At 39.0% G+C, this 140,588-nt stretch overlaps 3 protein-coding genes across 5 annotated transcripts; 1 reads left to right on the forward strand and 2 right to left on the reverse strand.

The window, feature by feature from the left end:
- The first annotated feature begins 6,171 nt into the window (after positions 1 to 6,171).
- On the forward strand, positions 6,172 to 23,838 carry CFAP36 (cilia and flagella associated protein 36). Its single transcript, XM_081943106.1, has 10 exons — positions 6,172 to 6,432; positions 8,394 to 8,458; positions 10,052 to 10,153; positions 13,591 to 13,705; positions 14,926 to 15,013; positions 17,785 to 17,836; positions 19,108 to 19,213; positions 20,145 to 20,275; positions 22,278 to 22,430; positions 23,457 to 23,838. The coding sequence occupies exons 1-10, from the start codon at positions 6,306 to 6,308 to the stop codon at positions 23,541 to 23,543; spliced, it is 1,026 nt and encodes a 341-aa protein (XP_081799232.1). The 5' UTR covers positions 6,172 to 6,305; the 3' UTR covers positions 23,544 to 23,838.
- Positions 23,839 to 24,388: 550 nt separating this feature from the next.
- Positions 24,389 to 77,876, reverse strand: PPP4R3B (protein phosphatase 4 regulatory subunit 3B). Of its 2 annotated transcripts, none has more exons than XM_081943093.1 (16): positions 77,431 to 77,876; positions 75,814 to 75,869; positions 70,867 to 70,965; positions 69,672 to 70,295; positions 63,148 to 63,225; positions 62,449 to 62,565; positions 60,259 to 60,375; positions 55,445 to 55,594; positions 47,217 to 47,319; positions 45,750 to 45,788; positions 44,696 to 44,854; positions 40,106 to 40,275; positions 33,828 to 33,967; positions 32,356 to 32,540; positions 27,844 to 28,046; positions 24,389 to 26,769 (listed from the first exon to the last, which is right to left on the reverse strand). In XM_081943093.1, the coding sequence occupies exons 1-16, from the start codon at positions 77,570 to 77,572 to the stop codon at positions 26,674 to 26,676; spliced, it is 2,478 nt and encodes an 825-aa protein (XP_081799219.1). In that variant the 5' UTR covers positions 77,573 to 77,876; the 3' UTR covers positions 24,389 to 26,673. The 2 variants fall into 2 exon arrangements, with proteins under 2 accessions (XP_081799219.1, XP_081799220.1); XM_081943094.1 differs by having other exon boundaries at positions 55,463 to 55,594; positions 77,431 to 77,875.
- Positions 77,877 to 83,327: 5,451 nt separating this feature from the next.
- On the reverse strand, positions 83,328 to 118,694 carry PNPT1 (polyribonucleotide nucleotidyltransferase 1). 2 transcript variants are annotated; one of them, XM_081943095.1, is made up of 28 exons: positions 118,289 to 118,694; positions 117,654 to 117,714; positions 117,424 to 117,498; positions 116,745 to 116,850; positions 116,203 to 116,252; positions 115,440 to 115,503; positions 115,300 to 115,347; positions 114,675 to 114,788; positions 112,659 to 112,845; positions 110,283 to 110,334; positions 108,818 to 108,875; positions 107,584 to 107,680; positions 107,025 to 107,127; positions 106,154 to 106,224; positions 102,829 to 102,865; positions 101,360 to 101,426; positions 101,190 to 101,279; positions 99,585 to 99,638; positions 96,256 to 96,365; positions 94,699 to 94,770; positions 94,529 to 94,592; positions 92,373 to 92,456; positions 91,312 to 91,395; positions 91,113 to 91,219; positions 90,376 to 90,431; positions 87,655 to 87,733; positions 87,005 to 87,052; positions 83,328 to 83,602 (listed from the first exon to the last, which is right to left on the reverse strand). In XM_081943095.1, exons 1-28 carry the CDS (start codon positions 118,498 to 118,500, stop codon positions 83,453 to 83,455), a joined length of 2,400 nt encoding a protein of 799 aa, XP_081799221.1. In that variant the 5' UTR covers positions 118,501 to 118,694; the 3' UTR covers positions 83,328 to 83,452. The 2 variants fall into 2 exon arrangements, with proteins under 2 accessions (XP_081799221.1, XP_081799222.1); XM_081943096.1 differs by having other exon boundaries at positions 117,424 to 117,494; positions 118,289 to 118,343.
- Positions 118,695 to 140,588: the final 21,894 nt, after the last annotated feature.

The following is a 140,588-nucleotide window of genomic DNA, read 5'->3' on the forward strand; positions in this document are numbered from 1 at the left end:
ATTATGAATACATTTAATCTACATTTTTCTAGCTTTGACTAACAATATATACTGCAATTCAGTAATAAAATTCATGTGGAACTTTTATTAATAGTGTAATCCTATATACCTACCCACCCACCTACCCACACTCATACATATATAATCTAAAATTCATTGTTTCCAAAGCAGCAGTATATACTGTAAATGTAGCCTAACAAATCTAATTTTTCCCTTTACAGTGATTGAAAACAAATATTTTCAATTGAAATCAATATGCTTTGAAAATATCTTGGAGTTTTCCAAACATATATGCCTATAACATTTAATATTACAAAATGCAGCCTTTTTCAACCAATGTCAATTTTAATGTACTACAGCTGTCATCAGCATTAGTACCAAATGATCAGGGATAGCAGAAGTTGTAATCAAATAGAGGCCATTAGTTTGGAGAAAACTGGCATAGTGCAAATTTAGTTTAAAGCACTTTGCATGCATTATCTCAGTAATCCAGGTCATTAGAATTATCTATATATAGCAGATGTGCAGTTAGAGCATGGAGGAGATGGCTGGTTTAAAGCCATATAAATATGACAAGCAACAGAAGACACATCAATGAAGATTATAAACAAACTATAACGGCAAATCTGGATCTCTTCATATCAATAGCAAAGAAAGGAGTGCAATAGCGTGTGCAAACTATTGTACAGTATTCTTAGTTTTCAATGCTAGCAAAATAATGTTTAGTATCATCCAACATAGATTAGATCCAACATAATGCTTACTATCATCCATCATAGATTAAATTTCCATAGTTGCATGGAAAAAGAGATGCCAGATGTGGAAGCTGGTTTTAGAAAAGACTGCGGAAATCAAACTGGATGTCAGAACAGATGGTGGAAATTGCCAAAAATATAAGAGAAGTCAAAGGACAGATAATTGATTCAAATATTAAACAAATATGCAATATATTGAAATTATAAAAAATGACAACATCCAAGATACCTTGTTTATAAGAAATTGCACTACATGAAGATAAATTGAAGTTAGATCAACACTTTGATAATTACCAAGCTAGAAGGTTATAGGAAATCCTTCATTTTACATGCTAGTAAAATAATGCTGTGGATCATCCATTGCAGATTAGAGCCCTACATGAAAAAAGGTGCCAGATGTTCAAGCTGGCTTCAGCAAAAGTAAAAAAAAAGAAACATTATTGCTGATGTGTGCTGGATAATTGAATAAGTCAAAGAATACCAAAAGGAGGTCAATATGAGCTTTATTGAATCTAGAAAAGTCTTTCATAGTGTCAACCATGTCAATCTGTGGGAAATGAGAATCCCAAAACATCTTTGCACGATAGACCTTTAGAAGCTGACTGTTCCATTGCTGAATGACTCTTACAGGTGATTTTCCCCCCTAATATCTATTTTCTCCTCATGTATATCATTTGGACATGCTCTAATTTATGTGTTGCCATACTCCCAACAAATCCCTCAAGCATACAATATGACATATATTATAAAATAAAGGATATCTAATTATTATAAGCTTTCTTGGACAATTTGCATTTCACTATTTTCCTAATTATTGGGAGGGAGGGCAGCATAGGGTTATCTGCGGGAGAAATTGTTTTAGAAGCTAGGAACTACCACAAAAAAGTACTGATTTCTGTCCCTTCCCAATACCTTACAGGGGAAATTCTCAGTTCTGTTTCAAGCAGATAATCCTGCATGTACTTGGCAGCAAATTATATATATGTGTGATAAGTTAAACATTTGTTCAGGGACCATTCAAACTTGCAACCTTGAACAAGTGATAGTTACAACCCATCCCCATAGTTACGCCAGTTCCAGCATCCTGCAGTCATGTGATTGCCATTTGTGACCTTTGCTGGCTTCCTATACATTAATGGGAAAGCTGGTAGGAGGTTGCAAATGTGACCACATGACAACCTCACTTAAAAGCCTTTGTGGTTTCATTTAATGATGGCAACTGGAAGTGCTGGAATTTCTAAGGTGGCATGGTGATGTGGAATCACACTATGTTTGTGTCACTTAGTGATGGAAATCCTAATCCTAATTGCCACCATTAAGTGAAGACAAGGTCAATACCAAAACTTTAAATTATATCCAAAACCAAAGGAGAATCTGCTGCACTGAAGTAACGTCCAAATAAATACTCTCATCAGCAAATAACGGAGCTGTTGCATTTTGTACCTAATGCAATTTCCAAGGAGATTTCAAAGTCAATCCATGAACAGTAATATCCCTCCTAAAACATAGTGAACAGCTCACAATTGGACGCCAAAGACTAGATGCAACCTGACCTAAATAGAATAGAACAATATTAAAATTCTTTGCCTGTCTGTTTGTATTACAAAACAGGAATCCAGTAATTTTCTCCACAGACATTTTAACTTATTGCCATGATGCCTGGTGACCCTAATCTTCTCTCTTAACCACACAGTATTGGACTTAGCTGATCCCCAGCCTAAAACTGAAACAATCCTAGGTTGCCACCTTGTGTACCAGAATAAAAAATAATTTCCCCCTTTAATAATGTTCTGCCATTGATTCAAGGTGTGCAAAATGTATAACACTTAACTTCCATTTTGGAGGCAAACTTCTTGTGGGCATATTAGATGTCTTTGGGAATTTGTGGAGTTATGCACATGACTTGAGACTTTTGGTCCCTAGGAAATAGTCACAGCTATTTTTCTACCAGATATGCATTATTAGCATTATGTTTCCTGGATTCCTTTCATATCTGTTATTTTACTCTGCTCTTGTTTTGAAATCAACTTATACCTCCTACTATATTCAGGGAAGAAGGTCGTGTTTGTATATTTGTATTTGTGCAACACTTTTATTGCACATTTCAAAATAGCATCAGGGAACATAAAACACATGTACTTTTGGTCCATGCAACAAACAAAAAACAATAGGGAATGTTGAGATGGTCTTTTCTCAATTATTTGCCCATTTCTTATGTTTGTTAATTTTTATCTCTTTCCCTGAAGAAATTAAAGAGATGTCTGGCCAACTGTAATTGAGTTCATTTACTCCATTCTACAAGATAAGATTGATTGATTGATCACATTTCTAAAGAACTCTGGGTGGTATATAGTAAAACATCAAAATATAAAATAATACATAAAAAATAAAATGTTAAGAGTTAAAATTTTAGAATTAAAAATGTAAAAAGTTACAAAAATTTTAAGGAGGCAAAAATAATTAAACCCTGTTAAAAATTAGCTGAGAAAGGTAAAAGGAGGGCTCTCATGATACAACTGTGTGCTTCTTTGAACTCCCCATGCAAGACCACAAAGCCATGTTTTAACCTTTTTCGGAAGACCAGGAAAGTCAGAGCCTCTCCCACCTCTGTGGGAACAATATTCCATAGGGTGGGGGCAATGGCAGAGAAAACTCTCTTCCTGCACCCTGCCTGTTCTTCAGGTGACAGGGTCTGCAACTTATCTTCCTCATATTGTATAATCCTTGGTGCTCTGAGAGCTTGGTGGTTTTCTTGCAGAAGTTTCATCCAGGAGTAGACTTCAAAAATTTCAGCAATGGGTTCTCTGCCCGGTTGCTGGGTGGGTGTGACCATGGTGGGCATGTCCTAGTCAACCTCCTGCACCACGGTGGGGGACCGTTTTTGCCTTCCCCAAGTTCTGGAGGCCCTCCAGAGGCAGAAAATGGGCCCGTTTTTGGCTTTCCAGAACTTCTGGGAGGTCCGTTTTGCCCCCTCTGCATAGGCCCTGCATTTACCTTGCATCCAAAATGAGCTGCATAGAGACTCCTTACTTACTTAACAATGCTCTTGCTTAGCAACCAAAAAGTTGGCTCAGAAACTCTGGCATTTGAAGCACGCAAGTCTTAAAGCTGTCAAGTTACAAGACCCTTGTACCCCTAACCCTTTAGAAAAAAAAACCCCAGGGGTGTTCAAACTTGACAGCTTTAAGACTTGTGGACTTCAACTCCCAGAATTCCTCCTCCAGTCATGTTGGCTCAGGAACTCTGGCATTGAAGTGTGCAAGTCTTAAAGCTGTCAAGTTACAAGACCTTTGCACCCCTAATCCTTTAGGAAAAAAAACACCAGGGGTGTTCAAACTTGACAGCTTTAAGACTTGTGGACTTCAACTCCCAGAATTCCTTCTCTCGCTCTTCATCTTGATGATGTGCGGGCGGTGGGAGGGAGCTGGAGCCGGTTCTAAATGGCGCTGTAGATTTGTGGAACCTCTTCTATAGAAGAGGTTAGAGCTGGCAGGAACCCACCCCTGTCCCGAACCCAGGCAAACCCATAGCAGCCCACCCCTGGTTTCATCACAAAATTAGATAACATTATCTGCCTCAAATATCTAAAAATAATAGCAAACCTCACTCTCTTTTAGCACTGATGATGTTACCTAGTTTAGTAATGAAACATCTGCAAGGAAACAAACAAGCTCAGCTCACAGAGCACCAGGGGCCCCAGAGTTCAACCTCCAGCAACAAATATTCTCTTCTATCGATATATTTGTATGCATGAAATCTAACTTTTTGGTTTAGAAAATGTGTGTAAGCATGATATAATCTGTTTAGCACAGCATTTAAAAGTTGTACCACTTACATTAAATGCCTGCTGTTGAATTGCCTTACCGGTAATTAAGAGAAAACTAAAAAGATAGAGGAAGGCAAAACTCTTCTCAGGATGAAAACACCATATTGAAAATTGTGCCAACAATAGTCTAGAAAAAAATATTCAAAAATCTTTGGCAAATATATGAAATGCACAATAGAGTTCTTTGTCAGAATACATTTAAGTTAATAATGTATTTCATCTTTAAAAGTTTGTCTTGAAATTAGGTAGTATGTATAAAACCACTATGTCAGCTCTTGTAGATATCAACAAAAAATAATGGCTGAAGGTGTATTTTAAGAATGCTGTTTATGGTTGTTAAGGTATAATAGAATCTTGAGGCTATTGGGATCTCTCTCTACATTGTATAACAAGCAAAACATGAGATTATTTTTGTAGTTTGAGGGAGATTAGGGTGGTTTACTAATTTTTTCTTTCTCAGGATTGCGTAATGTTTTCTAGGCCTCTTCCTCTTTTAACAGTTTGTTCATTCCTTGTTGCTTTCCAGAGCCAGGTTTACATTCCAACTCATGCAGGTAATGTAACAGGCTAATAGAGTTGGAACGTAACTTGGAGGTCTTCTAGTCCAACCCCCTGCTCAAGCAGGAGACCATATACCAATCTGGACAAACAGGTGTCCATTTTTTTTCTAAAAAACCTCCCATGATGGAGCATCCACAACTTCTGGAGAAAAAAACCTGTTCTACTGATTAATTGATCTGTCAGGATTTTTTTTAAATTTTAGGTTGGATCTATCTTTGATAAGTTTCCATCTGTTACTTCTTGTCCTGCCCTCAAGGTGCTTTGGAGAATAGGTCAGCCCACTCTTCTCTGCTTTCAATATCTGAGGGGCTGTCACAAAGATGGGGTTGACCTATTCTCCAAAGCACCTGAGGGCAGAACAAGAAGTAACGGATGGAATCAATGAGATCCAATCATAGAATTCAAAGGGATCTCGGAGGACTTCAGTGCTCTTCCAGAACAGTGTTAAATCTGTGTCCAAAAATAGCTTTGCTGACAAGTCACACATTCAGCAGCAGCAAACAAACATGGGATGAATTTGGAAAAAGGTCCCAGGAGAACTCTCTCATGTTTCAGTCTACATCTGCACGTTATAAAAACAGTGGTTGGTGACTGTTTTCCCTATCCGCGGCAGGTGATCATTGATGAGAAGGGAAAGATGAATCCACCAATCTGAACTTTTGAATTGTTTCAGACTAAATTCTTAACGGTCCCTCTCCAGCTTCATCTCTGAGGCAGGCAGCGCAAAAGATAAGCATCTGCATATCTTTTTGGCAATTGAAAGACTGCAGGGATGCAATTAGGCAATCTTGAGAAAAGACAACATGTCAAGCCTCTCTCCCCACGTACTTCAAACTGTTGAGTTACGGAAGTTCGGCTCTTACAAAAGATAAATAATTGGTCAGCAAGGGGGAGGAACGGCGCATGCTTATTGAGGTGGGTACGATCTCGCGCTTTCTCTCGCGTGAGTTTATTTTAGACCCTCCCCTCCCCACCTTTTAGTGACGGCGATTGCCATAGTGACGGCAAGTCGAAGCCCAACCGTCGCCGGAGTTTTGCTGTCATCTCCCCCCCCTTCAACTTTCCTCCGGCGCACGCGCATATCGTCTCATTTGGCCGTGCAGGGCGGGAGGCGCGCGAGCTCCTGCGTTTGAGGGCGTGGGAGAAAAGGGAGGGGAGATGTGATGGCGACCGAGGCAGAGGCGGAGGTTGAGGCTGAAGTGGAGTGGGTGGTAGATAGCATCGCCGGCTTTCTCCGCAGCCCTGCTTGGTCTATTCCCATTCTGGAGTTTGTGGAGCACAAGTGTGAAGGTGAGAAAGCTGTGGGGTGTGTGTGTGTAAATCCCGCCCATACGTTTGTCGCCGTGTCCGAAGGGCTGTCCTCGGGTGGTGATTTTCTTTATTCTGCTGTATAGTTGCGTTTCACGGGTTGTGGATTATTATCACAATCATTATCACCGCATTACGGTAGATCATAAGGAATGGGAGTGGCTGCCGGTCATGATTCAGCCGAAGTTCAATATGTTAGCATCCCATTGATTTGGGTGAATCCGCTATTTTTCCCTTATGATGTTCAGTCCGTTGAATTATTACCCACCCCCAAATTGTAAGACTTATTGTTGAATTAAATGGAAACCAACGAAATGAGTGATTTGGAAGGATGGGACAGTCTACCATAGCAATGTTTTAGATTTTCAGCCAGTTGGAGATTTAGGTTGCTTGTGCTGCATGGGAGATAGAGTGTCATACATTTTATTTGGTAAGAGTAGCATGATATTCTTCTTTATGAAGTGTTAAGATGAGAGATCTGAAGTAAAAAAAAAAACGAGTTATTGACACATTTACAGAAAAAATATGTGGTCAGCTCCTCATTCATAGTGACTTTAGGCAGCTCACAGAAGAAAAACCCCAAATACAAAATCCAGTCATCCCCCACCAACAACAACCAAACCTCTTGGTGGGCTCCACATCACCCTGGGGTCCTAGGCCTACTGGCAAAACCGTGTGTTCCCAGCCTTTCAAAAGAGTAACCAATCTTATCTCCATGAGGATGATGCTTCACAGGGAGGGAGCCCTTGTTCCCACTAGATCGTGGGTGTCAAACTTGCGGTGTCACGTTGCCGTCACATGACATTTTGTGATTTTTTTCCCTTTGTGGGGTTGGGGGTGGCCTGCATGTAACACATTTGGCCCATGGGCCGCCTGCCAGTTTGACACCCCTGCGCTAGGTGGAGCTCTTTAATAAAGGGGACCAGCAACGTACCCTGCCTCCCTGATCCCTTGGTTGTAACCAGGAAAAGATAATTCTTCAAATAACTTGATCACAAATCATGGAAGGCTTTAAAGGTAACAACCAGCACCTTGAATTGGACCTGGAAGCAAATCAGCAATCAGTGCACCTCCAACCGATGCAGTTACTTTTGGCCTCTGGTGCAATGGAATATGTGGAATTTTAAGAATTTCCACCCTTTTATCACGAGGGTTCTATTAAATTATAGTTGTTTTTATTTTTCTTACAGTCGGTCTTTTTGTAGTATTTTAGTTTATTGTAAACTGCTGGGAGTTAAAATTATTTTGTGGTATATAAATTTAAATAAATAGCAGATAGTAAAAGTACTAAAGTATATTGGCAGTTTAAACACTTTTGCCAATAGGTGTGTGTGTGTGTGTATGTATGTTTCTTTAATACAGTATATCCCTTGATGTCTGCTTAATATTTTAAAGAGTGGGATCAAAAAATATAGAATATTTTTATTAAGTAAATTTATGCACCTTAGTAGAATTAAAAGTAAGAATCTGAGTGGAGCAATGGTGTTTGGTGATTATTTTTATCATTCCAGGAGCAATTAGTACAAACAAAAATTCCTAAGTAATCTCTTAGATCTAGAACACTGAAGCTGCTACTGTATATGTTCATTGAGTCAAGATTACAGAGTGGCTTGGATCAGATGATCTGTCAGATCTTCCAAACACTTTCTTGCAGGTCCCTAAAATAAACAAACAAACAAACATACAAACAAACTGTGTGTGTGAGAGAGAGAGAAAGAGAGAGGGAGAGCTAGCTAGCGGATGTGTTACATGCACACTCTTTGGGTGCCTAAAATTGCCCGTATGACATATTTTGTAACTATCGGAGCTTTTATTTTTATATATTTTATATTTTAGTTCAGATAAACTATTGTGTGCAAAATGCAATTTTAAGATATTACTAGATGAAACTATTTTTTTTAGTTTGCATATTGTAAACAACCATAAAATATTACATCTTTCAGTTTTTGATGATGAGGAAGAAAGCAAGTTATCTTACACTGAAATTCATCAGGAATATAAAGCTTTGGTAAGTAGAATTCCTTAGCCTTTAAAACAGAATACGATGTTAAAGCAGAAATATGCTGTGTATCTCTTTGAATATATTATACAATGTATACATAAGAGATTCTTATGTATTTATATAATTGATTAGTACTTGTATATTCCAAGAAAATGTGCACTGGTTAAGGAGGTGTTATATGTGTGATGTGCAAACTCACACATGATCTGAATCCATCTTTTCTATTTTGAGTCTGGATTGCTGTACAACCCTACAAGAATATATTTTATTTATTTTATTTATATGCCACCCATCTTACTCATAGAATCAGAATCAATACAGAATACCCTTCTAAAGATTCTCACAGAGGCTTTTCCTAGAAGATCTATTAAAAAGGAAAGGGGCTGTATTACAGGAATATTGAAAACTAAGTACTTTCAATTTTATGACCTATATAGTTTTAAGTTTTCTATGCATAGCTTTCTTCATTCTAGCTATCTGTTTTCTAGATAACAGAAGAATGTACAGATATTCTGTGTTTGCAATGTTTTCCAAATTGCTTTTGTTTCCCAGGCATTTAAGAAGATAAATAATAATATCTTTCTCATGAAACCTTTTGGTATAACATTTTTAGATTTCCTACTCTTTAACTAAGCCCAAAAAATATAACCCAGATAATTGCAGATTCTTCCCTGTCATCCTTTTCTTTCTCTTTTCCCTTGCTGAATTTAACACAGTAACTTGTTAAGGTCTATCCTGCTGCTTTTACTAAACATTACTGAATACTGAGCTCATGTGTTCAAAATCAAAATTACTAGCTTTTAGAAAAAAGATTCATCACCTTGAATGCAGAATTAAAATATAAACTAAGAATGTGGATGGGGGTGCTGAAAAGGAGTAAAAATATTTGAAATAAAATATTCCATATACATGGTCTGTTATAGAAACAATTTTAATATTCTCAATAATGCTAATATAATCATTCATGATGATTTAATCTGACGTTGTTTCTCCTCATCCAGTTCAAATTAGCTCCAAACATTGGTTCAGGACTTCCATCTCAGCTCTGCCTAGGTAATGATGTACAATTGACTATTATCAGTGTACTGTTGATACCTCAGTCTGCCTCACACTGCTCCTAGTGGTTTTATTTCGATATTAAATAACACAGGAGACATCTGAGCCCTGCTATAATTCCACATTGGAGCAACATCTCTCTTTTCCTTATAACTACTATCTTATTTTTTATTTTTAAAAATATTTTAAGTACATTTATAAGGCCAGTCATTTCAAACAGTGTGACTCTCTGCAGAATGCAGCAAGAAAAATATATATATATAATAAAATATGTATAATACACAAAAATACTGAGGGATTTCAGAGCAGATTTGGGAGATGCAGGAGAAACAGAGGAAGTCCTATTGTGGGAGGTCATGTCATTTATCCACTAATAAACCATTTATGTGATTTTAGAGGTTAACCTCTAGATTTATACTTTTATGAATCTAATTTCATTCTATTTTGAATAGAAGCCACAACTACAGTATTTCTTCATTTAAAGTAATTTATGTCCCATTTCTTTGGTAAAAAGATGAATAAAAAATATCTGTTTTTTTAAAGGTTGAAAAATTATTAGACAGTTATCTTAAAGAAGTTGGAATTAATGAAGACAAGTTCCAGGAAGCTTGTATGTCTCCTCTTGCTAAAACTCGAACTTCCCAGGTAAACTTTTTAACAAAATCAAAAATAGCAGTGAGCAATCTTTTTGTGGATAATATTGTACTTATTAAAAACCATTTTTGACTTATGAGATCTGCAGATCATTGGAACTGATCTAGCTGAACTTTTTTGTCCCTTTCCCCTTGTTAGTTTGGGATTTAATGTACCTATTTTGCTACTGTTTTATTTTTATAGCAGGAAATTGAGCTATGGTCTAGTGTGGTACTTTGGGAACTACAGAGTGCTCTTAGGGATTATATGTTACTCAATCCTCACTTAAAAGGCTGCACATTATACATTATTTAATTTTTAAAATATTTTTAAATATTTATTTCTTAGCCGCACCCTCTCCCGAAGGACTCGGGGCGGCGTACAATGAAACATATGAAATAAATATGTGGACAAAACAAACATATAACAGAGACATATACCGAGACATACACAAGGAGGAGGTCGGCTGATGAATAAAAAACAATTAGAATACAGTGATTAAAAAACCCCTAAATAATTAAATATAATTAAAATACCCAATTAAAAACCCGTCAGGAGCGATATGGTTAGATCAAAGTTGAGCCAGGCCAGCTACTTGGAATAGGTGGGTCTTAAGCTTAATACGAAAGGAGCGGAGGTCAGAGGTATTCCTAATATCCGGAGGGAGGTCATTCCACAGGGCTGGGCCCGCCACAGAGAAGGCTCTACTCCTAGGCGCCGCCCCCCGACACTGTCTAGTGGACGGCACCTGGAGGAGGCCCTCTCTGTGCGAGCGGATTGGTCGCAGGGATGTATGGGGCAGAATACGATCCCGCAAGTAACTAGGTCCTGAGCCATGGAGCGCTTTAAAGATTGTTATCAAAACCTTGAAACGTACCCGATAGACCACAGGAAGCCAGTGCAGCTCGCGCAGGAACGGTGTCACATGGGAGTACCTAGTACTCCCCATAATTACCCGCGCGGCTGCGTTCTGGACCAACTGTAGCCTCCGGGTGCATTTCAAGGGAAGCCCCATGTAGAGAGCGTTACAGTAGTCCAAGCGAGACGTCACCAGCGCATGAGTGACTGTGCGTAAGGCATAATAGGATTAAGATAATGGATATGGATAATGTTATAAACCACAGATTTAGGCAAACGTGATTTAAAATTACACATGCATTATTACTCAAAATTGCTTACATTCTTGCCAGACACAAACAAAAGAATCAGATTGGGCTGTAGAAATAAATGGACATGGATTGCTTAACATAATTGGGACCCTTGTTTGTTTTGTTTGTTTTGTTTTATTGGATTTATATGCTGCTGTTCTCCCAAAGGACTCAGGGCGGCGTACAATATTAAAAAACACATATTACAAAACTTAAAAGAAAATTAGAAACAATCCGAGAAACAAACCGAATTAATATAACACTAACATTTAAAAATTAGATAAAATTAACAGGCCAGGCCGGCTTGCTGGAAAAGCCAACATTTTAGGGCACGTCGGAAGGACCGGAGGTCGGGAAGCTCCGGGGACAGCTCATTCCAGAGGGAAGACGTTCCCACAGAGAAGACTCGCCCCCTGGGGGATCGCTAGCCGACACTGTCTGGCCGATGGCACCCTGAGGAGGCCAACTCTGTGGGATCGTACTGGACGGTGGGAGGTTACTGGTGGCAGTAGGTTGTCTTGCAGGTACCCTGGGCCTAAGCCATGGAGCGCTTTAAAGGTCATAATTAGTACCTTGAATCGCACCCGGAAAACAACCGGCAACCAGTGCAAGCTGCCTAAAAGGGGTGTAACATGGGAGCACCTAGGTACCCCCATGATAACCTGCGCGGCCGCATTCTGGACCAGCTGAAGCCTCCGGGTGCTCTTCAAGGGCAGCCCCATATAGAGAGCGTTGTAGTAGTCCAGGCGAGAAAGGACAAGGGCATAAGTGACTGTGCATAGAGCATCCCGATCCAGGAAGGGGCGCAACTGACGTACCAGGCAAACTTGGTAAAAGCCCCCCCCCCCCGGTCACGGCCGTCAGGTGTTCTTCTAAACTAAGCCACGTGTTCAGGAGGACTCCCAGATTGCGGGCCCTCTCTGAGGGGGCTAAAATTTCTCCCCTATCATCAAAGATGGAACAAGATGCACAAATCGGGATGACGGAAACCACAGCCACTCAGTCTTGGAGGGACTGAGCTTGAGCCTGTTCCTCCCCATCCAGATCCGCACAGCTGGCAGGCATCGGGACATCACGTCGAGGACATCGTTTGGGTGGTTTGGGGTAGAGATGAAAAGTTGGTTATCATCAGCATATTGATGATACCGTACCCCAAAACCACGGATGATCTCGCCCAGCGGTTTCATATATATGTTGAACAGGAGGGGTGAGAGAACCGACCCCTTCATCCAGGTACTGAGGAAGCTGACGTGCTACCACACTCTCGACAACCTTTGCTACAAAGCGAAAGTTGGAGACCGTACGATAGTTGGCTAAAGAAGCTGGGTCCAGGGAAGGCTTCTTAAGGAGAGGCCTCACCACCGCCTCCTTCAAGGCGGTGGGAAAGAACCCCTCTCTCAATGAAGCGTTGGTAATCACCTGGAGCCAGCCTCGTGTCACTTCCCGGGAAGCCGAAACTAATCAAGAGGGACACGGGTCCAGCACACAAGTGGCAGCACTGAGTCTCCCCATAATCCTGTCTATGGCCTCGGGAGTCACAGGGTCAAACTCATCCCAGATTGTCTCCACAAGATTCATCCCCGTCGACTCGCCTAAATCTACCCAGTCAGAGTCCAAGCCTGTCCGGATCTGAGCGATTTTATCCTGAACATACTGAACAAATTCTTCAGCCCTACCCTGCAAGAGGTCTTTCCCAGTTCCTTGGTTAAGTAAGGAATGGGTCACCCTAAACAGGGCGGCTGGGCAGTTATCTGCGGATGCGATAAGAGTGGAAAAATGTTGCCGCTTTGCCGCTTTTATCGCCACTAAGTAGGATTTAATATGAATTCTTACTAGTGTTCGATCAGATTCGGATCGGCTTGCCCTCCAACCACTCTCTAGGCTTCTTTTCCAGCGTTTCATCTCCCGGAGCTCCTTATGGAAGAATTAGAAACTGAAATTTTCTTCAATGGCAATGAATGTATCTTGCAATCAACTAATCAATCAGCTGTTAGTTGTTCATAGATTGCTCAGTGGTTCCAGAACAGCCATTGAGCAATTCAGTGTTCAGAACATTCAATGCTACTGAATGCTCAAGTTTGGGACATTTCTTCCAATGAAAAATATAAATAAAAAAAAAAACCCAGAAGTCTCCAGAGCAGTCTTAAAGCTACATTGGTTTTGACTTTATGTCTACCATACCTGAGGCCTTACTAAATGTCTTTTTCCTAACATTTTAACTATTGTCATAAGGAAATTTTGAATTGTTTAAAATTTGAATTTGTTGGCACTCTGACATAAAACACTTTTCATTTTCTTCAGGCCATTTTACAGCCAGTACTGGCAGCAGAAGATTTCAGATTATTTAAAGAAATGATGGTGCAGAGAAATATTGAAATGCAGTTGCAGGCCATTAGAATAATTCAAGAAAGAAATGGTAAGAAATAATAAAAAGAATAATATTTTCATTTACAGTGATTAGCTGGAACATGGGTTTAAGTGGATTCCCTAAACCTGGACATATATAGCCAAGTCAGATGAAGAAAATCAATACTGATCAAGGAAGTCTGGTGGCATAGCAACTTAAGGAGACCAGATCTGCTGACCAGAAATAGTTGACACTGGTGGTTTGAGCTTTGGTAGCACTGTGGGACAGGATGAACTACCATCACTTGTCTCTAGCTACTACCTTGCCCACTCAGTAGTTTGCAAGCATTATTGTGAGTAGATAAATGGGTACCACTCCGGTGGGAAAGGCTAGCTGGACAAGGAGAACAGGAGTTGGTGCTGGATCTGCCTGGACACGAGACAAGATTGGCAGAAGACCCGGAAGATGTCATCAACTCGAATAGTACTAGCCAGATTACTACATACCACAGCCAAGCTAGTTGCCCCCCCCCCCTCCCCGCATGGCGCACTGTTAGTACACAGGCATGAAACCAAACGAATTAGTTATTAGGCTGTCAGGACTACTCTATAAAGTATAGATCTCCCTGAAAACTATGCTTTACGAAATAAAGCAATGATCAAAGGAAGGCGAAGAGATAGTCTGAAATATATTATTGTTTTTAAATTCTCTTGACAGTGATTATTTCAGGGTTTACTTTACTACAGTATATTTACTTGCTTTCCCATGTGTAAAAAAATTGATCTAGTATCAATTGGAAAAAAATGATTTTATTAAAAGAAACATAAAAAAACACCACCATTCTATTAATATACAAAATATGTGGGTTAAAACTGTTTCTAAGAAAACAGAGTATTTAACAGCCAAATATATTTTCATATCCCCATAAAGGCTGTTGCAATGTCAAGTACATCTGGTAGAAATCTTCCTAAAATCAAACCATATTTATATTTCCTTGTGCAGTATTTTATTTTATACTAAAGTCAGATGTGTACAATTTAATTGTCCCCTCAATAAATCTCATTGAAGTTGCCATGTGTAAAGAGAAATATACATTTTATTTAGAAACAAGCTTTGATGATAATTCAGTTTGCTATCTTCCAATCATGATATGTAAATTAAAACAATATTTTGAATATAATTTATTTTCTATTCTAGAAGAAAATCTGGACTTTGATAATTAATTGAATAGTTTGTCATTACTTTAATCGCCTTTTGATCCCTTTATTCTTTTATTTTTCTTAAAATAGGTGTGCTACCTGACTGTTTGACTGATGGATCTGATGTATATACTGAAACTGAAGAAGAAGAAATGAAAATACTAAGAGAGGTTCTTAGGTTAAAAATAGTTTTTTTTCCTTGTTTTATATCACATACTTGGGTATGGTCTCTTAAAATAAAATTTGATTGCCACAAGACCCACCTAATTTGCACTTGAAAGCGTTTTGCAGCATAGTAACTGAGGAGGAATTATTCCATTCTGTGTTAAATTACAGATATATCATTAAATATTTGGAAAACATGAGATACAAAATTTTAGCACAATGCATAAGTAAATATTGATTATATTTTTACTAAAGGACAATGAGAAATGTTATATTTCTTCTTAAATCTTTGTTTTAGAAAGTGTCATCGCAAGTAGTCCTCATTTAGCAATTGTTTCTGGCAAAAGGGTCGCTAAGCAGACTACATGACAGAGAGAGAAGAGAGAGAGGAGGGAGGGAGAGAGAGAGAGAGAGATGAGAGGAGAGAGAGATGATAGATAGATACATATGTTGTGAAAATTGCTGGTTGCTGCCTCCTCATTTAGATAAAATTTTCTTGTGCAGTAATGCCAGTGTTATTTTCACTGAACATGTGTTGTTGTCAGGTGGAGGGATTTGAGAGTAAGTGCACCCCATTGGTCAGGATATCGATTTTTATTAGTTTATTACAGATATATCGTTAAATATTTGGAAAACATTGTATTTATGAACGTCGTAAGGTAGTTGCTAAAAAAACTGTATATTATTTTTGTGCAAGGTCTTAAGGCAGTGATGGCGAACCTTTTTTGGCTCGCGTGCCACAAGTGGGGGGAGCGCAGGGGGGTCGAGTGCAGGCGTGCCGCACCCATAATGCAACGCGTGACCCCTCAGTGCACATGCACGCAAAACGCGCGACCCCCCCATTTTTACATGTTTTTTTTTGCCCTCCCCAGGCTCCAGGGGCTTTATAGGAGCCTGGGGAGGGCGAAAAGAGCCTCCCCCGACCCCCCGGAGGCCCTCCGGAGGCTTCAGGGACTGTCCAGAGGCTTCCCTGAAGCCTTCGGAACGCTTAAAACGACCCTCCGAGCAAACAGGAAGTCACTTCCGGTTTGCTCGGAGGGTGGTTTTAAGCGTTCCGAAGGTTTCAGGGACGGTCCCTGAAGCCTCCGGGGGGCAGGGGAGGCTGTTTTCGCCCTCCCCAGGCTCCTATAAAGCCTCTGGAGCCTGGGGAAGGCGAAAAATAGCTTTTAAAAAGGTGAACTCAGCTGGCCAGCGCGCGCATGCGCGCTGGCCAGCTGACAGGGCAGCGCCTCGCGTGCCCTGACAAATGGCTCCGCGTGCCACTTGTGGCACGCGTGCCATAGGTTCGCCATCACGGTCTTAAGGCATCTGTAGGCTTGGATTCAGAAGGACATTGATAGCAAGTAGTGAACCTAACATGACTTTTTTCCCTTTCTGGGCAGTTTTTCCATTTCGTTCAATCCATAAATGAGAAAAAAGGGAGACAAACCTTGCAGAAACATTAAACGTTAGTCTGCTTGTTAAGTTTGTTTTAATCATTTTTCATTGAATTGCTTAGTGACTTTTTTTTTAAACCATGGAATATTTCAGAAATGTATGTCATTCACATTGACTTGAAAGATTTAGGGCTATATTATATTCTGGCTGTAAATTTGGCTACTTGCAATGTTATGTGCTTACTTGAGTAAATATAACTTATTTTGAATTTGAGTAAATAAAGTACCGGTATGTTAAATAATAGAAGTCTCTTATCTTTTGAGGGTTTTAGTTGGAAGTTTCCCATCTATTGTAATTTATGTTTTAATTTACATTTATATATAACTTTTATTCTGAGAGCTTTTATAGATGAGGTCTTCTAGCCTGCTTTTGTTCACCCTAAAATCTAAGCAAAATCTTAAATTAGTTACTTAGCTTACATCCCGAAATCCCAGGGCTTTAGCCTATACTGGGAAATTTAAAAAAAAACCTAGCATATTGGAAGAAAATATAGGCAAACTACTTCATAGTTGGGGCGCAGTGGCTCTGCAGTTAAAGACACTGAACCTGTTAGCTGGAAAACTGACAGTTCGGGTTCAAGACCTGAGCGCCGCGCTATAGGATGAGCTCCCATTCCTGTCCCAGCTCCTCCCCACCTAGTAGTTCAAAAGCATACAAATGCGAGTAGATTAATAGTTACCATTTCAGTGGGAAGGTAACAGCATTCCATGTGGTTTTGGGGTACAGCTATGCTGGCCCTATGACCACGGAAATGCTGGCTCCCTCAGCCAAGAAACAGAGTTGACCTTTGCACTCTAAAGTCTTTACATTTTATTTCATAGTCACCAGAAGCAAAATCTGCTCAGGTTTTTTTTTCCTTCAAGGAATTTTGTAATGCATATAGAGATCTCCTATTTTATCTTTAGACCCACAAAGCTGTGATGTAGATTAGGAAGAGAGTGATTGGCTCCGTATGTCTAAATAGCGGAAGCAGTGGTCAGGAATTGAGTTCCCTGGGTTTACTTATGCCTAATATTCATAGTGGCATCACACTTTTCTCCACAAGTCCAGCCTCAGAATACAGTTTTTCCACGATTTTTAATTCTTTTGAACTGCATTTTGATTATTACAGTCTGTTTCATTGTGTTAGCTTTAATTTTGTATGTTATTCTTATGTTTCTTGCAAACATTTTAAAAATTATTTTAATAGAGATAAAACTAAATTTGTCTAATTTGTCTTGTCATTTTAAAAAACTTTTTCTGTTTTGTATTTATTTTAGGTTTATTACATTAATTATAAACTGCAACAATCATATGACTGTTAAAGGGCAGTGTATATATTAAAGTATTTCCTGTTTATCTTCGCAGGAAGTCTAAGGAAGAATATGATCTAGAGCAAGAAAGGAAAAGAAATAATGAGGTATATTGGGAAATCAATTCAACAAAACCCCAAGTGGTTGCAATTATACAATTATTCTCTTCAGTAAATTCAGTGTTCAGTAAAAGCTGCCCAGAGTTGCTTGCTAGTGAGATGGGCCACATATAAATTTAAATAAATAAATAAAAGACATTTATTTCTCATCATTGATTGAATAAAATGATCAGCATATTCCTACTAATTGAAATCGGTTTTGTGAGTTTTTTTTGCAACTCTTACTTTCTTGCTTGTTTTGATGATCCTAAGAAAATAATGCAAGCTGACATTTTTGTCCCTGCCCCCTAAGCCAAAAAGCTGTTACTTGGAATTGTAGTTGATGCATAACATGATCAACCAATTCAAAACTTCTTCCAGTTAATTGACTCATCCCTGTGCAGTGGTAGCACATTGCTTCCTGGTGACACAACCTTTTTCTCAGTATTCAGTTGTCTATGAGCTGCAGAGAGGTATACCGCAAAGCAGTTTACTCTGCCTCAAAAGATGCCAGCCATAGCTGCTGGCAAAACATTACACAAAACTAGATCGTGGCCATTTGCCTGAAAATTCATCACTGCTTCATTGATGCCAGCCATGAATGCTTACACCAGGATATTGTTCTGGGTCTGTTTACCCAAGTTACTGTGTTGGATAAGTTGATTGAGATAGAAATTTGCACAATAAACTCCTTTCCCTGTATATTTAAGCGTTCATTGCTAATGTGTTTGCTGAGTAATGTGAAGAAAAGGGTTTGATGGTTTTTCTTTTTTTAATAAGAGACAGTAATTTTATTTTTGAACTGTAGCTTTATAAGAAACAGGTTTAAGTTATAAGAAAAGAACAGGAAACAATGGAGAAAAATATCTTCAAAATCCTAATAGATTCTTTCTTTAGGAGATCTCAATTTTAATATTTTAATTATTACTACATCCTGCCATCTATTATAATAATGAAGATGGTAACTAGATTTAAATAACATTTATTAAATTATGCATTTTATAACCTGTTGGTTTTTTCTGTATATATGGCATTTATTTATTTATTTGTTGGAATTTGTCAAAAACAAAAATGAGAACAAGAATAAAAATACAATGACAGGAACAGTAGGCACATTAGATGGGGAGGAATTTGTCTACTGACAAATTAAGTATCAAGTAAGGTCCACGGAAATCAATTTGGGCCTGAAACTGTGAAAATTTGTAGCTGATTGAAAATTTGTAGTTGAAATACTTTTGTAAAACATTGATTTCTCACTATTTTTTTTCTTAAAAATTCAGGCACGTGATAAAATGAAATCACCTGACGTTGCACATAAATCTCCAAGACATTTTAATGAAAGTGCAGGACCTAAGAGGTCTCTAGAACACTCTACAAAATTGCCAGGTATGATTATATTCAGGTATTTGACGCATTTATATTAAACTTGGTGCATGTGTGTGTACTTTCAAGTTCAGCTTGACTTCTATTGACAGAACATGTCCATGTAGTTTTCTTGGCAACATTTTTGGAAATAGTTTCTCACTGCCTTGTAGGAGAGTGATTGACCCAAAATCACTCAACCGGCTTCAGGCTTAATGCAGGACAAACTCACTGACTCACAGTATCTAACCTAGTGGCTTTAACAGCTACCTGGCTTTTGTATTAAACATACTCAAGGTATTTATTCATATTTCTATTGAAATGAATTTCTTGCTTCTACTAAATTGATGGCAAACTTTGTTAGTTGGGTGTTAGATATCCATTATAGCATTTGGTCAAAACTCCAACACAAACAAAATCCTTATTTTCATTTCAAGATAAATTTAAGAAGGTATGTTTTTGTTTCTGAAATACATGGCCACTGATTATACTAATTGGATGGACAGCTGTTTTTTTGGGGGGGGGGAGGAAAAATGGTAATTCAGCATTATCTGAAAGTAATTTGTTCATGAAATATATTAATTTCAGGTTTGTGGTTAGTTTTTCTGTTATTGAAAATTGCAGCTCTATATCCAAATGCCAAAAAGCTGTTTTTTTATTTGAGATCTGTATGAATTGATACTGAATCCCAGTTCTGCTATAGATTTATTTAGTTTTTCATAGCTTGTGAAATGGAGAAAGAAAATAGTGGCTTTCTTTGTCTAATAGCCGAGGACCTGTCTCTATCAAATTTAACTGTGAACTTCTTTGCCTATTACATCAAGTTGGCAATTATTCCAAACAGGGAAAAATTAAATTAAAAACCTTTGGTTTTAACTATTCAAGTTATTGATTAGTAATATGTTCATATATGGCAGACATATAAGTATATGCATTTATTTCAATATATATTCAGGTCCAGAAGCAAAACAAAATGATGTATCTATTCAAGATCATTCCTCTGTCAAACTGAAGGAAGATAGTTGCAGGAAAGCAATTGGGGATGTCTCTGAATATGTAACAAAGCAAGGAGTGCTAGAAGGACGTGTAAGCTGCATGCTCACTTTTTAAAAAATACCATTGAACTAATATTTTGTAATATATGTACACACACATGCACGCGCACACAAACCTTACTTTACAATAACTGTATAACAATAATATTCTAGGACCTTATAAATATTGTGCATACATAATAATACAAAGCCTTCCATGTAGCTTACTGATTAAAGCAAGGCACAGGGGAAGAAACATTATAGAAAAACTGATATGTAAGCTCAATTATTGTAAAAGTGATAAAAGCAGTTTTATCAGGTATTTAAATATACTGTATTCATTCCAGTCAGATAGCAAAAGGTAGTGAGTTTCAATAGTGGGGATCAGTAGAGAAGAATAGACTATTTGTGGACTTCTGTTAGATCATTCTCTGATTGCTTTGGCAGCACCCCAACCTGCGTGGAGATAGTGCTCAATAGATCAGTTTGCCCCAGTCAACTTAAGAACTCTAGAGGGTTCCAGGTATAGCTTAGTGTTCTCCCTGAAGGTCTGATGGTCATTAGAGGTCTGATGGACATTCTTGCAAGGAAATAACTTCTGAGTATCTTGGATGTTGACATTTCTACAATAGTGTTTGGTATACACTACTTTCATCTTCCTTTGATCTCTCTTAAATGAGTCCCTTGGCATTGTTTGACATACCAGTTCAAAGTTGGAATTTTCTTCTAAGTTCAGAGATCTTCCCTTGTTTTTCCATGTCTGTTTCCATTTTCTGTGTCTTTAGATGTTGTTGTAATACTACTGCTTATCTCTTCTAACGCCTCTCTGAAACACTTTGTTTAGTACCTTTCTGTGATTTTTCTTTCTTTCTTGGTTTTGACTTCTCTTTTCTTCTTGGCTATTTCCATGATTCGTTCTGACATCCAATTGCTTCTTTTTCTTCATTTTTGGCAGTCTCTTCACATTCTACTTAACAAATTCTTTAAGTTCATTCCATAATTCCTCTGGTTCTCAATGACTGTTAGGACTTCGAAGTGATTCCTGATGTTATTCTGGAAAATAATGGGCATATCTGAGAGATCTTATTGTGAAAACTGAGTAGCTTTCTTTTTTCATTTTAACTTGGAATTTACATATGAGCGGTTTGTGATCTGTTCCACAGTCAGCATCTGGCCATAAATTTGATACTGTAATGGACTCTTCCATCTTCTTTTTGCAATAATTTGATTTGATTTTTATCTGCTAATGCCCATGTGTAGGGCATGTTTTGGTTGTTTGAAGACAGTGTTAGCTACAAAGAAATCAGCGGAGCCATAGAAATTAGTAAGATGATCTCCTGCTTCATTTTGGTTTCCTAAACCAACTAAAGTTCCAGTGTCCAATCACAAGCAGCACATTTTATTTATATCTTGCTTGCATGTTCTGACAATTTCAAATTGAACTTGATCATGTAAACTTCTGCATCTGTGGTTGAAAGTCAATAAATATCAATTAATTTGGTCATTGACTGAATTTTAGCAAAGTTCTTACTTTACCCCACCCAAGAGCAATGCCGTCTTTCTTTACTTTTTGTCCTGAATGTGGTATTTTGACTGAAAGATCAATTCCAATGAATCTTAATTCCCTGATACTTAAGATGTCCATTTTTAATTGTTTGATTTTTCATGTTGAGCTTTCTGTGTTCATTTTAATTCCAATATCACAGCAAGCTGCAAACATAGGATCACATTTTTCTGTGTTCCATGCCGGCTTTTCAGATGCAGACTAAATGGGGAGTTTGGCAGGAAGTTGCAAGTTGCTCCTACTCCCATTTTTTTCTAAGCTTTGTTTTCAGTCTCATTTTCAGCTGAAAGAGCATGATAAACTTTTTTTCATTAGTTGCTATCCATGTTTTGTGACCTGAATGGAATTTGGGAAGGTTTTCAGCAGTTCTGCACAATGTTGAATTTTTTCTCTTTTGTTTTATAATTTGTTATTGGGACTGTAGGAACTATATTTGATAAAAATGTTTTTCAGAAACTATATATAAAATCTGATTTTTAAATTCTAATAGAAATTATCAGAACTTGGAGCAAAAGAGCTGAGAGAACGTGAGGACTATCTAAAGCAGAAACGAGATGCATTGATGGCTTTGAAGAAGAAATCAAAAACAAGTCTCCCACCACAAAATATAGAACAGAAAGAAGAGTTGTCCCCTTCTAAAGAGGTGAAGAATAACAGAATTAAAATTGCCTGTCTGTAACCACCTGTCTTCTTTAAGTCTTCAGTCTACTTTGGAAAAACATGATTCTAATCTGAAAATGTACATCATAGTCTCAAAGAGATACTTTTACTAAGACAAACAAGTTAATCTGTTTAAAGGCCTTGTTAGCTTAGTTGGAGGCAGTGGAGGGCAGATAGAGAAAACAGCTAAATCTCATCAATGGGGATGATTGGCTAGAAAAGGTTAATTTGTTTCCTGAGCAGCTCTTGGCAAAACTAATTCTATTCATTCAGCTGTGTTGTGCTTGACAGTGTTAAACCTCTCAAGAAGTTGCCAAAATACCATCAAAGTCCAGTACCCTAGGAAAAAAATTGGGCTACCTTAGAAATTTATTTTGTTCATTTGACAGGTCATCCCCTACCTTTGACTAAATAGGGATAGGACTAAGGCTCCTTTGACTCTGCCCACAGTGGCATACAGCTATCTTACGCGTGATATTTTATTTCCTGTTAAAAGTAAGAAAAAAGTGTATGATAGTGACCTAGCATTCTTTAGGCCAGTTGAGGGAGGATGATATTGAACATTTTACTCCCTCATTGATGAAGTCATTGACAATCTTCATTGGCAACGTGTTAAAGGTGTAACGAATTTTCACAGCAGATAAATCAGAAAACACTATTATAGGAGAATACTTTAAACATTAGGCATAATTAATGTACAAATAAGAACTGAAATCACAATCACACATATTCCTGTCCAGGACAGCTACAGTTTGCCCTTTCTAATATGTGAAGTAGCATTTATCTATTGCTTTTCTTGTTTTAATATAACCTTCAAAATTGTGATGATTTTATTTTTGTTTTAGTGAACAAAAAGAAACTAACATTTATATGTTCTACAAATTGTTTTTGTCTTTTGCCTACAATCCAATTTATCTTGAGTGGAAACTTCATTGAAATCAATGGGAATACTAAACATAAATGTAGTTAGACATAATTCCTGCAAGCTAATTTTTTCTTTTCTTTTCAGGCAATGTCAGAAGAGGAGGAACAAAGATTGTTAAAGAAGCGAATTCTTGCAGCAAAACTAAAAGAAGAAGTCATTAATAAGCGATAGTTTAAAGAAGCTGCTTCTAAGGCTACATATTTAACCACGAACTGTTTGCTTACAACCATTCCATTGCATTAACTTGATATTATATATTATAAAAACTAATTCTTTAAATTGATTCAAAAGTAGAGTGGAAAGCAATGATTTAACATTTTTAATAGATTCCACTATTTTGTTTCTTGCTATTTCTGGTATATGCTGGGTCAGGCTGGTCACTGTTGTACTTTTGTTGGATATAATATTACTTTTTGAATGTTGCTGTCAAATACTTTTATTAAAACATTAAATTGGCTAAACTTAATTTTTGTCTTAAAATGACCTCATCAACCTAAACAAGAGATGGGAAAAACATAGATGGGCAACATCAGTTCACACACGGATTGAAAACTGGGGAGATCTCACTCATGTGCTCCGCTGTGTCTGTTACCATAAGCTGATAGAAAAGGTTTTAGTATCTCATAAGATTTACTGCTGTTCATAAAATGGTACTCAAGATATCTCTTTAAATTTCATAGGAATTATATTGTATGTTAAGCTCAATTCCCATTGATCTAAGATCAATTAATTTTATTTAGTCTGGATTTAAACATGCGTCATTGTGTGTATCAGACTCAGTATGCATTGTACAAATGATAGCATGATCAATCAGGTTAAGTGTTAGCATTTCTAAACCTTTTAAATGAGCCCATGCCATGACTAATTGTTTTGGATATACCATTCAACTTCGTTGTAATCATAATTATACCAAACAGCTTTCTAGTATTGCTTATATTTCATTGGTCAGAGTAACTTAATATTTCTACCTCGTTGGTAGAAAAGTTTTCATTCTTGTAACACAGTATAAACACAGGTTATTCACATTTCATATAACTTTTTATTAAAATAGTATTTAACTCAGACATGTTGGCAGATGTCATCTTTAAAAAAAAACCTAGTTGAAGGACCCCAGGCATTTGAAATGTGGGCTGTCTTGTGGCAAAGAAACCAGACTAAAAGAACTGAGGTGGAAGTATGTACCTGAGGCAGATTGCGTAATTTAAACTGGAGAAATTCAATGCATTTTCACAGCATTGCTGAGTGTTCAGATATTGGCTAAAAAGTCACCTATTGTTTATATTAAAGTAAAAAAAAAAGATCAACTTTTTTTCTCATGTATTGACAGCTTAAATGAATCTGCATATTCTAAAGTTTTTAATAATCTTTGAAATAGGCTGAAAGAAAATGATCCAGATGTGTATTGGATCCTTTTTTCAGTGATTTATTAAATAGTTTGGATCCAGGCCAGATGAATATCACTGTCAAGGAAATGGCACATCTTTATTTTCCTATAGTTTGCTGTTCAGTTTTATGGGAAAGAGTTACTTCTATGAAGCGTAAAGACTTGCCAAGAGTACTCGAAAAAGTGCAAGTCAACACAAAATCTACAGAAAATTTCTGTAACAACTTCTTCTAAGTCTTCATTGAAAAGAGAAAAGGAAAGCCCCATTGTTGGTTGCCTGGAGCCCCTAAAGGGCAGAAATATGTCCTTCGGACCACATTGTCAGTCATCACAACACACTGAATCAAATCTAAGATTATTGCTTTTTCTGCTAGATTTGATTCAGATTAAATTGTACAAATCACTATCATTAAAATAAACTAAAATGGCCACATCTCTAAATTTGAATTAACTTACCATTTACAACAATAAAACAATAAAAAACCACTAATCATGGAATTACAGGGTCACATTTTAATTCCTGAATTTTACAGGTCAGCATTAGTATTACCACATGTATACAAATGGTGTAAAACAAGTACAGTGGTTTTCCCCCCCCTCAATACAAAATAAACTTCTGTTTCATGGAAAAACTATACTTCATATCTACAGACAGCCCATCTTTTCAAACAATAGCTAAAATTAAAACTTATGAAATTTCCAGGAGAAATGGACCCATCACATATTGTAAGAGTGACCAATAACTGAGGATTCCTGCTGGTTTCAATTTGTATCACTCTTACCGCAATTTGTAATTTAGGGAATTTTGTGTGTGCATGATCTCAGATCATATATGGCCAAACTAACATTAAAATATTTACAATTCAGTTGCTCTGAAAGGAAAAAGGTCTCAAAATGGTTGCCTTCATCAATTCACCTAGTGTACTTTTAGACATTTGCTTAAATACATGGAATGTGTTTAAGAAGCAGCTTTATGCTAAACCCCTTAGGTTTATAGTGCTGCATATTAACTCTGCCCCCCCAGATTACATATCTTTGAAGTAAGATTCAAGAGTTTCTGGTAGCATTTCACAACACCTGCTTTTCCTAATGTGAAATGTGGATGGCTGAAGGAAAATATTTTTGGAAATTAGGGAGCAATTCCATTCACCGTTATTTCTGTAAAATGCTACTAGTAATTGCAATTCAATTGTCATTTCAAGTACCAAGGTTTATTGATAGTTTCTAGAGGGTTTTTTTTTCCTGGAAAGCTGATGATCTATAGAATGATTTTCCTGGATAGCTCCTTCTAGTCTGCTTGCATTTAGAACCTAGGTTCTTTTTCTTCTTCCAAAATAATGGAGTTGAGAAAAAAATAAACAGTTTGCCACTCAACATGCACTATGTAGCAGTGTGCAACCCTCTATAATTTGGCTGACTGTGCAAACAGTGGTCCCCAATTCTGATTTTTTCTTAATGGAAAGAGAATTCATTATTTAAAAAGAGGCAATTGCTAAAAAAACACAATGGACAGCACCATTACGAAGTTATATTACTAGGTTTGCAACTGAAGCCTTACAAGTTTCTTCTAGCTTGCTACAAACTGGGGAAACCCTGCAATATCAAAATTTCTTCTCCCATCCCCATCCCCTCACAGAACCCAAGGTGACTATTTTTTTCTGGCAAGCTTTCATTCCAGGTGCTGATTACTAATCCACTGTTTTAACATTTTAACAGTCTGAATGGCAGACTCCTTGACTAGAAAGGGATTAGGTTCTTTGGAAGCATGGTGTTCTCAGAACATAATCTTTCTAGTAGATTTTCGTTTGCTACTCCTTGTATTCTCATGTATTTTCCAGGGAGAACGCTTTCTGAGTCAGACTATTTAGTTCAGTCATAGCATTTAAGCACCCTCTATTAGAGTTTGTTCCAACATTTTTAAGAGCCAAGACGAGGTCTTTTTCTTGGGGATGTTTCTTCTTCTTCCTCTTCCTCTTCATCATCTGGATAATCCACAAGGCCAACTAAACTTCCCTGTTGGATGTAAAGAGTCACATGTGAACCAATGGAGAAAGATCTTACAAATAGCACTGACATTTTCCCATTTTATAAATTTTGTTTTCCACAAAATGTGCCAACTATCACTCAAAGAATTGATTTTAGAAGAACTTTTTCAAGAAGAGATCAGAGACTAGCAGCTATGATCGCTAAATGAAATTGCCATGATAGAAAATACTGGGGCAAAATACTAAGATCCTGGTTGTTGTGGCTAACTAATACAGTATAGATGATCTTACTCTCATGCAGCAGGGCAACATGTTCATTTACAATTCTGGTTACCATGTCTAAGGCTGTCTCTATTCAAACTAGGACAATTTAAACAATGTAAATGTAACAGTAGCACCTATGAATTCGAACTCTCCTGCATATACAAAATCCAGCATTAGAACCCTAATAACTATCAATATCAATATGGCAAAGTAGCCATTTCATGGCTTCAATATAGTACATTGAGTTTATTAAACATTTAACCTCCCAAATAATAATTTTAAGTGACACAGATAATATTAACATTATCTATGTATTACAGCTTACCTAAACTTGCCAGACTTTATAAATGACTACGAATAAAAACAGTATGAATTTATTTAAACATTTACAAGGCTGCCTATCTCACAGAAATGATACTGGCAATGTAGAAGGGTTAAAAATAATTTAACCAACCAACCATAATGCTGGTGGCTATAAGCATAAACCCCACTTAAAATAGATAACACTATTTAGCAGAGCTTGCCTAACTATACTATCCAAATGCCTAGGGGAACATACTATGAAAATCATTTCAATTCATGGGCTCATAAATCCAGGACACAAATCAAATGTTAAACCTAATCTGACTGCTGAAAACAGTACAGGCTGCAAGACAATATTACATTCTAATAGAATACTACTGACAAAAGATATGCATCTTTACTTCATGCACTCTGAATTCATGCAATTCCCACTCTGGATTCTTAAAATGTTATATATGGATGTTTACAGTAATTGTCCTTATCATATCACTAACAATTTTAAACTACAAAGCTCCATATCACAAGTTTAACTCACCTTTGTGGCTGTGACTGCTGTAGTCAAATTGGCATTCTTGGAAGAAGAACCATTTGAACTTGCTGGTGATGTTTGAGCTGCAACAGATTTATTATTTGTACTATTTGCTCCATTAGTTGCACTGGTAGAATGGGAAAATGTAAATTTGAAGCCACCTGTGGAAGTCCTTTTGGGGAGATTTTCTTTGTCTTCACTTTCTTTTGCTAAAAGAAAAAATGTTTATTTATAGTAGTCATTGAGATAAATGAAATCCATTAATTCAATCTGTTCGTTGTTTTCTTAACAAAATAGCATATTAGCAAAGGTGGAAAGGGGGCATTTTATCTAGCTACATGCTTAGAACTTTTCAGATAAAACCAGAACATGACTCCTGATATGATGAAACCACCATTCTCTATTGGTGGTTTCCTCTGATTTCTCTATTTTCCTTAACCTTGCCCTGCACGTTGTAGTCATTTTTCTTCCTGGTTAATCATCAATTGACATCATTTATTCAAAATATGTGAGTTATGCATTGCTGATCACCAATAAAGGAAGCAGTCAACTTTTATTTGGCCCAGGAGTGGTTGACTGATTCTCCTTGAAATTGCTGTTTGTTACTAACCATTTCTATTACTTTATGTTGTCTTTTCCTTTTAATCTTTTTCAGTATCCAGGTTCCATAGCCAAACATTACCACTAGAAAGGCAACTACTTTCATGTTTGTTGTCACTGAATGCCCAGCCAACTATGAACACCCAAAAGGTCTGGCAATTAGTTTTCACTAAAATGAGTTTGCAAAGGAAACAAGTTTGTGCGGTATGAATGAACAGATACGTACATACATGTATACATACAAACTGGTGGTTGTAGACAAATCACTTTCATAGCGTAGCTTCACAGTAATTAAGACACCATATTAGGAAATTGGGTTGTATAAAAAACAGGTTTTTTATTTGTATATTTTTATCTATTTTTCCCAGTCAAATAAAATGCAATGGATTCTCAAACATCCAAGGTGTAACATTTCTAAGTGACAAAAGGAACTGGAGAAAACTAACAGAATCAACTAGTGACTGAGGTCTATTGATTATGGAAAGAAATGCATTATGTGGTCAAAGATACTTATCCTTTCATAAGAATAAATAAGGTAGATTAATCCAAAGAGTTTCACAAGATAAATAATAGAAAATGCTTTTGAGAATGTCTTACTAGACATGGAACAGAAAATTGCATGAAGACACTAAAACCCATGCAGCTTTGTCTGAATGCTATTCCATCAATCCATTAATAATTAATGCAATATAAAGGAACTTAAAAAAAGAAGCCCATCCACTACAAAACAAACATCTTAAATGTGACAAAAGAGGAGGAACCAATATTACAGAAAGCACAACTTTAACTTGCAAATGGGAAAAACATTAAAGCTTCAGCCTTCTTCAGAATTGAAACAATGGAAATGAGTACCTTTGAGACTGTATCACCCACTATTGTTAGCAAAGACTTTGTTCTGTCAAGAGGACAGAAACTAATCTGGATCCCTCCCACATTTCTGAAGTCCTTGAAATGCATTAAATTAGTTTTTTTTTTCATTATAATTCAGAGAAAGAATTGCCCAAGATGGATAAAGAGAATAAAAGGAAATGGAAGTAATACAACTAAGAAGAAAACAGGCCATTACTCAGTAGCTAAGATAAACAGATTTATGCTAAGCGGTATCAAGTATCTGGTAAAAAGGAAAAACAGTGATAAAGATGGAAAGAAGTACTTGTACCGAAATTAGGCAGTTCATGAAATAAAGCACTCTCTGTATAATAGCCTTTCCAGTAAATGTCTGATGATTTTAATGTTTTTATGCTGTAAGCTACCCAGAGTTGCTTCGAAATGGGTGGCAAATAAATGAAATAAAATAAATAATAAGAGTAGACTTTAATGAAGTCCACTGACATATTCATTAGGAATCTGCTAGAGAAGCAAAAAAACTATGTCTATATCAATAAAAGAAATTAGTGAAATATCAATAAAAGAAATTTCCAATTTCTCCCCACCAGTGGATTCGGTAAACTTTACTAAACAAGAAGCAAAAAACTCTCTTCCTTCAGAACAAGGGATATAATTGTTTGAATATTCTCAGGTAACAGGATGGGAAATGAATTCAATGTTGAGACTCTAGGAAAGAGTTCAAACAGGAGCAACAAAGATGATTAGATGAAGGATAAACATACAAGAATTGGGTATGTCTAGTTTAATGAAAAGAAGAAATAGGGGTGACATGATAGCAGTGTTTCAATATCTAAGGGGTTGCCACACAGAAAATGACTCAACCTATTCTCCAAAGCACCCAAAGGCAGGACCAAAAGCATTGCATGTAAACTAATCAAGGAGAGAAGCAACCTAGAACTAAGGAGTAATTTCCTAATAGTTAGAATTATTAATCGGTGGAACGACTTGCTTCCAGAAGCTGCGGATGCTCTAATACTGAAGATTTTAAGAAAAGATTGAACGACCATGTGTCTGAAATGTTATAAGATTTCCTGATTGAGCAGGGAGTTGGACTAGATGACCTCCAAGTCCTTTCCTAATGCTGTTATTCAATAGTAGTAATAATGTAAGAACAATAATGAAAAATGAAATGGTTGAAAAATTGAGAAGATCTATCGAAACCTCTAAGCAGAGTTGAAAGGAGAAATATATTATTGTTTTATTGAACTTATTTAATATTAAAGATACTTAGTGTGGACTGAATGCCCAAAAAAGTATTTCATGATTAGTGGAGTCACAACTTTAAGGATGAAAAAATAGGCCTCATTTTACATCTGATCTTCAGTTTTTTGGATTCTATCCCTAATATAACCTATTTTGGCATCAAATAACCTTTATTATTAGAAGTAAGACTGTCTATTTAGGATCTAACTTCTTATCTGAGCATAGACAAATACGTCAATATTTGATATATAAAGCACCAGTTCAGATGCCCAGCTGGCCATGACATACAGTTATTTTTCTTTAGCCAGTAGACTAGCTACCTTAGGTGAATACTTTAACTCCTTAATTATTGCCTTAAGATGACTCAAAAGGTGGTGGTCTTTGGATTTGAATACCTGGCAAACTTGATACTTAGCAACAAAAGGGGATAACATTGCAAGGGAGTTATACTTTATCATATTACTTCCTTCCTGAAGGGATGGTTTTAGTTTCAATAATTTATCCAATTCTTTAACAGCTATATGAAGCTGCTTGACAGGATCAACATCTCTATAACTTGATCCTGAGTCAAATACACAAAGTGGTGCTTGAATCAGAACAGGATTACACTCAATCTCAGAAATTTAATTTAATTTAAATATTAAATTTCTGTGCCTCTGGATTTGAAGGGTTTGTTGTTTCTAGAGAGATACCATCTTTAGTTCTGAATGAGATCTTCTCCCAAGAAGAATGTGGTCAAAATTTGATGTCCAAGATTCATACGTATCCTTTGTACCAACTATGAGTTTTCCTTGAACAGAAGAATTATTGTCACTCATGTCCTTGTTACTTCTTGATGGATTACTGTAATACTTTTCACATGAGACTAGCTTTGAAGATTATCTGAAAAGTAGTGCTGGTCCAGAGTGCAGCAGCCTGAGTAAATATATTGGTGCACACCAAGGTTCCCATATAACACCTCTGTTTTGAGATTATAAATTACTTTTGACCTCAAATCAAATTGTTGAATGTCATATTTAAAGCTGTTCATGAACTATACTCTCAAGCCTGAAATTCTTAATGATCACCTCCCAGTAATATTTGCCCTCTTAACAAGACTGAATAGAATGGGTTGTCTTCATGTCATCTACAGCGATCGTGTATGAAAAGACTTGGAAGCTCCACTGCTTTGTTTATTTTTTGTGCTTTCAAGTCAGCATTGACTCCTAGTTGCTGCAGTTTTCTTGGCAAGATTTTCAGAAATGGTTTGACATTACTACTTTCCTAGAGCTGACAGAGAGTGACTGGCTCAAGAGCACCCAACTGGCCTTTTTCCTAAAGTGGGGCTAGAACTCATTGTCTCCTGGTTTCTAGCTTAGGCTTAATCACTGCACTAAACTGGCTGTCAGCTCCATTTAGAAGATTTTAAAAATTCTACTGTAAGATGCAGATAGTCCTTGACTTATGATTGTTTAACAACAGTTCAAAGTTACAATAGCATCAAAAAGTAACTTTTGACCTATATTTACACTGACAACTATTGCACCACCACCACAGTCACAGGATCACAATTCAAGTTCTTGATAACTGGCTTGAACGTATGACCGGCTGCAGCATCCTACATTCATGTAACCATGATTTGTGTTTCGTTTTGTGATTTTTAGGAAAGATTCCGATTGGGGAAGCTGGATTTGCTTAATGATAACCCTAAAAACTGTCATAAAATCACCTAACGAGTTATGACTGAACGATTTATGAGGGAAACTCTATTTCCAATTGTGGTCATAAGTCAAGGACTGCTTGTAAGTCACACAGAAATATCATGTGCTACAAAATAGAAGACAATACCTTTTTTTGTTTCCATAAACTTCTCATAACTTTCTGGAAAATCATCCTCAGACTTGGATTTCTCCACAGGTGGTACAATTGCTTCACCTTCTTCCTCCTCATCTTCATTGAACCACATTTCTTCATCTTCCTCCAAAGTTCTAGCATCTCTACGAAACCTATTGCTACGCAGTATAGACGGGACGCTGTAAAACATTTTAAAAAATACCCCTTTACAATTGGATAATGTGATGCAAGAAAGGCTGATAAATACACATTACATATGTTTGTTATGGTTTTGAAAGATTACTAGTAAATAGTTTTGAGAGTTTATGTTTTTATTAATGTTGCTATTATTTAGGCTTCTCTTAATAAGTTGAGGTCAATACATGGGGTTTCATGAGTTTCCTTCCAAGCCTAAAGGCCAGGTGAAGCATACACACATTTTTTGTACTAAACATAATCTGGATTTAATAAATCAAGTCCTAATATATTTTATCTTTATTATGGAAAGATTTCAAGATCTGTTAAATTCTCTTTCTGCTATCTTTTCTAGTCATTCTCTTTCTAGAATGACAGATCCTGATTTATTTTGATTAGTTCATAGTTGATGAGAATAATAAACAAAATTATGCTCTTAAAATATTGTCAAAGTATGTTTCTCAAAAAATATGCTTTACTATCTAAAATACTGAACTATCTAAGTCCCAAAGAAGCTAATAATATGGCTTAGGACAGATTCTATGGAAATATAGAAAGTAACTTCTTAATACAAATAAAAGTCAAATGCACACAAAGGTGTATATTCTGATGGGTTGGAACACAAAGCTATGTAAGCAAATGTCCTCTTTAAGAATATCCTAATGCGCCAATGAACAAAATTCATTGCTATTAGTTTTGCACTGACATGCTTGGTGGTACAGTTAATATCTATTCCCTTTTGTTTTATTTATCACTCCATCTTCTACAATATCTTAACCTGAATTGGGGATGCAAACACACCAAGGCTATTTGTAAGCTGTAAAGGCTGGACTAGAGCCCCTAGAAGCTTTCCCAAAGTTGTTTTCAAAATGCAATTCTTAATATGACTGGGGAAAATTAATATCTGGGAACCATTCAATAATTTAGCTGTTCATCTCTCAGGGCAATATTGAAAGTCATAAAACAGAACCCAACTAAGAATAAACCACAACATCCTCCCTGATAGCATGAATCTGAATTTTTTTTTTGTTTAGAAATTTTGAAATATATATTTCAAATTAACTAAGAACAAAATCCTAAGCATTAGAATATCTCTAAAACAAGGACTGGAGACAGATACGGATTATATATAGAAATTCCTGAGATAATTAAAAATTGCACTGCTAAATAGGATAGAGTACCTATATGAAAGGTGCTTATCACAATATTAATGGAACAAACAATAATGGCTCAGGAAATCTGCAAGATAGACTATCTAGTACTGGGTTTCAGATTTTAGTTTTAAAGTGTACCTGTTCAGTTTCTGGCTCTGTCTGTCTTTCTCCTGCTCATATTTTGTCTTCAAGCCTTTGAATGTTTGAACATATTCAATAGATTCAAGTGCCTTATAAAAGTTTTCAACGATATGGGCAGTAAGTGATTTGATATCTTCCTGCATTAATACAAAATAAAAGTTTAGTGCTACTCAGCTAAAAAAGATAAGAAACATCAATATGAAGCTCTCATTGAAATTACAGTAATTTATAACGGCAAAAGACAATGCTTTTTTTTCAACCTCTCTCTTGAAGAATAGGACTACATAGGAAGTCTAAGTGATTCATGTTTCCTATATTAGTGAGCTGAGACAATAGGTAATTTGAATATACAGAACACTTTGTAGACAGGAATTCTGAGATCATTGTACAAATGTTTCTCCTACAATGGAAGAGAAGAGTCAAGAGCATGTCTTTAGGATAATTTTCCTCTACTACATCACGTTTATTTTTAACCTACTACACAGAAGATGGAAACATAGCAAGTGGATTACTGTCCAAAAATAAGGAAGATAAAGGAGAATCTCAAGATGTCTTTGACCTCATGAAAGTGGTATCTCTATGGGACCTCCACTATCTCTCCCTTGTAAGTAGTCTTATGGTATAAATGGTCCTGCAAAGATTTTGTTCCTAGCATCAGTGAGAGTTTGGCTTTCTTGCAGATACTGTAGACTATGTGGAGATTCTGGGATGAAAAAACAATAAGTTCTAATGTTCTATAAAACTTATTTTTTTATACATATGCAAACACACATATTTAAATCAAATCCAAAATCTTTAATAGTTTTATTTAATAGTTACATACATCTTTATTTAAAAAGTGGGAATTAAATTCAGATTATTATAAATTTTAAATTATCTCCGAGGGGGGGGGGGAGAACACAACATATAAATACAATGAAATTTTACCTAAAGCTCTATTTACACATAGAATAAATTAACTATGTCTTGCCCAGTTGCATGCAGTTTGTGCAATTGCATGAAAAATGATGTGGAGCACATAGAGAACACTGCTGGTATTCATGGGAACAAAATAATTTTCAGAACTATATTCTTTAATTTTTATGTATATATTTCCCCCTTCCTAATGTTTTCCCACAAGGGCAGCGTCTATTAATTTCATACCAACTTTGTGTCGATTCATTGGATAAAAATTGACCAACCAGCTTGATCTGAGAGAGAGTGACAGGCCCAAAACCACCCATCCAGCTTTCATGCCTAAGGTAAAGCCAGAACTCAGTCTCCTGGTTTCTAACCTGGTGCCTTAAGCTCTAAATCACTAAATTATTAACTGAAATTACTTTTCCTATTAAACAAGAACATGTTTCTAAGAAAGGTTGCATTTGAATCACAGGGGAGAAAAAGTTTAGATGCATAGCAGGGAAGAAACAGGAGCAGTTCTGAAGCAGTTTTTAGCTCACTGAGTAAGCACAGTGGGAGTAGTCGTAGGTGTTTGTTTTATGGAGTTTAAGGGGAAGTCCCTAAGAATGTTTTCCTCTAAATCAAGCTCAAAGAGGAAGGCAAAGAAAATATCAACCTACAAGACAGAGAGTCATGATAGTGATTCATTAGTGTTCCAATATCTCAGGGGTTGCCACAAAGAAGAGGGAGTCAAACTATTCTCCAAGGCACCTGAGGGTAGAACAAGAAGCAATGGGTGGAAACTAATCAAGGAGAGAAGCAACTTAGAACTGAGGAGAAATTTCCTGACAATTAGAACAATTAATCAGTGGAACATCTTGCCTCCAGAAGTTGTGAATGCCCCAACACTGGAAGTCTTTAAGAAGATGTTGGATAGCTATTTGTCTGAAACGGTATAGGGTTTCCTGCCTAGGCAGAGGGTTGGACTAGAAGACCTCCAAGATCCCTTCCAACTCTACTATTGTATTGTATTGTATTGTATTGTATTACTGTAACAGACTGAAAGCAAACACATGCTGCTTGTGAGCCATGTTATCTGACAAGAGCAAAGAACTCTTGATCTTTGAGAGACTAATTCCAACATGCTCATATCCATTTACAATCATATTTCCCTGCTTCAGGAGACAAATTACAATGCAAAGAATAACTCAATATGTATTATTAGAGACTTTGAAAAGGTGTAGAAAGCAATTCAAGACTTTGGGAGCTCAGGTGGCATTCTTTTCTTCCCTTCTAATCATGGAAATGGACCAGAAAGAAAAAGACTACAAATCAATAACTCATAATGGCATCAATTAAACACACTTGGTCTAGATAATCTAAATTATCTAGATGATGGACTATTGATACCACACTAGCTGCACTTCAAAAGGACTGGTTAAACTGTACTAGGTCACAAGAGCCGTTGGCTGGGAATGCTTTAAAATGAATACTATGATGGTAAGAAATAAAATACTGAGGAAAGGATTTCAGAAAAAGACAAGGGTATCGTAAAAAGTGGGACTGTTGCTCACCTGGGGCAGGATGGGGATGCTTTGGGTCCCATCAGTTCAAGAAGATAAGGCTTTTCTACCATAGAGCCCACTCTTAAGAAATATTCTCCCTCCAGAGATAAGAATAATCTGACCCTGTTGGCCTTTGTAAGGCCCTAAAGACCTGGCTCTCTACAGGCATCAATTCCTTGGTTAATTTGTTATATTTTATATTTTCTTGGTTATGTATTTTAATTGCAATTGTTGCAATTTTATTTAAATCTTGTTCACTGCTGTGAGCAGACCTGGGCATTGTATGGCCCGTGGCCCATGTATGGCCCTTTGGCTGTCCCTGTTTGGCCAATGGTGTCAGAGGTGGGGTGTTGGGGTGTTGGCAGTGGAAGGCGAAGAATCAGAGTTGGGGTGGCGGTAGCAGGGGCATTAGGGCACCAACAGGAGATGACACATCAGTGTGGGAAGGTGGGGCAATGGTAGTCCTCCACAACAGTCCCAATTTCTCATGTGGCCCCTTGGAAAAATTAATTGCCCACTCTTGACTCAGAATAACCTGCTGAGATGAAGAGCCATACAAACTGAATGAATGAATGAACTCCAAAACCAAACTGCAAACCCCTCAAAGAGGCACAGTGATGGAGACTTTAATTATTTTGATATCTATTGGGTGACAAATTGTGCCAAGAATGGTCCTTCTAGGTAATTCCCAATTTCTCTTGCTGACAATTTCTCCTTTAGAGGGCAGAGGAGACACAAGAACTATTTTATAATATCTTATAAGAGCTACTACAGTTGCGGTTAATCAATTTGGAAGACAATGAGGAAGGGAAGTTATCTGGAACACTGGGGAACATGAACCATATAATGATGAAGTTTTAGAATTTTAGAGAAATTGAGTATAGTTAAATGTGTACCTTAAACTTAAAACAACACATTTAATGAATTCTGAGCAATTACAATTAGGTTACTGTGATAGAAGCAGATAATGGGCAAAGAAGTTCAAGACAAATCAAGAGTTCCTAAAGAAACATATAACAAAAGCACAATTCAAATAATTTTAAGGAGGAGAAAATGCAATAAGGCAGAAAAAATTAATATGACTACATAAAAAAGGTAGTAAAGATGTGAAAACAAAAAGATCCCTACAGAAAATTAAGAGGATCAGTTGCTACAGGAAGATTATAGACAGTATCCAGAACAGAATAGCTGAAGTCAGAAAAACAAGCACTAGCACACAATGACAAGAACAATTTTTAAAAAGGTTTCATTAGATATGCTCAGAATAAAAGGATTAAAAAAATAAGACATAAGGATACTAGTTGTTCCACAAAGATGGAAAAATGATAAGTAGCAACAATAACAACAAAAAGACAAAGCTATTCAAATCCTATTTTGGTTCAATATTCTCAACTAAAAGAGCATTTATTCCACCAGGATATTGTAAAAAGCAAGATGAAAGAGAAGAACTGAGATTAATAGAGACATGGTCAGGGAATAAATACATTTTTACTTTGAATGAGTTTTAAATGTACAGGATCAGATTTGTCTCTTATAATATTGATGGAACTAGCTAATGGTCTATCAGAATCCTTATATACTATCTTAGAAAAATCCTGGAAAGCTAGTTGATTTCTAGATGAGTGGAGGAAAAGAAATGTCCTCAGAAAGGGAAAGATCAACAATGTAGGATCAGTCTGATAGAAGTGTTTTGGAATATTTTAAGAAGATTACAGATAGATTGATTTGTACGCACTTTAAAAATGAAGTATTGATTATAGAAGTCAGAATGGAGTTATATAGAGCTTACTATGCCACAATGACCTGAAAAGGCTCTAAATTTAATGTGTCTTGACTTCAACAAACTACCTGACAAAGTAATCTATGATATGCCAATTAGAATGCATAGAATGCATTTTAGTGACATGATACATACTTGACTCAAAAACATAATAAAGAGTACAGGTAATCTTAAGTAAATCATTGCAGTTGTTAAATTAGTTACACGGTTGTTAAGTGAATCTGATATACCCATTGACTTTGCTTATCAGGTCACAAAAATTAATCACATGATCCCAGGACACTGCAACATGAATGTCAGTTGCCAAGTGTCTGAATTTTGATCTCATGACCATGGGGATGCTGCAACGGCCCTAAGTGTGAAAAATGGTCATAAGCTCCTTTTTTCAGTGATGATGTAACTGAACAGTCACTAAATGAACTTTCGTAAGACAAGGATTACCTATATTCTTAATCAAAACTGAGCACAGGATCAAATGGGATTCCATAAAGATTGATCTTCCAATCTTCAGTATTTTTATTAATGATTTGTTGAATAGGTAAAGAGAAGGGTCATCAAATTTGCAGATGATACAAAATTGTGATAATATACTCAATGTCAGAAATAAAATTTAAAATAATTTTGATATGTTACAGCAATGGATTTAAAGTAATGTGAAAAGGTACCAGAAGTAATATTTTTTTAATTTAGGAAATCAAATCACAAGAAATGGGAGAGAACATCTGACTTCATAATTCTTAGAATTATAATTGATTGCCAGTTGAATACGAGCAAGCAGAATGATGTAATTTCAAAAAAGATAAAAGGAATTTTAAGATGAATCAGTGTAATTTCCAATTCACAAGAAGCATTCTACTTTATTTTGCCTTGACTAGTTCCAACCTCAAGCATTACATTCAGTTCTGTGGACAAAACTTTAAGAAGGATACAGAGAAATTGCAACAGATTCAGAGATTGCGACAAGGATAATAAGAGGGCCTGAAATGAAATTCTGTGTTGAGAGATTGAAGAAGCAGCATATGTTTAGACTTGAGAAAAAATGACTGAGCCCATTCCAACTTTATTATTTTGTTCTGTTCAAGTATTATTGAAACTGAGTTAAAACGCTGCCTTAAACGCTGTGATTCTCCAGGCAATAATTCTGTTCAATATTAGAGCTCTCTGAGGAAGTACTGATATCAATGCTAGAATAAAATTAGTCATTAGTTACCTTACTATTGGAATTAGGACCATTTTTAAACAATAACACTCATTTGGGAAAATTTATATAATCAACTTCAGTACTTAGTGCAGAGCAGGATTTATACTCTAGTTTTAACCTTACCATCCGACACCCCCCCCCCCGAAAAAGCTCACCTGGCATCAAACTTCTCCAGTTTCCAGCACTATCTACGTTTAATGCTATGTGTTCATTATTTATTCTAATTTGGATCTAGCACAGGGCCATGGCATCCCAGAAACCAGGCCACAAAGAAGTAAAGCCCTATTTGCGGGATACAGGCAATATGGAAAACCAAGCTCCTTCTGGTTCATGGAAACCGGTCGCTGGTGCCCAAAAGGATGAGGGTTTTAACTGAAAACTTTGGTAACAAAAAGAGAATTTTCATTTACTCTTACTGAAGATGATTCTGAACTCACAAGTCGATGAGCTCAGTACCTCTTTGTAATTTATTAAAGTACATAATCTTTTCTTCCCAGGCTTCTATATAACTGAAAAAAGATGCTAGCATTTTACGCACTCTAGTTTTTAAAGCTAGTGAATGCCATAGAACTTGCTTTAATGTACTGGAGAAGGGTGTCCGTAATAATATGGATACAGTTGTAACTATTTGGCTCTAACAGATAAAGGGTCAGGAAGTATAAGCAATAGACCAAGACTAAGGTCCTTTCATCTTGTGTTCATCTTATAATAGTAGCCTTATGGAAAAGAGGCCCTTTGATATTGCTGCCTTTTTTTTCTATTGTGGTTTTATAATTAAAGTCTTGAGATATTTCTATGCCTAAAACAATATGTTTGAAAGATAAAGTTGAAAAATACACATAAAACTTACCACTCTGATGAATTCAAAAAGTTCAATGACTGCTGAATTCAAGAGATTATACCTAGTTCCATTATCGAGAAGAGCATTTATGACTGGTTCAAATAAGTTTCCTTTGGTAATATAACGGTTATAAAATTCATCTTTTAGGCCAATTATCCTCCTCAGAAAACGAAGGGCACCTATAACATTAACATATTTAAAGTATATTTCTTGTCTTTCCTATGTCTTTTCTCACTTTCTTTGCACTTTACATTAAACATTAAATGTTATTCTACTTCAAAGAAGAGCAGCAAAAAAGTTGCACAAGAATTTTAGGCATTTAAAAAGGAGTCTATAAATACATTAACCCAGTGCTTCTCAATTATTTTCTGTCATGCCCCCCCTAGGAAGAAGAAAACATTTCGCCCCCCCCGCCTGCGCAACTGTAAATAGTATCATTTGTCTATAAAATTGTTATAAGTACACCTCTGCATAACACTGTATCCTTATTAACATATAAGAGAATAAAAAAAGAAAACTATAGATGATTGCTCTTTGCAGAATTACTATAGCTTTGTGTCCAAGCGTAGTTAGTTTAGCACTGTTTTGATAAGGCCTAAAAAGTGGAACTTGAATACGCTTAGGATTGTAAATATAAAACAAAGGGAAAAGAATGAACTTTCAGTTTTGTTCAAATAGTTACATATGCTCTGATAGAAAGACATTACCACTTTCAAGGACAAAGTTCTCTGGCTTCCAAACTCCAAAACTCGGCTGCTGAGTCTTCCAGCAGCGGTGGCTCTAGGAGGGTGCTTTATGGTTGTGGGCTGGCTGCTGGAAGACTCTCTGTCTGGAAGACTCTATATCCAAAAGACTCTCTGTCCAGCAGCCAGCCCACAACCATAGAGCGCACTCCTAGAGCAGCCACTGCTGGAAGACTCGGCAGCCGAGTTTTGAAGTTTGGAAGGCGGAGAAGAAGTTATGCTCAGAGCGTAACGAGGTCGAACGAGCCTCCCTTTATGGAGCCTCGCGCCCACCCTGGGGGGCGCGCCCCACTATTTGAGAAGCACTGCATTAACCCCATGGATCTAACCAAGAGAAGTTACAGTATCACTGAAATGTGAAAGCATTTAAAAAGTACAAGCATAATCATTTAGTTAATGAAAGGGCAAGAGGGCTGATTGTGGAATGCTAAGTTTTGTGTTCAAGATATGTTTAAACTACAGCTTTCTTATCAAGCCCTGGGAATCTTTCTGGAGCCAGCAGTACAGAACCACTGAAGATGTAAATCAGGCATCCTCAAACTATGGTCCGCGGGCCGGATACAGCCCGCCAATGCAAAATATCCAGCCTGTGGAGTGGTGGGATGAAAAGCAGCTGCCACCTTGTAAAGTCGTGTTTTAAAAGTCTTTAAAACACTTTAAAAATACCCTTTCAGATGTTTTTCACGGCCATGTGATTCAGGGCTGGTGGGTGAGTAGGGAAGGGGCTGCTTTTAAAGTAATGCTTTAAAAGTGGGAGGGTGGGGGGCATGTCTCCAGGTCTCTTCACCCACTGCTTTGAATCTTCCCATATATAAAGTAGATCCACCAAATTGGTTGCTGAACAATTTTGGTAGATATTCATGTGTGGATATATACCACAGGTAGGATTCAACAGTTCTCACCGGTTCACCTGAACCATTAGTTAATTGCTTATGCAGTTCGGAGAACCGGTTAAAGATAAAGTACAAGAGAGGGTTTTTTTCCTCTCTCTCCCTTCAGTTAATAGCTTCACTTAACAGTTGCAGTTGGAATGTAGCCAATATAAGCTGAATCAAATCAATAAACAACAGAAACTGACAGGATTAGGGCAGGTAAACCCATCAATCACCCACGTAGGGATGGGATTAACCCCTTCAGGAAAAAGGACAAGATTATAAACATTTTCATTATAAAGAGTATTAAGTAACACTTCTGTGATCAGCTAACTTGGAGTTTCCCAAGACCTTTTATAGCTGCTGCAGTGTTGGCTACTTCTTGTTTGGTACAGGAGGGGACAATGATGCAGGCCGTGAATTTAGTGCATGTGTGGTCGCCAGCCAGCTGTATTGCTTCTGCTGTGAAGCACCCAATTCAGAACATAGAATAATAAGAGTTTGAAGGGTTAATGGCTTTTGGCAGCAAAGCCAGGCTTTCAATTAGCTTGAGCAACTGCTCTTAGTTTCCCTTTCAGCTGCTGCATTTGCTTTGGGGTTGACTTTTTTTAAAGGGGAATGGCTGTTTAAAGTTTTCTGCATTGTTTTAGTGGTGCCTGGCACTGTCCTTTTGGGGTGTACGTCTCTCACTCTTTTTGAAATTCTCTAGTGATGGAGCACCTACAACATATGAAGGCATGCTATTGCACTGGTTGATTAGGAAATTTCTCCTTAGTCCTAGGTTGCTTCTCCCTGTGGTTAGTTTCCATCTGTTGTTTCTTTTTGTGCCTTTTGGTGCTTTGGAAAATAGGTTGACTCCCTCATTTTTGTAGGAGCCCCTCAAATTTCCTGACAGAACAATTAATCAGTGGAACAACTTGCCTCCAGAAGTTGTAATTACTCCAACACTGGAAATTTTTAAGAAGAGATTGGACAATCATTTGTCTGAAGTGGTATAGGGTTTCCTGCCTAAGCAGGGGGTTGGACTAGAAGACCTCCAAGGTCCTTTCCAACTCTGTTATTCTATTCTATTCTATTCTATTCTATTCTATTCTATTCTATTCTATTCTAAATATTGGAACAGTGCTATTTTATTGTGAGTTGGCCTAAGGAGAAATTTCCTAAGGGTGAGACCAATCAAGTTGGCTATGCCCACCCAGGCACAAGTCTACCTAGCCATGCCCACCATGTCACATGACCACCTAGCCAGGCCCACCCAGCCAGTCCGGCCCTCCAACAGTGTGAATCGCCCCCCTGTACAAAAAGTGTGAGGATCCCTGATGTAAACAAATAAAACCAGTATCTGGATTTTTCTTTTTAATTTCCATTTTGAAATTTCACAGTGTCAGCTTCTTTGTTTCCTTTGCTCACTTCTTCTCACTGCCCATCTAGTGGGGATTAGGAAACATTTGGGGTGGTGGTGGCAATGTTTAATTTTCATAACAAGATATAAAGGGATTTAGATTTTTACTATTCTTTTTAATTATATATATGGAGAGGATAGGCATATTATATTATGTGATCAATTTCATTGGAAATATAATTTATTAATTTGTGACTGATAATATGATGACATTTATTAAGACCAAATACAATTTATGGCTCACTTCAGCTGCATTATTTCTTCATATACATGGTGTCATGGTTCCAAGTAATGATCCCAACCAAGTCAGAACTCTGAGACTGGAATTCTTCTCAAAGATTCTCTTTATTGGGTACATCATACTGGCATGTTCAAATGTGAAGCCAACTCTAAATATTTACTGTGGTTCAGTATAATTAAAGAGCAAATGATTCCCACCCCTGAAGTGTCACAGATCATGTTGCTCAATTGGTAAATGGCAAGCTCTTCAGGCACTCCCCTCCTTTCTTGTGCAGTACTTGTTGAGATGACCTTGGCTCTACCAGCCTCTGCCTGTGTTATGACTAGCACCTCCTAGAATAGCATTCCAAATCTCTATCCTTCCCCCATCTGTGTGGCAACTGAGAAACAAAATTTAAAAAAGGCCTCAACCAGAGTCGTTTTGAAAATTGACACATGGAACAGAAGGCACCCTGCAATTGTCCTGAACAAGCCACAAGAAGAGAAGAAAACTGATCAAAAGTTTCAAGTTCTTCTGTCAATTTTATTAAGCATTACAACTTTGAATACAAGAAGACTTACTCAGTTGTGAATCTACTGTCTTTATAAGTAAGGTTTTATCCACACTGGACTAATGAGACCCCAAAATACTTCCTGAAACACTTGCAGAAGGAACTAAAATAGCACATCTTAAAACCTGGGCCAAACCAAGGTACAAACTAGGAGTATTTAGTTTATCCCCAATATCATGTTCTGAAATTTTGATTCACATGAGGATGTGAATTTATCTTGGGAATGAGAAAATTTAGAAAAGTGACTTGATGTCTTAAAACAGGGCTACAAACTCATGGCATGCGGGCTGGATGCGACACATGCTGGCCACGTCCACGCCCGGTTTAGCGAAGGGGGAAAAAAATCCTGATAGGTCACGTGACACCCCTGTCTTAAAACATATTCAAGTTAGTGGAATTTTACTAGATTTTGGATTGCTGAATAAAGGAAAAATAAATGATATGCAACCTCCCCTCAATTCTATTATGTAGTGAGATATATTTAATTTTGGTTTATAAGTGTCTGCTTTCTCTTATTTTGCACATTTTTTGCTGATTCTATAGATCATGATAATGGCAAGACTATAAACAGGCAATTATCCCACCTTAATTATTGAGATTTACCAGGTCCTTGCTCAAACATTTTTTAAATTATTCTCAATAGTATTTCTCTATTCATCTGTTCAGGATAGTTTTGAACTAGTTCAACGTGCAGCACCACACAGAGTCATTTGACAGTGAGACAGGTGGCATATAAATTTATTAAATAAAAATAAAATGTATCTTTAAGAGAAAACTTTGCTGCTACTTACACAGTGCCAAAAACGTGTGTTTTGAATTCATCAAGACTAAAACTCTTCTCAGCAAGTCCTTGTTCATAATATAGTTTTTGATGTGATAAGTGTGATGTTCCACACAAAAAGTAAGCAGCTCCAAAATTAAAGCAAGCAGCTGTGCTGTCTGATAGTTATCTGCAAAATAAACAAAACGGACACAGACAATCCTATGAAGAATTACACAAATATTACTCCTGAAATATGGCTTCTAATGGAAGTCAGGGATTTTGTAATGCAAACAGAAAGCTAAATAAGTCACTAACTTAAAACAGATTCTTAATGCACAAGCAGGGATTCTAAAAATACCATTTTTAAAAACAGATTGCCATCATAATTAAGAAGTTGTCAAGCATAGATAATTATTATTCCCTGTACCAATTACAGATTCTGTAATTCTTAGGTTCTGATAATTTTCAAGGGAAATAAATCTATCTATGGATCTGTAACAGAATATTTACTCCATCCTGACAAACTACTATTCTGTTACTGTATTCTAGGGAGATCATAACAGGAAAAATGGTAGAAAGCAAATATATTCTTAAAATTTAAAACACCAACAATGATTTTGCTTAAAGGTAGAGCACAGTCGTTAATTTCTCCTACATGTCAGCTGAAACATAATATGAAAATTGCACTTTGAGTTACTTTTTTCCTTCCCAAACCAGGAGAAACAGGAGATATCAATCTAAATTTTAGAACTGAGGAGAAATTTCCTGACAGTTAAAACAATCAGTGGAACAGCTTGCCTCCAGAAGTTGTGAATGCCCCAACACTGGAAGTCTTTAAGAAGATGTTGGATAGCCATTTGTCTGATAATAATAATAATAATAATAATAATAATAATAATAATAATAATAATAATAATAATAATTTGTCTGAAATGGTATAGGGTCTCGCCTAGGCAGGGGGTTGGACTAGAAGACCTCCAAGGTCCCTTCCAACTCTGCTATTGTATTGTATAACATAATCTTGCATATCATTTTAAGTAATTTAAAGACTACATATATTACGCACAATAATTTTCACCTACCTGGGCAAATGGTATTATTCTTGTTTGCAACTACAGCATCTTAAAAAAAAACACAAATGTGTAAGTTCCCTACTTAGTATCTATGGTACAGAAAAAGTATTTTAGTTAAGAAATATAACTCATTTCAGAGCTGGAAACTTTTTTTCTTTTTAATTAGATTTCCTTTATAGGCAAGAAACAAATCTACTAAAGAAAAAAGAGAAGGAAGAAATCAAAATTATGCAAAGAAAAACAAAAAAAGCTAAAGAAACTAAAGTAGATGTTTTAGTAGATGATTTTTTTCATCAGATATTAATAAATCCATTATCCATCTTCCTTCTTAACTATTCGAGAAATTCTCTCAGCCCCTTGTTTAATTTTCATCTTTTTCAATCATTAAATCCACAAATCATCATGTTATGTTTTTTCAGTTTTTTTTTAAAAAGGAAATTCTTTTCTCCCTAGCGAAATAAGTCAATTTTGCCATTTCTGCCAGTTCTGATATTTGACAATCCAGTCCCTCACTGTGGGAATTCAAACTGTTTCACCCTTAGGTTTGCAATCTAGCAAATGTCATGGCTGGAAACTTTAAATTTCCAAACATACTAGAAGATGCTCATTTATCATCCCAGACATTACAATATTACAGTCCACCCATAGAATTCGACTACAGCCTCACATAAAATAGCAAGGAGCTGGTTTCTAATCAGTATATGTGCAATATAACTCAATAAAGATGTTATTGTAGAAGGAGTGGCACAGCCTGGGATCGGGGTCAAAAGAGAGATCAGCCAAGAATCCCTATGTAGCCACAAATGTACTATGTCCAACGCACTGTGAACTTCTAGCAGGTACTAGTCATTAGTTGAGAATATTCCTGTGCATAGGCATGAGCAATAAATCAGAAATTCCTATAATTGGAATTTCATGTATGGTCTTTGTCTTTCACACCTGGCAGTTACTGAATTAAAAAACTCTTTTATATGTTGTTGTTACTGTTAAAATTTATCATAGCTGCCACTCCCACAGACTTCTGAGCAGCTTAAAAATAGAAATGCAAAACAATAAAAAAAGTTAGAGGCATACAACCTTACAGGCAGCCTGGACTAAAATAATCAAATCAAATGAGGGCACCCATTAATGCATTCACCCCAAACCTGAAAACAAAGTCAGGATAATTTTCCTGTATTGGATTTACAAAAGAGGCTTGTTAAAGCGTTGAAGAATTTTGCGAGAAGAGAGAAATAACAAATGAAAACAAATGAAATTACAGGACATTATTTGAATGGAGTAAAGACCAGGATTCTTACAAATAAAGGAATATAAAGTTGGATTATTTAATCAAGCTTAAAATAAATACGTTATTATATCTGATATCTCTTAGTAGACTTTTGGTGACATCATAACTGAAATGATACGTTTTTATGGGTTTATAGATAAAATAAATTATAGATAAAAATAACAAAAGAGAGCAAGAAATATTTTTACCTTTGTCAGTTTTATCTTCTGATGTATTTGCCAGAAGTGGAGCAGTGAGGACGTGCATGCAATGATTGTAGAAAAAATTTAGAAATTCACTTTTCTCAGTTTTCTGGAACATAAATATGTAATATATTAACAATACTGTAAAAATATTTGAAGTTATGAAGTTCACAAATAGAATCAGTCATTTTACTCAATGTCTATTTTCAATCTAAGTATCATTTTGGTGTTCCCATTTTCTGATATGAGATTGACCATTGTCTTACCTGAAGGGTCCTTTTCAGGGCGCTGCAACGGAGAGTCCAAAGAAGGGTTAAACACAGCCAATCTGCCCAGAACTGAATTGAAAACTTTAAGCCACGCCTCTGGTGCCGACTCTCCTCAGATTTATTCAATGAAGACGTGGAACAGTTGCGCGCTGAAACTTAGACTGGAAGTCTAATATGGAACAAGTCAAAAATAGTCCAACAACAATAACAGAAACAACAAACAACACTGTGACTTCACAAACACCAGCGGAGAATAGACCCCAGGGCGGGGTGGACTCTCCGTTGCAGCGCCCTGAAAAGGACCCTTCAGGTAAGACAATGGTCATTTTCCAGGGCGCTGCTCTGGAGAGTCCAAAGAAGGGACATGCCCAAGCTAACTGTCACTAGGGCGGGAAGGCTTAGCCATCAGGGTCGCTCCGCTGGTATGGATGCCCTGAAGAACACGCCTCCCAAAGGCCCCTTCCGCCGATGCAAAACTGTCCAGTTTGTAATTTCGGACAAATGGAGACAGAGAAGTCCAGGTGGCCGCCTTGCAGATCTCTTCAATCGGTGCCTGTGTAGACCAGGCAGCTGTGGTGGCGGCGCTTCTAGTCGAATGTGCTGTGATATTGCGAGGCACAGGAACAGACTGTAAAACGTGGGCAAGCGCAATGCAGGCTCGCAGCCATCCGCCGATGGTAGATGAAGAGACCTTCTTGCCTTGAGAAGCTGGTTGAAAGGAGACGAATAGAGATTCGGATTTCCGAAAACTGGCCGTGCGCTTGATGTATCTGCGAATAGTCCTGCACACATCCAGCATGTGCCAGCGCTTTTCCCTCGGGTGCCGAGGATGCGGGCAAAAATCCGGAAGGACCACCTCCTGCGCCCGATGAAACCAGGAATTGACCTTCGGAATGAAGGAAGGGTCCAGCCTCAGGATTACTCTGTCGTTACGAATGAGACACAAGTCCTCTCTGACTGACAAGGCAGCCAGTTCCGATATGCGACGAGCAGACGTGATAGCGACCAGAAAAACCGTCTTGAATGTGAGGTGTCTGAGACTGGCCGTCTTAATGGGCTCAAACGGGGGCCCGATGAGGGACCGCAACACTACATTGAGATCCCAAGATGGGTATCTGTGGACCACTGGGGGTCTCAGGTTGGTCGCTCCCCTGAGGAAACTGCGGATGATCGGATTCCGGCCAAGAGATGCGTAGCCCTCAACTGAGAGGATGGTTGACAGGGCTGCCGCCTGGCGCCTCAGGGTGTTAGGTGCCAGGCCCTTGTCCAAACCTTCCTGCAGGAAGTCCAGGATGACAGGAACCGAAGCAAGGGGCGCAGACGTACCATGAGCCGTGCACCAGCTGGCGAAGGATTTCCGAGTGGCGTCGTAGATGCGCGTCGTGGACTGCCGTCGTGACGCTTGGATGGTGCCAATCACCTTGTCTGACAACTTGCCTCTGCTTAGGAGATCCCTCTCAAGTGCCAGACGGTCAGCTGCAGCCACTGGGGTTCTGGATGTTGAAGGGCCCCCTGGCTGAGAGAGATGTCCTGTGGAGGAATCCGCCACGGTGGTGTGATCGAAAGACTCACCAAGTCTGCAAACCAGGTTCTCCTGGGCCAGTACGGTGCTACCAGCAGCACCTCCGCCTCCTCTGCTAGGATCTTCCTGATGACTCTGGGAAGAAGAGGTAGCGGGGGAAAAGCGTAAAGCAGACCTTTCGGCCACGGGCCGTGCAGCGCGTTGACTCCTTCCGCCCTCGGGTCATGGAACCTTGTGAAGAACCGCGGAAGATGCGCGTTGGCCGCGGTGGCGAACAGGTCCACCAGCGGGAGGCCGAACCTCTGGGACAGTTGCTGGAACAGCAGCGGATGTAGACGCCACTCCGAGTGGTCAACTGTGGATCTGCTCAGCCAGTCCGCCTGGGTGTTGCTCGTGCCCGAGATGTGCTCCGCCTGAAGAGAAAGGAGATACCTCTCCGCCCATCGACCCAAGAGCTCCGCCTCCTTCATCAGGGATCTGGAGCGCGTTCCCCCGTCGATTGATGTGCGCCTTGGTGGCGACATTGTCTGTCATGATGCGCACGTGGTGGCCCTGAACGGTGCTCTGGAAGCGCTTCAGCGCAAGCCTGACTGCCCTCAGCTCCAGCCAGTTGATGCTGTGAGCGGCTTCGGAAGGGGACCACCTGCCCTGTGCGAGCTGGTTGTGACAGTGGGCCCCCCAACCGAACAGGCTGGCATCCGTTGTGATGGTGAGCCTGACTGGCTCCTTGAATGGCGACCCCTTTAACAGGGCCGGAGACAACCACCACTTTAGAGAGCGACGTACCTCTGCTGGAACTGGAATCAGTCTTGTTGAGCTGCTTTCGTTTGTTCTTTGATATGGAAGCAGGAGCCACTGTAGGGGACGGGAGTGAAGTCTCGCCCAAGGCACGATTGACAGGCACGAGATCATCTTGCCGAGGAGCTGTGAGAGCTGAACCACCTTGACTAGACGTGACTGCTGCACCTGAACGACCATCTCCCGAAGGCTGGCCACCCGTGCACGAGGTGGTGTCGATGACGGCCCCTAGATGCTTCAGTCTGGTCGTGGGAACGAGATGACTTTTTTCCAGGTTGATGGTGAACCCGTGGTCCCGGAGCGCCTGCATGGTGTGTTCTAGGTCGCTGACAGCTTGTTGATGTGATGATGACAGAATGAGAACATCGTCTAGGTAACAGTGGAGTCTGACCGGACGTGACCGTAGAAAAGCCGCCACGGATGCGAGAACCTTTGTGAATGTCCTGGGCGCCGATGACAGGCCGAATGGCATTGCCCGGTACTGGTAATGGAGGCCTGCGTAAGAGAACCTCAGGAACTTGCGGTGGGCTTTGCGGATAGGGATGTGGAGGTAGGCCTCTTTGAGGTCTATGGACGTTAGTATATTGCCTGGCCTGATGCACCCCAAGATGGACTGGAGGGACTGCATCTTGAACCTGCGATATGTCACGTGGTGATTGAACCTCTTTAGATCTAATATCCCCCTCCACCCTCCTGAGTTTTTGGGGACCAGAAACAGGATGGAGTAAAACCCTCTTCCTTCCTGGCCTGCTGGGACAGGTTCTATGGCCCTGATCTCCTTGAGGTGCCTTATCTCCTGTTCCATGAGGGATCTTTTGACTAACCCTGAGGGAACTGGACACCGGATGAAGTGGCGGGGAGGGGGGGACCAGAATTCTAAAGTGAGACCCATGCGGACCGTTTGAAGAACCCACTGGTCCGACGTGGTCTGCTCCCATTTGGCGTGGAACAACTGCAACCGCCCTCCTATGGGAGCTGACCTGTGATGGTCATTTATACCTCCTAAAGGGTCGGGAGCCGGAGCCCCCCCGAAATGGCCGCTTGGAGAAGGGCTGCTGGCGACCTCTGTCTCGAAAGGACTGACGGTCCTGAGACCGCTCACCCTGCTGGGGATACGCCCGATGATAGGGGGCGGAGCTGGTGGAGGGCTCATTGTTCCGAAAGGCCTGCCTCCTGTAAGAGCCAGGACCTTTACGATCAGGCTTTTTGGTGACGGATGGCATCACTTTCTTTTTGTCCTTGTTTTCCACAAGGACTGGATCAAGGACCTCACCAAACAGCTTGTCCCCTTTAAAGGGGGCAGTAACAAGCTTCCATTTGGAGCGCATATCCACATTCCAGTGCCTAAGCCACAGGAGGCGTCTGGAAGTAACATTAGACGCTAGGGCACGCGAGGCAAACTTAGCAGCATTCAGAGTGACATCAGCAGTGTACTCTGTGGCTGCCATGATTTTATTGATATCCTGCCTGACTTTAACGTCCTTGGCAGGTATCTTCCTCAACAACTGCCTCAGCCACAGGAGAGCCGCCCTGGAGAAAAAGGAGGCTGAAGCGGAGGACTTAATGGCCCATGCAGCTGCCTGATGGGTCTTGTGACAAGCAGTTTCGGTTCTCTTGTCCTCAGCCTTGAGCCCCTCCAACAGGTCAGGAGGGAGCACAGAAGAGGAGGTAAGAGCCGCTACAGGGGGATCGATAGGAGGGAGCTTGAGCAGCTCCTCCAGGCTGGCATCCACCGTATATAGCTTCTTGTCATGGCTGCTGGGGGTAGCCATGGTAGCTGGCTGCGCCCACTGTCTTTGAACTAAATTGAGGAACATCTTGGGTACAGGAACTATTTCCTGGACCAAAATGGGTTCCTCAAAGAGATCCCCAGATAGATCATCAGGGTCTACAACCACCTGAGCTGGGGGGGTGGACCCCATGTGAGTTGAGATCTTAGCCTTATCTAAAATGGTTTGGAAATTATCCAAATTAAATAAGCCTGAAAAGGCCGGCTTTTTGGCGGGGCTTGCCTCATCCCCAGAGAATTCAGCTTCCTGCCTAGGAAGAAATTCCTCTTCTTCCTCCCAGTCTGACTCATCAGAGGCCACTGAAGAATGCAGGGACGGAGGTGGAAGGCTAGGAGTCATCTCTCTGGAATCCTCCTGGGGTTGCAAATGGTGGGTCTTGCGAGTGCGCTTGCCACCTTTTCGCATGCCTGCCTCAATGCCCCGGGAAATGGCCCTGTTAATTATTTCCTGCATTTCAGTGGATAGGTTAGGCCCTTGGTCCTCAATGGGGCGAACCCTTTGAGTGGGCCCGGGGATCGGCTGTTGAGGGGCTAAGGGCCCCATTGGAGTTGGTCCCTCATCCATATCAGAGGGACAGGCAAAGAGATCAGCCTGATCAGCCATGGAATGGCCTGGAGAAGTTGCCATGGCCAAGGAATCCCCTTCCTCTTCACTATCAGAAATGGGGCCTCCCTGGGCTGGAGGAATTTCCCTGGAGGGCTCCCCAGGAGACACCGAAAGGGAAGATTGGGCCTGCTGTTGGGCTTTGGAAACCTGTTTTTCTAAGGCCTTCTGTCGCCTTAATGCATCTTTGTCTAGGCCTGAGCCCTGCTTGGGGCCATGCCTGGAGTAAGGCTTACTCCCTCTAATGGCCTCCCTGGCAGCTTTCCCGGCCTGTCTTACAGGGGCTCTGGAAGAGACACCCTCAGAAGTCTCAGGGGCCTGATCTGCCATGGTAACAATCACTGGTTGGGGCAGTAGGGGGATGGGAAAACCACCACTCACCACCTCCAGAAAGCCCACCGCAGCACGATGCTCCTGAGGAGACAGAGAAACTGCAAGGCCTGAAGTAGCTTGGAATTTCTTAGACGCGAGCAGAATTCGCTCCCAGCGCCTGCAGGAGAGTAAAGGAGGCAACCCAGCAGGCCACGATCCCGCACCGCTATCACTTGCTTGGATTGGGGCCCAGGTCGCCGGTCACACCGGGCAAGTCTGACTCCACGCGGCTCCTGCAAAGAGCCAGGCACCAGGCAGCTGCGGCAAAAAACTTTTAAAAGTAAAGCCGGAAGATTGCGCAATCCAAAATGGCGGCCAGAACTCACCGGAGCTTTTGCGCGCCAAATTTAAAGAGGGAAGAAGCCAAAATGGCTGCCCTGGAAGCCCACGCAGCAATTTGACTTGCTAGAAGCACAAATTGCAACGGAGGGCTTCCAGTGGGAATCGGCCCCCAGTAGGGGTGCCCCAACAGCGCTGGCGTCGGCACTCCGACCCACGCGCTTCCCCCAACAGCTGCCTGTGGCTTCTAGGAGCCAGAGCAAAGCCCCGGACTCCAGGAGAGCCGAAAGGGTGAGAAAACCCCAATTAAAAAGGGAAAAAAACAAACTTAAATTTAAACTCACCAGCCTGCTCTAAAAATCCTTAAATATGCTGTTTTAAAAAATTATTCTTCCTCTGGAGAGTCCAAGGAATCAATCTTAGAGCTGGAGAAATCTTAAAGCGCGTCTACTGGGCTAGCTGAATTGAAAAAATCTGAGGAGAGTCGGCACCAGAGGCGTGGCTTAAAGTTTTCAATTCAGTTCTGGGCAGATTGGCTGTGTTTAACCCTTCTTTGGACTCTCCAGAGCAGCGCCCTGGAAAAAGTCTGTTCTGCGCTCAAACACTTCCATTACTCATTTTTATGCAAAAATTATTAATTATTTTGGTACAATAAAAAAAAAATTCAGGCTCACATATTTTTGATAAATTCATTTGTTTATCTGACTTACTCTTTACACTACTATCATTTACTTTAAAACAGCGTGCAAGCCATTTTGAAAGTGTCATAACGCAAAGGATTAAATTATTATTGTTGTTATTATTATTATGCAATAGATATAAATTCTGCCTCTGCAAAGAAGCTAAAGAAACAGTGGACCACCAAGAAGGTTGCACAGGCTGACTGCACATAACCTCATGATAATATAGCCACAATGATGCCTTGGTATATCTACAAGTAGTTCCATTTGACTGCAAGCAGGAACCGATGGGAGCACAAATAGACAAAGTAAATGAAAATGAAAAAATTAATGTGTTCCAGGAGTTTAGAATTCAAACACAGAAGCATCTGACAAGTAACACCTCAGATTTACAACTATTGACAACCCGGAAACAGCAGAATAGAAGAACTGGAGAAAATCTCAAAATACATGTAGTCCTTGACTTACAATTGTTCATTTAGTGAACATTCAAAGTTACAACGGCACCAAAAAAAGTGACCTATGACCATTTTTCACACTTATGATCCCTACAGCATCCCCATGGTTGCATGATAAAAATTCAGATGCTTGACAACTGACTCAGTTATTTATGACAGTTACAATGTCTCAGGGTCATGTGGTCACCTTTTGTAATCTTCTGACAAGCAAAATCAACGGGGAAGCCAGATTCACTTAACATCCTGTTACTAATTTAACAACTGCAGTGATTCACTGTGGCAAGAAAGGTTGTAAAATGAGGCAAAACTCACTTTACAAATATCTCACAGCCACAGAACCTTTGGGCTCAATTGTGGTCATAAGTCAAGGACTACACGTGCAAAGACCTGCTAATAGAAGTAGACTGGCTGTGGTAAAAGAAAACAAATATGATAGGCACCTTGAATGAGATCTGAGCACCCCATGAACATCATCAGCATTGACAAGGCCATCATTAGTCAATTGCAACTTTATTTGGAACAGCTTACATGCTGTGATGATAAATTTAACATCACTGAACAACACCAGCCTTGAGAGGCCTCAAAAAGTAGATAAAAATATCAAATCCCGTTTAAACGTCTGGCTGACAAACCATAATAATGGCAGAAATTCACAAATTAAACTGCCAATATTACTATAAAACTGATTTGCTATGCATCCCACCTCCATAACTTTAGGAAATCCTTGATGTAAATTTGAGACCATATATGAAGTACAGAATAGAAGTAAAGGAGAAGCCCTGCTGCATAATTGGTTGTCAACGTGTAAAGATAAATATCAGCTAAACACTGTTAAAATTATCTTATTTATTCCTTAGCTTTTCAATGGATTACTATATAGAGATGGTAAATGTCATGTAGTAATTCAAATTTTGGACTGGATCTGGGGAAATCCATCTTCAAATTCCTATTTGGATATGGATCTCATCTCTTTTATTCAATTATACCTCACAGTTCAGCTTGCTCAAAGGAGTAGAATTGGGGCCTTTTACATTAAAATCCCAAACTATTTCTACTGTAAATACTGCATATATTTTAAAATATTTACAGACCAGATTATGTAGCACCCTGGTCTGTAGGCAATGACAAAATCCGTGCTCACAGATATAACTTTCTTTCTTTTTGGCTCATGGACCGGAGATATTATTATGGAAGAGTTGCATCACCCAAACATGACTTATAATCAAAGAAATAATTGATCTGTAAACATAGGAATCAAACTTCTGAAGTCTCTGTATACTGGCAATAATATAGATTGGCAGTATGCTAATGTGGATCATTTTGAAAAATAAAGCTACAGAGAAAAACATTTCAAAGAGTATTTGCTCAAAATGTAAAATGTTCTAAGCCATTTTTCAAAAGTTAACAAGTATGCTTAAAGTTTTTATTAAACGTGTTTTTTTTAGACAGTAAAGTTTCTTTACCCCTTTCCATTTTCTTACATTAGCTGTGGCCAACATGTTCTCAGGATCAATTAGAGTACGCAAGAGGCCCATTAATTGAACAGCACCCCCAAGTTCAGGATCAGTGTCACAAATCATTTGCTCAATGACTACATTTATGAGGAGAATATCCTGTAAAAAACCAAAAACAAGTTATGTCTTGCTTTCAAAAAATTAACAGTGATATTAAAACTTCATAGCTTTCCAATATTTTGCACTCATATTCTGCCTAAAGATAACAATTTGGCAACAATTTATTACAGGAGATTGTTTTTGGAAATTTTGTGTTAAAATAACCTTGTAGTGAAATGTACACTATATATCAGGATTGTCAAACTCGCGGCTGGCAGGCCGGATGTGTCACGCGCTGCCCACGCCTGGTTTAGCAAAGGGGAAAAAAGTCCAGATATGACACGTAACGCCACTGTGACAATGCGAGTTTGGCATCCCTGCTGTACATGATGAAGTTTACTCTCTTGAGCCTATTTGTTTCCCTAGATACCTACAAATAGTCCTCATGACTGTAATTGAGTCTACAATTATAGTTGTATATTGTGACGATCCTTATGTGGGTTTTTATGTGATTGTGACCAATTTTTACAATCTTTTTTTGTACTGTTTATTGTGAACCCAGCAGTTGTTAAGTAAACCCATCACTTGCTGTGGGTCATTTGTTTTTGCCAGAAATTGGAAATAAACACCAGTTTCCAGGGAAATGTTGTAAATTGCAGTCACGTGATTGTGGGATCCCGCAAACAGCTATGAATGGTTGATTATTTTTAAAAATATTTTTTATTTTATTTTTAATTTTCAAAACAGACACGACACAAAGAATCTTCCTTCTTTACATACTGTAGAAAGTGTATCAGTTGGTTACAAAAGACTTTCGTGCATCTCTTCCACAGTCATTAACCATAATTCATATTAACTCAAGTGTTTTAACTCAGATATATTTATACATATTACCATCATCATACCTTCATTTCCATTTGAATATAATTGTTTAAATGTCCTTCATCATAAAATATACCAAGATTTAATACATAACCACATACTGGCATTTCATTTACTATTTCTAAAATCCTCCAATAACACTTAGTCCTTATGTCCTATTCTAGTTAAACATCCATAATATTTAGTAACAAAATTTTCTAATCCTCCTTTCCAAATCTCTGTTTACAATTTACATCCAGTTTCCTTATGCTGTACACATACATACATACATACATACATACATACATACATACATATTATCATTATCCCTCCTTTATTTGACTATATCCTGTATCATAACATTTTCCTCTAATAATCAAGACTTAACTGAATCTAGCTTAGTTCTTTTTTATTAACCTTTATATATAATCAAAAAGATTTCTAATCTTGCTTTCATGGGTACCATTCAATATTCATATCCAATTATTACTTATCATAACACTACACATGTATACATTATTATCATTATCAATTATTTGACTATATCTATTGTCACTAAATTTCACTAAGTTTAACTAGTTTTAAATTATACACTTCCATCAACCTGTATCTTTCCAGTAGCAAAACAGTCTCATGTCTTCTGCCATTTGTGGTATCAGTCCTCTAATCATCTCCTTCATTAAATTTGTATGGACTCCTCTTAGCAACTCATTGCTTATAAAATCTCTCATGTAATTTCGATGCCTTTCTTCTGTTTCCTTAATCAGCTTATCTTTAATTGTCAGTAGTGTTATCAATGATGTTGCTAATAAAAATTTCTCTTTAAATCCATAAATTATTTTGTTTCTTCTTCTTCTGTGTCTTGCCATCTGGGGTAGAGTTCCCCTCCATTTAATTCCTCTTTCAGTATTCCACTCTTTCCATCACTAGACACAAACCAATCACCATAAATATCAGCAGATTTAATTTCTTTATGGTCATTTTCCTCTTCGGTTTTTAGAATTCTAACCTCCACTTTTTCCACTTGATAAACATCTCTAACTTCTTCATCATATTTTACTGTTAGATGCTCTAAGCCTTCCAACTTCTTCTCTGTCTTCTCAAATGTGTTTGATAATTTCTGAATTTCTAAGAATATCTTTTGCAGGCTTAAAGTTTCTTTCTGCTGTTGAAGTTGTACCATTATCTCCAGCTAACAAACACTGCTGCTCTGGCTTGGAAGGTTTTTACAAGATTAAGCATAAATTCCCAATAAAGTTTTATTTTCAGTTTTCTCTGGTTAAAGATATACTTCAAAGGGACATCTGTATGCTTTTCTTCTTATCACTCTCTATAAACAAGTGGTGAGACCTTGGAGTGCCAAGCCAGGATAATCAGTAAAGAAAGTAAAAGTGTTTCGTTTCCAATACACAAACCTCCAGCCTCCGAGTAGCAGTGTTATTGCTACAATTTTCTTTGTTTCTTTTTGTATCTTTTTTATATTCCAAGTTAAAAAAAGGTCTGATTCTTGAATGGGTTAGAAAAATACCCACAGTAATGAAAGAGGAAAATTTTAGTCCATAGGTTACAAAGAATAATAAAAGAAAAAAATAGAAGAAAATTTAATCCATTCGTTTTAAAAGGCTTGCATAAATTCCATCCATGAACATAACATTTAAAAAGTAAGATAACCCACTGTCCAAAATCATTCAAAGCTTAATTCCGCCGCTTATTTCTTCTGTTCTCCAATTTAAATTAATTTTAAGTTTTTTATAGGCAGTCTCTTTTAAAACGGTAAAAATTCCTCACCAGCTGGAAACACTTTCTCTTTCCGTATTCTTCCGTTTTGGAGCCACCCCGACTTCATCAGCCTTGGCTGTATTTTCTGTCGCCGGTTTGAAGAACTTCTCTTGCATCGATCAGGGACTTTGCAATGTCCCTGAGATCAGCAAGACGTATTCTTCCTGTTCACTGTCTCTACGGGATGGTTTAGGTCCGATTGGACCACCCAGCGGCAAAAGTATCAGCTGCGGTCTCGGAGCATCGAGACCGCACGTCCGTATCGTCGCGACGTTGGCTCCTCCTTTCGAATGGTTGATTTTTGAGCACCCAAAATATGGCCACATGACTACTGAATGTTGCATTTTCTATAACACAGGGATATTCATAGAGAAGTCAGACTTGTGGTTCACACCCCTCATATTTTTGTAGGGACAGGATCCAGAGACACTCTCTTTTTGGACTATACAGGATAAATAGAATCCTGTTTGGTTTTATTCAGTTCCATACAATTGTAATTACAAGTGTAATTGTAATAATAATTGGTAAAAATCAACAATTTGAATTGGCCAGGAAGCCTTTAGACAACCAATGCAGTGACCACAAAATTGTATTATTCTGCAATAGCAGATTTGAGCTGCTAGCAATATGGTGGTGCATTCTGTGACAACTGATGTTTCCACAGTCTTAAAATGAAGTTCTACATAGAGTGCATTGCAATAGTCAAACTACATGGTAATCGTCACTGTATTTTAGGATACATTACTGATGCACGAACTGAAAATGGGCAAAGGTCCTCCTGGCTAAGGCATCCAGTTAAAGCATCACCAGTAGCTATGGGTTCAGGAGGACCCCTTTGATATGGACCTGATTTTCAGGGTGAGCGTCACCCTGTAAAGAACCACCATCCGAATAAATATTTTTGGAAAGCCTATCTGTTTATTGGCAAATAGGAACTCTATGTTTCTTCCCATCTAGTCCCTCACTTTCAAAACTCTGCATGAAGACTTAAATCAGCTGCCCTGTTTGGATAATGACAGTATAGTAACATGATTGGAACATGATAATAACATGAAGAAGATAATAACATGAAGTAGGGAAGGGCCTAAGGTTATTCAGAACAAGGGTGGCGTAAGCTTCGTATTTCATTACATAGGAACAAAATTGTAGATAAAAGAAATGAGCCTTCAAACGATCAGAAAAAAAGCCTCCGTGGCTTTAAAACGGCAGTCCAAGCCGCGCGGCTAGCTCCACGGCAAGAACAAGGCTCCCTGCCTAATCTACACACTCCCCCTTGCCTGCAAGATCTTAGGAAATGGCAGGGGTGAAATAGAAAGCTTTAAAATAGAACAATGTGATCAGAGAATACAACTACACATCCAGCCAGAACTGGCTGAATCTAAAAACTGGGGAAGAGCAGCAAGGAGGAAGGCTTTATAATTTGTAGACTCAGCCTATTGGTTACTGGACAGAGCAAACCCTACCTGACTGCTGTCTCCACCCATTGTGGAGAACAATCCCTTTTCAGTTCTTGCTTCTTGAAATTTTCTGGGACATTTGTATTATTAATTAAATGTATCTAAACAATATGTCATTTATTTAATTCATACAGCTACTCATCTCATGCTTGTGAACATGAGCGCATGTGAGCGTACACCATTAAAAAACATAAAACCAAACAAAATAATTAAAGCAAAACCATTAATATACAAATAAAACACTTAAAATTATAATTCAAAAATACAGCCAAATGCATTCTAAATTTATATACAATACAACTATTTAGTGGGCTTCACATTTCCATTTCATGCTTGCACATTAGTAAATCAAGGAGGTAAAATTAACTTCTAAGCCCTCCAATCCATATTTTGCATCTGATTTCCAGAAGCAGAATCACAGCAAAACAGAATGTGACTGATTAAACAATACACTGTTTAAATGTATTGTTGAGACAACAAATTTATGTTTTTAGGAGTTGGAAGAACAAGGTTACACAGAGAATAAATACTTTGGTTTGACAGAATAAGAACTTTGATTCTAGAAATGGCCACTATCTTTACTTATGGATATAATATATATCTGTAAGAAAGTTGCATGGTTCTTACATCATCACTCTGCTGTGCTTCTTGCATTACAAATTCCCGAACCATAGATGGACTGAATTCTACCAGATAAGAAAATATATCTGTAGCAGCAGATCTAACTTGTAAATCATCCATACCCTGAAATAAAAACAAGATCACTTAGTTAAATTGGAACATTTTTGATAGAACATTAACTTTATAGAAACATTCAAATGAAATGAAGATCTCAAATACTGGGGAGGGAAGGAACTAATACAAGATACTGTGAGGCAATCAGATTGTCTCTAAAGACTAGTGGTCGCCATCCTGTTATAAAACTTATATAAATATATGCCATGTCACATTGAATCTAAGGTCTTCCATAAGTGGTTATAACTTGCTCTACCCACCTGAAATTCCTTTTATGGCATAAAGTTGAGCTTGTTTTACTATTCAATTTATAATTATTACTGAAAATAATTTATTTATAGAACAAATAAAATATTTATCATGTATGCATGTATGCATGTATGTATGTATGCATGCATGTAGAGAGCCATGAAGATGGCCCTGTAGGGAATACTCAGAAACTATTAATAGAAACAGTTGTTTTAACCATTCAGTTATGTCTGACTTTTGGAGACTTTATAGGCGTGCGCTACATGCTACCCTGTAAAGCGCAACTTTTTTAGTTGCTGGATGTTCATCTTTCTATTAGTTTTGATGTTATCAAGCCGGTATGTTCTTTGCTTGCCTCTTCTTGTTCCACTAACCATTCCTAGCATCACTGACTTCTATTTGCATGCATGACATGGCCAAAGTAAATCAGCCATAGTTTTGTGATTTTGACTTTTAATGTGTCTGGCTTTATATAATTCATCGACCATACGTCAGTCTCAAGCCCACACAGATAAGTAGAGAGGGTCAGGGAAAGCAATGGTGAACTACCCTGTAGTTTTTACCACTTTCTGTGGAGTTAGTTTCTTGATCTGATATAAATTGTTAGGCTGGCATTTCAAACATGTTCCCCCAATTTGATGTGCATATCCACACATACACTGCATATTAGGTACCGTATTTTTCGCCTTATAAGACGCACTTTTTTACTCCAAAAAAGAGGGTAAAAATCTGAGTGTGTCTTGTAAGCCGAATGTAGCCACTGGGTCATCTGAAAATGGGGCAGGCAAAGAGGGGGCTGCAGAGATCGTGATGGCTGGAAAGGAGAGAGGTTTCGCTTTCAGAGCTCCCGCTCGGCTGGGCTCCCGAGAGGGCTTAGGCGGTGGTGGCGGTGGCAGCGGCTCCTCACATTGCTGGGGCGCTGCTTTAAGCTGCCCTCCTCCTGCAAACGAAAGGTGCCTCAAGTCTTTGGCTCCTGAGACCGGTGCGCTGCCATCCAAAATGCTGGTACCACGATCGCTGCAGCGCCCGCTTTACCTGCCGCTTCTCGGGCAGTTCCAGGCAGCAGAGATCGTAGTAATAGCATTTTGGATGGCAGCGCACCATCTCAGGAGCCAAAGCCTTTGAATCAAGTTTGATTGTGTCCCATCTAGCGTTCCCCACCCCCAACCCCAAATCTCTCCGGATCCGTCTTATATTCCGAAGCGTCTTATAGGGCGAATAATACGGTACATTTTAATTATTATGAGAGATGAGAGTCAAAGTTCAGATGTCTGTTGAGTATTTAAATTAGCATGTAAATATTTATTTATTTATTTATACATTATATAGCCATCCATCTTATGTTAAACTTTTGGAAGCTTCCAAGCAACAAATACCCAGAATCATTTGCTATGAAATGGGTGGCAAATAAATTCAATAATTAAATAAAATTAAAGCATCAATAAAATCAGCTTAATCTAGTATATATATATATATATATATATATATATATATATATATATATATATATATATATATATATATATATATATATATATATATATATATATATATATATATATATATATATATATATATATATATATATATATATATATATATATATATATATATATTAAAACCAAATAACTTTAAAAAGTCATCAAAATTAAGCTTTCAATATCAGTAAATTTCTCATCCTACCCCAACATTTATGCAGAATATGCAGGCTATGTAATATGCACATATGCAGAGTACCTCTGATCTGTATCTGTTTCAAATAATAAGTATACACTTGAGAATGAAATCCTTATAAGCAAACGTACAACATGCCTTGCCTGGAATTCAACTTACCATTACTATTTCAAGAGCAGGAAGAATTCCTAATTTTGCCAACGTTTTGAAAAAGGTGTCTCTGTTTTGAGGCTGTAACGTCTGAGAAAATGCACAGAATTCTTTGAAAAAATTAACCTGCACCAAGTGAAAGAAAAGATTTATATAAGGAAAAAAATACATTGCTGATAGCTTAAATGAGCACAGAACCTGTATTGTATGGCACCGTACTCAGCAAAAAGAGTATACATTTTTTAAAGGAAATATAGGTAAAAATACTAATTTAGTGAAATGCTATTTTTTCATCATTTCTTCCCCAAATCATATCAGAATATTCTTTTTAGACCCAACTGGTATCTGAAACTGAATATTTATCTTATTCAGTAAAAGTTTCTTATGCTTTTAATGTGTTATGAATCACAGGGACCTACTTATTCCAACATTTTGAATTAAAATATGCTGACAAAGCTACACAACTACTTATTTGTTGACCTCACATTTCTGTAAATCAGCCCAAAAACAATCAAACCAAACCAATGTAGAACTGAAGTCCTGGGTGCCATGTCATGCTATAGGCACTCACACAGAGCCCCTCTCTGAGGGACATGGACAGTTATAAAATGTAATAAATTAAAAAAATAAAGCAGTCATAAGTTTAATCTTTCCACACATGGAAAATCTATAAACAATCAGAAGAGTTAAATCTACAAATGAACTTACCAGTTCACGTCTTTTGTCATCATCAGTAGCTTCGTCAGTTAGCTGTGCAAAAACTTCAGACAAAAACTTTTCATCTTCCTGTAGAATATTGTAATGTATAGTTTTAACACAAAGCTCACTATTTTAAGACTTAGAATGTAAAATATTTTTTCTCCAATTACTTTATTTTGTGTGCTATTAAAGTTATACATTTTTGTTTTATTTTTACTATAGTTTCATATCACAGCTTTACAAATGTTGTTTTCGATCTCACTGTAAACGTTAAATTTACAATTTACAGTTGTAAATGCTTCACTTGATGTAAAATTGTTCTGTATGTGAATAATATTGTAATTAACATTAAGTAATACTCCAAATCATGAAGATCAGTTTACTCTGAAATGGTACAAGTAGTTAGCTTAAGATATTTTAAAATAGCCACAATCTACTGAAATTCATATCATTATCACCTATCTATTACTATCCCTAGTTAAATAACTAGAATGGCAAGAGTTCTAAACTGCCTGAACAGCTTAAGAATGTAACGTAACCTCCCTGCTTTAGACTTTCTGTGGCATGTATAAAATGATGGAGCCAGGCAACAGTGATATGGTTACAAGGAGAGCCACTCTGATTTTTGAATAAGCTTGAACTAAATTCCTATTTTATGCCTCATCACTATTTTAAACAAATAGGTAAGAATTGCTATTGTAACTTCCCTAACCCTAAAATTGTGTGTTTCAGAAATTGAGGGAAGGGGGGAAAGATGGAAAGGTCCTCATATTGTTACTACTTTGTATTTTCATTCTAAAATAGATTCTCCTCTCACAAGTCTCATTTGTTCCCAAATTCAAACTGTAATTCAGGAAAACTGATAGCAGAGTGTATTTGATTTAAATCAAATCGATTTAAAACATGATTTTTAAAGGGCAACTGTCATCTCTGTCCCACAGCGGCTCCTCCTCTGACCTGCAGTTGACTCACCGACAGGCCCAATATTGCAGAATATACAGCCTTATGCTACATACCTAAGCTCCATTTTATGCTGAATAAACTAAATTATTAATGTATCTTAAATAGAAAATCTTTAGATAGATTTTTTACCCCAAAAGCATATTAAAATAAAGATTTAAAAAAACCTGATTTAAATTTTTAAAAATCTGATTTTTTTCATTTTAAAAAAATCATCTATTTTTATCCACCCTGATGACTGATAGGGTTGGCTGCCAAAGGAACCTAATTGAACCGTTAATTCAATTTTTCCCTCAAAGCTGCTCTCTTTTCTTGTATTGATCTGTAGTTTCCACACATCAATCAAACTAGTAGAAAATTACAGGAATTATATAATCCTTGGTTAAGGCATCTTAAAATAAAAACATTGACGCAAGCAAAAAAAAAAATGCAGCAAGGCTCTTAACCAATACAGCCAATAGATTTATTGTAAACAATTTAAAAACTCAAAACACTTTAAATTTCCTCTTTTTGGAACACAGCACTCAAAGGTGCCAATCATTTGGGAACTGTACAAAATAATCCTCAAAAAAAATGTGGACATGGATACAGCAATTTCCTAAGACCTGTACTTTAAAGGCAAATGCAGATTCAACAGTTATTTTACTAATCTTAAGTATTCTCACAATTGATTTACCCTATCTCAAAGGTATAGAATCGTGATGGCAAACCTATGACATGCACGCCAGAAGTGGCACGCAGAGCTGTCTCTCTGGGCACACGAGCCTTTGCCCATTGTTCTTCCGGGTTCCAGCACGCTGGCCAGCTGGTCTTCGATGATCTTCCAGTTCCTGGCACATGAATGCGCACCAGCCAGCTGGTCTTCACATGGGCATGTGTGCCAGAAACCGGAACATCAGGTGGCCGGTGCGCATGTGCACTGGGCGGCTGGTCTTCCGGTTTCCAGCACATTCCTGTTGATACTTATTCTATACCACACCAACACTAGTATAGAATATCTAGAAATAGTGAATTGTATTAAATGTCTTGATAGTTCTAGCAGTAAATGTAACCTGTGTTGGGAGTTTAACTCGTAGAGACTATACCAAGATTTAGAGAAAGAAATATAATGCACAGTTGAAGTAATGACAATTCTTAAATAAAGGAACATGATTACTTGTAATTAACGTATTTTAATTAGGTATATTTAAAAAAATGAATTCATCTCATTTTTTTCTTTTTTCAAACCTGCCCATTTCCACATTTATAGCTATGCTACTATTGTAGGCACAAAATCAATATAATCCTGCCAAACAGGTGCAGGTGAAATATATTTTGGAACTGGGGAAGGTAGTACCACAAAAAATAAGTCACTATTTCCTTCTTCCCACTATAACGTTTCCCGAATGCTCCTCTTTCTCATTCTTCCTCCTTCAACAATAAGTTTACAAATTAGTTACTGTCGTGTTGTTCCCTGAGAAATGTGTCATGCAAAACAGTCATGACTACTGCAGTCAGTAGGCTGCGTTTCTAAATATTCCCTCCCCAATTAAGAGTTAATATGTGTCAAAAACCTCATACTCATGACACATCCCTTTATCAAAATATCTAGCCTAGAAGTTCTAACTAGTTGCCACAAAGGATAATTATTGTGGCTCCCCCACATTTTGAAGAACACTGCACAATTCAAACTGATATTTTTAGAAAAGGAATTCTGAAGGTACAGTCTGTTCTTTCTTGTTTCTTGGCTACACAGTTAATAATATAATTAACAGTAGTTTGTGTGTGAAGCATGTGTCATAGTTTCTATAGATCAGTTAATACTGTACCACCAAAAGACAAAATGTGCTCTATAACTTTACCATCATATCACATCACATTAATAGATTATTTCTATTTTAGTTACAGATCATGCTTCTAAATATATTGCCATGTTGCCTTGTTATTAAGAAGTAAACCATAAGTTTAAACTATTTTGGTTATTCAGTTTTTTTCTTGTAAAAATATATTTCTTATTAATAAAAAAAAGTTTATTATTTAGGCCAATGTTTTGCAGCAATCACAGTAAAATGAGCTTTAATTTCATCTTTTCATCACAAAAGGAAAATATTTTAACTTAATAAGGAAGAGACGGGTAGAAGTTAAATCTCCTTAGTTGCTAAATTCAAGATGGAACTGCATCTTGAAAACTGCTTTAACTTTATTGCTGTTCAGAATTTGGTTTGGATCTGGATTTCTAGGCTTTGAATTGAAACATCTTTATGAATCCTCCTGCTTCTGAATGACTATTTACTTATATACAATATAAGGGGCCAATGTACTACAGGTTTCTCTACAAATTGCAGAATGCTTTGGTTTTTTCGAAAGGTTCTAGCTATGTGTACTGTACATAGTTCATTGCCACTCCAATATTGTTCATACTCATAGGTAACAAAAAGATTCATCCAACTTTTTTTCCTTTCTGAAGCAGTCTTGTAGAGCAGAAAGTAACAAAACTCAAAACACACAATTTTGTATTGTTGCAGTAGTGCTAACTTGGCCAGAAATAAAGAAGACTTGTTTCCACAACATAGCTGTTGACAAGTGTACAAATTTATCTTACGTGGGTCATGCTCTTTGAAAATGTGAGGGGGTGGAAAGGGAAGAACAGAAAGGCAATACTGTAACACTAAACAATTGCCTAGTCTATATCATTTGCAATACATTTATCACATACTCAGAAGTTTATCACAATTAGTACTGCAACATTATTAAAATCAAATCTTAGAAAGCAAGAACTAAACACAATATTAAATATCTGCAAATCTAAAACTTCATTAAAACATTACCTAAGAGCAGTATGACACCACCCTGAAAAAGCCAATTCAGCTCAAATGGCTTTGTGATATTTCAACAGAATGCTTTAACTAAAACAGAAATAACTATTACACTGGTAAAAACAGCTACTAAGGACTAAATTGCAAACTGAATGACACAACATCAATAGCTTGTTGAAGAGAATCCTGACAAAACATTGTCACTACAGCTTGATGCAAAAAGACCAAATGATCTGAAAAATCAAGCAAGCTAAATATTTTTAAAGTTATGCTTTATCATGCTCAGAATTCAGGTTATCAGTACATGCTAAAATGTTGTAGTCCAATTTATTTTGGTGACCTTGTACTAAATGAACTACAATTTATCTGCTGATTACTGAACTATCTAAAGTAAGCTAATCCAAGAATTATAGTAGAATGAATGATAAATGAAAGAGTTTTTAAAAAGCAGCATTTGTTGCATCACCAGATTTACTATGATGTATGACAGTCATTTGTTGATTCAGAAGGAATAATAACTGCAAAATGCTTTCTAGTTTTTAATTCTTCATGTCACAATGTTAAACAAACACTCCAATCTGAAATCTCAGGTTGCATTTTGTCCATTCCTTTAATTCTTCAATGAATCCCCAGAGTTGTAAAACTGTCAATTCTGCTGTAACTGATGTGAAAATATTAAATCCATTTTGAATAATTATAATAAAAGCATTTAACTAATTTCACAACACTAAATAAGTTTTATTTTTTCTCTTAGTCTTTATACCCTTTTGGAACGAGGCATCAAGAACCTCATTCAAAGGCTAAATGCAGAAAACTTCATTCTCTAAAAGTTCTTCGAAAGCTCTAATTATGTAACATAGGCTTTGCATACAAAATATGTGCATATCCACTTTCAATTCCTATGCAATTTTGGAAAATCTTCTATCTGAAACTCAAGAGTCATTATCCATTAACCCAGATGATACTGAACTAGGTAAACCAGTGGTTTCACTTGGCACAAAGCAAGATTTTTTATTCCTATTTAAACCTTCACCAATTTAGCTTCAACTCAACTTCTTCCTTCAGTCACCCACTATAACATGTTGAACATGTACACATGCAGAAAGGAAAATAAACCTGAGAAAAAAGTAAAAGCATATAATGGAATATTATAATCAGACTGAGGATACTTACGATAACTCAGTTCAACTTCTTATTTCCTCAACTCTTTTCCAATTGGTTTTTATAAGGGCTACTGTTTATTTTAAAATGCCAAAAGTTTACTTTTCCCCCCTCTTCCCACCTCTCTCCATTTTTCATTGTATGATGTCTTTTTCTGACTGTAAGCCTATGGACAAGGATTAACTTGTATTTACTATATCAGGCTAGCAGTTCTAAGAGTCTTTTTGCTGAACACTATGGTAAAAATACTTTAAATAAATAAATATCAGGTGAACAATTCCAGAAAACTCTTAATGTACTAGCTCATATAATTGTTTACTTAATCAATTAATCACAACACATATCTGAGCAGTCTTAAGAAGATTCAGTCCACTTCTTCTTTTTCAGTGAACCTGCTGGATTTCATTGGACCCAAAATATTTCACACTGAATTGAATTTAAACTATTGTTTAAGGAAGTGGGAGTGCAAACTCTACCCAGCTATCTTTGACAAATTTTACGCAGAGTTTAACTGTATAACAAACAGCCAATAGCTATGGCAGTAGCTAAACTTTGGCACTTGCTACCATCACAACACCTTCTAGAACTACCTCAATATAAATATAATTCAGCAATATCATCCAGATTTGCACCTGTGATGCCATTTAGGAGGCAAAGAGGGACAATAAAATACAGATGACAAAATGTTGTCATCCTAATCGGCTTCATCAGGTTCATCAAAATAAGAAACAACTACTAGCAAATATGTTGGGTGCATATGTCTTACTACCACCATAACTGAAGCGAGCTTTTTCTCCAAATATATTTACTGTCAACAATACAACTGAAATAAATGGGAAGCCCAACAAGAGCTTAGATGTATCTAAGGAAGCTTTCTATATTCCTACCTCCCTTGTCTGGGTTTATCTCAGTTCTGTATATTTTTCTTACCTCAATATCAATATTTATAAGTATAATTTGCAATGAACAAGGCAATAGCCAGGAGATTTTACATTTATTTTCCTTTTATTTTAAAAGGATTTCCCCCCAGACTTTTTATGGTTACAGTATACCAGTAGAAATTACTGTGTTTTAATATTTTTGATTCCTCTTCGGAACCTTATGACTGATGCATGACTGATTTTCAAAGAAGTAAATTTTAACAAAATTAAAAAGTAACACCCTTTCCATACAGCCTATAGAAGATGGTCACTGCTCACATATTGCTGTATATAGATGGCAGGGGGAAAATAGTAGTATTATAAACATCTGTGATTATAGTATTTTACTTTTAGTGTCATGTTTAACACAACTGTTTAAAAGCTAGCATCAATGCTAACTAATATAAAAGAACTGTCAGAAAACCATGTACATCTCATAGCATTTATAAGAAATTATGTGTAGTCTATCTTGTTTGAGAGAAATCTACTGTGTTCATGCAAAGCCTATGAAATATACATCAAGGACTACACAAACAATATAGCTAAATTATGCTGTGATAGTGAAAAGTAATTTATCAGAACTAGTAAATGAGCATATGCAAATAACAGCACCACACTAAAAAGCTTTATGGTTAGCATCATAATTATATTTAGAATCTTCAAAATGCAACTCTTTTAGAATTTTGAATTCACTTACCTGCAGCATACTGACAATTTCGACTTTGTTAAAGAAAATAAATGAAGTAAGGGTAGAAAGAAAATTCTCTTCAAAAACAGATGGTGTTGGCAAGATGATGTCCTGAATGTACTGTACCCTGTAAGTCTGATGAATCTTTTGCCTAAGTTCAGAGTCTGTTATGGGTATAACCTCTTTAAATTTTGCTGTTTTGGTCAAAAATTCCCTATGCCTTTTTGGTTGAGCTAATGCAGGGTCATATTCAAGGCATCCCACAACATCCATAATGCACTCATCTGAGAACATCACCTCAAAAAGAGTTGCTTTATTGAGGAACAAAATTCCTCGAATAATTTCATACAAATGATGCAAGCCTTCAGTATTTTCTAAGTTCTCACAAAGTTGGAAAAGCTGTAATAATTTTTTTATGTAGCCTTCATTCTCCAGTGCTAAGGCTAATTTTTCTCTACGAATGGGTGATGAAAGAACTGAGGTAACTAGGTCTGCTATTTCTTCGAGTTTGTTGAGTTCACAAGTAGGGAGATCAATCAAATGACTAGTTTCAGGCATTTCCTCAAAGCGTTCTTCTTCTGATTCATCAATGAGATCCTGTGTAACTTCTACAGAAGGGTCCTTCCCTTGAACCTAAAACATTAGTAAAATCAAAAACATTAATAATTATTGACTTATTCTGACATATATTATAGATTTTTAAAGGCAAGGAGAGAAAAGTATGAAAATCAATGTTATTGCCAAATATCTAAATCATATGTTAATATAGTTCTGACATTCTGTGAACTGTCAGTGAAATGGGACTGGCTGCACACCATATTTAGGTTGCTGTATCATGTCAGGGAGAAAGAAGAAAGGATATTCCTGTAAACCATCACAGCTATCCACTTTTTCTGAGCAATATCAGTGGTAAAAGTTAATGATAGTATTTATAATTGATGTTATACAGCAGAATCAGTCACTGCAAACCTCAAAATAATTTCACTGTAGAAATATAAATGTAAGTAAGGCTGTTCTGAAATGGTATTTTAAATAATGTCATTGAAAAATCACACAACTAAACTAGAAAATAAAATTTGTAATTCTTACTATAAAAATTAAGATACAATTGACTGGGTCACCAGAATATTATTTCAATCACAAAGTTTATGAAGAGTCAAATTTAAATTAAAAAAAAATTAAGAACTTTAAATGTAATCCTTACCTGGCAAATTTTTTCCCAGATCTCATCACAGCCAGCTTTTTCTTGAAAACTCAGAGCTAAATCATAATTTTCTGCTTCTGACCAAACAATCAAAGTGTCCTATTTTAAAATGGAATATTAAATTTATTATTTGACTCTATTGAAAAATGTAACATACAGCTAGGTTTAGGTATCAAGAAAATAGTTTTCAACCACCCGTACAAAATGTAACAGAATATGGGAAGAAGAGGGGAAGAGAAAGATGATCCACCACTACTATATTTTTCTCCAAGTGTTTTCAAAAACACTTTTAATGTAGGATAAATAACTCCTGATACACACACTACCACTCATTTATTAGGAGCTCTAGTCCACAGAAGCATCTTACTAGAAAGATGGTAAATAATATACACCATGTCAATTTTTATGGAGATATTTAGAACTTCACTATTTAATTGCTATCATTTTATTCACCTGAACTAGATTTGTACATTATAATAAACCATTGTGATTGAAACATTATACTTTGGATTTGTATAATATCCCAAGATAGAATTTTTTAAAAAAATCATAGTGTGCAAAGTATACTTTGCATACATCAGAAGACAAAGAAGAAAAGTTTTCTTCACATTTCAAGAAGGACTGTATTGTGATTTTAATCCATTTAAATACTGTGGAGTAACAGAAAGAAAGAGTATTCAAGTCCTGCATCGGTTATATTCAGCATTCTTTTTTCAGTCTGTAAACAACTGCTCATAATAAGTATGAATTCAACTTTGAAGGAAGATACAAGCAATTTTAAAAAGCAGTGGAAAACACTTTAGAGAGATTATATTTATTACTATAATAGGGTTATAGTGAGGGGAATATATATATATATGTCACCGTGAAAGACCGAAATTGGTGAATGTCGACATTCACCGGTGAATGTTGGTGAATGTCGACATTCACCGGTGAATGTCGACACATACCTATTTCGGTCTTTCACGGTGACAGATATATAACGAGTCAGCGTAACGCTTTACTTTTGCTTTTCGTTCTAACCGCGCAGGATCGCAGGTTTAAAAAAAAAAAAAGTCCGCGAATAGAAGACGCTTCAAAGGAAGCGAGGAGCCGAGGTATTAGGGTAAGGGGATTAGGGTAAGGGTGTCGAGAGGATAAGGGAATTTTCGGACATACACCAAGCGACTATGTGAATGTCGACATTCACCGGTGAATGTCGACATTCACCAATTTCGGTCTTTCACGGATATACCAAGCGACTATGTGAATGTCGACATTCACCGGTGAATGTCGACATTCACCAGATTTCGGACTTTCACAGTAACACACACACACACACACACACACACACACACACATATATATTTGTGTTGTATTTGTACTGATAAATAAATAAAGGGAGACTAGTATAGATCTATTTCGAGCTAATTAGCTCTCATCAGCTAGCCATACCCTTACTGGGATTCGAACCTGGGCTGTATTATATCCTAGGCAGGAGTCTTAGCCACTATTTAGGCACACCAGGGGTTGTAACACACACATACACACACACACACACACACACATATATATAGTGTGTGTGTGTGTTGTATTTGTGCTGATAAATAAATAAAGGGAGACTAGTATAGATCTATTTCAAGCTATTTAGCTCTCATCAGCTAGCCATACCCTTACTGGGATTTGAACCTGCTGTATTACATATTAGGCAGATGTATTAGCCACTAAGCTAGTCTCCCTTTATTTATTTATCAGCACAAATACAACACAAATATAAAAAGGCAACATTAAAAATATGGTTTTCTGCTTGGATGGTCTCCTGTAGTGAGCCGATAGACAGAAAGGGGGAGTAGTGAGTTCCCTCCCATATTTGGGCATACCAGGGGTTGTAACACAAATACATACATATATATATATATATATATATATATAATCATAATATGTATACATACATACATACACACACATATGTATATGTACACATATACGGTTAAAGGCAAATATAGTGGAATATAAATATGATCTTCTATGAAAGGAAATGACAATCCACTTCAATATTCTGTCAAGGAAACCAAATAGACATTCATAACCAAGACAATGCCAAAATGAAACTGGAAGATGAACTTGTCAGATCAGAAAGTATCCAAGGAGCAACTACAAAAGAGCACACAGCTCTGAGTGGTATTTATGATGTGGCTGGATAAAAGTTGATAGCAACCCAGGTGTTGATGTGGCAAAGGCAAAAGGAAAATGTAACATAGTAAACATATGCATACCATTGGTATGTGGAATGTCAAAACCAAATTGTTGTCAAAGCAGAAATATCTAGATATAATACTGACATTATGGAAATCAGTGAACTGAACTAAACTGGGTTACTTCATCTGAGAAGGACGTCAGATATTTATTGAACATCATAGAACAAACAAGAGTAGTGAAAATTAACAAAACATATCAAAGTTAGTGTTCATACACAACAAAAAGACAGGATGATCTCAATTTGAGTCCAAGGCAAATCAACTGATATTGCAATGATTCACATCTGTTTCAAAAAAGGTAGTGAAGAAGTGGAAGGGTTCTATGGCAGCACTTTGCTAACATCAGACTAAAAAAGGGAGATGTCATATAGGAGGGTGGAATGCTAAATTAGAAATAAAGTAACGGAAATAATGGGAAATAATGGATTTGGCATACAAGATAAAGCAGGAGACAGACTATTAGGGAGCTGTCAAGAAAACCTAGTAGCTATAAGAACTTTCTTCTTTCAACAATCTAAAAGATAGCTTTATACATGAGTACCACTTGATTAAAAAGACACCGAGTACAGCTGGAGAGGCTCAACTGATTCAGAAAAAACAAGACCTAATCTCACTGAAGCTCATATCCCAAATTATTTCTTACAGGATGATAATTTAACTTAAAATAAAACTTAAAGAATCAAACTCAAAGGATATCTCAATAATATTTCATATGATTATGCATAGAATGTGAGTTAAATTAATGATAAAGATAAAACAAATAAAAGCATCTCAAAATGGCAAAAGGTCAGAGAAGATAAGTTTGTAGACTTAACAAAAGTACCAGTAGCTGAAGAAAGATGGAAAGCAAAAGGCAACAAAAGCACTGGGAATTTTATGCGGTCTATGGAAGAATTTGCATAATAATCCAGTCAGAACAGAATATTGGGAAAACAGTATATCAAGGTTTATACTGTCACCTTGTTTATTTAACACATGCAGAACTTAGCATTTCATTTTAAAGAGCATATTCAGGATTGCAGAATTTTTAGATGTCAGCAAGATTCTCTTGTGATGATCTCTGAAAACCATGAATATAGCATTGGAAATGCCAGGCCAGAAGAAATAGCAACTGAAATTAAATTAAATATGAACAACTGCTGATATGAACAATATGCTGATGATTGCATTTGGTGGCTGGAATTAGGAAAGACTTAAAAGAATCTGTTGAAAAGTGAACAGCAATTCAAAATTAATGAGTTATCTGTGTGATCATATGAAATTTAGGAATCACGTGAAAATGTTATACCAGCCAATGCATATAATTAGAGAAATTGATATAGAACATTTATCTTTCTAGATTCAAAAATTCACAGGCATACACAGGCCATGAAAAGAAAAAAAATCTACTTATTTGTTGTAACATATTGGTTAAATTAAGTCTATCAGAAAGATGGAACCAAAAAACCGATGTATTTCAACTGTGGTGCAGAAGAAAATTGTTGAAAGTACCTTGTATCTGAGGAAAAATAAATGACTTGAAAGAGACTACCATTTTATGGAATCTGTTAGAAATCTATTGCAATGAAAAGGGCATCATTAATGACTAGAATAAAATAGAAATAATTTGAGATTTGCACAAATTGCAATCCACCAAGATGTATGCAAGTCATCACTCCAAACTGTAACCTACTAGATACTTGGTACCAAACTTTGAAGATTGATGAACATCCATATGGGCTGCAATAAATAGCTTAATAGCTGCATTCATCATGGAGTAATATAATGTAAAATAGTACATTACAAAATAAATAATTAATGTATTGATTAAAAAAAAACACCAAATAGTATTATTAAAGCTGGACAGAAAACAGAAAACTAATGGCAGATAATTCAGCAAAGGTGCTGCCCAACACATAATTCTGTATGGCTCACAACAAGCAAGAAATTATAATAAAATCAATAAAACATAAAAATAAAAAGATGGCAAGTCTGATGAAGCAAGTGGTTTCACTCTCCGTCAACTAAGACCTGGGTGAAGAGCCAGCTGTTCTTGGCTCTTCTAAACAGCAGTGGGGGCTATCTGAAACTAAGAGGCAGGGGCAGCCTTGTTTCAGAGGATGTATAGGTGTGCTTCTAAGGTCCCAAAATGTGAATGCAAAATATAGTATTTTCATATATTAATTTCCAATATTTTATTTATTTATTTATTTATTTATTTGACTTATCAGTTGCCCCCTCTCCGCAAAGGGACTCGGGGCAACGTACAATCAAAACAAATATACAGATGTGGCATGGAGGAGGTGACATCAGTGTTTAACAAATAAGATTCCAATAAAAAGCCACTAGGTTAAAATAAATAGCAATAAAATTAAAACAGTTAAAATAATTTAAAACCCCAAAATCTACATTTACAATAATTAAAATTGCCAGGGAGGTTAGAAAGTTCTAATTAAGCCAGGCCGGCTAGTTGCAACAGGTGGGTCTTGAGTTTCGTGCGGAAGGAGCGGAGATCGGTCGTTATCCTGATGTCTGGATAATATATACATAGCCCTTGCCTTGCCTTTATCAGTATGTGAACAATTAAGATTTTAATATAAAACAAAACTCTAGTTGACCAATCAGCACAATGAAAGGTCCAATGGTTAACACAGTTGTCAGACTTTTTTTTTAAAAAAAATAGTATTTTCAATAATAGTAACATAGTTGAAATATAGAAAAAAATACATGCCTGTTGTTTTTGATACGCAGTGTTTGGATTTATCTTCGATTCCAACAAGAGTGAACCTGAAATGATGAAAAAAATCCACCAAGAACTTAAGTAAGTAAATAAAAAAGTCTTAGGCAACTTAAGTAATAATTATCTACTTTAAGGACTGTACTTTATTCTAAAACTTTTATGCAAACACAATGATCAAATCTGGGAATTTTAAAATAAAATGTCAGTGTGCTTTTCTCAAGTTATGCACAATTCATTTAGCTAAGAAAAACATGCTCTTATTTTTCTTTGATAGCTAACATACATTACAGCATATTTACAAAGCTAAATTATGTAATCTGAATTTATGTATTATATAGTGTGTCTAAGCAATCATGTTTCATGGCAACAGCTTTCAAGCAATCACTTCCAAGATTCACAAGATTTATTTAGTACATTAGCACTTTTTCATTAACAACAATAATACATTTTCTTCTTCTAAAAACAGATTTTCTAATTTTGAAAACAAACTATCATGGCTTTACTGAAACAGAAAAAAGGCCTTCTATCAGCATATAAAATTTGATACAAATGTTTATTTTTCTTCTTTTCACCAACTAGTACAGCCAAATTAATGACTAGAGAAAATTTTGAATATTTTGCTTTCTTCAAGTATAGTGTTAGGTTACTTCTATTAAAATATTATGTCCTATATTATGACACACTCAAAAAAACAAGACAATAAATTGGATAAACGTTTAAAATGTAAGAATTTTAAGTACCCAATATTCTAAACAATAGAAAATATTGTGACACAAAGTACAATTTTTTTCCAAAGGAAAAAATATAGTTTGTCGTATCACTCTAAAAAGTAATACTTAAAATAATTATGTTAAAATTTAAATGCCATAAATGTTATTACTTTCTTTGCTCCACACTAAACTCACTAAATTTCTGGAAATAAAGTTTAGATGTAAAATGATGGAAAATAAGCAAATCCCTTAATACTGTAAAATTGAAAGAAAATATGAAAACTGGAACGCTATTGAAAAATCAACCCAGAGTGCTGGGACATATTTGAAAAGCTAATACAGTAGTATCTGAAAGTATAAATCTGTATTACGAAAGGCCTATTAAAAAATCATTAGCCAGATCATCTTCAATGAGTAACAATTACCACAGTTTAGGATTATGAAAGTTTTTAAAGTTTTCTAGAAGTTAATGTTTCCCACTCCTATCATCTCATTTACTATCTTTCCCCCAAAGTCGCTCAATTAACACTGACAAATAACTTTTATAATCAACTAGAACAAATGAATCTCTTAAAGCAGCCAGTAAGGTTCCCTAACTATAACATGCATGAATTCAGGGGACTATCAGGAAAGTGCTTAAGGGTTTAGGGGTGGGAGCCTGTAACATTTGGGGTGAAGGGGGTCTAATAACCTGACCCTACGATTTCGCCTAAATATAAAAGAGAGCCTACATATGCGGGAAGGAATCCGTGGCCTCATCCCAGGGCGTGTGAGGTGGCGGTGGCGGAACTCTTCTCCCATGGGTTGTTTCCCATTCCCCTGGCTGGGCTTCTATTGTCCCAGAGAGATTAGCAGCTGCCGCCATCCCCTGCCTGCCATTACCCTTCCCCTTTCTCACCGTCCGACTCGGCTCGGACGAGCAGCGACATCCCTTTGAGCCGCTCCACGTATGTGGACGAGACGTGTCCGGTGCCTCTGTCGTCCCATTGCCGCTCTTCGTTGAGCGTGTAGACCTTCACCCGCCGCCGGGTATCCGACATGGTGGGGCCCCGGCCCGATCGCAAGGGACGGGGGAAGGACCGGCCTGGGGCTGAGAGCGTCACTCAGGAGGCCTTTAACTCGCCGCTTTTCATGACGTTCAGGTCGGAGTCGCCGCTCCTCTTCCTCAGCAGTACCAACTAGCAGCACCAGCAGCCTCTAATGCCGCGGCATAGCCGCCATCTTGTAATCCGACTCCTGTCCCGTCCCTGCCTTTCTCTTCCTCTCCTAGCCGGGGGAGGGAGAGGGACGGAAGGCCTGCACGGGCTTCACTAGCAGGGGCTATGGCGGCCGGGAAGGGAAGTAAAAGAAAAGCCTGTCAGTTTGCGAAGGAGGAAGGGGTTGAGAATACGTTGCGCCTGCGTGCTGCATACTTTTCTGCTGTCGGCGGGAAAGCTGCGTTGCCCTGGCTTTCCCCCCCTGCAGTAACAGTTATCTATTGCCGCGGTTTCTTGGAATGATGTCGTCTCTAAACAGGAGGGGTCTCTGAAGGTCCGTCTCCAAGATTCCCAGCAGTTCTCTCCTTTATTTATTGTTTTATTAAATTAATCTGGGTTTCTTTGCTGCCGGCGCTGTTTGAGATGAAAGACTCATTCCCCTGGGTTGCAAAGGCGTTGACGACGACGACTACTTGAGGCGATACTATACTCTTAAGAACGTGGAAACAAAACCATCCACTTCCAGCGCTCATCAGCCATAATACTGTATTTTTTTTCATCAAAAAGATTCTACATTTTACCCCAAGACTTGTGCTTAACCTTTTCCTTCAACTGCCTTTAAAAACATGCTACTTGATACAGCTGGAGCATAGCGAATATAAAGACGTTAGCTTCAATTTTTGGAGATGGACTCACCTTCAGATAGAACTGACTTGCTAAGGATTTTAGCTTCAATTAATTCATAAATAACGGTCTTGATGCCCCACAGATTTTATCAATTCTGCATGGTTTAACACTACTGTATGTTAAGCCATGATGCATAAAATTAAGAGCAAGCAATTTAAGAAACAGGCCTAGAAGGATGCCGTGACTAATGGTATCAAATAATAGAATAACAAGAGTTGGGAGGAACCTGGGAAATCTTGTAGTCGTTGATTTTTTCTTTCTAGAGTCTCAACAACTTTTTTATATTGTGGCAACCTGTTCTGACCCCCCCTTCCTCCTTCGCCCACACAGAACACTGTCTGGAACAATACAAAGTAACAGGGTTTATTTCACAGACAGACAGAAAGTTCCGTGGCAGTAAACCACCACGACAAAGCTCACAAAGACAAGACACGAAAGCAGCTATCCAGCTTGCTACGTTTTCCAGACCAAAACTTCTTGCAGGAGTTCTTTGTTGACTACTGCAAAGGGCGTATGCTCAGTCAACCCTTTTATAGCCTGAAGAGGAGTCTACTGATCAGCAGCTGAGAGCCCTTATCACCGATAATTACGCCCACACTCCTTGCGTCTATGGGCGCAGCGGTAACGGGCTTCCAAGAACTCCCTGTTGATCTCTGATTCACTGTCTCGTGACTCTTCCCCACTGCTCCAAGGCATGACATCAGGAGCCCCCCTCCTCTGGCTCTCACCGCTGCTCCATGCCTCAGGCGCCTTCTGGTGGCCGACCAGACTCTCAGATCCCTGCTCAGAGTCGGAACCCTGTCCAGGGTCCTCCACATCCTCCTGAGCCGACTCATAGGGACCCTCACTCTTGGAGTCTGGTGGCAGCTGCAACGGCTCCTGCTGGGCCACAACAGCAACCAAACAATGCAGTGCATATTTACCAAGGTATTGTAAAAATGCTGAGAGGTCAGTAGCACCACCTTCATTCCTTTCCAGTCAGAGGTAATCCATGGAGACACTGCCTTCTCAATCCCAAACCATGACCTGAACCCTGATTGAAAGGGGTCTGTATAGGGGTGCCCAACTGACCGGCACCAGGCTGTGGCATGCAAACAAGCAAAGCCCCATCCGTGGGATGCAGGCAGCATGCGAAACCATGCCCCCTCCAGACTGCAGAAAAACTTCTCTCCATGGAAGTGCCTGGTGCCCAAAAGATTGGGGACCGTTGGTCTAGATAATCCTCTTCATCCAAGGTTCTCTGCAGTTGCCACACATCCAGTGTTTTCACAATCTTCCCTGAGAAGGGAAGATTGAAAACTGGGCAAAAACAACTTGGTTGGGTCAAGCCATGTCCTCTTAGGAAAGGGTTCACCACTTCCTCTATGAGCTGGTGGGACCACTCCCTCTTTCAAGGAGTTAACTACCATCCTGACCCAATCTTGCACCCCATCCCACAGAGTTTTAATAAGACAGGAAGGGCATACATCAGGTGATTGAGCTAGCAGCTGGGAGGGCCTTGTTCGAACCTATGGCATGCATGCCAGAAGTGGCACTCAAAGCCATCTCTCCAGGCACGTGAGCCGTCGCCCATTGGTCTTCTGGGTTCTGGCGTGCTGGCCAGGTGGTCTTCACATGTGCGGAAGCACCAGAAACCAAGAGTGGAGGGAGGCGGTATTCCCCACCCAATTTTGTCTATTTGCCTGGGGATGCAGAACCGGGTTGTCAATGGGGATGTCCTGCCACCACGAGGACCAGGGAGCAGTCGGGGACAGGCAGAAAGGCGTGACGACCCCCAAAAGGGAAGGTGGAGGCAACGCATACACACTGGACAGCTGGTCTTTGCATGGGCATGCACGCCAGAAACCAGAAGATCAGGTGGCTGGCATGCATGCACATGCCAGAAATTGGAAGATCATCTGCTTTTCTGGTTTATGGTTTGCATGCAGTCCCATTTCGGCACTTGGTGCTCAAAAGGCTTGCCAATGTTGCTTTAGGACGGTGAACTTTGGTGTTGCTCTGGATGGAGTGGATTGCAGCGGTTTTGGGTACATTATTCGAAGTACTGAAGGACAGATTGTTATGGAAAAAAAATCTGTGGTTGGTAAGGATCAACAGTAACCTGATGGTGTAGAATCAGATTTCCAAGATAATTGTAAAATAATGGGATTGACATTAAAAAAAACCTGAAACTTTAACCAAGCATTGGCTAAAAGTCTGTGACCAGTCTTTTAGCCAATGACTTAAATGTTTTTAATTGGTTTAATTGTTTTTGTCCAGTTGTTTCTTACTGGTAGTTTACTTTTGAGATTTGCTTGCAAATGGCTAAAATGGTCACTGATATTAAATAAATGCAGTATGTTAACTGAAACTAATGATTCCCACTGAATTAAAAGTATCAAGGAAAAGGGAAAAATATTTAATCCAGGTCCTGGAATGTCAGAAAAGCAGACATTTGGAGTCATTGTATAACAGAGGATAATATAGCAATATTTTTCTCTAAGACAATCATTCAAACTTTGCAATTTTAATGATAAAAGGAATGGCTTTAGATATATTTAATTTTTAGATTTAAAGAGGTGATGGAAAGATAATAATCCTTAAAAAAGGCAGCAAGTTCTCAACTGCCAAGGTAATACTTTAAGATAACAGCAAAAGTAGTAATTCTCACACATTTGAATAACACGTCACTTACTCTGAACATAAAAGGGAATTTTATTGCTGTCTTGTTGCCAAGGTATGTATAGGCCTAATACATCAGTATTAGCTGGAATAGATGCAAAGTTCTGAACTATTTACTTAAGACCCTGACATGTCAAATAATCTTGCATTACTAGGGTAAGACTCTTAATTATTAAGTGTCATAGAACTAAAATCCTTCAGTTTTACATGCTAAAGTAAATTTTGAATTATTTTCAGAAGAATATCAAGGCAACACCACCAATTCCCAGTCATAAATCAAGCAAAGCAAAGCCTATTATTAGTATAAGCTCATGATAACTTCAACTATGGATCAGATGAGAAGAGTAAATATAGCACTTTGTATATCAGCAAATAACATTTGTAGTTTCTTTGGTCTGTACTTCATATTTTAAAATGTAGAAAAAGTTTCTACAAATGATGTGTATAAGGTACTTGTTTTGGAAATGCTAGCATAAAGGCTTTCAGAGACACTAGATATTATAAAAAATCTGAAAGTATCTCAGCCTCTGAGTCACTTGAGATACTAAACTAATCCAATTCTTTAAAACTAAAAAACTTATTTTTATACCTATTTGTTATCGTAAATCAATTTGACATGCAGATGTTAAGAAATAAACAGAATAAAGAACTTGAGGTTCCTATATTATGGAAGAGTGTTTTAACTTCTATAACAAGAGTGTCAATGGACCTCAAATTACAATTTACACAACAAAAATATTATTTGATTCCATTATGTTCATACAGAAAAAGTGTCAAAAACCGCATTTTGTTGGATATGTAATAAGGATTTTTAAAAAGAAATGTTTCTATACTTAATTTTGGGGAAAAATATTACATGACTATGCAACAAAAGCTAAAATTTTTAGAGTATATTCTTCTAAATTATATTACCTAATACATGGAATTTGACAAACAATATAAATGGATTCTATATCCTTATTATGACTAAAATGTTGATATTGCAGCATTAGAAAGATAAAAATATGGCTCCATTTACTGAATGGATTAGACCTGATTGCCCTTACTATTTATGAGCAGATTGCCTATATATGTAGATTTTGTATAGATGAGTATAAGGAAATATGGGTCTCATGTATACAAAATATATAGAGCTTTATAAATATATTAGAAAATACTTGGAACATTTGCATTCAGTTAGCATATATAGAAGTGTAATTGTTTATTCTTTGTATTATTCTTTGTTGTATTTGTTTCACTTTTTGCCAAAACAGTTTGTTTTTCTTTCAACAATTTTTATTAATTAAAAAACAAAACAAAAAAAACCATAAGAATGTGAACAAATGTACATATCTTTAATAGCTCAAAATAGCAAAATAAAAGTCTGCATATTCATATTACATTTATATTCCTCTAAACCCCCCCCCCCCATTAATGAAATATTACATATAATAAAAATTGTATGTACACATTGGTTTTTTTGTAAGATTTTGGCATTTGTTTTTTATCTCCTTATACTGAATAATTATATTGAGATAGTCCATGGTAAAATTGCAAGGCTCAAATTATCTTACTTTACATGCAAACACTTAGCTCTTTGGCAAAGGCTCTAAAGTTGGGGAAAATGGTAGGAAAGAGAAGATGAAGATCATTTTAGGAGCAGATTGTGATTGGAGAAAATCTATCTATGTAGTAGATAACAGTTGAAATTGATGGCACATAATATCAAATGACTTTTCTTGTGGTGGTAGAACCAAAGATAAACTATATAGAATGAAGGTATTTTCCATTTTAAAAGTATTGGTAGATTCTATAATTCCACAAAGAAGTATTTATTGTCAATAACAGCTGCTAACCACTTTTATTTGCTTGTTAAAATTCACAGTTTGAGATAATGTACTTTCTTTCCTGTGATTAGAAAAAGCAAATGTTCAAAAATGTGTTACAGGCAGGTGTTGCATTTGTATGTTTGGAAGCATATTCTTCACCATGATTGTTCTTCCATTAAAATTATTTCTGGGGACATATATTACATAAATGTAATAATACAGATTTATACATATATAGGAAAACAGCCTATGCATGTGAAATGTCTTGTTAGCCTAGAAATAAGGTTTTAAATAGATATTTGAATGGTATTGTATACTTTTGGAAACAGTCATTCTATTCATTTGAAAATGTCTGTCAACTTTTAGACAAATGTACAAAGGGTTATGAACTCTTATTTTTCGAAAGAACTCCAAAGGCATTAAACACAAGGGAAAATGATCTCGTATTCAATCATATTTTTATGAAATTTAACATGTATATGGGCATACAGAAACCTGTATATATTACCAGTAATTACTCAGTCTCTATCGAAGAGAACAGTTCTACTCCTTCAGAAGGATTCTTGTGCTATGCTGAATTGGCAGACTCATGAACTGCACTTCCTATTAGTATACTTTTGTCATTCAGTGTTTTAACAACAGATGTAGCTGGAGCCTGAAGTACTTTTCGTGAAAGCCTCATTCTTCCATCGGTTGGATCACGTCCAAAGTATTTCACCTGTTCATAGAAGGAAATGAGATTGAGCTCAGGATAGAGTTTAGTTTTTTTTAGTGAAAAAAATATTTTTTTAAGAATTAATGATATATAGAATTCTAAATTAAAGTATTAACCTAACATCTTTAAAATCTTTTAAACAAATAAAAATAAGGGAACTATCAGCAATTATTTAACATTTCAGTACAAGTAATATTTTCCCCTCTTCAAATGACGTGTTGCATCTATTCACAAAGATTTCCACTGGCATATTGAGGTATTAAATTTGTGAAATCAGATCTTCCTAAATATAGCACAATACCGTGTTTCCCTGAAAATACGACATGTCCTGCTAATAATGTGTCCTTGTTTTTGCCTGGTTATTGAGGTGGGTGTAAATATACGCCCTCCCCCGAAAATAAGCCCTAGTGAAAGGGTGCCGTGGCAAGTACAGGAGGAAGCCCTTCCCTTCCCTGGTCATGTCAGCGCTTCTTGGCTCCTTAATTGGATCAGTTGAGCCGATCTGGCTGCCATTCAAAAAACAGCTGATTTGCGGGTGCTGCTCAGGCCATGGTGTCCAGCAAGTGCGGCTGCTTTTTCCATTGATTACGGCAACAAAAGCAGCAGGAGGCCAAGTGATGCACTCCACGCGCCTTGCACCGGTCTTTTGAAGGGTACTGTAGCAGCAGTTATCCACAATTTTTTTATCATTATTTCGTCCTGACCCAAGTGGCCCAGTGAGCCACATGGATCGGGACAAAATAAGGGTAAAAAAATTGTGGATAGCTGCTGCTACAGTACCCTTCGGAAGGCCGGCTTGAGTCTACTGCTGCCAAAGTGGCTACGCCCGAGACTGCTTTTGGGAGAGGAGGCAAAGGGGAAGCAATCAGCTTCATCTCGCCCTTGCCCTCAGCTCCTCCTTCGGCTGAGCTCAAGCAGAGAAGTGGCCCGCAGGGTTTCAGGAGTAAAGTTGAGGCTGACAGTAGTCAGGGCAGGGGATGTCCAGTGTGGCCCCAGCACTCTTCTTTCCTTGGAAACGGAATCTTGGGAGTGGGAAACGGCATTACCAGGAAGGGTGGGTATGTCGGTATGTGTATAAACAACACTGAGGGAGCCAGCAGTCACGGATTAAGGAGCTTTGTGAAACGTTACGCCTACACGCAAAGTTTGGCAAGGAAGGGAGAAAAGATACTTCCCTCTCTTGGCAGTGTTTTGTTTGAAAATATTTGAGAATCAGCCAAAAAGAAGGAAGAATGAGACCTGCGAGGAGATGCTGCCGACACTGCTGCCTGCAGAGACACAGACAGAGCGAACTTCATTGAAGACTTCTCCAGTCAGCCCACAAGACTATCTGAAGGGGGAGGGGGAGGAGATTTCCTGCACATTGGCAGCGGCGTCTTCTCACAAGGCTTCTTCTGATATCCCCAGTTGTATGGATTTCCATGCCTTCCTTTACGGGATGTTGCTTCGCAGCTGGGACATTGGGAGAAGCCCTGTGAGGAGACACCGCTGCCAATGTGCAGGAAATCCCCCCCCCTTGCAGATCATCCTTTCAAAACGTACTTTCACCAGGATGAAGAGGTGGCTGGAGGCGGCGTTTGCATCTGGTTGGGCTTTCTTTGCAAGGCAGAGAATCTGGGGAGCAAGAGATTTAGGAAGCCTGGGCTGGCGTGGGTCGGTTTCTCCAGTGAAGCATCTGATTCATCCCCAGGGGTGAACGTTTCACCCTTCGTCATCTCTCTGCCCTGGCTTGGAAACTGCAGAGGAAACCTGCTATGCCCGGGGAGGGGAGGGAGAAGTGACAGCAAGAGGAGCCAAGTCTCGCTCCACACATCTCGCCTCTCCCCCACCCCACCTGCCCCCCATCTCGCTAAAAAGATGGTGGGGAAGGGAAGCAGCCTGGATTCTGTTAGCAGTGGGGCAGGGTGGGAGGAGTTGGGCTGCGAGACATGCATCCTACCCGAGACTTGCAGCTCCGTCGTGTTCCTTGCTGTTTTGTCCAGGGAAGTTGAACTCGCGAGATTTTTTTTTACAGGGTGCTTCCCTGGACAAACCAGCGAGAAACATGAGGGAGCTGCAAGTCTTGGGTAGGACACGTGTCTTGTAGCCAACTCCTCCCACCCCGCCCCAATGCTAACAGAATCCAGGCTGCTTTCCTTCCCCACCGTCTCTTTAGCGAGAGGGGTGGCAGGTGGGGTGGAGGAGAAGTGAGGTGTGGAGCGAGACGTGGCTTCTCTTGTCGTCTCTTCTCCCCCCCTCACCAGGCATGGTAGGCTTCCTCTGCAGCTTCCAAGCCGGGGCAGAGAGGAGGCAAAATGCTCACCCCTGGGGATGAATCAGACGCTTCACTGCAGAAACTGCCCCACGCCAACCCAGGCTTCCTAACTCTCTCACTCCCCAGATTGTCCCCCTTGCAAAGAAAGCCCAACCCGACGCAGGGTGGTGACAGGACACATCAGAGCAGTGCCGGCCAGCTGCTCAGCCGGTGCAAATAAGACCGCCCCACCCCCAATAATAAGACCAAGGCCATATTCTGTGGGTCAAAATAAAATAAGACCCTGTCTTATTTTCAGGGAAACACGGTAGCTACATTAAAATCTTGATCATATTATTAATTTTACTATCAAGATTGAGTATGATAACAATATATTACCACTTAAAGAATTCCTTATTATACCGCACCTTTTTACTCTGGTGAATGCTTAAAGCAGCTAAAAAAAATTTAAAAATAGGATTACACCCACACCCACATACGCATGAAATGTAACAAGTTTATGATCTGAAGTGTATTTCCCAGCGTTCTGAACTACAGTGAAAGTAATAGTTCTTGGAGGAGAATTTGTCTGTAGTTAAGCATATATAGCAGTAATGGCTAACCCTTTTGTCCTTGTGTGCCGAAAGCAGCATGCGCACATAGCACACATACATACACCCATAATGCAATGCATACACACGTGACCCCTCCACGCAGCACTGCCCCATGCATGTGCACATGACCCCCCGCATGCTCCACTGCCTGTGCATGCACATGCAACCCCACATGCTCCCCCTGTGCATGCACGCGCAACCCCCCCCCTTTGCAGGCCATTTTGGGCCCAGCAGGCCTACCTGAAGCCTCCTGGGACCAAAAATGGGGCACGTGCTGCACCCTCTGTGGCCCGTTTTGGGCCTAGCAGGCCTCCCTGGAGCCTCCTGCAACCAAAAATGGCGCCTCCCACGCATGCATCTGTGTTTCCCACATGCGCGGCAGAGACCCAAAAATCAGCTGGCCAGCGGGAAGTCCTTGCACATGCATGGTGGAGCTGAGCTGGGGCAACAGCTCGCATGCCAGCAGAGAGGCCTCCGCATGCCACCTGTGGGTTCGCCATCACAGATATATAGTAATTATCATTTCCAACCACATATAATAAAGATTTAACAAGTTACCTGGATTTCTTGACCGATTTGTAATCCAATAGCACTAGGATGCTTAATCTAGAACAAAATATCATCTCATTATAGTTGTCCCATAGCTTCAGATTGCTTTCAGTACAACAGCATATACAATAATTTCTATAAAATTTACTTGTCTTATGAATTATTTCTAAAATTTCCAATGCCCTTTTACTCTATATTAACAACTGAGAGAATCAGCAGGTACACAGAATGTTTCAACAATATTGTTCAATATAAGAGAAACATATTTTAGAAGTCTATGTAAAGTGACTTCTAATAGCAGACATATGCCCAGGGGTGGGTTCCTATGCGAACCAGTACCAGTTTGTTGGACTGCATGTTGCTTGCACATGCACAGTTCACTGATGATGGTTGTGCGCATGCGCGAAAACTATTGAATGGTAATAAACAAGATGGCAGCAATGCCAATATAGACCAAGGAACCGGTTCGGGGGCGTGGCCAGCCTGGGTCACTGCCGGTTCTGTAAACTGGGCCAAACCAGGAGCAACCCACCTCTGCATACACCTCTACTTGGTGCCCCATCATAAACCCGGGCCTTCTATGGAAACACCACAAACGACAAATGGTAAGTTACTGAACAATAGTGTTATATGAACAGAACAGAAAAATAAAAAAGCACCTTTCTTTGATCCAACTGCGAATTGTGAAGTAGAACAGGACTCATGTTTGGGTATAATTTTACCATCACCCCAGCATCTCTGCATTTTTTAAAAAAGAAAAGAACATTTATTTCATTATTATTTTTATTTATTTTGCAATATCTGTACACCTCTTCAATCAATTAAGGATTTAAAATCAAATAATATAGCATAAAGAAAACATATAATAGAAAAACAAATATAATAAAATGCATTCATTGAAAATTATACCCAGTCACAATCAATTAGGGCAAAAAGTCCAATGAAAGACTACCATTTTCACCAGCTGCCAAGGTGGGAGGTAGCTGAATGGAACTCTAGGGCAAAGGTATCCTAGAGCACCAGGCCTAATATGGGGAAGGCCTAGCATCTCATCTGCATCCTGTGTATTTGTGCAGAGGTGGTGGGCTACTTGCTTGTTAGGCAACACTGACCTTATTCCCTCTTTGCATCAACATTTTGTTTAAATAAAGAACCTTATTTTATCTGACTGAGTGCATGTTATAAATTATTTAACTTTAAAAAGTATTTTATAATCCTTCCTCAACTGAACTTTGTAAATATTGTCAAAAATTGTTACACAGTTGCGTTCTCTTCACTGAAAGAAAGAAAAAAATATTTGTAAGATCATCACCTTTTCTTATTTTTGGAAGAGAAACAGGGAAGTCCTTATCAACCACATATTCAGTCTTTTATTGTATCAGTTCACACACAAAGGCCTAACAAAACTCTCAGAGAATCAAATGATTCAGTATTAAAGCACAATTAAGAGTTTGGGATAAGGTTGTGATAGTGTGCATCTTTGCCTTCCATTATTTATGTTATTTCTATTTAATTGAAAAGATTAAAATTCCCTTTAAAAACATACACATAAGTTGTTGAGCAAGGAGTTGCATAAACTGAAAGATTTTAGATTAATGCCTTATTTAAGGTATTAACCCATCGTTTCCTCACTTCTTCATTTCAGTTTTTACATTACTGCCTGTTTCTTAATAATCCCTCCAACTAATATTGATATTAATATTTTTCCTCCTTAACAAAATTAGAATACTAGACTGGTTTGCTTCAGAATTTTCTCAATACTTAAGAAATAGCCTAGATGGTTATGGCCTTGGTCGCGTTGGTGGATGATCTCTGGAAGGCAAAGGATGAGGGTTGTTCCTCCATCCTTGTTCTATTAGATCTCTCGGCGGCCTTCGATACCATCGACCATGGTATCCTATTGCGCCGGCTGGAGGGGTTGGGGATTGGAGGCACCGTGCTACGGTGGTTCCACTCCTACCTCTCTGGCCGGACGCAATGTGTGTTGACGGGGGAGCAGAGGTCGACCGCAAGGCCCCTCATTTGTGGGGTCCCACAGGGGTCGATTCTCTCGCCTCTCTTGTTCAACATATATATGAAGCCGCTGGGCGAGATCATCCGTGGTTTTGGGGTGAGTTACCATCTGTACGCTGATGATACTCAGTTGTACATTTCCACCCCAAACCACCCCAACGAGGCTGTCGAAGTGATGACCCGATGTCTGGAAGCCGTACGGGTCTGGATGGATGACAGCAGGCTCAGGCTCAACCCCTCCAAGACAGAGTGGCTGTGGTTCCCGGCTTCCCGATTCAATCAGCATATTCCATCGCTGACCATCGGGGATGAGCAATTAGCCCCGGTGGAAGGGGCGCGCAACTTGGGCGTCCTCCTTGACGATCGGCTGACCTTAGAAGATCACGTGGCGACCGTGGCAAGGGGGGCGTTCCTCCAGGTTCGCCTCGTGCGCCAGTTGCGGCCCCTTTTGGACCGGGAGGCCTTGCGCACAGTCACTCACGCGCTGGTGACGTCCCGCCTGGACTACTGTAACGCTCTCTACATGGGGCTCCCCTTGAGGTGCGCCCGGAGACTGCAGTTGGTCCAGAATGCAGCCGCGCGGGTTATTATGGGGAGATCGAGATTCTCCCATATAACACCTATCCTGCGCGAGCTGCACTGGCTTCCTGTGGCCTACCGGGTGCGCTTCAAGGTACTGGTTACCATCTTCAAAGCGCTCCATGGCACAGGGCCTAGTTACCTGCGGGATCGCGTCCTGCCCCATACATCCCTGCGACCCACTCGCTCACACAGGGAGGGGCTACTCCGGGTGCCGTCCTCTAGAGAGTGCCTGGGGACGGTGCCCAGGAGTAGGGCCTTCTCTGTGGTGGGCCCTACCCTTTGGAATGACCTCCCCCCAGACATCCGGACAACAACCGATCTTCGCTCCTTCCGTATGAAGCTGAAGACCTACCTGTTTTGTCAAGCCGGCCTGGCATAACGTTACTATCTTGCCACCCCAGGTCATTTTACAATGGGAAATTTTGTTTTTAATATTTTTGGGGTTTTAAACTTTGTAAGTATGCTTATTTATGGACTTATTTTTACCTCCTCTGCACGATTTTATGGTGCTATCTTGATTATTGCTCTGTACGTCGCCCCGAGTCCCTGTGGGGAGAGGGGGCGACTAATAAGTTCAATAAAATAAATAAATAAATAAATAATAAAAATGCTGAAATATTTTTTTTTTAAATAAAGATTGTGAGTATGCAGTAAATCTATATGGTGTGTGTGTGTGTGTGTGTGTGTGTGTGTGTGTGAGAGAGAGAGAGAGAGAGAGAGAGAACACACATTCATCCATATGCAGAAATACTATCTGATCAACTTCACAAGATACTTTTGTTTACCTTAATTCAGTTATTGTTGCTGTATAAATAGCTCCAAATTCCAACTGATAATCTTGCTATAAATACAAAGAAAGAGTCGCATGAGTAAAAGACATAAATATATGCGAAGAACAAGAACATCCTTGCAAAAGCCAAGGAATTTTTGGAATAGCTTTTTAAAAACATGTAATATGGCATGGACCTACTATTCAAAGAAAATATTAAAATATTAAATATTAAAATTCATTCAATATAGTACTTTGGAAATCAAATACAGGTAGTCCTTGACTTACAGCAGTTCATTTAGTGATAGTTCGAAGATACAACAGCACTGAAAAAAGTGATTTATGACCATTTTTCACATTTATGATCATTGCAACATCCCCATGGTGATATGATCAAAATTCAGATCCTTGGCAACTGACTTGTATTTATGATGGCTGCAGTGTCCCAGGGTCGTGTGATCCCCCCTTTTGACCTTCTGACAAGCAAAGTCAGTGGGGAAACCAGATTCACTTAACAAACCTGGCAAGAAAGGTCGTAAAATTGGGCAAAACTCACTTAAAAAAATATTTTCTTAGTAACATAAATTTTGGGCTCAATTGTGATTGTAAGTTATATTTTATTTAAATCTATAAAACTTGTCCAGGCTGAGAGGACTTGGGATAGGAAATGTAAATGAAACAGACTCCAAACGTCTGATAATTTTAGAAAATTATTATGAATAATAAAGCTAAAGATATCAAAAAGGCTCTTACGTCATCTTTGCATATTTCATTAATAAATTCTTTTGCTTCATACATTGCTTCTGGTACTGGAGCAAATATGGAAAAAGTATCTTCATCTACTTGGCTAACAGTTACTCCTATGGAATAAAAGCAGGGCACAATTAGTATTTCATCTATTGTATTAGTTTTAAAAAAATGTGGGAAATAAACAATTTAAAACAGAATTTACCTGTTTCAGCTTGAAGTTTCTTTAAATTATAACCTCCTGGTCCAAGAAATCTTGCTCTTTTTGCCATTGGTACCTGAATAGTTTCTGAAATGAACAAAATTCGAGATATGAAGACAGTGTAACACTAGGATTTAGGGGTTGACTTTAATTTGTTCATTTTGCCTTTCAGAAGAGTTGTATATAACAGCATGCTTGTATTTAGAAATCTAAATAAATCTCGTTCATTTGACCAATGAGAATGTCCTAAAAACTGTATTTTGCTCACAGGACACAGGGGTTGATAAAAGAGGAGATAATATTAAAGAATTTCTCTTACAGCACTATTATATCCACTCCAAATCTGCAGAGGTTTGGATAATTATCAAGAACAAAGAAAGAATAAATGAAAAACAGATACTATCCTTTGTCAGTTATATTAATGAACACATTTGCTAAATAAAATTAACAGATTAACAAAAATGTTTCCCATAGATTTTATGTGAATGTGGTTCACTAGGAGTCTAAAAGGGAAAAAAATACTCACATAGATACAACATTTACTAATTATTTACAAAACCTTCTACAAATATTGCTATTGTGATTTTTTGAGGGCAAGCATCTATTTCTAAACGTTTTTAGAGCAATGCAGAGTAATTACTAACAGTGCTGCTTGTAATCAATAAAAACTGCCGCATTGCATTAAAGGCAGAACTGTTATTAAAAAAACAAATTTAAAACAGGATTAGAAAATTTATATTGAATCAATTTTTATACTTGACACCAAAAGTTGGTAAAAGTAGTACCTGTTTTCCCCCCTTGCTTCTTTCTCTCTCTGCTTTCCTTTAATTTTTTTAATTTGATTTTTTAAACTTTATTAAATTTAAATTCCCTTAAATATTTTTCCATTTTCCCTCAAGACAAACATGTTGTGGTATCCATGATAAATGCCCTTCTTTAACAGATTCTGGTTTTATTGATACTATATGATTTAGCAACGTCTGCAGATCATATATGAAACTGAATGGCTGGAATGTAAACCATAACTCAAAAAAGTCACGCCAGTTAAAAATATAGGTCACTACCTGTAAGTGGTCCATTCTCTTTCCTGCTTGGTCTAGGTTTTGCAATTACTTTGTTCATTATTTGCAAGATCTCTTTCTTTGCAACTAGAGAAAAATGAATAACATTTTAGTTTAAATACACAACATATAAAATTTAACTTTTTCATTAAAAATACTGTTTGTGTTCTGCCTTTCTTTTTAAATATGACTAATCAAGCAAATCCTTTCCAGCATTTCACCACCACAAGGGTTTGAGAAACTTTCAATCAGCTGTTCTATTAAGTTAAAAGCAATGTTATTTCCAGTCTAGAACTTTATAAGGAATTAGTATAAGAACAAATCTTTTTTATAGCTTTCTGTACTATTTCCAGTGCATCATGGAAGCCCTCTACATTTCCACTGGTAGAAAATATTCATGAGAGTCAGTTTCATCCAGTGGTTAAGTCAATGGACTAGAAAGCAGAATAAAAGCTCAATCATGATTTAAAAACATCTCCGGCTCCATGAGACCTCCCCCAGGCCTAGTAGCAGAACTAGGGGTTGGGGACTTCCAGAATGATAATAGAGATGGAACTAATCTGAGTTCATTCAAAACAAAATATTTCCAAAGATTTTTTTAATCACAGTCCCACTGATTAGTTAGTTTTAAACCAAATAATATACCTGTTAAAATATTAAAAAGTATTGGCCCCTTTAAATTTCTTTGCTTTTCAACCTAAAAATTAGCAAAGTTCCTTGTTTATCATTGTTTCTACAACAGCAATGGACTGTGCATTTAACATGCTTTTTATTTTATTCCTAAAGAAGAAGAATACCAAGGAAATGTACTGTATTTTTCGGTGTATAAGATGCACTTCTCCCCTTCGCCCCCCAAAAAGTGGGTGGAAATGTCTGTGTGTCTTATAGAGCGAATGTTGCCAAAGCCCCACTCATCTACTGACCCCCTCTTGCCGACCTCTGCTTCACAGATTGCCTCCTTGCAGCAAACAGCCTAGTCAGCTTCAGCACAGCCTGATTTAGCACCAGCAGCTGATTGGCGGTTGGATCTGCCTCCTGAGGCTGCAGGGATTGCCACCGCTGCGCATCCCATTTTCGGCCTCCACATGCGCTGTTTTCAGCCCTTTCCAGGTGGCAGCAGCAATCACCACCGTCTAGTACAGGCCGAAAATGGGGCGCATGGAGATAGTGATGGGCAGTAGCTATCCCCACAGCTTGGAACACCTGATAGGAGGTACTCCGGAAGGCAGATCCAACCGCCAATCAGATGCTCATGCTAAATCAGACTGTGCTGAAGCTAACCAGGCTGTTTGCTGCAAGGCAAATGCTGGGAGGCAGAGGCAGATTTTTTTTCTCGTTTTCCTCTCCAAAAGCTAAGTGCGTTTTATAGTCCGGAACATCTTATAGTCCGAAAAATACGGTATTTAATTTTACTTGCAGAAAATACTGTCATTGTCTTAAGTGACGTTCTGTACAGCCAAATGTGACTGAATTTTTATTCCAAGAACCAACCTAAAAACTTAATATATCCATAATAAAAAAGATTGCAACAAAAGCTTAAAATATGAAAAGAAATGGAATAAGCTACTCTTTTTTCTTCATACTTAAATTCTTAAAAATATTTATTTTATTTGTGTCCCACCTTTTATTAAAAGTACTCTTTCTCCATGCTTACTTAAATTCTTAAAAATATGTATTTATTTTATTTATGTCCTACCTTTATTATTTGTACAAATAACTCAAAGTAGTGTACATAACCAACACACCTTCTTCCTATTTTCCTCAAACCCTGTGAAGTGGGTTAAGCTGAGAAAAAGAGAAAGAAAGATTGGCCCAAAGTCTCCCAACTGGCTTTCACAGCTAAAGAGGACTTCTCTCCTTGTGGTTTGTACATTTCCAAATTTTTCACTTTTTAATTTTTAATGATGAGTTTTTAAATTTGTATAATGAGTTTTTGTTGTTTTATTGATTGCTGTACTCTGCCCAGAGTCACTTTATGAATAGATAATTATATAAATATGATAAATAAACTTAATCTACTGAATGCCAATCAAAATATGAGCCTGGCCAGAGATAATACTCTGGACATTTTTACAGATTTACAATTTATCCTTTGGTTGATATGAAAAATGTAGAGAAAAAGGGAAAAATAAGTCAAGAATTGTGGTTGTCCTTCTCACCTGTAGCTTGTTGAATAGCTTCCATTACAATTTTTAAGGGTATTCCTGGAATCTTGATATCAGCCTAATAATACACAAATCAAAAATAAAGTTTAACATTAGCTTATATCAATGGAATTATTTTCTAGCAAATTGGGGGTTGGGATAGTTTAAGATATTAGAGCGGATACCTGTAAGGCAGTGATTCCTTTATTTGTCCCAGCCATCTTGAAGTCCATATCACCATTATAATCCTCTATTCCCTGTATAAGAGCATTTGAAATAATCAACAAGTTTGCAATAAGTCTATTAACAATCCAATCATAAGTTCAAAAACAAATTCTGCTGTGATACTTTCTTCAGAACTGCTGCTAAATTCTATACTTATATTGATATAATGGATGTCTCTATATATGATGTCCTTGGAAAATAAAGTCAAACAAAGTTACTCTAAATAAATAGCTAAATACACTGATGCCAAAGTTTAAGCTATAAACCAATAAATGACTTACAGCATAACAAAGATCCTCTGTAAAATACTATAATTCCCAAGATTTCAAATAAGTTGTATAATCTTTTTATGTTACAAAATGTTATAATTAAAATGAGTTTTGTCAGAGGAGTGGGAAACTACATAGACTACAGACTATAGGGCAGGGGTGTCCAAACTTGGGAACTTTAAGACTTGTGGACTTCAACTCCCAGAATTCTGGGAGTTGAAGTCCACAAGTCTTAAAGTTCCCAAGTTTGGACACCCCTGCTATAGGGTCAACATGAATACAGGTAGCCTCTAATTTACAACCGCTCAGTTAGTGATTATTCAAAGTTATAACGGCAGTGAAAAAAGTGAGAAATGACCAGTTTTTACACATTCAATCTTTGCAGCATCCCCATAGCCATGTGATCAAAATTTGGGCACTTGGCAACTAGCAAGTACTTATGACAGTTGCACTGTCCCAGGGTCATCTGATCACCATTAGTAACCTTCCGAACCAGCTTCTGACAAGCAAAGTCAATGGGGGAAGATTCGCTTAATGACTGAATGATTCACTGAACAATTGCAGTGATTCACTTAAATGTGGCAAGCAAAGTCATAAATTGGGGCAAATTGCTCAAATTGTGTTTGTATGTCAAGAACTAATGGTATATGATACTCATATCAGGCAGATACTCAATTCAACAGTTCATCAGATGTGAGTTTATATAAATGGAAGAAAAGTTATATGGCTGCCAAACAAAGGAATTGACTAATCTCCAGAGTCCACTAGTGTTAATATTTAACATTACATTTTCATGATGATTGTGTAACATTTAAAGCACTTCACACAGATTATATTTTAAAATGCACATTTTTAAAAAGTATTGCGGGCCCAATTGGCACATTGGACCATACAGGTTGGAAACATGCGGAAGAGGCCTTTATCCTGCAGTGGATAGACAATGGCTAAAATGATGATACTTTAAAATGTGTATGGGTGGCCAATCCGTTTAATAGATAAGTAGGATGTATGAGGGAAAGTAGTGGGTTTCCTAAAACTGCATATCACTCATTAGATTCAAAAGGTACTCTCCTAATTCAAAGTTCTGCCTCTCATCATGTTATTGCGATTTTTTTTGCCAGTAATAGATAATGGTTATGAATTTTTTTATTGAATTTTTGTGAAAAAAAATAACTTTGAAATAATTTAATGTAAATTTTATAGATTGAAGATATCTCAAAACTAAGAAACAAACTTAAGGATACTCACCAGAATGTCTGTTAATAGGCAATAATTTTCAATGTCTCCAATTTTTTCAGGATTTGGCTTGGTAATCAAACCAACAGCAACACCTGCTACAGGGGATGATATGGGAACTCCTGGCAGAGAAAAAAAAAGCCCCCAAATCATGCTGATGAATGAAACCAAATAGGCTTTGGAATCCAACCTCTGCTCAGTTCAAGAAATATTTCTCACAAATGAAGGCAAATATATATGTCCCAGGATAAGCTTTCAGACTCATGCTAGAGCAGAGTGTGTGCTGTTCTGTGTGATATTTCTAGTGCCTGTTGTATGCACCCAGCTTTGATCCTGCAAGAGATATTTCTTCCTATCCTCAATGTGAACATATTCAAAGAAGGGAAGGCCATCAGTTTTCTAGATAATTTGTTTTATTAACAAATTCCTGTAGCACTGGGGAAAAAATGCCCAACTTTCAAATTAAATATTTTCCCCCAAACTTGCTTTCCTCCAAGTTGTAGTGAATGGGGAGACGTCGCCTCCCAAACATTGACACGAAAGTGTTAAAAGTAAAACCAAAATGTAATTGGTCAGTCTACATAGTGGACAGAAATAAACAAACCTAGAAAAATCAAACTCTGAAGAACCAATCAGAAGGGAAAAACTCCTGTCATGTAAGCGTTTCCAAAAAAGATAGGGCAGCTCAATTTTGTCTTTTGTACTTGTATCTGGCACTGGCTTAAAAGCCAGATACATTGCAATTGTGATTAGAGTTCAGGAATTAGAAAGTTATCTAACATACAAAACTAGGTGAACTGAATATCTCTGTTTATGTCAGAGACTGATACGAACAGCTATGATTCTTTTATATGTTTGCTTCTCTGTGTAGAAGCAAGCAAGGGAATCCTCTTCCAAATTAATGTCCAATTCTCCTTTTTAAACATTTCCATTCTGTTTTAACTCCATTTACAGTCATGTGAAAAAGTAAGAAAACCCCATTGAATTTTTTGACTTTTTCAATGTATTTCAACATACAGTTATTTGATCTTAATTTCAACAATATTTCAACAACCATTCTGTTGTCTGAAAGACCCCCCCTAGAAGTGCAGATTTCAAACTGTGAATTTACTTAGACCATTGACCAGGGAGGTGGGCCAAGGAAAAAACTTTTGCTGTCCAGAAAAAAATACTAGGGTAAAACTAACGTTTTCCCATGAAACCTAGGCAAAGGCCAGGGCTTCTGAAACAATGTGCTCTGGATAAACAAGGCAAAGATAGTTATTTGGTCAAAGTACCAGACCACATATTTGGTGAAAATCTAAGATAGCATTGTCGAGCCCAACTTACAAATAAGTTGACATATTTGTAGCCATTTTATTTAGCTCTATATTATACTCATTTATTCCTTTTCTTTCTCTTTACTATGTAAGGGTTTGGGGTGTGTGTGATACATTCTTAATGGGGGGGGGGGGGAAGGACTGAATAGATAGTGAGGATTGTTTTGGCTAGGTGACCTTCTTTCCTGTGAGAACAGAGGCTGCTCCTGGTGAGTTTGAAGACATCGGGCAATGTGGATTGAGTGTTTATTGGAGTATGTGACTTTTGAGGAATGTTTCTAACTTACAATATTATGTGGTGTAATTCCGATTTGTGTCAGATCCAGAATTACAACAGACTTTGCCAATTTGATGTCTACCTAAATAAAATAAATTTATTTTCTAAGATGGTCTTTGCATATTTCTTCTTTGAATGGGTTTCATCACTTGGAAACCTGACAAGCATTTCACCAGAGGATCCAGATACAAACTGCTTTGCTGCATCAGGGGCTGGGCAGCTTACCATTATAGAATCCTTATGAATTATCCATTGATGATGTTACCTAGTTTGGGTAATGAAATGTCTGCATGAAAATAACCAAGATCAAACTGCACCAAGGACTCCTGAATTATTCATTGTACTGGAGGGTGTTTGAGGATAATGTAAAAACTATCTGTCAGGAGATTAAAGCTCAACTAAAACATGACAATGTTTCTGAATATTCCAGTAAATTCACAATGGAATGGCTGAAAAAAAGGAGGATTCTGGAATGGCCAAAGCAAAGCCCAGATCCAAATTCCACTGAGATGCTGTGAGGTGATTTAAAATAGGTCATTCATGCAAAAAACTCCTCAAACACCACACAGCTGGAAAAATTCAACCTGAAGAAATGGGGGGGGGGGAGGGGGGGAAAATCCTGCTGGTTGATGTCAGAGAATGATATCTAATTAAAAGAAATGCCTACCTGAAATTGTTTCTAACGAAGGGAGGAATGCCAGGTTTTAGAGCCAAGAGTGTATTTTTCCATAGAAGGAAATAGCATAACTGTCATGTTTTTTGTTGAATAAGGGATTGCAAAATTAGTCATATTTTATATTATCTCTCCTATATCTTTATATATTGTTTGAATTACAATAAATTATTAATATGTCTACATATGCTAAAAGAGAAAAAAACTTTTCATGGGGTGAAACTTATTATTTTACATAGGTATATTTCCTCAATCTTGGTATATGTTTTTTCTCTTCAGTTAAACTACTCAGAGAAAGTAAGTAGTTTGGCACCTTCTTCCTCCCCAGTAAAATAATGGAGAGATTTTTTTCCTCCAAAACAAAAGTATATCAGAGTAGTATGCCTACTAGATTTTCCTAGGGAGTGTGGAAACATACAGAAATTGGGGATGGGGAAGATTTAGGGACTCCTGCTCAATGAGATCAAAACCTGCTACATTCCAGGTATATACAGTATGTGTAATCATATCTCATTATACATATTCTGCAGTCTAGAACAGCGGTCCCCAACCTTTACAGCTTGGCGGCCTGGTGGGGGTTGGGGGAGAGGGGAAGTGGTTTGCGTGCCAGCCTGTCGTTTATATTAGTTTTGCTGCATGCGTGCGCGTGCCCACTAGCTCACCACTTGCATGGCTCAGATCTGAACTGAGCCAAGGCTTGGTAGTGGGCTCTGGCTCAGGGATCCATGGTCTAGAATGATACAACTCATGGTCATCAACTTTTCAAATATTTCACTTATTCTTTAATTAGAGCCAAACCTTCCTAACTTCTTAAATTTCTTCATAGGTATCACACTGTTTGAGTTGGGTAGTCTTATAAATCTAGTAAATAAATAAATATTCCTACTCACTCCTTTTAATATTCTTTTTCTCAATTTGTCCTGCAAACAGTTTGTATTATCCAGAATTGGACCCAAGAGTAAAAGTTAGATCTGACCTTTGAAACCAGTATTTCTAATTTTACTATTTTCATAGCATTGTACTGCATAAATCAATTCAAAATATGAAACTCATATACTTTAGAACAAAATACCTGCATCCATCAAGGCTAGACTCCCACCACAAACAGAAGCCATTGATGATGAACCTGGGGACAGAAATTATAAGAGATCCCTTAATGCATTGTCAATTAAATGCCACTTTTCTAACATATATTTACAAATGAGTTGCTTTCCCAGTGAGAGCCAGTTTGGTGTAGCGGTTAAGGAATTATATCAAAACCAGAGACCATCGAGTTCTAGTTCAGGTACAAAGCCAGCTGGGTGATCTGGGGTCAGTTAGTCTTTCTCAGGGCTTGGAAGCAGGCAATGGCAAACCACCATTGAAATTTTACTAAGAAAAATGTAGGAAATAATCAAGGCAGTCACCAGGAGTCAAAACTGACTTGAAGGTAACCCTCCCCCCATATATGAATATGAAATATATCCCAGTAATATGAAGAAAATTCATAACTGTTCATCAACTTTTGATTTCTACCTCAAATAATATAGCATAAAGAAAACATATAATAGAAAAATAAATATAATAAAATGCATTCATTAAAAATTATACCCAGTCACAATCAATTAGGGCAAAAAGTCCAATGAAAGACTACCATTTTCACCAGCTGCCAAGGTGGGAGGTGGCTGAATGGAACTCTAGGGCAAAGGTACCCTAGAGCAGTGTTTTTCAACCTTGGCAACTTTGTATTCATGACAGCGAATGCTGGCTGGGGAATTCTGGGAGTTGAAGTCCGGACATCTTCAAGTTGCCAAGGTTGAAAAACACTGCCCTAGAGCACCAGGCCTAATATGGGGAAGGCCTAGCATCTCATCTGCATCCTGTGTATTCGTGCGGAGGTGGTGGACTACTCGCTTGTTAGGCAACACTGACCTTATTCCCTCTTTGCGTCAACATTTTGTTTAAAGAAAGAACCTTATTTTATCTCATTGAGCGCATGTTATAAATTATTTAACTTTAAAAAGTATTTTATAATCCTTCCTCAACTGAACTTTGTAAATATTGTCAAAAATTGTTACACAGTTGAGTTCTCTTCACTGAAAGAAAGAAAAAAATATTTGTGAGATCATCACCTTTTCTTATTTTTGGAAGAGAAACAGGGAAGTCCTTATCAACCACATATTCAGTCTTTTATTGTATCAGTTCACACACAAAGGCCTAACAAACCTCTCAGAGAATCAAATGATTCAGTATTAAAACACAATTAAGAATTTGGGATAAGGTTGTGATAGTGTGCATCTTTGCCTTCCATTATTTATGTTATTTCTATGCAATTAAAAAGATTAAAATTCCCTTTAAAAACATATACACACATTCTAGATACAAGTTAACAAAGCAGTAATCCCAAACCTTGATGCATTTCAGAAATTAAAAAAAAAAGCTTGGAACAGTAATTGAAGTATGAGGGTCTTAAACATTCATAAACTCTATTTTTACTAAAACCACAATGCAATTTTCTACTAGAGATACATTTAAAAAAAAACTTGGAACAGGAGTTGAAGTATAAGGGTCTTAAACATTCATACATTCTATTTTTACCAAAACTACAATGCAATTTTCTACTAGAGATAAAAAAAAGCTATAAATCCCTTATCCCAAATCCTATAGATTGAAGCAAAATATATAAAAAAGCAAATACCATTTGATTCTAATACTTCTGCAGTAACTCTTATTGTGAAAGGGAATTTACTTGGAATCACCGATTTCAAAGCCTTCTCTGCAAGTGCACCTACAGGTAAAAATGATGTCATGAATACAAAGAATATTTAACTTCAATATAAACAATGAGTTGTCTAAGGGTTTACTTACCATGACCAAGTTCTCTCCTATTTATACCTGAAACTTTGCCAATCTCATTAGTTGCATATGGAGGGAACTACAAAGAGAAGGAAGACAACTTTAAAATGCTAAGTCAGTATTTATGTTAAGATGCAGAGGCAGAAATTCACACCACATGCATATTTCAGAATTTAGAAATTATTCACACATTTTAAGCAGTTCATTTATTCTCTCTGTTTTGAAGAAAAATACTGGCTCTCACAGTCCAATGAAATCAGACCAGATGTTTATATCATAAGTTAAACTGAAAAAATATCTAACATTTACTGCTTGAAATAACTATAATACATACATATATGCATCTATTTGCCACCCTCCATAAATCTGTGCAATATATCCACATATAAACAAACACACACACATACACACATGCACATGCTGTTTTAGGAACAATATAAGGGGCATTTCATAAAAGCCCTTTAATAAGTGAACATGTAAAGTAATCGCTTTTCAGTGGTACAAAATATTCTCCTTCATTTACAGACAAGAAAGGGTACAGCAACTTCTAAATGGTCATATACAGATAGTCCTCAACTTACGGCCACGATTAAGCCCATTTCTGTTGCTAAATGAGACATTTGTTAAGTGAGTTGCCCCATTTTATGAACTTACTTGCCACAGTTGCTAGGTAAATCACTGTATTTGTTAAGTTAGTAACACAGTTGTTAAGTGAAACTGACTTTGCTTGCCAGAAGATTACAAAAGGTGATCACATGTCCCTGGAACACAGCAACCGTCACAAATGAGTCAGTTGCCAAGCATCTGTATTTTGACCACATGACCATGGGGATGCTGCAATGGTCATGTGAAAAATGTCCATAAGTCACTTTCTCCAGTGGTGTTGTAACTTTGAATGGTCATTAAACTAACAGTTGTAAGTTGAGGACTACCTTTATCTGACTCTCTACTGACTCTGACTTTTAACTGCTGTTTTTAATTGCTGTTGCCCAAATGTAATCTACTTCTCTCAAAACCTCTCAATGAATTCACAATTTAGCCCAATATATGATTTATGGCTTAACATTAGATGGAAACCCAAGTAAGATAACTTGTTTAAGTGGAATCCAGACAATGTTGTTTAAGTGGGAAACCTAGAGGTAGTGGTCACTTGCAGTGTATATTAATTGTTTTCTTCCTAAAAATACTCAAAGCAGAGTAAAATATTAAAATCTCATTAAAAGGCACAAAAATATCACAATATTCTAACAAATGCAAGTAATTAAAAATACACAACAAATACAACAGCCAGAGCATTGTTATTACAATACAGCTGGTTTTTCCACAGTAAACTCTGGAGTTCCCTTGAGATCTGAATAAACTTATGACGCAGAGGAATTTTCCTTTTAAGAAAAACAATGTAGAATCAGCCCAAAGTTCAAGTACTGAAGTTTATCCTTAAAAATAATAAAATTCAAGTGAAACAAAGAAAAATATCATACCTCATAATGAAGCATAAAGTTTTTTTCTTTTATCCCACTAAAATAGAAATAAAAAGTTATATAGATCTTAATGAGCTGTATATAATTTAATCAATCCATGAACATTTAAATAAAACAACATTGTTCTCTTTCACGAACAAACAGACAAAACATGAAATTCAGGATTTAGGGCACAAGAAATCTCATTTTTCCAAGCATCTTTCCCAAGCCATAAATTTCTGCAGAAACCTTGAGGTTTTCAGAAGCAAGTTACTTTTTTTTTTTTAAAGAGTTTTATTGGTTTTTTTAACATTTATAAGGGAAAAGGTAAATGGAAAGGTATACAAATTTTGGCAGTTGCAAAGTGTGGCAGGCGCCCCCTCCCTCCAAACTCATAAAGTACATCTGAGTATAAAACATTAATACATAATCATATATAATCAGCATATTAATTCTATTGATATTTTCAATCAGTTTATACATTGTAGTATATAATCCACATATAATTCCATTACTACTTTCGGTCAGTTTATAACAATGAGATTTTCTTATTCATTTTTGTGATCTGAGCTTTCTTGGTATTGCCCCTTCTCCCCCCGCTGGCAGAGCTCCGGCCCCTCCCGTGTCCTGCATGTCCGTTGTAGGATCTTCTGTTTTTTCTAGGTTTGTTTTGTTTTTTTCCATAAAGGCCTGTGCCTCTATGGGTGTGTTAATTCTAATTCTTGTCTCCTCCCAGAATATCAGCATACCTTCAGGCATCAACCATCTAAACCACACCCCCTTCTGGTATAATTTATTCACCAATTGCGAATAATTTTTCCTTTTTCCCCTAATTTTCTTGGGGATCTGAGAAGCAAGTTACTTTTTGAAGTACGCTTAGCTTATAGTAATGTATAATAAGTACATTATTATGGAGCTCTTTTCATGATTAGACCAACCTCTTTTCAGAACTCAGAAACTAATCTGATGAACCACTAGGAAGGTATATTTTTAAAGCTAACTCTGCCTACACTTGATCCATCTTTTATAGGAAATTGTCTGAAGAAATGGTTTTACACACTGTGTACAGCATGCGCTCATCCATGTATGCAAATATTGATTATAGAAATGTGTCTGAATTGATGTTTTAGTCACCTTTTCTTAAGATAGTGAACAATGTTCTGAGCACTTTGACAAGGAGGCTTATCTGTTCACAAAAATAACACCATGGAAAATTAATTTATAAAAAAATGTGAAATTGTCCATCATCTTCCCTTCTAGAATGCTGGTTTCTAATCCAACATTTTCTCTGTAAGAAAACTTGCAAAGAAAGCACTGGGCTGCAATGAATCCACTTTTATTTTATAGCAATGCCCAGGAAGCTTGTGTTATGCTAGGGCAGTGGTCGGCAAGCCGCGGCTCGCGAGCCACATGCGGCTCTTTACATACTTTAATGTGGCTCTTCTGTGTGCCGGGTGCCCGCTTCCCTCCCTCCTTGGGAGGCTGCCAATGTTCCCTCTAAGCTGCGCAGATAACAAGGAAACGCCGCGCAGAAGTTTTAAAATGTGAGTGAAAATATCCCCCCTCCCTCCCTTCTCTCTGTCTGCACCGAACTCTCTTCCATGATTGGTGAAATCAAGGAAGATTCTGCCTGGATACTGATGACGTTGCAGAATGGAGAATTCCCATTGGTCCAACGGGGCTTCATTGGTTCCTGGGAAAACATGATTCGCTGGTTGTAGCCTGCTTTTCTCTGCATATCCGGGGTTTCTAAGGCATTGCATCATCTGAAGCCCGTTCTGGACTGGGCAATCTTTCTGCGATCCCTTCGCTTTGGGGAGAGAGGGAACCAGCGTGGAATTGGACTGTCTGTGCCAAAGGGGTCCACGCGATCTTGAGACTGGACTTTTGAGCAGTACCAATTCTTTCCACTCTTTCTTTTCCCTTTCTTCCTTTCCTTTTCATTTTTTTTCTTTCATTTCTCCTTTCCTTTCCTTTTTCCTTTCCTTATTTTCCATTTCCTCTCCTTTGTCTTTTCCATTCCTTTCCTTTTCCTTATTTCCTTTTCCCTTTTTTCTTTTCCCTTCCCTTTCCCTCCCTTCTTCATCCTTTCCTTTCTACTTTCCCATTTCCTTTCCTTTTTCCTTTCCTTCTTTTCCATTTCCATGGCCATCATGGAGGGGGGGGGGAAATGTGACATGAGGGGGGAGAAATGTGACATGAGGGGGTGAAATGTGACACGAGGGGAGAAATGTGACATTGTGGGATTGACATAAAAAGGGTTGATGTGAAAAGGGGTGTGTGGATATAAAATTGCAGAATATCGTAATCTAGGAGCCAGCAAAATAAGTTAGTGGCCAGGTTCTGAGGTCAATATATAACATCCACAGATAAATAACAGTGTACCATCCTATGTATTTTCGGTTTTAAAAATGTGGCTCTCAAAATAAATTTCAATCGTGGTTTTGGCGAGATTTGGCTCAGTTGAAAAAAAAGGTTGCCCACCACTGTGCTAGGGGATGACATTTTGGTTGCAACTTTTCATTTAAAAAATAAAAATGAAAACATTATTAGAAGGGATATGTAAGCTTGTAAGATGCTGAAGACATATATGTATTCAAGTACCATAAACCATTGTCCTACAGTAAGCCAAAATTCTTAGTTTATAAACTAAGATAATGGCACTGACAAAAGTGACAACTGGTTCTGACACTTACATTTGTTGCAGCATCCCCACAGTAACATGACGAAAATTTGGGTGCTTGGCAGGTGACATGTATTTATGATGGCTGCAACATACAAGGTCACCTCTTGCGACTTTCTCAGATGGCTTCTGACAAGCAAAGTCAATGGGGATGTTCAGTTTGCTTAATGACTGCATGATTCATTTAACAACTGCAGTGATTCATTTAACAAGCATGGCAAAAAGGTCATGACTGAGCACAACTCACATAACAACCACCTTGCTTATCAATAGTAATTCTGGTTCCAATTATGGTCCTTTGCCAAGGACTGTATTATGAATTAACATGATGTGAAAAGTCAAGTTCCCATGGTTTGTAAACAAAATAATTTAGGGGTCCCGAATCTACTGGTCCATGGCCTATTCGCAGCAGCCCCAGTAGAATGAGGGTCACAAGTGCTTGGGGCCTCACCTGCGTGAGCATCGCAGCAACTTATGCCCTCACTTGCGTGAGCATCGCAGACACTTGTGGCCCCAGTCTTGCAAGCGTCATGGGCACTCACTGCCCTACTTGTGGTTAAATGAGGACTATCTGTATAAGCAATGTTATAATCAAATGATCCAGCAAAGAGCAAAAACTGGCAGTGTAAAGAAGGTGAAAGGAAAATATACAATGGCACATACCTGGCTACTGTAGTGATAAGGTCAGATTTTATACTTGATTCTAATGAATCAAATGTAACTGTACAGAGGACCTAAAATTAGTCAAAAAAGAAATATTATAAAAACATTTCTCTTTATGAAAATTAAATTAAATTACTATAAAATAAAAATGATAGTTAACATAAAGTGCTTCAGAAACGCAGTGAAATTATGTTCACCTTCATTTCAAATGTTTCTGAGCTGTACTTGTTTAACATTATACTACAAATATAAACACTGTATATTCAAAATTTCCATCAAATATATGCACAAATCAATTGAACTTATTTTTCAGAATGAAAAAATAAGAAAATATTTACTTTTTACTAGTTTAAGATCAAGAGATCTAATCACACATACTATTTTTATCTATTCATTTACAAGAATCTTTTCATTCATTGACATGCATATCTCATACAATGCAATTTTAACAGCAATGCAAAACCAAACAATGCCCTCTAATTTCTTATGCACAAAGAAAGTTAGGGATAATTTCAGAGTAGCAGTCAACTTATTTCAAAATATTGTAGTAGTTTAAAATCATAAATTTGGTTTTAATTGCATACTAACAATATACCACTATTTGCATTTTTCCCCTCTTAAGACATAGACTCATGCAGTCACCTTCCAGAGTCCCTGAGCATGGTTTCTTTTTCAAATGATGATAAAGCTTTAAATCTTGAACTTGTTCATATAAAGCTTGAGTTTTGCTGCTGATTGTATCCCCTTTTTAATGTTTTTACCAGGATAACATCCAAGCCAACAAACCGAAATAAATATGGTAATTCTTTAAAAATGGAACATTTAAGAATTTTCTAAACTTATAATATTCAAAAACAACAGAAGTGAATACCTGTGTTTGTCCCCTTTGAAATAAAGCTGAACCATGCAAAGTTTTAAACAAGTCCACTTCACAACTGATATTTCTAAGCGCATTGAAATTTCTACCATCACATCTAGAAAAATAGAGTTAAAAAGAAATATTTTTTCTTTCCAAAGTCTTATTTCACAAATTCAAATACAGAATGCATCCTTTGCTTTAAATCCAAGAGCAGTGTTACCTATCACAGCTGATACAGAGTAGAGGAGCACATTTATTACAGCACCTCCTGTATCTACTATTCAACTGATGTGTACATACTGGCATAATATTCAAATGTAAGTCCAACTAAAATAGGTTGTCAACAGCTCAGACCAAATCAATCAATTGACATATATTTTTAAAGTTTTAACCCAGTATAACTTCTAGAACACATTTTTTTCTGGTTCATCATGCACATGTGCTCCTGTTAAGGATTCTATTCTTATTGGCTCATGTACAAGGCATGAGATATTTCAAGCTCTATCCCACATTTTGCCTTCCATTAGCATTGAAAATAACTCCACTTAATTACAATAAATTCCACATTTACCTTCGGTATTCATTCATGATAAGATTTCTAAAGATTTCCTTGGAAACAACATTAAATGATTCTGTGATTTCATAAGAATTAGCCTCCGGAAACTTTTCTAGAAGTTAACATAGAAGAAAAAATATTTTCTATTCCTTAAAAATTTAGTGAACAGCATCCATTTTAGCAACAAAATAATTAGTATGATTTTATATCTTTTTCTTTCAGCAGATTCAAAGAGAACAACTGAGCAGAAATGAAAGCAACCAAATAGGAAGGGAAAAATAGGTTACAGTTGTGTATGTTAAATATAAATATATTCTATTTTTCTTATAATCATCTTAGTGCAACCCAAATCTGTAATTCTGTGGACAAATTACATGCATGTTGATGATAAACAAACGTGTGTGTGTGTGTGGTACTATACAAAGAAAAAAAGTCCAGGCATAACAAAAAATAGAATATTCATCTTCTTTCTCACATACTAGGGCTGTGATGGCAAACCTGTGGCATGTGTGCCACAGGTGGCACGCGAAGCATTGCCCTGTCAGCCCCAGCCCGTATGTGCATGCTGGCCAGCTGATGTTGGCCTTCATTTTTGGCTGTTTTTTGCCCTCTGGAGGTTTCTCTGAACTTCCATTCCTGAACTTCTGGGCTGCCTGTAGGGCTGTTTTTCTTCCTCCAGAGGCTTCAGGATGCTTCCCTGAAGCCTCCAGAGGGAGAAATACAGCCCTACGGGCAACCTGGAAGCCATTCCCGAACTTCCAGTTTGTGCATTTGGCTGTTTTTCGCCCTTCGGAGGCTTCAGGGGTCCCTGAAGCCTCTGGAGGATGAAAAACAGCCCTACAGGCAACCCGGAATTTGGAAAACGGGCTGTTTCCAGCCTCCGGATGGCCTACAGGGCTGGGCAGGAGAGGCCGTTTTTACCCTCCCCAGACTTCTAGAAGGTAGGGCAAAAAATGAATCCACCATGTCATCACGGCCAAAAGTGGGGATGGTTGCTTACATGCGCATACCCCCTCGCTCCCCCCCGCTTTTGGCAACGTGATGGCAAAAAGGTTAGCCATCACAGTACTAGGATTTTGGTTTTTTTACATCCAAGGAATAAGAACATTTAATCAGGCTAAAAACCCTGTAGTCTGAAATACTACATTGCTCAGACATTAATTTATCTCCTTAATAGATCTGTACACAAAGTCTCTCCAAAATATATTTCATAATATGCATGCATATAACAATTATTAGTATATCTGACCTTTCAGTTGTTCTTCTGTTTCAAGCCTGATTTTGTTGATAGCTTCATCTCTTGAAATCTAGAATGCAAAATGTCTATGTATTTATTAAATTTATCTTCTACCTTTCATCAGTAGTGTTCAAGATGGCAAAAGATTCAAAATCGAATTCAAACATAACATCCTATTTATTAAAATAAGAATATATAATTAAGAAAAAAATCCACCAGTTCAAAATCACATCAGAATTTTAAATGTCTTGCTGAACGATGCAACGCACGACCCCCCCAGTGCGCATGCGCGCAAAATGCGCGACCCCCCCATTTTTACATTTTTTTCCCTCCCCAGGCTCCAGGGGCTTTATAGGAGCCTGGGGAGGGCGAAAAGAGCCTCCCCCAACCCCCCGGAGGCCCTCCGGAGGCTTCAGGGACCATCCAGAGGCTTCCCTGAAGCCTTCGGAGCGCTTAAAACCACCCTCCGAGCAAACTGGAAGTGACTTCCGGGTTGCTCGGAGGGTGGTTTTAAGCGCTCCGAAGGCATCAGGGAAGCCTCGGACGGTCCCTGAAGCCTCCGGCGGGGCGGGGGAGGCTCTTTTCGCCCTCCCCAGGCTCCTATAAAGCCTCTGGAGCCTGGGGAAGGTGAAAAATAGCTTTTAAAAAGGTGAACTCAGCTGACAGGGCAGCGCCTCACGTGCCCTGACAAATGGCTCCGCGTGCCACTTGTGGCACGCGTGCCATAGGTTCGCCATCATGGCACTAGAGGAATGTCTAAGAGTGGCAGGGAATTTCTCATGTACAAGAAAACCAGAATTTTAAAAAAACTACATACAAATTATATACTTGTTTGTACTTCAAACCTATTGCAGATGGACTAGCAGTTTCCAATCTTTGATGTTGATCAGGGTATTATCATTGCAAGCTTTTGATTCAAGAGTCAGTAACCTGATAACTGCAATCATGATTATGTATCTAACAATCCTATGGGACACCAAAAATAAATTGGAAGGAATTAAAAAATGGCTAAATCCATGAATTTTGCACTCTCCTGAGATTTAGGGTATTTTAAAATAATGTGGGAGATTTATTTTTAATTTTATTTATTAAATGTATATGGTACACAGACTATGGATAAGGTGGAATATCTTTGCAGACAACAGTAGTCCATGGACTGTGGCCTAGGACACACTGACATTTATAGCTGTGAGTGGTCGTCTTTCATAAGAAGAATGGTGAACTGAAACCTTATGCATGTTTGTAGTTCCATTTTTTCTCATAAATATAGATCTTAGATTCTTGCTGACAGATGAGGTTTTGGTAAAAAATTGCCACCAAATGTTACACTATTAAAATTTTTACCCTGGCCAACTCCCAGTGATTCTATATTTTGAATCATCTTTTGCCTCTTGAAGCTAAGATCAGTATATTGCCCTACTGGGATGGAATTATATGAATATAATCTAGAAAGTATTATATGAATGCAAATACTTACTTTATCATGTGTGAAGTCTGAAAATTCTGCTGTGACTTTTTCAGATGCAAGTCTTTGCAGAGGTGGAGGAGGAAGCATGGAAAAATAAGGAAACAATGTAGCAAGTTCATACTTTAATAAGCACTTCATTTATATTGTATATGTTGAATTTTCCTTCTGCTTTAAAAGAGTAAGCCCTCCAACCTAAAAAAATTGGTTTAATAAAGTTTGCTTTTAATTTACAAAATATGCTGAAGCGAATCTTATTTGAATTGCTGGCGATAATGAATTTTGTCCCAGTGTTAATATTTAGCAAAACAGTCTATACCACGTTTGCTGCTTCCACTCAAAATGAGCATTCAATATTAAGAGTAGATTTTCCCATGTGCTTTGGTTTCAAAAAGACCCATTTGCCATTTAATAAATGTTTGGTATTACTAAGCACCTTTCTCATCAGTAATCTATTTAATCAAAGGTTTCCTGTACAATAATCCAGCAAGTATTCAAACACCTACATGTAGAGCACAAAATGTATATAATAGTATATACAAAAAGTATATATATACTAATAAGATCTATTATATGCATTTGAAGTCCAAAAAATAAACATTGATTTAGCAAATAAAATCTTCTCAATATTATGTTGGACACAATTTAGAAATTCAGCTTCATCCTTTGAAATTGGGAAAGAAACAGATGTTTTAGTAAATGAACTAATTTTGATAACAACTTTCAGGTGCAGTATACCTTTTAAGCCCCAACCTCCAGGCCCCGGCCCACTACTGGGCCATGACCTGTTCGTAATTGGGCTGCATCAGTGGCTGGCTGACACACGCACATGTGCATAGCTAGACTTGTATGACTGGCAGGCACAAATGTGCATGCACAGTTCAACTTTAACAAGTGACAGGCCTTCCCCCCCACCCCAGGCTGCCAAAGGTTGGGGACTGCTGCTCTAAGCAGTCCTCTGCTCCACATTTCTAAGCATGTTTTCACACACTTCCCAAGCCACAAATCGGTATCTAACCTGGGTTGGGGGATAATGGAATTCTAGCAAAAAAGAATGATTCAGATTTGGCAGAGTCAACTTCAGGCTATGAGACCAAGTAGAACTCAGCACAAAAGTGCTGCGCTACTAGTGACCTGACTTTATATAACCTTGTAAGTGCTAGGATATCCTTGAAGAGGTCTTATTAAGAATATTATTAATTTAACTGTAAGAGCGCTAAATGGCATAGTTTTACAACCCTACAAAGTACCTGCTTTACTAAACTTTTTTTTAAAAAGGAGCTTGACTAATTTGTTCTTAAAGTATGGTATAGAAATATATTAAACTCTACATGTACTTTCATTTTCTTCTAAGTTTGTTTTTCATTGAAACATTTTTTCTTTCATACCTGTAAAGTTTCTGCAAATTTTACATCTTCAGAATTTAACATATCCAGTTCTACCTATGTATGTTCAGTGTCCTCAAGTTACAATCACAACTGAGCCCAAAATTTCTGTTGTTGAGTTTTGCCCTATTTTATGATCTTTTTTGCGACAGTTGTTAAGTGATTCCCTGCAGTTAAGTTAGAGACATGGTTGTTAATTGAATCTGGTTTCCCCACTGACTCTGTTGTCAGACGATCACGAAAGATGGGACACTGCAACTGTGATAAGTATGAGTTAGTTGCCAAGCGTCTGAATTTTAATCATGATCATAGGGATCTGCAATACTCATAAATATGAAAAATGGTCATAAGTAACTTTTTTCAGTGCCATTGTAACTTCAGTCATTAAATGCACTATTATAAGTTGAGGACTACCTGTATAAAATAGGATCTGAAGAAAGTACCGCATTTTTCGGAGTATAAGACGCACTTTTCCCCTCAAAAGAGGGTGAAAATCTGGGTGCATCTTTTACACTGAATACAGCATTTTTGGCCTCCCGAAACTCTGCCCTTTGAAAAAATGGCCGGGCATAGCCTTTAGGAGCCTTGCTCCTGGGGGCTGGGGAGGGCAAAAATGAGCAAAAAATGGGCAGTTTTTTGCTTGTTTTTGCACCCCCTAGCAGCACTCTATAAGCTTCCTAAAAGCTATGCATGCCCCCCTCCCTTTTTTAACAAAAAAGAGCCTGTTTTCATGAAAAACAGGCCGTTTTGGGGTGGTCTGCAGAGTGTAAAAACTTTTTTAAAATTCGCCTCTTCAAAATCTTGGTACATCTTATACTCCGGTGCGTCTTATACTCTGAAAAATATGGTATATTATTTTTGTGCTGCTTCAGTCACTTGACATTAGGCAGCATATGTTTGTGTGCAACAATTATGTAGCTACAGTTATTTTTTAGTAAGAAAGAATACAAGAAGCCAATGCATATTCAATTACGGTTCTCCAGATGTCTGTGTCCACACTTACTGTTGTGCATATTTCACAATCTCCTCTGGGGCAGTGAATAACTTCTGGTCAGTTCTCTTTTTGACTCCTTGCTCTCTTTCCAGCTGCTGTATGCCTTGAATGATCTGCTGGGTATGCTTCAAACCTACTTTGATGGCATGGCAGAAATCTTGTTGAAGGATGTTGTCTGCTGCAGCTTCCAACATAACTATTGAATATAATTGAGAGGTAGTTAATCATTCCAACAGCTTTCAGTATGAAATATACTAGCTATTAACAAAATTTCTAAATAAAAGAAATGGCCAGCCTATATTATGTAATGAATTAAGATTAATAACTTAAGATTCACACATATGAAGACTTAACTGCTTTACTGTAAAGAAATCTATCCTATTTCACTTAGCTTTTTCTGCTCCAGCTTGGAAACACTACTTTAGAACCTTCCTCAAATAACAAGTTAAACCTAGTCACTGGCAAACAGCAATAACAGGAGCAAAAAATACTTAAGTCCATACTTCAGACAGCTAGCTTCTTTGCAAGATTTTTGTGATTCAGAAGTATTAAGTATTTTATTTAATGAATCTATATGGCTGCCCATCTTGCAAATGCAACTCTGGGTGGCTAACAAGAAACAATAAAATAGCAAAGAATAAACAAACTGTTCTGGGGTAATAATTTATCTTGAAAGACAATTGTAAAAAAAAAATCACTAAATGCTTACTGGTTGTGACAAAAAAGTACTATTTGAAGAAGGTATTGGGGATGAAACAGATTCAGCATCCAAAAAAAGTCAGGTACACCAAAAAAGACTTTCAGAAGAAAAGTGAAAAAATATCATCAAACATGTCTTTCTGGGCTAATTGTCAGGGTTGCAGTGAGTAGTATATATAGTATTATTTTTCTTCTTTCCCCCGTTGCTGGTTCCAGTCAGTGTTGATTGGAAACTAGAGGTCCTGCCCTCAGCACCTACACTGTGGGACACCACAAGACTCTCTCCTTTAATGTTCAACATATACATGAAGCTGCTGAGAGGTTATTGGTAATCATCTGGTAAGGCCAGGTGTCAAACTTGCCGCCTGCGGGCCAGATGAGTCATGCACTGGCCACACCCAGTTTACAAAGGAGAAAAAAGTCGTGATACGTCACATGATTACGTAAGGATACGAGTTTGATACACCTGTAGTAAGGTATCATAAGTATGCTGATAATATCCAGCTGCATATCCATACACATGGTGAAGTAAGCAATGCTATTGACATCATGTCTTGGTAGCTAGAGAATATAGGGTTTTGGACTGGCAAGATTGAATGGGTATGATGGAATGTATCTACAAAGAAGAAGGTGGTGTGATGGACTACAATACAGTGACAATTTCCCAGGACAGATGGAATAAAGGAGAGGGGATGAGACAAGAGGCAATACAGCCCAGAGTTGGATCAAATAGGACAGTCACTCCCTAGAATCTCTAATTATTTCTTCAGTAGTATAGATTTAGTCTGGCAAGATTCTGTCTATATGGTATGAGCAAATGAAGAATTGAACTTTTAGCTATATTGTTTTTGGGTTGAACTTGGCAACAGCTTTGAGTTTTGGAACCAAAGGATCTGGGAATTTATCATGGAGAGGGCTGCACTACCTATACAGAGCCAATGCACAATCTGGGGGTCCTTCTGGACTCATGACTACTGCTCAAGGAATAATTCAAATCAAAATTTCAGTTATAAATCAAGATATGTATATGACTGAACATTATTTTATGACTCTTTTTATGGTGGACACTAAGCAAATCATACCACCTGTATGTCCAAATCATGGAATTGTTAATGAATCATGTGGTTGTAAAAGTTGTGAATGTAAGCTAGTTGCCAAGTGACCGAAATGTAGTTATGTGGCTGCAGGAGTGGAGGAGGTATTTTATGACATCTAGAAGTGCTTTAGAGGCCATAAAGCACTTCTGAGGCTGTCATAAATCCAAATGTTCATTAAAACCAGTCTCAAGTCAAGAATTAACTCTATACGTATATCTGAACCACTTACCAATATGGCTTCGAGGAGCTCCAGAAACCACTAAATTCAAAGTACTAGAAGACATTTCTTTTCGAGTGGGATTAATAACAACTTCTCCATCAATCATTCCAACTCTTACAGCTCCTAAGGAGGTACCCCATAAATTAATATATTCCATCAGTTATGCAAATCAAACAATAGAATCAATAATTTATGAACCTTTTCAATGTTTTTGAACTACAAATACAGTTTAGATAATACCGGTAATGTTCTACTTATCAAATTTGCTATTTAAAAGAATTTGCTTTACTGAGCAAATATTTTAAAAGCTATATCACAAAGACAATTCCCAAACAGTGCTTGTCTAATTCAGCAAAGGAAGGAAAGGTAATAAGGGAAAAATTGTCTTTGCTTTAACTTGAGAAGATATTAGGACAGTGAATATAATGTATGATAAAAGCTACTTCTGTAGTGCATCTCTGGCACTTGTTTACAATCAGATTATGATAATTTAGAGAAGGGAAACAATCTCAAGTGTTAGGACTGGAAGCAGCCATGAACTTTGATTATAACTCCCAAAATTTATATATTTGTGTATGTGTGTGTGTGTATTAAAAAAAACTAAATAATAGTTTAAATTATCATCTGTACTTACCAATAGGTCCATTCCATGGAATGTCTGATAATGCAAGAGCTGCAGAAGCTAAACAGTAAGAATTATTATTTGACACTGTTTATAGTATTTCACTAAGTCTATATATTCTAGAGGGGGGAAATATTTTAAAAATTCATTACCTGCATTAATTGCCTGCACCTCAGGACTGTAGGCATCATCTACAGCTAAAAGATTACAAATGATCTAACACAAGAAAAACAAATAATACAGTTTTAGTTAACAGTAATTGAATACTAAATTTCAATAGCCTGGCAAATGGTTCAACACTGAGCAAGAATGTATCATGCCTCTTTGGTTGTTTAATGCATTTATAGGCAAATGTATAAGGAATATTTGAAATGAGTTAGAGACATATTGTCTGAGAACATAAATATAACTTTTGTATTAGTTGAAAATCCAAATGACATGCAGAAATATTACATAAATTGTAAAAAACAAACAAAAAACAACTAGAAGCATTGCAGAAGATGGAGAAATGGGCAGATAATTTCAAGTACTTTTTCTTAGAGGAAAATCAAGTTTTACTCAACAGCGTTGATACTGTCCAAAACACAACAAACTAGGATAAAATGCTGCATATTTTCACTCATATTATTCTTCTTTCATTTTCTTGAAGTCCCTATGCTTTTATCAAATGAGAATCACATTAAAAGAAAAATGCTCCTTTGAATTGAAGTTGGTTGGGAATGCATTAACAATCCACTAAATTTCTGAAATTTCAGGGGGCACAACAAAGAAAAGGAAGTTATTCCTTGACACTTCGAGAAACAAAAGCAGTTCTATAACAGAAAAACAAATTGGATTCTACATTAGTAAGTAGCTACAACACTATTATTGCACTATTAATTAGACAGAAAATGAGAAGGGAACGAAGTAGCCTACCTGTGTATCATAACAGTAGCCTGCTGGAAAAAGTGGTCGAATTGATCGATCTGTAAAATATAATATTTGAATATGTTGTAAAGATCTCTTCGAGTCTTTTTCTCTTTGTTCTCTGGCTAGACTCCCTCCCAAACATCTGGAGAAAGTACATGACTAACTTTTTATCAAATGAAAATATCAGTGGTTTTAAATGCAGATTGACACTGTGATTGAATTACTAAATTTGTCACCCATTTCGGATATGTAGTAGTTAGTATGCCAGGCAAAATATATTAGTTTGTTCTGACTGTCACCTACCAAACCTTACAGTAGAAAACAATTTAGCCGTCCATCAGCACTTGTTATAAAACATATATAGCTCTCTTGAACAAATGCCCTAATGCTACATTAGATACAGAATATCATTTGATCAAATTTATATGACTATTTTACAAGAGGTATAATTAACTGAATATGATCCAATTCAGAACTGTCCCTACAATTTGTCTTTTAAAGAAAACCAAGACTTATAAATAAGACTACTTGATGTTTATACTACATACCTATTAATCTGCTTGTAAGAATTTCATGATCTGTAGTACGCAGTTCTCTTCTCAAGTAATTGGTAGGTATTCTGCCTACAGCAGCACCCTTTTGCCGATAGTCAACCTAAAGTAAGAAGCAGCATTTTGTTTTGAATTTTTAAGACAAGGTGACATTCTATGTAATGAATCAGGAATAAACATTCCAGTTTATCTGGTCTATTCAGAACTATGAAATATTTTTCAATAGAGCATCTAAAAATCTTATTACTTTGACAAATGTTCTGCATCATGACCAAAAGTTATACAAAGTAGTCCTCGAATTACAACAGTTTGCTTAGTGACTGTATGGTTACAGCTGCACTGAAAAAAGCGAATTATGACCATTTTTCACACTTATTGCAGCATCCCCATGATTTACATTTGAATTCTTGACAAGTAGTTCATATTTATGACAGTTGTAAGTTTCCAGGGGTCATGTAAATTCCCTTTTGTGACCTTAAGACAAGCAAAGTCAATGAGGAAGCCAGTTTCACTTAACAATCATGGCAAAAAAGTCATAAAATGGGACAAAACTCATTTAATAAATTTTTCACTTAGCAACATAAATTTTGGGCTCAATTGTGATTGTAAGTTAAGGACTATCTGTAGTATTATGCTTGGCATATAATACTTTAGAATTGTTTATTGAAATACATACCACCAAAGGCAGGAACTGAGATTGAGAAGGTTTTGTTTTACTGACTGCTGTCACCATCACTGTTGTGTCACCTAACTTAATTTAAACATATAAAAAAGCAGAGGAAACAGAGGTGAATCATGCTAGTTCTATTCACAGGCTTCATTATTTTTTTAAGGGTAAAAATTGAGGGGAGAAACCAGCCCACAAACCACTCAATGGTATGACCAAAATTATTTCACAGTGAATACCTTAACCACAGCACAACCATCAGCAAATCTGGCTAGTTTTCCTGAAGATATTTCCAATTTCCTAGAAAAGGAAGAACATAAGACATATTTATGTTTAGTTAATCTTAGAATTTGTTCACCTCAATCCAACATCTTTCTAATTCTACAGAAAAGATTGGATGCCACAGAGAATTTAAGCGCTGTGGTGGCGCAGTACTGCAGGCTACTCCTGCTGATTGCCTGCAATTTGGAAGTTCCAATCTCACCAGGCTCATCCCTTCCAAAGTGGATAAAATGAGGACCCAGATTGTTGGGGGCAATAGGCTGACTCTATAAATCGCTTAGAGTGGACTGTAAAGCACTGTGAAGCGGTACATAAGTCTAAGTGTTGCTATTTCAAGGTGGCAAGACGAAATATATTGTGTTCCAATCCAACTAGACGTAATTCTGCATAAGTGATTAAACAAACAACAACACAAACAGCCCAGGGAGGAAGTCAACCTGCACGTGGTCAGGACGACTTGAGATACTCCAAAATTTAACTATGCTTTGGAAAGTTTCTCCAGGGATTTTTAATCATCTCTGCGCAAATTTTCCTCCTGGGAGGAAAAAAGGGACCCCCTTCCTTAGTAAGCTTTCCAGTCTTTCTTTCTTACTTGCTTCCAACATCCACCGTCGTCGCTATAGAGGTGGCAGGAGAGCTATTAAAGCTTGTGGTCGAACTCAGCCGCATAAGGCGAAGGCAGCCGGGCCCCCTCAGCCGAAGACCCGCAGGGCCTACTTCGCGAGAGGCTGCTATCACAGCACTCCCCACCGACTTCGTCCTCCATCTCAGCCACGAACGGCAAGCAGCACAGCAAGCAGCCATTAACGCTAAGAGTCACCCGGCAAGCGATTGTTTCACGTTAAGAGACAGCTGATTGGCTCTGCGCAACAAACTCGGTCGCCATTGGCTGTTGTGGCATGCACGTGCGGGTTAGCTAGAGGAGCTGAGGAATAGGAAAAAAAGGGACAGATGGAGGCGGGCACTTCCCGCGGTTCAGTTTCGATTCCCAAGAAGCGGGAAAGAACGGCGCAGAGATGGTCGCTCGCCCTCTAGCGGTGGGAGTTTCCTCGCAGTTTTAAAAGTTTCTAGTACTCGAGCAAATTCTTCTTGCGCTTTTCCTGTTCCGGGGAGGCTCGACAGAATGCAAGTTGGAGCCTTTCTGAGTAACGTTTTAGGTTGGAAGACGGGATTGAGCTACCTGGCACCCTAAATGAACCCTGGTTTAGATATTGAGACCAGACGAGAGAGATATTTGTCTTTGTCTGCGCCAACTCAGGAAGCTTAAACTGCCCAAGGAGCTGCTGATACAGTTCTACAGAGGAATTATTGAGTCTGTCATCTGCACCTCTATAACTGTCTTCTGGTTTGGTTCTGCAACCCAAGACAGACACAGACTTCAGAGGATAATCAGAACTGCAGAAAAAACAATTACTGCCAACCTGCCTTCCATTCAGGACCTGTACACTGCACGAGTCAAAAAGAGGGCTGTGAAAATATTTACAGACTCCTCGCATCCTGGACATAAATTATTTCAACTCCTACCCTCAAAACGAGGCTATAGAGCACTGTACACCAAGACAACTAGACACAAGGACAGTTTTTCCCCCAATGCCATCACTGCTAAACAAATAATTCCGTCACCACTGTCAAACCATTCATTAAGGCTGCATTACTAGTACTATTAGTCTTCTCATGGTTCCTATCACCATCTCCTCCCATTTATGACTGCAGGACTGTAATTTTGTTGCTTGTATCCTTACGATTTATATTGATATTGTTTCCTGATTGCTTATTTATACTATCTATCATTAAGTGTTGTACCTTATGATTCTTGACGAATGTATCTTTTCATGTCTTTTTATGTACACGGAGAGCATATGCACCAAAGACAAATTCCTTGTGTGTCCAATCACAATTGGCCAATAAAGAATTCTATTCTATTCTATTCCATTCCTAGGGCTGATATCTTCCTGGATACCAGACACCTGGTAGCAAATTGCTTTAGCTGAGCAGCTGTGATGGAGGGACCTGTCTTGGGCAAAGGATCAGTTCATTCTGCACTGAAAGACAGCTGAGTGACTTTGGGCCAGTCACTCTCTCTCAACCCTAAAAAGCAGAAAAAGACAAGTCACTTCTAAAATCTCTCTCATTTTTATATATGCCTGAAACAGGATTAGAACTCAACCCCTCTATATGGCTCATTTGGAGAGACTTGTTTCTTCATGCTCAGGTAGCAGAATAATTCAGACAGAAGCATAATGAACAATTTCTGGAGTTTCAGATATAATTGGATTAGTACAAGCAAATTATAGTGCATTATAGGTGCTTCATTTGTCATTACATGTATCATGAATTAGCTATGCTTTTATTATACATTACGGTACTTTTAAATTTTATTTCTTTGAAATAATACAGTGTGGTGGTGGTGGCTTGTTTGAACATCACTAATAAAAGTCGGATGCAATTACAAAGAAAATAGTAAACCCAGAGACACAAAATTATTTGATAAAGGGTGGGAGTGTCTTTGTGGTGGTGGTGGAGAAACGAAAGGATGATCTGTGCATCATATCACATGACTTGAATCAGATGCCATAATATAGTTGACCCAAATTTCATAATTGTGAAAATTATGATGGTAATGATTATTATGATAAAGTTGGGTATGGCTTCATTTTGATGCCATAACAATTGCAAAGTAACAAGTCTGTGGCTTGGCTGGCAAGTTGCAAAATCTTTAATAGATGAATAAAGGATCTCTACTAAATATAAATTTCTTATAAAATCAAAAGATAGCTTCAGTTTGTATTATTCATTTAGTCATTATACAGGGAGGTTATACATTACTGAAATAAGCAAAAAGAAGATTTATAGAAGACCATTAGGTCAAGAAGTATAGTCTTGTATTCTGTAAAACTCTAAAATCTATAGAATAAATATAGTAGCAGTAACTGGTGTTCTTAATGCATTCTTAAGTCATCTATTAAGTGGTAGTTTGCTTTTCACAATGATTCTGAAAATTGATTAAGATGCATTGTGTACTATGAAATTAAATCAAAGTGGATATTAAAATAATATTACTTTGCAAATCCTTTTGAGAATACAAGTCTACTCTAAAACAAATCCCACTGAATTTCCTGTGATTTATTACAGTATTCCCAGGTAAATACCTATTTGTTTGTTACATATAACAGACATATCTGAAGGAAAAGTTTTGAATAAAACGGAGATTCCATTAGGGAAAAATGATAGCATCTTATGTTATTAGTTAACCAAAATTGGCTGCATGCATACAGCATACTATTTGAGTTTTTTTCCCAATCACATCAACCTGTTCCAACAGGTCCAACAAGAGGGGCATGCATTGGGTCCCCTCAATCATGGAGTATCATCTGGTGAGGCCCAGGAAGAGAGGCTTTTCTGTCATAGCAGCTGCTCTAAGGAACATCATCCCACCTCCCCCAGAGATCAGATCAGCCCTGAATTTTGCAAGGTCTTTGCCAATGGGCTGCAGACATAGGAGCATGGTAGAGGTGTCAGAGTGGCTATATCGACTGTTATAGATAGATATGATCATTTTGCTCATTATGAATTTTGTTATATGATTTTATATGGTTTTTCATTGTATTGTTTTTTTGTTTTTGTTTTTATGCTGTTTTTAATTATGAGCTACCAAGAGCCTTATATTGAGATGGGTCCTATATAAATTTAATAAATCAATAAAAACTTGGAATGATTGACATCACATGCATAAAACTAAACCCATGAAGACCATGTTATATAAAAACATCTAGATACAATTATTACCCACAGCCCCTGTGACTAAACTTCAGCTTTTGGGATCAGCTGACATTTTGAAACTGCAGCTCCCATCCCTCTCAGCAGTGAATACAGCCAATTGAACACACCTCCTTCTGAGATCCTATTATGGGATAGAGTTTGCATCCAACCAAGGAACAAAAGCACCCTTCCAAGCAACACCTGATGATCAATAAGTGACATTTGTTGGATAGGGAAGCTGTTTTAATTGCACTCTTGTTTATGTAAAATCAATGAGATCACATCAGTGTCCTCTGCTGTGTGTTTTTTTAGTGTGTTTAATTAGATCTACCCAGAAAGAAAAATATTTCCGCACCTAGATTATCTGTTCATTAACTATATTCTGCTGTCTTCAGGGATTTAAAAAAAAACATATAAATAGGTTGTCTGGGTTAATAGAGATTAGAAGAAGAGAGGGATAAGTAAAGTCAGAAAAGTATGGTGAGTGGGATAAGAACATATGCAATTATTTATCATAGATTTATCCCCCATATTACAAGCTAATGCCATAATTAGCCTATCATAAAAGATAAAATTGACCCCATATATAGTATGATCAAGACTCATTGATGACATGAATTAGCGTTATTTATATACTTATAGTGCCTTCTCTATTTTAGCACTTGCCCTCTGGAATGATATCCTCTAGAGATTCATATAGTTCCCATTTAGAGCTTACTTTAAATGAGACCTTCAGCTTGGCTTTTATCCCAGAACTTGGATTAGAATATCTAGTGCCTCCCCCACCCCCCCTGTGTGGGTTGCTCGAGTTGTGAAATTATGATTGCTTCCCCCCTCAGGATATTATCTACTAGATCATTTTAATTATATTTATACCACCCAGAGTCACAGTAAAATTGGGTAGCCTAGAAATTAAATAAATACACTTCTACACCATTGCAATCAATATGACTCTCAGTTGCTGATTTATTTTACTTTACATTAAAAATAACCTAAGCCTTAGTTCAGTGTTTCCCTACTTTTTCTCTGATGGGAAGCACTCTGTCATTATTGTGACCTTTTCTTGGCATCATATCAGCCAGGATCAACAACATGGAAGCTGTAGGCATTCCTCCATTATCAAGTGATGTCTACAGGATTTAAAAATTAAATAAATAGTTTTTAAAAATTCTGGCTCCAAACTGCTTGAGAAATGTGCAGAGCCCTCAGGGTAGGGAGGGGAAGAGTGAATTAGATTGACCAGAGGTCTTCAGATCACAAATTGTGAACCTTTACTCCACGAAGTCCATTGTTTGAATCTGTTTTCCTCAACTGATGCTCTTCAGATGTGTTGGGAAGTTTGGCTGGAAAATATCAAAGTGTAGCATGCATGAATAGAGGAAGTTAGAGGAAGATTCGTTTAGAAAATTACAAGCCTTAAAGATCTTGGTTAGTCTAAACTCAACATCCCTTGTTGGCAATTAGAGACATAAAGACTTTAATCTTGTATTACTTGTTGCATGTGATGGATTGATAGCAAGTTGTTTTAGAATAATTTGATCCTGAAAGCAACATAAATCTCTTTGAGATAAATAATTCTTCTAAAATATCTTTGTGATTATATAGGCTTGTGTGATTTTTGAACAAGAAACATACTGAACGGAATTTCAAACATTGTAATGTTTATTAAAGCTCTCCTCTTTTAGCCATTAGGTGGCATCATCAGCTAACTATCTGATCAAGAGTTTTTAATTAATTGATTAATGAAAGTAGTTTCCTCTTGCAAAGCTGAAAAAAAATGACTAAACAAATTAAATCTCATTTTTCTTGGAGTCACACTGAAAATAAAATAGACAAAATATTTGGATAACTGAAAATCTATGTCTTGTCATGACTTTGACATAAAGAAATATTCTAAAGTAAATTTAATCCATGCTGAAACTTGATTTACTAATGAAATAATTCAAATTCCAATACATTAGACAATACACCCTACCTCTTTGGATTAGTAGCAGAAACTCAGGGTTTTATCATGTTAATCTTCTCTTAATGCTACAGCTAAATGCTTGCTTATTTCAATGGTGTATTAAACCGGGGGTCACCACCCTTTCGGACCTCAGGGACCACTAATTTCATAATTTTAAATCCTGTGGACCACTAATCTGAATTTTTAAAAAAGATAAATAAAATTTAGTGCAATATAAAAATGCAATAACTTTTCTGTGGACCACCAAAATTTTCTCACGGACCACCAGTGGTCCACAAACCACCAGTTGGTGACTACTGTATTAAACAGTATTGGGCAGTATTGGAGTTACTACCATACAGCACAATATAACCCATAAAATGTGCTTTCCTAGTGACTCACATCAATCTACAAACTAAATTAAAGTATCCCAGTAAGCTTTACAGAGCTGCACATTGCTGACAAAATCCAAACTTTGTTTTGGTTGCAGAGCACTTCCATTTTAGGATTTTGTGCCAGTTTGAGTCAAACTGCTTTAATTCAGTTGCAATGTGGTTGAAACTCATACAAAGCTGTTTTTTTTCTTAAATTGTTGCACTTTCATTTTTCTACTCCTGAGCTTCAGGCCCTGTAAAGAAAATGATAGCTTGAAGGCTTTGCAGTTTGATCGCAATAGCCCAGATAAAAGAAAAAAAATGGACAAAAAATGGTCTGTTTCCCACTTTTCTTCAGCACAAGTTGAGCAAGCTTACAAAGCTTCAGGATTCCTTTCTTTTCCCTTCATTGGGAATGGGAGGAATTGCATCCCTGAAAAACCTGCAGCAACCTGGGAAAGATATTGATTTTTCATCCTTTTTTCTATGAATTTCAGGTGGGCAAATGTGAAAATCTCGAGATTGCTTTTAAATAGCTTTGGGTGTGTGTGTGTGCAATATGGAAGCACCTTCAGACAAACCAAGGCAGAATCAGAAAGGAAGAATAGGTAATCCAAAGACTATGATGACTTCACAGTAAGTGAAGGGTGCAGATTTGCCTCTGACTGTTGCAAAGAACTGCCCAACTCATGGAATTCTTTTTCATTCACACAAATTTTTGTAAGTCTCTACCTTTGTTAGGAAGATGACACAGATAATGTTTGGATAATGCTGACAGATTCTCAGCTCTAACTTTTTCACTCAATTCCTTCTACAACTTGAGCTAAAAAAGAAGTACTGCATGTGTTAGATCGGGCAATGGATAGGCAGACACAGGCTAACAGTGCAACAGCTCTTTATTTAATACAACAAGTGTGAACAATCCAGCAAAGTCTGGGTGTTAGATATTAACATATATCGGTACAAGTCTCCTCTCTGGTCCGCTGCTACAGCGGGAAACAGGTATCGCTCTGATTGGTCGAGAGGCGTACCCGATCCCTATAAAAGGGGAACCCTCCGACCACAGAGCAAGCTGGATCACTATTACTACTAATAAAGAGCTATTAAGTCACTTCGTGTCCGCAGTCTGTTCTCTCGTTGCCCAGATCTAACATTGGTGACGAAGGTGGGATCGAGAGACAGATAGGACGAAGAACGCTACTTCAGAATCTCCGGATTTGATCCAGCCTAGGAATTCGGCAGAAATTCCGGCAGCCATCTCAGGACACCGCAGCGCGGCAAATTCAAACTAGAGAAGATGGCGATGCACACTCCCCCCGCTCCGTTCGACCCAGCGAACGACGAATGGGAAGCATTCATGATTCGTTTCGATTGCTTTCTCGAAGCAAACGAATACACGGGGATAACCGACGCCCGAAAGAAAAACATCTTCCTCGGCTACTGTGGAAAAGAGGTCTTCAACACGGCCAGAGACCTAACCGCGCCTACTCCGATACAAGCGGTATCATGGACGGCGTTGCAACTGGCTCTACAGACTCATTACGCGCCAAAACCTTCCCGCCACGTATGCCGCCAGGAATTCAACACGCGGAACCAGAAGGCGGGAGAATCAATCAACCAATATGTTGCAGCCCTGCGTAAAGCAGCAACTCACTGCGAGTTCAGGGATCTGGACGAGCATATCCTGGCACAATTTGTCTGTGGGTTAAGAGACATTTCGCTACAAAAGAAGCTGTTGGCAAACCCAAATTTAACCCTACAGATAGCACTCAACGAAGCAAGGGCATCAGAGTCAGCGGAGAAATCATCGGTGACCATACAACGCGGTTTCAGCGCAAGCCAGCCAGCACCCGGGCACACCAGAGTTCACTACGAGGACACCAACCCCGACTACGAGGATCCCGAGTTCGAGGACAGTCACCTGATGCGGAGCAGTCACATGAGGCCTGGGGGGAGACCCGGATTCCGTTTGCCACCCTGCGCAAGCTGCGGAGGGAATCACCCCCGGTCTACCTGTAGGTTCAGGAACGTTGTTTGTTCGCACTGTAACAAACTTGGGCACATCGCACGAGTGTGCCGGAGCGAAGTCCCTGCCCCACGGCAGCCACCTATGTACCGCCAACAGAAGCCCAACCCAGGGGCTTGGCGAAATCAAAAAGGGCGCCCAGAGAGAAATCCACAAATGTTTACCCAGAGAGAAAATCCCCAAAGAGCTGAGCGAGCGTATCCCCAGAGAGATTACACACAAAGAGCTGAGAGAGCGTTCTATCAGGACGCTCAACGAGAGTATTTTCAGGATACAGATGCTGAGATAGAGTTGACCCAGAGAGAGGAATTGCGAACGTATCTCACCACAATAAGTCAGGTCCGCACCAAGCGGCCTAAAAAGCTGAAAGTCACAGTCCTCTTGGAGGGCTCACCTTGCGAGCTGGAAGTTGACAAAGGATCGTCCCTGACGATCATTTCATGGGCATCCATGAAACAGGCTATCCCTAGCCTCAAAAAGAGCCAACTACGCGTTCCAGACATCCTGCTTCGAGACTACCAGGGGAACCGAGTCCCCATCGTGGGCCAAGGCACATTCCAGATCCGCTTCAAAGACATCGTAGCCCAGCTGCCCGTGACCATCGCCAGCGCACCGTTACAGAACCTTCTAGGACTAGATTGGTTTGAAGCCTTGGGGTTAGAAGTCACCGGGATCAACGCCGTGGAGAACAGCAGCGCTGAGCAGATATTTAAGGAGTTCGAGGATGTGTTCAGCCCCGGTCTTGGTAAGTATGTGGGTAAACCAATCTCATTCAACTTAGACCCCAAAGTGGCGCCAATCCGACTTAAACCGAGACGAGTGCCTTTTGCACTCCGCCCAAAAATAGATAAGGATAGAGGAGCATTCAAATGCAACCGGCTACAATTCGGCGTAAGCATTGCTCCAGGGTTGTTCCAGAGCGTCATGGAGCGACTTTTGCAAGGGATACCGGGAGTCGTCCCCTATTTCGACGACATCTTGGTGTCCGCTGCAAATGAGGAGCAATTAAATAAAAGAGTCAGAACTGTTTTGGCCAGAATCAGAGAGAAGGGTCTCCGCCTTAAAAAGGAAAAATGCCAAATTAATGTGCCTAGCGTAGAATTCCTGGGTTATAGAATCGATGGTCAGGGAATACACCCCACTTCAAAGAAAATTAAGGCGATCCAGGATGCCCCCACACCACGAAATCAGACCGAGTTGCAGGCCTTCCTCGGACTACTTAACTTCTACAGCTTTTTTCTGAGACAGAAGGCGACCGTTGCTGAGCCATTACATCGACTACTCCAGAGGAACGCACCATGGAGATGGGGACGATCCGAAGCAGCAGCTTTTGCCGCAGTAAAGCGCCTGCTCACCACTGACTCACTGTTAGTCCAATACAGCCAGACACTACCGCTGGTATTGACCTGCGACGCATCACCTTTTGGAGTTGGCGCAGTCCTCAACCACAGGATGCCTAACGGGAACGAAGCACCCATCGCCTTCTACTCTAGGACTCTTTCATCGGCCGAGAGGAACTACAGCCAGATGGACAGGGAAGCGTTAGCTGCTGTAGCTGGAGTAAAACGTTTCCATGAATACCTCTACGGCCGCGATTTTGAACTAATTACAGATCACAAACCGCTGCTGGGACTTTTGGCGGGAAACCGCCCCACTCCAGTCTCCCTCTCTCCACGCATGACCAGGTGGACTGTTTTCCTGGCTGCGTACTCATACAAGTTAATCCATCAACCGGGCTCCACTCTAGGACACGCAGACGCACTCAGCCGTTGCCCACTACCGGACCTTTGGCCAGACCCCACTCCCGAAGTACCGGTGTTGCTCATTGACTGTTTGGACTCAGGACCGGTTTCTTCCTGCGACGTTGCAAGGTTCTCCTCTAAAGACAATATAATAAAGCAAGTTCAAACTTGGGTTTGGAGGGGGTGGCCGAAGGGAAACGTGGGCCCGGAATTCAAAGTGTTTTGGTCGAAACGGGACGAACTCTCAGTGTTACAAGGTTGTTTATTGTGGGGGGATCGAGTTGTTATTCCTTATGCCTTACGTAGAAATGTGTTAGATGCATTACATGTTGGGCATCCGGGGATCGTTAGGATGAAGGCTTTAGCGAGAAGTTACGTTTGGTGGCCAAACATGGACAAAGAGATAGAGGAGTGGGTGGCCACTTGCGATCCATGCCAAGAATCGAGACCAGCACCCCCGGAAGCGCCCGCCACAGAATGGGAAAAGCCGAAAGCACCCTGGTCGAGAATACACATCGACTTCGCAGGGCCAGTTCAAGGTCAGACTTTCCTTATAGTTGTGGATGCATACTCCAAATGGCTAGAAGTAGTCCTAATGACTTCAACCACAGCAGAGGCAGTCATTAAGGTTCTACGGCGACTTTTCGCCACTCATGGCTTGCCCGACCTCTTGGTCTCCGATAACGGGCCCCAATTCACGGCCATGCAATTCGAAACGTACTTAGCAGGTCAGGGAATTCGGCATGCCCTCGTCGCGCCATTCCATCCGGCATCAAATGGACAGGCGGAGAGGATGGTGCAATCCGCAAAAGAGGCCCTCGCTAGGATGGGTCCAGGTGATTGGCAAACACGCATTGACCATTACCTCCTAATTCAGCACATCACCCCCAGCGCAACGACGGGTAGGAGCCCCGCTGAAATGCTCATGGGTCGCCGTCTACGGTCTCACCTGGACCGTCTTCACCCCAATTACTCTGCCACAGCACCCCCAGACTCCACAAGCAAAATTCGGAGTTTTAGCATAGGGGATTCGGTATACGCCCACAACTATGCAGGGGGAACATTGTGGATGCCGGCAAAGGTCATTGGCATCACGGGTCCACGATCATATCTGTTAGAACTGGAAGATGGGCGGAACTGGAAAAGGCACATCGATCAACTCCGGGGTCGCCTGGCGCACTCAGACCTACGAACCGAGAACGAAAGCTACCTACCGATGCAAAGTCAGCCACTCAAGAGCCCCAACACAGAGAGCTACGACACCTGCGAGCCCAGGACAGAACAAGAGGTCGAGCGCGAAACGGAACAACCCCCAAGCAACGTAAGCGAGCAGACCCCCGAACGCCAAAGCAACGAAAGCCTGCAAACCTCAGAACTCGAAACAAAGAAAGCAACTGATCCTACAACTACTTCTGACCAACCCGAACTGCGACGTTCCACCCGAGTAAGGCAAACGCCAACATACCTTAAGGACTACATAAGAAACCGCAATGTTCCGTCTAAGAGGGGAGGGGTGTTAGATATTAACATATATCGGTACAAGTCTCCTCTCTGGTCCGCTGCTACAGCGGGAAACAGGTATCGCTCTGATTGGTCGAGAGGCGTACCCAATCCCTATAAAAGGGGAACCCTCCGACCACAGAGCAAGCTGGATCACTATTACTACTAATAAAGAGCTGTTAAGTCACTTCGTGTCCGCAGTCTGTTCTCTCGTTGCCCAGATCTAACACTGGGTATGACAGCAGCCCATTTATAGGGAGCTGTCAGACCGCTCAACCAATAGAATCAAACCTCTGTTCCCGCTGGAACAGAGGACCTTGGTGGAAACCATAGTTGCTATTGTAGATATCTAACACCCTCCCCTCTTAGATGGAACAATCCTACTGGGGATGTAGTCACGCAGGTAGGCGTGCAGCTCTGCCTGACCTGCGCAGTTCAGTAGGAGGGGTTTCCTTGGACAGGTTGGACGTACCTGTTTGCTCCACAGCTCCGCTTGGTGGAAGCTCCTGGAATCCTCCACAGGCCGCGGCTGGAGCTTCTAGAGCTGGTTCGCTCGGAGCTTGCTGTGGGCCTGCAACACCACCAGATAAGTATTCCGGTACCCTCGGGCATGAGCTGACTGTAGGAGAAGTGAGCAGTTGCTCCGTTTGGATAGGGCTTTGGCTAACTTGTGCAGGAGTTACCTCTGGTGGTCTAAGTGTGGAGTTGGAGAGGTGGCCACGGAGTTGATCAATGTGCCTTCTCCAGTTTCTACCGTCCTCGAGCTCTAGAATGTAAGAGCGTGGGCCAGTGATGCCTATCACTGTGGCAGGAATCCACAGGGTTCCCCCGGCATAGTTGTGGGCGTATATTGATTCCCCTATGCTAAAATTCTGAATTTTGCTTGTGGAGTCTGGAGGCGATGAGGCAGAATAATTCAGGTGTAACCGGTCTAAGTGGGATCTTAGCCAGCGACCCATAGAAGCTCAGAGGGGCTTCTCCCAGTGGTGGCACTGGGTGGGATGTGTTGAATTAGGAGGTAATGTGTCAGGCCTGTAATTATATTCTTTTTAGGATCTTTGGCCTGCCACACTTTCTTATAATTTTCTATGCTGTTTCATTAGTGTAGTAGTTGGGAGGGGGGAATAGAAAGGAGTAGGATTGTAGAATGGATTGTTGACATTCTTTTGTAGAAGCCAAGGTCATCTTTTGTCTCCACACATCGACACCTGGCCGGAAGAAGATGGGTGTACATGCCAGCGTGGAAGATGATGATTGGAACATGTGATGGATTTGTGGGTGTGGGGAGAGATCATGAACTTTCAACTGGTTGAACTTAGAGAATGTACTTCCAGAGTTGAAATTTCCATAGCTGTACTAACATGCCTGTGGAATAAATTGCACCATTAAGGATGTTTCCCCTTGGACAATGATTTATTTCTGCATGGTATTTAGAACCCTAACATTATTTCAACTCTCTACTTTAAAAATATTTCACTAGCTCCCTCCCCCTATCAAGGGGGAAGGGCTGGTGATGGAAGATCTGGTGATGTGGGTCTCGGCATTCCCAATGCTGACCGGGACAGCGTAAATATCAGCGAAGAATAAATGAGAAGCTTTTGGTGATAAGAAGAGGAGTACGGAACTTCAAAGGCAATGGAATGCTGTTTCCAGTTTAATTGCATCTGGAGGAATGCAGGAGGAGACGCGACAAGACGAAGGAAATCTCAGAAAACTTCTTCAGCAAACTGTGAGTGCATGCTCCCCCTCCTTCCCCCCCAGCTTAGAAGCAAGATTGGGGGAAAAAAAACCACCCTTAGAACGGAGGTTTGGGCTCCTTCCAGACAGCAATAAATAAAATGGCTTATCACCATGCAACTAGCTGGAAGAAAGATTCCCTTTCAAAATGGGAATTTCAAAGGAGGCAGGAAGAAGGAATTTTTCCAGCATCTGTCACTTGCAAGCCACCACAAATGGGGCTGCAACCAGTAAAGCAAATTGGGCAGTAAATTGGGCTTTCCTCCCAGGACTTGGATGGAAGAGATGCTACTTACAAACTCCTTTGCCATCAGCATGGGGAAATGCTCCAAGCCAGCAGAGGGCACCTACTTGGCCCATAACTCCTCCAAGCCAGCAGGAGGGTACTTGTCACGTAAAACCCCTTAGCCAGCCATCATTGGTTGAGCTGCAACCTGTGAAGCAGGCAACCCCGGGATGGGTCTTAACCCCAGGTCATGGATGGGAGGGATGCCAGTGGGCACATGCCCTCCCTCAGCAGATGGCACCATGGCAGAAAGCTGGGCAGTGGCCAACCGAGGGATTGACCTCCCCACCGGTTCCAGTCTCCCCTGCAAGGCCCAAAAAGGTTCTTACCAGACCTTCCTACAGAGAAGAAATCTCCATGGAAGATGGGATTACCAAACAGAGGCCTGCATTGTGGATGGCGGGAAAATGTGCGCCTGCAAGGCCCCAAGTGGTTCTTACCCCAACTTCCTACAGAGAAGCAATCTCCACCATGGAAGAAGGGTTTACCAAGGGGGCAGCTGCAAGTTGGAGAGCAAGGCAGTGTGATGAAACGGTTCCTGAGTTTAGAGATGTAACTAGGTTCCATTCCTCGTGGGGCCCAATTAAATGCCACCATTATTGTCAACTTGGCCACAGAGCGTCAGAGTGCTTGGCTCCAGCCCCAATGCCACAAACGTGCGCACCAACCACCACGGCGGTAAAGAGAGGGTCCCAGATGCCACCACAGAAGAGTCATCTGGGCCAACAACCTCTGGGAGAGGATCCCCAACTTAAGGTGAGGAAGTGTCCTACCAAGGGGGAGGCCTCGGAAGAGGAAAAGGGCAGACAATCTCCGGAGGAGGATCCCCAACTTAAGGTGACAAAGAGTCCAACTAAGGGGGAGGCCTCAGAGGGGGAAAAGCCTAAACGACCTCTGGAAGAGGATCCCCAACTTCAGGTGGCGAAAAGTCCTACCAAGGGGGAGGCCTCGGAGGAGGGAATTGCCGAAGAACAAAAGTGTGTACCAATTGCCACGGTGGTTAAGAGAGGGCCCCAGATGGATGCACAGCAAAGTCATCTGGGCCAACAGCCTCTGGAAGAGGATCTCCAACTTAAAGTGACAAAGTGTCCTACCAAGGGGGAGGCCTCGGAGGAGGAAAAGGGCAAACAATCTCCAGAGGAGGATCCCCAACTGAAGATGACAAAGAGTCCAACTAAGGGGGAGGCCTCGGAGGGGGAAATGCCCAACCGACCTCTGGAAGAGGACCCCAAACTTCAGGTGACGAAGAGTCATACCAAGGGGGAGGCCTCGGAGGAGGAACAAGGCCAGCCGTGGATGATTGAATCCAAGAGCCCAGAACCTACAGCACCTGCAGCAGAGAGCCCGAAACGGCCATGGGAAGAGGTCGCAATGGACTTCATCATGGAACTCCCAGACAGCAGTGGGCATAAAGTAATTTGGACGGTTATTGATTTGGGTTCTAAGCAGGCACACTTCATTGCTTGCTCAGGATTGCCATCCGCAAACGAATTAGCGAAGATGTTTGTGAAACACATTTATCGCCTGCATGGAGTACCCAAGAGGATCATTTCAGACCGCGGAGTCCAGTTCACAGCCAGGTTCTGGAGAGAGGTCCTGAGATCTATTGGGTCCACACAAGAACTGAGCTCAGAGGTTCATCCCAGCATGAACGGCGCAGCAGAGGGAGCCAATGCGGTGGTGGAACAATACATCCGGTGTTTTGTGGACTATCAGCGAGACAACTGGTCGGACTTGCTACCCTTCGCCGAAGTGGCGTACAACGATGCGGTCCACAGCAGCAGAGGATTAGCGGGTTTCCAGATTACCAGTGGCATGGAAGTTGTTGCCATGCCTGAATTGCCTAGAGAACCTCCTTCTTTCATGTCTTTGAGTGAATGGATGGACATGCTAAAGAAAGGATGGGAGAATACGAAAAAGGCTCTAGCAGTTGCGGCAGAAGCCTACCAGAAGCAAGATGATCAACGTCGCTCACTCCTAAACCCCTACCGTGTGGGGGACAATGTTTTTGTATCTACCAAATACATAAGATTAGAAATGCTTAGCAAGGAATTGGGTCCAAAATTTCTAGGTCCATTCCCAATAGTGAAGATAGTTAACTCAGTTACAGTTCAACTCAGTCTACCCAGAAGTCTAGGGGAAATTGACCCAGAATTTCATTGTAGCTTGTTGAAACCAGTAATTGGGTCTAACAGAAGAGCATTCACCCAAGCTCAATCTCCTCCTTTAGTGATGGAAGGGGAAACACAATCTGAGGTGGAAAAAATTGTAGATTTCAGGCTGAATAGGGGTTGCTTACAGTACTTAGTGCATTGGAAGGGTTACCCTTGGTCTGAAGCTAATTGGGTGAACAGTGGGAACCTAAAAGTGGAGAAGTTAGTAAAGCAATTCAATGGGAAGTTTTCCGAGAAGTCAAGGGGTTCCCCTGGGTGGAGAAGAGGTGGTTAATTTTGTTATGTTAACTTTTATGTTATTCTCTTTGCAGGAAACGTTTTTCTTTTGAGGAGAGGCCGCCTGTCAGGCCTGTAATTATATTCTTTTTAGGATCTTTGGCCTGCCACACTTTCTTATAATTTTCTATGCTGTTTCATTAGTGTAGTAGTTGGGAGGGGGGAATAGAAAGGAGTAGGATTGTAGAATGGATTGTTGACATTCTTTTGTAGAAGCCAAGGTCATCTTTTGTCTCCACACATCGACACCTGGCCGGAAGAAGATGGGTGTACATGCCAGCGTGGAAGATGATGATTGGAACATGTGATGGATTTGTGGGTGTGGGGAGAGATCATGAACTTTCAACTGGTTGAACTTAGAGAATGTACTTCCAGAGTTGAAATTTCCATAGCTGTACTAACATGCCTGTGGAATAAATTGCACCATTAAGGATGTTTCGCCTTGGACAATGATTTATTTCTGCATGGTATTTAGAACCCTAACATAATGGTCAACCCGTGTTTGCCAATCTCCCGGGCCCATCCTAGAGAGGGCTTCTTTTGCAGATCTCACCATTCTCTCCGCCTGACCATTGGAGGCCGGATGGAATGGTGCGACCAAGGCATGCCGAATTCCCTGGGCTGCTAGGAAGGTCTCGAATGGCATGGCCATGAATTGGGGCCCGTTGTCAGAGACCAATACATCGGGCAGGTCGTGCGTGGAGAAAAGTCTCCGTAGTACCTTGATGACCACTTCTGGTCACTCCACGTTGTGGAGGTCATCAGGACTACTTCTAAACACTTCGAGTAGGCGTCCACAATTACTAAGAAAGTCTGGCTGTGAACTGGGCCAGCAAAGTCTATGTGCACCCTAGACCATGGTGCTTGAGGACGCTCCCACTCTTTAGCGGGCGCCTCTGGGGGAGCTGGTCTGGACTCCTGGCATGGTGTGCAGGTAGCCACCCATTCTTCGATCTCCCTGTCCATGTTAGGCCACCACACATAACTCCTAGCCAGGGACTTCATCCTGACAATTCCAGGATGCCCTACATGTAAAGCCTCTAATACTGCAATGTGCAGTTTGGGTGGTACAACGACCTGGTCCCCCCACAGTAAACAGCCATTAACAACAGACAATTCGTCATGCTTACAAAAATACATTTTGAACTCAGACCCCACAGGCCCCTTGGGCTACCCCCTCCACACCCAGTTCATAATTTGTTTAACAGTGGAGTCTTTTGCGGAGTAGCGGGCAACATCGCTTGACAAGACAGGACCAGTCTCTAAACAGTCAATAAGCAGGACTGGCATCTCGGGGGTAGGGTCTGCAAGAAGTTCTGGCAATGGGCAGCAAAGCAACGTGTTGGCATGCCCCAAAGTGGAGCCGGGTTGATGAACAAGCCGGTAGGAGTAGGCAGCTAAGAAAATAGTCCATCTTGTCATTCATGGTGATAATGACACAGGAGTTGGTCTGTCCCCAGCCAGCAAACCCAAAAGCAGTTTGTGATCAGTAATTAGTTCAAAGTCCCGCCCATAGAGGTATTTGTGAAATCTTTTTACTTCAGCCACAGCAGCCAAAGCCTCATGGTCTAACTGCCTGTAGTTCCGTTCTGTGGCAGATAGGGTCCTGGAATAAAATGCTATGGGGGCTTCAGCTCCATTGGGCATGCGGTGGCTGAGGATAGGACTGACGCCGAATGTTGAAGCGTCGCAGGTCAGCACCAACGGCAGGGTCTGGCTGTACTGGACAAGGAAAGAATCCGCCGACAGGAGTCGTTTTACCGCGGCAAATGCGGCAGCCTCGGCTTTTCCCCAGGTCCACTGTGTTTTTTTTACCAGGAGACAGTGTAGGGGTTCAGCAACGGTGGCTTTCTGTTGTAGAAAGACGCTGTAAAAGTTAACTGAGCCAGCAGGAAGAGGACCACGGCTTGCGCCGATCTGAGGCTGGCGCTGAGGAGTCTCCTGCACACGTGGTCCCATTCCCCTCCTTCCTGAGCCAACAGGAAGGGGACCACGGCTTGCGCTGATCTGAGGCTAGCGCTGAGGAGCACAGCGTGGCTCTTCTCTGCAGCGCAGCAGAAGGAGTTGCTGTCCCCGCCACTGTGATCCTGGAGTATTTTGTTTGCACGCGCAAGAAAGAGATGAAAGAGAAAAGGGGATAATTTTTTTTCTTTTTTTTCTTTTCATGATGAGAGCAGTGAGGCTCTGCCTCCCCTGCCTCCCCTGACTGCACATCACTGTTAGAATGGCCTATAACTAGGAGTTAAATCAATTTCCATTTACTTAAATGGAACAATTCCATTTATTTTGACTTAACATTTTTGTCTAGAAAACAATGAAAAGAACGAGGAAGGATAGAAATGATATTGTTTGGATAAACCCTGGAATACTTTACCTGGATAATGATAAATTGTGGTGTTAAGAGTACTACCAGATGACCAGCCCATCAGAATCCAGTATAAAATGCACAGAAGACTGATCTGTTATTCTTTCTTCTTCTTCTTGTTCCATATCCATCATTGGGAATTGGTGATCATGTTGGTGATCCTATTTTTATCGATAGCCACACGAAAAAGTGCTGCTGAGTTTTGTCCAAATCAATCCCTTAGACTTTGAAGCCATGATGCTCTTCTTCTGCCTGGATCTCGTTTGCCTTCAATTTTTCCCTGAAGGATTAAGTGAAGTATGGCGTATTTTTCTGGATGTTGCATCACATGTCCGAAATATTCTAACTTTCACTTTTTAATGGTTTTGATGATCTCCCTTGGTTTTCCCAGGCGGCTTATCACCTCCTTATTTCTGATTTTGTCAACCCAGCTTATACATAACAGCTGTCTATAAATCCACATTTTAAATGCTTCTAGTCTCTTCAAGTGGCTTTCTGTCAGAGACCAACTCTCTACTCCTGTGATGGTGAACCTATGGCATGCGTGCCACAGGTGGCATGCAACGCCCACTCTGTGGGCATGTGAGCCATTACCCCAGTTCAGCTCTGCCGCACAACCGTGCGATCCTCCGTGCCGGCCAGCTGGTCGTCTCTGCCATAAATGTGGGGAAGGTGCATGGGAGGGGAGGTGCATGCATGTGCAGGGGTGGGGCATGTGGGGGTGGGGCACATGCACAGGGGTCACATGCGAATTGCATTTTGGGGGTAAGGATGCTTTGGCCACAGGAGCTTTGGGCACTGAGTACAGAAAAGGTTAGCTAAATATGCTCTAGACTGTAGAGCAGGATAAAAAAGATCTGTTATTACTGTTTGCAAATCTGTTCCTTGTGTCTCCTTCCTTGCAATACAGCTGCTTGGACAAAGCAAGTAGAGGCAAAATTGTCCAGTTTCAGCCATAGACTAGCTGAAACACTCTCAGTATTCAGATTTTATTCATTTGGACTGTCAGTTTCAGAGAGTGCAGCTACTTTGAAATGAAAGTTTCCCAACCATGGGAACAAGAGATATATATCAAGATTTCAAGCTATTATAACACCCAGTCATGATGTCCTTTGACACCCTAATTCAGTGATGGCGAACCTATGGCACGTGTGCCACAAGTGGCACGTGGAGCCATTTGTCAGGGCACACGAGGTGCTGCCCTGTCAGTTGGCCAGCGCGCATGCGCGCGCTGGCCAGCTAAGTTCACCTTTTTAGAAGCTATTCTTCGCCTTCCCCAGGCTCCAGAGGCTTTATAGGAACCTGGGGAGGGCGAAAAGAGCCCCCCCGCCCCCCCAGAAGCTTCAGGGACCGTCCGGAGGTTTCCCTAAAGCCTTCGGAATGCTTAAAACCACCCTCCGAGCAAACCGGAAGTGACTTCCGGGTTGCTCGGAGGGTCGTTTTAAGCGTTCCGAAGGCTTCAGGGACCGTCCAGAGGCTTCCCTGATGCCTTCGGAGCGCTTAAAACGATCCTCCGAGCAACCCAGAAGTCACTTCTGGTTTGCTCGGAGGGTGGTTTTAAGTGCTCCGAAGGCTTCAGGGAAGCCTCCGGATGGTCCCTGAAGCCTCCAGAGGGCCTCCGGTGGGGGAGGCTCTTTTCACCCTCCCCAGGCTCCTATAAATCCTCTGGAGCCTGGGGAGGGCGAAAAAAGCATGTAAAAATGGGGGGGGTCGCGCATTGTGCGTGCATGCACACTGGGGGGGTGTTGCACGTTGCATTATGGGTGCAACATGCCCGCACACGACCCCCCTGCGCTCCCCCCCTTGTGGCACACGAGCCAAAAAAGGTTCGCCATCGCTGCCCTAATTAGTTACTGGGATAGAACCTTTATCCAGAGGTGATGAGATGAGAAGCATGAACATTTGGCACCATCACTTTAAACCGGCCATTATATCCAAGCTTCAGATTCTCAGGTGAAGAGATAACATTAATATTATATAAGCCTATCTTCTGCTGGGTGCATGGACATTTGAAAGCTACTTGTTATGAATGTAAGCTAACAGTTGGGTCAGCAATATATAAACCATGATGGTAGTACTGTAGCTTTAAGTACTGCTGTAATGTGATTGGTTGCTATTACCTCAAGCAGCCATAAGAGGGAGCCAGAATGACTGTGAGCTCTCTGTTTGTTAGAAGCTGATCGGTGGATGTATCGTGAGGTACTGTGTTTTTGCTACTGTTAGCTGCTTTGTGTGCTGAACTGATTATTTGATACTGGACTGTGTTCGAAGGATCATTCCTTAACTGAGAACATTGTTAACTGACTGACTGAACCGTGTATTACTTGGACTTTAAATTGAACTCTGAATACCTTTATATTTCCATATAGTAAACTACTATTATTTATAATATTCGGTGTTTCTGTATGCTGGTTTGTTTATTCTTCCATACCACTCTCATTACGCTTCTCTGCACACTCGCTCTCCTAACGGGGAGCTTACTTACTTAACACTACTGCATTAATCAGACACAAAATACAAGACCAGGGAAAAACGGGGCAAAGTGATGCACAATCATAGGTGGTATTTAGCCAATTCTGACCGGTTCTGGCAAACCGGTAGCGGAAATTTTGAGTAGTTCAGAAAACTGGCAAATACTACCTTTGGCTGGCTTCACCTCCATCTATTTGCTGCCTCCCGAGTCCCAGCTTATAGGCATCCCAACCGATCGGCTGGGTCTTCTCCTGTTGCCCCGCACAGGAGAACAGAGCTGGAAAGCAGGTTAGTGGGGTGGGGAGGTAAATGGAGATTTTGCAGTATATCATTCCCCTGGAGTGGGGTGGAAATGGAGATTCTGCAGTATCCTTCCCCTGCCACGACCACCAAGCCACACCCACCAAGCCACAACACATCCACAGAACTGGCAGTAATTTCTTTTTTGAATCCTACCAGTGTAATACAGAATAAAGACATATACAATAACTGAATGAGGCCTTATATCCCTTTGAAACTGAAATTCGAGGCTAAATTGCTCAAGTAAATAGAGCAATAATTTACAATGATAAGCTAAATAAACACATGCATTCTGTCTGCCTAACCCTTTTGTTTCATTAGACCAGGAACAGAGACCTGGGAAAAAGGTTTGCTTTTTGGTTCCAATATAAACCAATCCAAAGCCGCCACTTGAGTAATGTGCCAAAATATAAATGCCATTTGTTAGACCTGCAGAGAGTTCATAAATCTTACCTGCCAGGCAAAAATGTTTGCCCTCCACTCTGCAGGGTGGGACTGGAAGATGATAGGAAACTGTTCTCCTTTTCAAAATTTAACTATTGGGCATGTCAATAGGAACTACTAAAAAGCAAACAGAACAGGCCACAACCAATGGTAGAACACATTCCTTAGGGCAGATTCATACCATGGGTACGGTTTTAAGCGAAGAGAGGGATATAATTTGAATGACAGATTACCAAGCAGAGAAGGAATGAAATTGTTTTCTTCTCATGCATGTATAAGACAAAAATTATGAACATCTCCAAAAGATATAGAAAAAGAGGGATGAAATCAGTGATGAAATTCATTTTTTTTTTTACTACCGGTTCTGTGGACGTGGCTTGATGGGCATGGCAGGGGAAAGATACTACAAAATCCCCATTCCCTCTCCACTCCAGGGGTAAGGTTATTGCAAAATTTCCATTTCCGCCCCCCTCTGAGGCCAGCCAGAGGTGGCATTTACCAGTTCTCCAAAATACTCAAAATTTACGCTACCGGTTCTCCAGAACCTGTCAGAACCTGCTGAATTTCACCCCTGGATAAAATATGTTATCAGGTTAAACATGATATTGAAATAATGAACAAATAGCCATTTTACCTCTCTCTGTATTAATAGAAAATAGATTTATCCCACTGAATCAGTACCTAAAAGATGGAGGAGTCCAGACCACGTGACATGTGGTGAGGATTGCTAGGGTTTATAAATCTGCAGTGTGGAACTCCAAAAGTCACTTCCGGTTTGCTCGTGGGGTAGTTTTTCGTCCTCTGGAGCCTTCAGGGAAGCCTCCGGAAGGCTCCTGAAGGCTCTGGAGGGCTTAAAATGAGCAAACCGGAAGTCCATTCCTGAATTTCCAGTTTGCCCATAGGGCCAGTTTTTTGTGCTCCGAAGGCTTCAGGGAAGCTCCTGAAGCCTCCAGAAGGCCTCCGGGGGTGGGGGAGGCTTTTTCTGCTGAGGCTTCAGAGGCTTTATAGGAGCCTGGGGAGGGGGAAAAAGCATGCAAAAAATGGGAGGGGGAATGCCTGTCATACGCGCATGCGCGCTGGGGTGTGTGTCGCACATTGCATTATAGGTGCGGCACGCCCGCACAGGACCCCCCCTCTGCACTCCTCCCGCTTATGGCACACGAGCCAAAAAAAGGTTTGCCATCGTTGCCCTAGTAGCTGTAAACTCTGCAGACAATTACTTTGATAAGATTTCAAGATTCTATTACCCTATAAGTAATTGAGAAATGCACGTTTGTTGTTTTCTCAGCTTGCCAGCTTCAGAGGGTTTGATAAAAATGTGAAATTATTTAACAGTACCAGTGTTACATATTGAGACTGGAGCAATAGGCTCCACCAAGGTCCTCCATTCCGGCGGGAAAATACTTAAAGCCGATTGGCTGAGCCGTCTGACAGTTCCCTATAAAAGGGCTAGCTGTCAGACAGGCCAGCGCTGGATCTATACATAGTTATC

The sequence above is a fragment of the Natrix helvetica genome (assembly GCF_964273705.1).
Source record: "Natrix helvetica genome assembly, chromosome: 2".
Classification (NCBI taxonomy): Eukaryota; Metazoa; Chordata; class Lepidosauria; order Squamata; family Natricidae; genus Natrix; species Natrix helvetica.

What these genes read in the sequence shown, in the direction of transcription:
- CFAP36 (XM_081943106.1), top strand. Translation starts at nt 6,306, where the DNA reads ATGGCGACCGAGGCAGAGGCGGAGGTTGAGGCTGAAGTGGAGTGGGTG. An exon ending in ACACTCTACAAAATTGCCAG is followed by an intron (nt 19,214 to 20,144) that starts GTATGATTATAT and finishes ATATATATTCAG; the next exon opens with GTCCAGAAGCAAAACAAAAT. An exon ending in AGTTGTCCCCTTCTAAAGAG is followed by an intron (nt 22,431 to 23,456) that starts GTGAAGAATAAC and finishes TTTTCTTTTCAG; the next exon opens with GCAATGTCAGAAGAGGAGGA.
- PPP4R3B (XM_081943093.1), bottom strand. Translation starts at nt 77,572, where the DNA reads ATGTCGGATACCCGGCGGCGGGTGAAGGTCTACACGCTCAACGAAGAG. An exon ending in ATGACAAAAGACGTGAACTG is followed by an intron (nt 62,566 to 63,147) that starts GTAAGTTCATTT and finishes CACTTGGTGCAG; the next exon opens with GTTAATTTTTTCAAAGAATT. An exon ending in ATGTAAGAAAATGGAAAGGG is followed by an intron (nt 47,320 to 55,444) that starts GTAAAGAAACTT and finishes TTTATGTTCCAG; the next exon opens with AAAACTGAGAAAAGTGAATT.
- PNPT1 (XM_081943095.1), bottom strand. Translation starts at nt 118,500, where the DNA reads ATGGCTGCTTGCTGTGCTGCTTGCCGTTCGTGGCTGAGATGGAGGACG. An exon ending in ATGGTTGTGCTGTGGTTAAG is followed by an intron (nt 117,499 to 117,653) that starts GTATTCACTGTG and finishes GTTTAAATTAAG; the next exon opens with TTAGGTGACACAACAGTGAT. An exon ending in GGTGCAGGCAATTAATGCAG is followed by an intron (nt 115,348 to 115,439) that starts GTAATGAATTTT and finishes CTTACTGTTTAG; the next exon opens with CTTCTGCAGCTCTTGCATTA.